Source organism: Leucopleurus acutus (genome assembly GCF_964270905.1).
Source record: "Leucopleurus acutus genome assembly, chromosome: 8".
Classification (NCBI taxonomy): Eukaryota; Metazoa; Chordata; class Mammalia; order Artiodactyla; family Delphinidae; genus Leucopleurus; species Leucopleurus acutus.
The window spans coordinates 25,457,912-25,602,090 of NC_139151.1; the positions used below are offsets into that span (position 1 = coordinate 25,457,912).

Below are 144,179 nucleotides of genomic sequence, written 5' to 3' on the forward strand. Positions count from 1 at the left end.
GAACTGCTTTTGCTGTGTCCCATACGTTTTGGGTCGTTGTGTTTTCATTGTCATTTCTTTCTATGCATTTTTTAATTTCTTCTTTGATTTCTTCAGTGATATCTTGGTTATTTAGTAGCGTACTGTTTAGCTTCCATGTATTTGTTTTTTTTACATTTTTTTTCCTGTAAATGATTTCCAATCTCATAGCATTGTGGTCAGAATAGGTGTTTGATATGGTTTCAATTTTCTTAAATTTTCCAAGGCTTGATTTGCGATCCAAGATAGGATCTATCCTAGAGAATGTTCCATGAGCACTTACGAAGAAAATGTATTCTGTTGATTTTGGAAGGAATGCCCTATATATATCAATTAAGTCCATTTTGTGTAATGTATCATTTAAAGCTTGTTTTTCCTTATTTATTTTCTGTTTGGATGATCTGTCCAGTGGTGAAAGTGGGGTGTTAAAATCCCCAAATATTATTGTGTAACTGTCGATTTCTCCTTTCATTGATGTTAGCATTTGCCTTATGTATTGAGGTGCTCCTATGTTGGTTGTATAAGCATTTATAAATGTTATATCTTCTTCTTGGATTGGTCCTTTGATCATTAGATAGTGTCCCTCCTTATCTCTTGTAACAGTCTTTATTTTAAAGTCTATTTTATCTGATACAAGTATTGCTACTCCAGCTTTCTTTTGATTTCCATTTGCATGGAATATCTTTTTCCATCCCTTCACTTTCAGTCTGTATGTGTCCCTAGGTCTGAATTGGGTCTCTTTTAGACAGCATATATATGGGTCTTGTTTTTTTTTGTTTTTTTTTTTGTATCCATTCAGCCAGTCTGTGTCTTTTGGTTGGGGCCTTTAACCCATTTACATTCAAGGTTATTATCGATATGTATGTTCCTATTACCATTTTCTTAATTGTCTGGGGTTTGTTTTTGTGGGGTTTTTCTTCTCTTGTGTTTCCCACTTAGAGAAGATTCTTTAGCGTTTGTTGTAAAGCTGGTTCGGTGGTGCTGAATTCTCCTAGCTTTTGCTAGTCTGAAAAGCTTTTGACTTCTCCATCGAATCTGAATGAGATCATTGCTGGGTAGAGTAATCTTCGTTGTAGGTTTTCCTGTTTCATCACTTTAAGTATATCCTGCCACTCCCTTCTGGCCTGAAGAGTTTCAGCTGATAACCTTATGGGATTTTTTGTATGTTATTTTTTGTTTTTCCCTTGCTGCTTTTAATATTTTTTCTTTAATTTAATTTTTGTTAGTTTGATTAATATCTATCTTGTTGTGTATCTCCTTGGGTTTATCCTGTATGGGACTCTGTGTTTCCTGGACTTGGGTGACTATTTCTTTTCCCATATTAGGGAAGTTTTCAACTATAATCTCTTCAAATATTTTCTCAGACTCTTTTTCTCTTCTCTTTCTGGGACCCCTATAATTCAAATATTGGTATGTGTAGTGTTGTCCCAGAGGTCTCTGAGATTGTCTTCAATTCTTTTCATTCTTTTTCTTTATTCTGGTCCTAGGCAGTTATTTCCACCATTTTGTCTTCCACCTCACTTATTCATTCTTCTGACTCAATTATTCTGTTATTGATTGCTTCTAGTGTATTTTTCATTTCAGTTATTGTGTTGTTCATCTTTCTGTTTTTTAGTTCTTCTAGATCTTTGTTAAACATTTCTTATATTTTCTCAATCTGTGCCTCCATTCTGTTTCTGAGATTCTAGATCATGTTTACTATCATTACTCTTAATTCTTTTTCATGTAGATTGCCTATTTCCTCTTTATTTACCTGGTCTTGTGGGTTTTTACGTTGCTCCTTCATTTGTGACATATTTTTTTGCCGTCTCATTTTTTTTTTTAAGAGTGGGATTGTATTCCTGTCTTACTGGTTGTTTGGTCTGAGGCCTCCAACACTGGAGTTTGTAGGCTATTGGGTAGAGTTGGGTGTTGGTTCTGAGATGATGAACTGTGTGAGACCTTACTCTGATGAATATTCCCTGGGGTCTGAAGTTCTCTGTTAGTCCAGTGGTTCAGATTTGGAGCTCCCAATGCAGAAGCTTCTGCCTGACCCTGGGCTCATGAACCAAGATCCCACAAGCCACCTGAAGTGGCTGTAAATACCAAAGTAAAAAATAAAATTAGACTAGGAAACTAACAGACATGTTAGAAAGAATAAGCCCCATTCCCATATGTAGTGAGGGCCTGTGCTTAGGACCCACAGGGCTAGAAAAGGCCCTGAGGACTGTGTGGGTAGGAGTGGGGCTTAGGATCAAGGAACAGAAGGGACCCAGGTGTCCCCCCACCTCTGGTCTCATAGGGCAGGGGACCTCACCTGGGAGCCCAGAAGGCTGCCTGGGCTTGAGTGGGCAGTCCTCTCCTCTCCTCTCCTGCTCCTCCCAGATGGCTCGTCCTGCCTACCTCTCCTGATCTCCCCAGCCTCCCTCCTATGGCCCCAGCACCCACACGGCCTGGATGGGGTTTTGGAGGGGGTGGGGGTACCAGCTTGGGAGCTCAGCAGGCTCCCTGGCTCAAGTGGGCCAGGCAATCGCCCTCTGCTCCTCTCCTGCTCTTCCCAGAGAGTCCCTCCCACCTGCCTCTCCTGATATCCCTGGCCTCAGGGGCGCCGATCTTGTCTGCCCTCCACTTTTCTTCCCCCCTCAGTCCCCCTACGTTCTACCGGTTCACTTTGGGGCTCCTCCCATCTCCTTGGGCATCAGAGTCTCCCACCAGTGGCTGATAAGTGCCCTAGTTGTGGGGAGACACTGACTCCACATCTTCCCACACTGCCATCTTGACTCCACCTCCCCTACATTATTTTGATTGTCATCCTCTTGGAGCTTTCAAGCTCCTGGGTTCGTTCTAGGTTCAGACTTCAAATAACTTCTCTGATAGTTGCCAAGTTGCAGCTAGGTGGTTTCTATTCAGGTAAAAATTTGGTTAGTAAGTGAAGACTTTATTTGTTTTCTCCATCATGTAGGAGATTGGCCACCCTGACTGACACCTTGAGAGAAGGAAACTCTTTGAGAATGGCCATCAGTGGGAGTGTGCTTCTGGGGCAGCACCAGCTTTGGCTACTGTAGGAAGCTTCTCAAGAAGCATTTGGGATGGGCGGGCAGGCCATCCACCTGGGACCTGTGCCCATATTGATGTCAATTTTGGGGGGCTGCTATAACAAAAATACTATGGAATGAGTGGCTTAAACAACTAATATTTGTTTTTCACATACTGGAGGTTGAAAAGTCCAAGATCAAGGTGCATCTTTGGTATCTGGTGAAGACACTCTTCTAAGTTTGTAGATGGCCATCTTCTCACTGTATCCTCACAGGGCAGAGAATGAGAGAGGAAAGGAGAGGGTATGGAGAGAGAGAGAGAGAGAGAGAGAGAGAGAGAGAGAGAGAGAGGGAGAGAGAGAGAGAGAGAGAAAGCTCTATCCTGTCTTTTCTTATAAGGATAAGAAAGGGCTCTTATAAGGGCTTTCTTATAAGGGCTTTAATCCAATTCATGAGGGTTTTACCCCCAAAGGCCCCACCTCCTAACTCCATCACATTGGGGGTTAGGATTTCAACACATGAATTTGGGGGGACACAAACATCCAGTCCATAACAGCCCTCCACCTTCTCCATATTAACTCCTGTTTGTGCCTCTGGGTGGATGACAGCAAAACATGTAGTCCTTTGTTAGAGATGGGCACAGGGTCAAGTTATATTGACAAAGTAAGTTGAGGGAAAACAAGGGAAGTGTTTGATTTACTTCTAAACTATTAAAAATTGAGACTAAACCTCAATATCCTCTAGAGCAGTACTTCCCATTCAGTAGGTCTGGGAGGGGCCTTCAATGATTAATTTCTAACAGTGCTCATGCTGGTGGTCTAAAGACCAGACTTCAAGAAGCAAGGCAGTAGATTTTGACTATGAGGTCTATGAGACCAAGGGCACCATATTCTTTTCCATTTTTTCCCCAGACTTGCCATGGCACCTGGTACAAAAATAAATTCTCAATAAATGCTTGCTGAATCAAATTAATGTGGGACATGGGCTACAAGGACAAATTTTATAGCTTAATTTTCTGTTAGAATAAGCTCACAGCCAAAAACCAAATAGATAAAAGCCAACCATAATTAAACATGTGTTTAGTACTTTGGAGTTTCCCAAGCCCTTTAATTAATGATAGCTTATTTGATTTCTACTCTTACAATAATCTTCTGAAAGTGAGCTGTCATAATTATTTTTCCATTGCAGATGGTAAAAGCCAAGTCGGAGAGGGTAAGTAATTGGCCTAAGGAGGCTAGCAGCGCATACACTGGAATATGGGTCTTCTGCTTGCCAGTTTTTTCCTGCTGTACTCTGCATAAATAGTAAAAACTCTTGTTATCATACTGCTTGAGGCTGTTGATGTTCCTGTTCCACAGTAATTTCTACATACTTGGCACAGAAGAGCTAATACATCTAGAATTAAGTGTATGGGTGTGATATGAGATTTGGCAAAAAATAACTCACAAGCTCTCTCTGGGCTTCTAGGACAAACCAGATGCTCCTGAAGGCTCTTCTCTCTCTCAGCAAAAGGGGCTACATCCAAGCTCAGCTTCCCTGAGGACCAGAGATTTCCTTCCTCAAGGTAGCATCCCATAGAACCCAAAGTCTACAGGACAGGGCAGCTGGCAACCAGACCCAGACTGTGTGGCTACAGAGTGTACCGATCAGATCATTCCCTCTGCCAAGGTTGCTTTCAGGTTTGCCCCCAAAGAAATGAGAACAGTAAGGGGCAGGAGCTCTCCACCTGAACCCAGACCAACAGTGTGTCACAGCACACAGGCCCTGGTGGCCTTGGGACAATGAGAAGCATTCACATCCTTTTTTCTCTTACTAATCCTTGCTTTAGAAACTTTCCTAGTAAAATCTATTGCAAACCCGTGTCTTGGGATGATGTGGAATTCACTCGAGCCCTTGTATGGTAGGTGGCAATCATGAAGGGACTCCCCACCCCCGCCCTCAACCCTGCCTTAACTCACCTTGCATGATAGAGGGGGTTTAACTGTTGTTTTACAAATTTAATCTCACCTTTCTCTTCTCTTTGCCACACTTTCCTAGTTGCCATCAACTTTCTTCTATAGCCTCTTTTGCAAGGCAGACCACAGTGCTAGGTACATAATAGATAAAACAATAGAAAGGTACCAAGTCAACATTTTATTTTTTGCTACTCTACCCTGGTTTCCGTGAAGCATCCCACGGATGTTAACAGATGACATCACACTTTAGTGTGCCTATGAGTAGTAGCATTCTGGAGACTAAGTCAAGTCAATGGGGCACAAGAATCTTGGCAGTGAAAGGAATGTTTTATTTACAAAGAGTTCACATGTTTGAAGTTCTATGAGTTTCTATTTGCACAGATATGCCCTGAGTATATCGCAGCCAGGCCCTGCAATGCCCACCTTGCTAAGGTTTCCCACAGCGGGGCCAGAAGGAGTTACGCAGGCTTCCATTGCTCTTGTGGGGAGACAAGGATCAGGAGACAGAGCTCACAATCTTATCGGAATTGTTCTTTCTGTATCAAGGAAGAAATTCTGACCAAAAATGTGGGAAGTCCTGAGGGACAGTATGGCAAGTATGAATTCATCCTACAGACATCTGAGCAAGAAATGTTATTTGCATATAGTATATTATCACTTGGGGGGTAGGTGTGTACATGTGTTTATAATCTACACTGTACAGTACAAAATAATTCCAATTAAGTAGATAGCATAATGATTAAGTCAAGGCTTCAGGACCTGGGTTTAAGATCTTGCTATGCAATCTTATCTATCTCTATTATCTACCTATATCTATCTACCTATCTATCTATCTATCTATCATCTATCTATCATCTATCTATCTAACATCTATCTATCTATATCTATTACCTTTTGACCGCCTTCACCCATTTGGCCCACCCCACACCTCATGCCTCTGGCAACTACCAATCTGTTCTCTGTATCTAAAAGGTTTTTTTAAGATTTCACATATAAGTGAGATCATACGGTATTTGTCTTTCTCTGACTTATTTCATTGAGCATATGCCTTCAAGTTCCATCCTTGTTGTTACAAATGGTAGGATTTTCTTCTTTCTCATGGTTGAATAATATTCCACTGTGTATATAAATATATCATGTTTTATCCATTCATCCATCAGTGGACATTTAGGTTACTCCCATGCCTTGGCTATTATAAATAATGCTGCAATGAACATGGAGGTGCATGTATCTTTTTGAGTTAGTGTTTTTCTTTCCTTTGGATAAATATCCAGAAGTGGAATTTCTGGATCTTATGGTGGTTCTTTTATTTTTTTTAGGAACCTCTGTACTGTTTTCCATAGTGGCTGCACCAATTTACACTCCCACTGACAGCGCACAAGGGTTCCCTTTTCTTCACATCCTCGCCAACACTTGTTATTTCTTGTCTTTTTGATAATAGCCATTCTAACAGGTGTGAGGTAATACCTCATTGACGTTTTCTTTCTCTTGAGACCTTTGGTAATATATTTTAAATCTCTAAGCCTGTTTGTCTAGAAAAGCAAGCATGCAATCTCATTTTGTATGTTGCTGAGGAGATGAAATAATGCAAGGAAATGGCTAGCACAGTCCTGGCACATGGCATCAGAACTCACTAAATGTTAGCTCTTAAAAAGGAATCCATACCAGTATCTCTTTCATCTTCTAGGACTTGATGTTATACTTTGTTCTGCTTTTCTGCCATTTTGTTTCTAGATTAGAGCAGTTACTTCTGTCAAGCTCCCTGAAGAGTCAGAGGCACTGCTTTGTTGGAGTACGTGTCACTACAGCTCAAAGTTTCCTAGATGTTGCTATGGGCCTAGCTGACACTTTCCTTTTTTTCTGTCTCTTTTTTTCTTCTCTCCATCTCCCATCCCCTAGCCCCACACTCCACCAAGCCTGGTCCCCTCCTCATTCCTGTTCAGTTTGGATGGCCCCCTATGTTTATGGATCAAGATAATTTGTGGCCATGGAGTTTGATGGCCAGGTTTTATTTCCCCACTGCTGACTTCCTACAAACCCAGCCTGTTCAGCTGACCTTCCAGCTCAGACCAAGCCCATACCTCTGATGGGTCTTTAAGATTTTGGGTAGTATACATCAAAATGTCTATGTCCCTATGATGTACTTCTCCTGCCAGAGGTTAGAAAGTGAAGAAATTAGGTTGCATTTGTCTAATTGAGTGGTGGGTGGATGATCCCTACTTATGTCTGTCTCTTTGTCTCTCAGTCACCTAACATCTCAGTTTCCTCAAACTGTCCCAGTTCACCCTATTGTCCAAAAGAAATTATTAACAACATCCTCTTTTTCTCTCACAAGTGTCCTGGTTTGGAAGATATATCTTTCAGACTTTTCTTTTAGGTCTGGTATATATTTAAGCTTCATTTCAAATAGGAAAGATGGTACGTTACCAAGCAAAAAATATTTTTTTCAGTACAATAACAAGAACTGTGAGAAGGAAAGTCAGATTGAAGTCATAATTTTCAGAAATGGTGCTTCAAAGAGTTTTCTTTCTGTAGTGCAAACTGGAATGTGTTTTTAATCATAGCAAGTAGTGTTTTGAAAAACTTGGTAGAAGCATGCTACATAATTTACATTTTAAGTGGTCAACTCTTGTTCAATAAAGTATAAGCAAACTAAAAATGCTCAAGGGAAAAACACAAACACATCACACTTTTTTTAATGCCTTGAAAGCTTCTCCTCTTTTTTCTCTTGCCTCACTTCATATTACAGGGTAGAATGCATCTTCCACAAAGAGGTGCAAATAAGAAATCTAATAATACTCAGAACTAGAAGGAGCTGGCACAGCTTGTTCATCCATGTTAAGATACAACAGAGAGAAATCATTCAAGGAGCTGGGAGGGAAAGCTCCTAGCTTTGTTACCATCAACTATCTCTACCTGAACAGAAGAGACATGAGCTGGTATAGGTGCCACATATTATCAAGCCATGTCAGTGACACAGGACCATAGTGGATAGGAAGAGACAATACATACATGCAGCTTCAAAGGCTGTACTGAACATGGAAGAACACCTTCATACATAGCAGCTACAGCAAATTCAGGGCTCCCAAGACAGGCCATTTACTGGGTTCACAATTCTCACTTACTCTGGAGAGGAATATTTATTCTTGTCACTACTCATGGTATATATCATGCTTTAACCAACTCCTTCCCTTCCCCATTCTAAGAAAGGACACAGGGCTATAAAAGATGCAATGCAAAATCCTTCCACCTGGCATACAGCTGAAAGGGAAAGAACAGCAAAATCCCAGAGGAGCTAGAATGGACCAGGAAACAACAGGCACTTTAATGTTTTCTGTACCAGCTGTCTAGCAGTAGACAAATCAGGCTTCAGAGGAAGCTGCAAAGGAAAAGCTTGATCTTATTCTTTCATTAAAGCAACACCAGGCCTCAAGATTAGTTAAATAAAAGCAGTCTCTCAGACATGACATACTGTAATTCACACCTGATTACTCTGAACGATGGCATGATTTATATTCAGCTTCAGGTTGTCTGTCTGACATTCTACCCACTCACATATCTGCATATTCAGAAGCTGTACAAGCACAAAAATATTAAAATGAAATACACTATACATTACAGTAGAATGACATGTAATTTATTCATAACTGAGTTAGGCAGTACTCAAAATTCACTTAGATAAGCAAGTGAGTACACAAACATCTAATAATACTAAAACTTATAGTCAGAAGGTATAAAATACCATGGGTATGAAATGCCATGGTAAATACTATTCAACAGACTACAATCATAATTAATTCCAAACTAAATCATGGTTTTTAAAATGATTTTAAGCAGTTTTGAAATGACTTGATTTTGTTCTCCTTCCAAGCAATTTATTTCCTCCACTGATAAAAGACAAGGTCATTAGTTTGAAGAAATATTACAGAATGACATAGCTCAGGTTCTTCTCTTGCAACACATTTTCTTGCAAATTGTTTTTTAATATTACCTCTTGACATAGACAACAAACCAGCCACCACTCAGTCCCCCAAGCAAAGATGCCTGGATCAGAACAGTGCCAGGGTGTAACTCTGAGTTCAGCAAGAGGCAGGCAGTGAAAAAGCTGTTGGAGCTTTTGCAGTGTGCATACTTCTTTTTTGAGGCTCCAAGCATCATAAACATATTTAGGCATCCAAGCCAGTAAAATTATGGGAATAAAATAATTTGATGTCCAGATGACTATGCCACAATTACAACTGGGGGTAAATTACAATATAATTCTGCGGTACTTCAAAACACCCCAGCACCTACCTAAATTTGCTTCTTGTTAGCCTCGTTACATTTTCATGAAGTGCAGCAGTATTTGCAAGAATGATTTGTCTTATCATGTGTCTGTTTGTATTATTTTAAAGTCATACTTTTTTGGAATGAGGTCCAAGCATGAACCTGGCTTGAAGAGCTAGCAGCTATAGTCATGAAACATCAATAAATTAAAAGGCTTTCACAGAACAAAATTCAGCTAAATCATTTACATATAAAATACAGCTAGAGAAATACAATTCTTCAACACTAAATTATGAGGGAGAGGAAGCCAATTTAAAAAAATAGAAAACTCTCTCCATACCAGGTGTCAAAGCAAGATGTAACACTGCATGATGCCACAATATGAGCAGTCACTGGATGACAGATACTGCAGAAATTGTGGTATTTGGGGATCTGGTAATTATGACGAAGATATGAAGACACTGTACTAACAGGCATGCATACAATCACTGTGTGCATTCAGTGTGTGAGCTGGGACCTAAGCAGAGATCTAACACAATAATGAGGCACTGTCCTGGGGTATCCATTAAAACCAGTGTGGGTGACTATATGTTGATTAAACCTTCCGAGGCAGCAAAATGTGGGCACAATGCCATGTCTGGATTCTGCAGCTGTTTTATGATCCTCTTGCGGAATTTCTCCCGCACACGATTAAATTCCATTATGTCCATGGGGTCCTCTTCAATCCAAAACTTATGAAACTCGTGCATCAAATAGCCTGTTAGAGATAAGACAGTGACAAGAATGCAAGGGAAAAAAATTCTTAATAATACTCAGAATCACCCTAAATGCTGAAAAAGATGTCAGACCAACTAACAGCAACCATGTCACTCAAAGACAAGATCAAAATACAGCAAACACTACTGTTAAAATTATTCTTTAAAAACCAGTGCAGTGGAAGCTACCAACCTGCAAGATTTTTGCAATTGGTCCTGGAATTATTCTCACTCTGCTCAAGCAGGAAGAAAAATTAATTCTGCCATTTCTAGAATATGAGTAACAACTGGAACATATTTTGAAAGGTTGACAGTAACTACTTCATTCTTCACCTCCTGATTAAATGGTGTGATTTTTCAAAAGTACTCCACTCAGCCTTTTTTCTCTTGATATTTGATTTGAGTAAAGTTTTAAATTACCCTGACAAATCAAAAGAATGCATTCTGACAATCTATTATAAGACAATAAAAACTGTGAATCAACTCTGAACAATAGAGTGGTCATTAAACTATATGAAATTGCTAATAAGACATCTTTGCTCTGAAGCATAATTTCATATTCAAATACTTTTTTGTCTCAAAAATGTTATGTGGATTGGGAACATTTTTGGAATAAATGTTAAATATTTGATATGAGAACCTACTTATTGTATTGTTTCCCCACTGTACCCCTCCCTCCTCATTTAGAATTGAAATGTGAATAGCTTTTTAAAAGACAATAATAAGTATTTGCATGTAGTAAAGCAAAAGCAAGCTCAAGTGTCTCATAATAAGAAAAAAGTATTTAAGGAAATAATACTAGTTAGAAAAATGGAAACCAAACATTACACAAGCTTTAATTTGTCTTAACATTAGAAGGCAGTAGAAGATAGTTCAGAGGAAGGATTCTGGAGCCAGAAACCTGGTTTAAATCCTAGCCCTTCACCTTCATGGGAAGGAGTAAGCAGTAGAGATGACAGAGGGCAGGGGAAGAGAACTTTGGAACAAACATACTCAATTCTAATAGTAAAAACAATTCAATAGTTTTTATTTTTCTGGTAACTAGCTACTTATGGGATAACCTTTAACATAGTTCCATAAACAGATTTTTAAAAACCTTTATTCATATCTCACTGTAATACAAAATTAGAAATGACCTTCCTTCCTACCCCCAACACACACTGCCAGATGTGGGTCTATTTCCACAAACTTACCTGCTTACTCATTCATGACATTTTTAAGTATGCTTGTACATCTTAAAGTATATGGTCTTTCTCTTCAACTATAGGAGGAAGGGTAGTAAGGAGAGAGAGAATTTATTTTATTTTTTCTTTGGGTTGACTCATTTCCTCTAGGCTTGGACTGCCTCTGGGCTTTCTACACACATTAACACATTTTGTTAATCTGTGTTAACACAAGTTAACATATTGACTGATTTTAACATCTCAGATGGGAACACATACCAACCCTCACCCAAATGCCTCTGGGCTACACCAACCAGGGCCCACTGCCACTGTAGTGGGAACGTGACCATATCAGAGAAGCCCCAGATCAGAGGTATCAGCAATCCCAGGAGCCATCCATCTGTCTCTGATCCATCTGATGCTTGGATTCCCTGTGGCAGCACCCAGTCTTGAACTTTTCTGGTGACAACACTAACATTAGCCTGGTCCATGAATGAAGAATCTGATTCTTTAGAGGTGCTTTCTCACACTGGGCCAAAATTTCTTGCCCCATATTTCTTGGAACAAATTCAATCCTTCTCCAACTCAAGTATCTGAAGTGCCCTTTATGCCATGAGGTTAAGCATCCCCATTTCTTCTTACCGTTTCTCATATGGCATGACTTGGAGTCTGTTTATCATCCTGGTTGTTTCAGCACACACTAACAGAAATTCTTTCCTCTCATCTCAGTATCTTATTCAACCAAAAGAATTCAATCATCTATCCATCCTAAAGTATCCCAAGAATGGCATGAGGTACTTGTAAAAAATGAAGACCCTCCCAGATTCAACCAGACATCTCAGTTCAGTAAGATGAATCTCATGTCACTGAAGTATGAAATCCATTGATTTAGAAGATGCCCTCTTTTTAAGTTCCCTTGGTTTCTTTCTGAATGCTATAATTTTTATGGTTTTAAATAAAATCTATGATCATTTATAATTTCTTCTTCCTTGCTATATAAAATACACACATAATTTTCCTGACTTTGCTTCTGAGCTCAAATAAACATACCTGACCTATTTTGTATATAGAGTCAGGTTTCCAATACTGATGAATTAAAAGCATCTCATTGGTACCTCATGATTAATAAGTTATTTACTCCATTGACAATAATAAGTAGGCACTGTGAAAAATACTTTAATGAGAAATTCACTTTTCCACAATGTACATTCTCATTCTAGAAGTGATCTAGGGTAGCATAGAGTTTTAGAAGAATACAGATCTCTTTGGTTTCACCCTTTTTCTACCTTACATGCAACTACAGGAAAACATTTTGAAAGGTTTAAAAGACAGGCTAGGAGAGGAGTAGAAGGGAGAGGGGTGGTTAATAATCTAACACCATTCTCCTTCCTCTCAAGGCTACAAAAGTCAAGGTGTAAATCTTGCAAACTGATTCCCTAGGACTCTCTCTATCCTGTCAGAAAAATAATTAGACACTGTATAACATGATTTTAATCAAAATGTAGAAATGGTGGTTTGGCTTCCAGGGTACATATCATAATCATAAAACTCCACTCATTTATATAACGTTACAGAGTGTTCATAAATTCATTTGGCAAATTGATCAGTTGGCCCATCTGCCAATTAACAAATATGTAACAGATACAAGAAAAAGGTAGAGTTCTTATGCTCCCCAATTCTCAGTTTCTTGGAGAGGGACCAAGGTAGACAATTTCAGATGATGATTTGCTAGCTAAGGAAGCTAACAAAATGGCATGAAGAGCAGAGGGAGGAAAGAGGGGTCAAGGTATTGCTTATAGTCTCTTATTTAATTCTTACAGCAGCTTTATGGAATAGGTAATGCAGATGAGGACATTGGGTTTAGAAGAGATACTTGAATGGTGTACAATCACACAATTATAGCTGGAAGCTGGAAGCCAGTACCTGAAATCTGCTGCCTTTTCCAGTGTACTCTCTTTTTCTGGTTCTTATTCCTACTGAATAGCTCCTTCTTTTGAAGGTCAAAGAAAAGCTAATTCTTTTTTCCCTTCTTGCTATTGTACTTCCTTCTGCTCACTACACCTAACCTTACTTTATTTCAATGCAGCTGCCTGTTCAGTGGAGCTTTAGATTGAATGTGATTTTCATAGCATACTGACTTGGCAGTGCAGTGCTCACTGAATAATACTGTAAAGTCAAAATGATAGACCTATTATATTCTTATATTCTTTCATCTAGATGAAATACCTGTTTGGAATAATAATTTGGCTTTCCAACCCAAGACTGCAGCATATTTGTTGTTGCTTGAATGTGTCTTGGTTTTGCTTCACTGCATTCGGTTAGTAGACTGCAGAGACACAAGGACACAGGTAATTGCAAGAATATTACAGAGAAGAGGTGCAAAACTGATCATGTCTGATAGATGAGCAATGAATTCAGAGCACAGTTTGCTTCTTCAAGAGAGGCCTGAGTCCCTCTGCCTCACCCCAATCCACAATGGGATTGCTGCTATTTCTAAAACCTGGTGAGGGCCTTAAAAAAAAAGTAATCCCACTGCTTGCTTACTCACCCAGGTTGAGATTCTCTTGGAAGCCTATCAATTCAGGACAAGGCCAAATTTTTCCAGAGTAACTAGACTTCCTTTCTCCTGAAAAAGACACCAGCCAATATTTTTCCCTCCCATCCATCCATCCATCCATCCTTCCATCCATCCATCCAACAAATATTTACTGAGCACCTATTCTGTACCAGGTTCTGTGCTGTGGATATAGTCATGAACAAAATAAATATTCCTGTTCTTATATGTCAATTCCTATGATTCTAACTTTGATTCTATCCTGCAAGAGCTCCCCACTGTATGGCTCTGATTTTCTCCTTAATGCTAATGAATCCCAAATCTGCCCTTGTAATTCTTCAGAGCTCCACAACCTTGTATTAGAATGCCCACTATTCATTAGAATGCCAACTATTGCCCCAAAGGAACCCACCCCTGGTATACCTAAAACTAAACTCATTCTATTTTCCCTCAGAATTGCTTCCCTGGCTTCCCTAAGGAACATGGTAACTATAGAATAGGGTAAGTACGAGGGGTAGAAAAACAAAGCAAGTGGTCCTATTTATCTACGTTTATGCTCTTTCAAATGGCTTACAAAACTCTTTCAAGATATCCCCCTTCCCCAATCCTGCTCTTACTACTGTCATCTCTAGACACCCCTCCCCCACCCCAAATCCTATGCTCTATTCCTTGAATCCACCACACTGTTTGTCTTGTGGCCTTTGCCTGTGCCACTCCCTCTCGCTGGACCACTAGGCCACCACTGCTATATTTCCTGCTACTTATTTTTCACTTCTCATGGAAAATGGAATTTGCTTTAGGAAGCTTTCCCTGACGTCCAGACTGAGTGAGATTTTACTTCTTCAATAACAAAATTCTTCCCACTGTGTTTTATTTGTTTAGATGTCTGTCTTCCTCAACACAGAATCTGATCTGTAGTAAAACCTCAATATTATTTGCTGGAAATGGTCAGAATTGTTACAGGAGTAAATATAATCATCTAGTTGTCAGAGTAGGGGCTGTAATCACAAATGTAGGGGACTTACATTTTCCATTAACAAGTCATAAAGAGGTATATATTTTAAAATTTGCTTTTTCATTCAACTTATACATAATTTATTTTATTTACTTTTTATTGATGTATAGTTGATTTACAATGTTGTGTTAATTTCAGGTGTACAGCATGATTCAGTTATACATATGTATGTCTATTCTTTTGCATATTCATATTATAGTTCTCTGTGCTATACAGTAGGTCCTTCTTGGTTATCTATTTTATATATAGTCGTGTGTATATGTTAATCCCAACCTCCTAATTTATCCCTCCCCACCTTTCCCCTTTGGTAACCATAAGTGTGTTTTCCATGTCTGTGGTCAGTCTATCTCTGTTTTGTAAAAAGTTCATTTGTATTTTTTTGTTGTTGTTAGATTCCACATATAAGCAATATCATATGATATTTGTCTTTCTCTGGCTTACTTCATTTAGTATGATAATATCTAGGTCCATCCATGTTGCTGCAAATGGCATTATTTCCTTCTTTTTTATGACTGAGTAATATTCCAGTGTGTGTGTGTGTGTGTGTGTGTGTGTGTGTGTGTGTGTGTGTATATATCACTTCTTTATCCATTCATCTGTTGATGGACATTTAGGTTGCTTCCATGTCTTGGCTATTGTAAATAGTGCTGCAATGCACATTGGGGTGCATGTATCTTTTCAAATTATAGTTTTCTCTGGATATATGCCCAGGAGTGGGATTGCTGGGTCATATGGCAGCCCTATTTTTAGTTTCTTAAGCAACCTCCATACTGTTCTCCACAGTGGCTGTACCAACTTACATTCCCACCAGCAATGTAGGAGGGTTCCCTTTTCTTCACATCCTCTCCAACATTTATTATTTGTAGAGTTTTTGATGATGGCCATTCTGACCAGAGTGAGGTGATACCTCATTGTAGTTTGATTTGTATTTCTCTAATAATTAGTTATGTTGAACATCAAATTACACATAGAGTCAAATAGTTTAATAAGTCTTGTTACAAAGAGCAAACAAAAACCCAGCAACACTTCCTGTCCTAATTCCTGCTTCCTTAAGGCAGCATTTCAACTGTTCCAGCTGATTCTTTGATTATTGACCTCCATAGCTCTAAATAACATATTTTCCATTGCTTGATTTTTTGACTTCCCTCATCTCAAAGATTCTCTTCTCTTTCCTCTCCTATCCTTTCCCCTCCCCTCCCCTCCCCTCTCCTCTTCTCCTCTCCCCTCCCCTCCCCTCCCTTCCCCTCTTCTCTTCTCTTCTCTTTTATTCTCTCATAGATTTCCTGCTTTCTGTACCTCACTTATTCCTCTTAGGATTACTCTCTTATTTTATGGAAAAATATCCTTCAGGAGCTTCCTTATAATTATAGGTACAAGAAGGTAAAATGTTTAAGACTTTGCACTCAAAAAATTTTGTTTATTCTACTTCACACTTAATTGGTAAGTTGGACTGGGTATAGAATTCAAAATTGGAAATCATATTCCCTTAGATTTTAAATAATATTTGCTTAAATTTTTGAAGACATTATTCCACTCTCTTCTAGAATACAGTGTTGTTGTTGAGAAATCCAATGTCATCTTGACTCCCAATTCTTTATGTGACAGATTTGGAAATTTTTAAAATCATCTCTTTCCTATGTATTAAAATTTCACAATGACCTGAGTGTGAATCCATTTTAATCTATTATCCTGGTGCTTACTAGTTTAAATATGAAAAGTCATCCTTCAATTCTGAAAATTTTTCTTGATTTATTTGTTTGATTCCCCCCCCCCCCCCCTTAGTTTCACTGTTCTTTTTTCTGGCACTCCTTTTATAAGACTTTCAAGAATGGTCCTTTAATTTCTCAACCTTTATTTTATATTTTTCATCTATACTTTCTCTTCTACTTTCTGGAAGTTTTCAGCTTTATCTTCTAATCCTTCTTGGAGATTTCATTCCTGTTATCTGATTTTTAATTTCTAAGAACACTCTTTTATTCTCTGAATGCTCTTTCTATGGCACCTTGTTCTTGTTTCATAGTAGCAATTTCTTCTCTTATCTCTTGGGGATATTAATGATATGTATTTTTGAAGTTTTCTTCTCTCTGCATGGTTTCTGTTTCTTTATAGTGGCTTTATTTCTGCCTGTTTTAGACCCTCTTTCATGTTTGAGGCTTTCCTTGCTGTTCTTGTTATCTAGGGCTGCTTAAGAAATTATTCCAAAATTCAGTGGCTTAAAAAAACCATTTTAATATTCTCATGAATTCAGTGGGTTTGGAATTCAGAAAGGGTAGAGGAGGGACGGATCCACAATGCCTGGAATATCAACTAGGAAGATCTGAAGGTTGGGGGTGACTTGACAGCTGGTGGCAGGAATCATTTAGAGGCATCTTCACTCACAAGTCTAGTGGTAGATGCTATCAGCTGGGACCTCATCTGGGGCTGTCAGTCAGATTACCTACATATGATTGCTCTGTATGTCCTGGACTTTTTCACAACACAGAGGAATCAGATACCTTACATGGTGGCTTATGCTTCCAAAGGCAGCTCAATCCCTGATCTTCAGATCAAAGCCTTTTCTTTAAAAAATTTTTTTTATTGATGTATAATTGTTTCACAATGTTGTGTTAATTTCTGCTGTACAGCGAAGTGATTCAGTTATACATACATATATATATATACACATTCTTATTTTAATATTCTTTTCCATTACGGTTTATCATAGGATATTGAATATAGTTCCCCATGCTATACAGTAGGACCTTGTTGTTTACCATTCTGTATATAATAGCTAACATCTGCTAACCCCAACCTCCCACTCCATTCCTCCCCCAACTCCCTCTTCCTTGGCAAACACAAGTCTGTTCTCTATGTCCATGAGTTTGTTTCTGTTTCATAAGTAGGTTCATTTGTGTCATATTTTAGATTCCACATATAAGTGATATCATATGGTATTTGTCTTTCTCTTTCTGACTTCACTTAGTATGATAATTTCTAGTTGCATCCATGTTGCTGCAAATGGCATTATTTCATTCTTTTTTATGGCTGAGTAGTATTTCATTGTATACATGTACCACATCTTCTTTATCCACAGATGAAATACTTTTCTAATGTAGCCCTAAAAGTCACATAGTGTCAAATCTGCTTATTCTCTTGGTCAACCAACTGGTCAGCCCAGTTGGGCTGGGTAAGAGGAACAAAAAAATCTACCTTTTAATGGGAGGAGTATCAAAGAATTTGAGGACATGTTTTTAACCATCACACTCAAACATCTGGTAATACTTGGCTACCTGTAAGTATTTTTTACTAAATAAAAAGCCAACTGGATTAAAAGCTGATTGGAAGCTCTGAGCATGTAGGTAGGGTTTGTTGATGGTGAGCATGAATGTAGAGTGATATGACTGGGCTGCTTCACTGGGGAGACCCAGAGGTCAGCATCTTCAGCTATTTTATCTTGGGATGCTCAGATTTCAGAGAAGGCCCTTGTCAGTCTCTTGCCAAAGTGATAGGAATTGGGTAGGAGAAGGAGCCTGGGTCTCAGTCTTCATCATCACTTTCAGTATGGTTTGCCATCAGCTGTACCTGATTCTCATCAGACCAGAGACCCTTTATTTTTCTCTCCCTGTAAAGTACACCAGCCTCTGCTGAGGAGGGGGAAGGACAGAAGCTGTCTCCTGGAGAAGGGGATTTAGGCCTCTAAGAGCTTCTTAACGTATTTTCAAGCAATCTTGCTATTTTTGGTCTTACTATGTTAACCCTCATTTCTTTTTTTTTTTTTTTTTTGCAGTATGTGGGTCTCTCACTGCAAAAAGGCCTCTTTTCTTTGGCCTTTGCTGAAAGGCCAAAAAGTGGCCTCTCCCGTTGCAGAGCCTGTGCTCCGGACGCGCAGGCTCAGCGGCCATGGCTCACGGGCCCAGCCGCTCCACGGCATGTGGGATCTTCCTGGACCGGGGCATGAACCCGTGTGCCCCGCATCGGCAGGCGGACTCTCAACCACTGCACCACCAGGGAAGCCCAACCCTCATTTCTGAGATATCTAATGCTGCCAATTCTTGAACCTTTTGGGGAGTCCTGTGGAATAAATCAGGTTGCTTCTTACCTTTCCATGCCACCTGTTAAGGATTTGCTCTCTCAAGACTACTAAATCATTTACCACTTAATCTGTTTTCCAGCTTTCAGAATGAGATTTTCGTGCTTTGTTTCTGATTTTTATCCTTGTGAGTTTATGCTTTCTTAGAAAAATCCCTTTCTATTAACTTTAGTGTAATTTCAGAAGGGAGCATAATGCATACACTAATTATGTCATCTTTAACTGGAAGTCCTGCTTAAGCAGATGTAAAAGAAGACAGAATCCTAGATAACATAATCACTCTCAATTTAGGAATTTAGATAAAGTAAATGGCTGTTAACTTGTGACTTTATCACATTTTAAAATTGAACTGTGGAACAACACTCTCCTGTGGTAGATTTGGGGTGGAATGATTGTATCTTAACCATACTTAGAAAGAGTGGCAGACCTGTTTAGCACATAACAGCAGAAAAAAGCCTGAAAGAAACATGAGAAGAATTTTGAAATTTTCTTGCTAAGAAAGCTCAGGTATGAGGCCCTCAGTGCAGTAAGCATGGTTTAAATGGTTTAAAAGACATTTCTCCTTTAAATTGCTTAGATTGCTTGAAGACTTGGTAGACTATCGTTCTATGTTCCTCCAAACCAGTTTATGTCTGGCCAGCAAGGATTATAATGACACACAGCTACATTTTAGGATTCTGCCTCTAAAATTAGAGAATAGCATCTCAGGGCTCTACTAAATGGTCTCGTTCTTTATCTTCTGAAACCTCAGCACAACTGCCACCCTAAAGGATACCCCTCAGGCAAGGACAACATAAGGCTCTGGTTCAGGGTCAAAAATACTTCCCTCTACTAGCACCTACACTTAGAAAGGGCTGCAAACACTTCCTTCTGTAGCACTAGTAGTGGTAGCAGTAAAAGTAATACCAATGACAACTCTACCACCATCTATATCACCCATTAAACCACCACCTTCTCTTTCTAATGTTCACTGAGCACTACTATGGGACTAGCTAATAAAAAGCCTTTTTATCCTCGTCTCATTTTACCTCCATAGCAGCTCTATGAGGAAAAGACTCATTTTATAGATGAGATAGCTGAGGCTTAGAGATGGTAGTTAACGTAGATCTGAGAGTCAACTCAGGCTGTCTTCAGAGCCTGCACTCTTAAGTGTTATGCCATGTTGGATCAGAGGAAGAAAGACATCTCTGATGTCTTTAAGTCAGATGGGAAGTTGATACATTGATATTTATTAGGCAAGAGCTGGGAAAGAGGAAATATTCATAATGCCTGAAAATATGTGTAGGTTGTGAATGAGAAAACAAAATCAAAACCAAAGGAGGAAGTTTGAAGGCTTCAATGCAGCCAAATCACAAAGATCTCTCAGCTTCAACCCTTGTCTAGAGTGTTCTATAGAAACCTATGTCAATAATTAAGCAACAGGACACTTACAGAATGTTTGCTGGAAGTGAGATAATGTTGGAGCTTCTGGAGCGATGTTGTAGAAATGAGTTTTTAGAGCTCCACTCACCAGTAGATTATATACCAGATCAGTTATATTGATGCCCACAATTGCAAACGAGTACCTGTAAAGTGCAAGCCACACCAACTGTATATCACATATGAGAAGTAAGCATTTCAAAAAATGACAATTTGATATTTAAATTGCTATTATCAGAGTGTCAGATTTCCCTTCTCTCCCCAACTTATCAAAACCCTGAATCTTATAAATTACCAGAAAATTTTAATAATATATGCCAAGAGAATTGAGAGTTCATATGCTTTGACTTGGTAATGCCATTCCCAAATATATGAGAGAAAAAACCAGAAAATGGCAAAGCTTTATATACAATAATAGTCATTACAGCATTATTTATATGGCAAAGACATGTAAACTATTTATATATCTTAAAGAAGATGATTGATGAAATAAATTATGGTAATCTCATATAACATATTACAACTAGTAAAAACCATACTTCTAAAGATTATTTAAGCAGGATATAAAACATTGTGTATAGAACAAACCAAGTTTTATTATACACACAAATGTGTAGAAAAACTAGAGTGAAATGCCACAAAATATTAATATGGGTATATTACAGTAATATGATTATGGTGATTTTTTTGGTTTACTTTCCTATATTTTTGAAATTTTCTATAATAAATCTTATATTACCTTTAAAATGAGGAAAAATTTAACTAGTATCTTAACACTCAGGGTATATTTTCTAGTCCATTTTCTACATGTCTATCTAAAATTAAGTGAAACTGAGTTCTTAAGTCCTCTCTGGTATTATAAATCCAGCACATAAAAAAAAAGGAGTTCTCTGCTCAGAAATATTTTTGGATGAAATGGGGCATTACAAAAAAAGACCTTCTAAAGTAAACTTTTAACTAATAGCCTGATACTTGATAGAAATCCTTAAAAGAAGACTAGCAAATACAATTCCAAATTATGATTTTTGAAAATCATTTCCATACAGTTATAACTTTCTAAACTTCATCACTTGGTCACAGGCAAAGTAGTATCATATAATCATACAAGTAAATACAAAAACATATAAACAGGTCCTTTCCAAAATTCAACTGGATTATGTATTTCCATCAGGACAAGTGTATTTTCATCCTTGTCATTTTTTGCAGTACTCTTCTGACAATCTTTATATATGAAGTCCCACACTCACCCAATTGCTTTATCCATCCTTTTCTTCTCCCATTCTGCTTTGCTGAATTTGCTGAATAAATGAATGAATGAGTAAATAAATAAATAAGACTTCTCTAATTGATACCTGTTCTCCTTTAATGTTTTTGTTAAAACTGTTGACTAGATGTGGGGATGTCTGTAACTCAGTTATCAAACACTAATCAATTTAAATGTTATTAACTAAAAAGCCACAATACAATTTATATGGAGCTCAGAAATGGAGTTATTTAAAGCCATGCTACTTATCCGTTATTCACTATAGTACAGCAGTGAGAGACAGACCTAAAGGCCAAACATGCTCTTTTATATTATCCATTAATTATCAAATAATACTTCCTCCTCTAGCAAGATGCCACCTCAGTCATGATTCCCCACTGCATTTCGTTTGGTTTTCCCTCATGGCAATTATCCTACTCAGCCTTATTTGTGATGTCTGGCACACAGCAGATGCCAAATAAATGTTTACTGATAAATAATTGAGTTAGTGAAAAAAAAGAAAGAAGGAAAGAATAAAAGGGAGAGAGGGAGGGAGGGAATAAGGGAAGGAAGAACTTATAGGTTTTAAAAATTCTGTTCCAACAAGTGCTGTGGCATTTCCTCTGGCTAAGCTAAGACAGCTAAATCATAGTAGCTCGATTTTAATCCATTTTTATAACTTGAATTTCTGAATAAGACTGAAGAAAGGGTTCTATAATAAAAGTATTCTGAAAATACTGACTTGCATTCTATTACTTTGTGTACTTTCTTATTACCCCTATTCTCACCCACTTCCATACTGCCAATATCTTGTAGGCAGGAACCATGTTGCACTCTTCTTTGTGGCCAATGTGAACTTTCATTCAGTGTTCTACACTAAAAATTGTGGTTAGCCTTGGAATTAAATAAAATTTTAAAACTAGAGTTATTATGAACATTTAGCTTCCATCTAAGTAGGAGAAAGGAGAGTTCTTTATAAAACAGTGCAAACACTTCATTAAAAGACACACATGTAACACACACACAACACAGGCCCACAAAAACATGATGCAAAACTGTTATTTTACTATACTTACTTTCTACTCTGTAAATGACTGGCTCTAATTCAAAGTAACTGTCTTTAATTCATGTTAAAATAAGCCACTTCTTTTTAAAGTGCAAGTGCCAATTAACAAACCAACAAGTCAGCCAAAGAGGCATCAGGAGATTTTTACTTAAAAGACTCATATCCAAACTGAAATGAGTTAGATGTGAAATTCAAGAAATTTTATATAAACAAATTTATAAGCACCTATTTTCTCTTCAACAAACCTTTATAAATACATAGTATCTCTGTATTTTGTTAAATTAAATCTATCTGCATTGGAAATATAAGAAAAGGCCAAATGACCTCCACTCATTTGTTTATTTATAGGATATCCTGGCCCAAACAGAAGGAATTCCTCTCTTCAGGAAACACACACACAACAAACAAACAAAAATACAAGCCATCAAAATTCTTCTCTTAAACTTGAACCTACTTTTATCTCTCAAGTTACTTCAGAATTCAATAGATTGATCTTCACAAGAGAAATAACATATAATGCTTGCTGAAGGGTAGACAGGAAAGAACTTTCCTTAGTATTTTATGGCATCTCCCTATTCAACACCTGAAATATTCAGGGCCTGAAAGAAACTATGTTGATATCACTATGGGTTAATATATATTTCTTTCAGACATTTGTGAAGGACAGTAGCATTTTCAAAACATTCTGATTTGTATTCAATGACATTTACCATCAATTTGAAGTGATTAATACTTGAAATTTATCTAGTCAATTTTATTGTAGCTTGAGGGACAAAGTGTGTGTGTGCCCACACAGACACACACATACACACACACAAAAATACTAGTCTCTTCTTAAATAAGAGTAATCACACCCTCAAATAATTCCTCTCTAGTGGCCAACACAGGATATAAAATTATAAAGCCTTTCTTTGAGAATGGCTCATAGACAAAATCAATCCCTCTCCAATGGTTAATAAAAAAAAATATTTTAAGCTTATTGTCACTTCGCAAGGACCATGGAGGATTCATGTCTTTTAATTGATGCTTCTCCAAGGAATGTCAGTGCACACAGACTCCCCAGCCAATTTTAATCAGAGAGGTTTCAGAGTCTCTACATTACAGAAACATGTAATTCAGACAATGTAGTTAAAAAATTAAAACAGTTTGATTTTAACCATGTGATATATGAAGAAAGAGTTATGATTTTAGTGCTTTTCTCAAAGAAAGTAAAACGTAAAGAAAATGAAAATTTAAACTTATAAAAGGATTATAATTATAAATTTGGAAAGTATAGGATAATTTAATGAATCTTAGCCAATTGAAGCTAGAGTAAGTATAATAGTAAGATGGGAGGGGAGCCACAAAGTCAACCTGTTTATAGATTTTGAGAGTGGTATGATAAAATTTGGGACTTATTTAGCAAACATGAACACTAACAAGATAACCTGTCATGCTGAGGAGAAAAAAGTGATACAAAACTATGAGTACAAGATAGAACTCCTATAATAAGAGTAACTAAGGCATGTATACACTCTTTATAGTAATATAATTAGAAAGACATTAATAGAAGAGGAGATTTGCTCTGTGCAGCAAAATTCCCAGAAGAAATGTCCCTCTCTTGGAGTAGATGGGAGCAGAAATGTGTGGTAATGTGTCAGCCTTTAGGTGAAGTTTCAAAATGTTTCTCCAACAGACATGGCTGTAGAAAGGCTCTTTGACATTTTCTATCAGGTCAGTCTAATCTAGTTTTTCCTTCATCAAAACAGCCCAATGTAATGAACTATATTACATAAAAAGTTGGGAAATGTTTCCTTTTTGAAAATTTTTCATGAATTTATATTACTTTAAAAATTCTTACCCATACTTATTGTAAAATAACATAAAAGCAAGAAAAAACAAAAGCAAAGAAAAATACCTTATTTCCTCTTTAGTGATATCCCTAATGTAATCAGTTAAAGACAAAAATTTAGAAAGGTAAATGAAAATGCAAACAATTTAGAATCTAGAATTTTATTAAGAAAAAAAAAAGAGCCTCAGCAATTTTAGACTTTCTCACTTGGTCCCTGACTTCAAGACTTCCATTCTTCCCTCTATTCCCCCACTGTGGTCCCTTGTCTCTGAACTGTTTCTTCCATACTCTGCTTTCTCCTTCTTTTATGCCCACCTCCTCAATCTTCCTAGACACCAGAGATGTTATCAGCCCCTCAAGTACACATCTCACTTGAACAGTGCCACTTTACATCCTAAATCCTGTAAACAAGTACCTGACATTATAACCTTCCTATTCAGCATTTGTCAAAAGGGCTTGTTTGGAAGAGCTTTAAGCCTCACTTCGGTGGGCTGACCCTCTTGAGAATCTTATCAATAGAGCTATATAGGAAATTAATTCTACCTAATCCACCTTTCATTTTCAACAATTACCTGCATTTTGGATGAAGAGAATCAGATAGGACCTGCTGTGCTGCTGCAGAATCCCTTTCTGCAAAATACCTGCAGTTGGAGGGAAAGAAAACCATAACTCCATACCTTTTGAATACATTCATTTCAATCCAATTTGAGGCCATTTTGGATTCAGAGATGGACACCAGAATAAGCATACAACCTGTGTCAGCTCCTCCAGATAATGAACAGCTTTTCATAATAGAATTTTCCAAATATAATGACAGTATAATAGGGTAGTTGTAAAACACACAAATATTTAGGAATGATTCGAGTAGGTTTGAAATTTTAATTATGAACTTTACCATTCCCTAACAAGCCAAAGATATTCTTATTAATGAGGGTTATAGATTCTTATTAGGAAGGCAGGAGGAGGCCCCTCAGAAGGCAGAAAAAATCTGGATGAAGGGACATGGTAAGAGGCTGTGATAGCCAAAGGGCAGAGAAAGGATGAGACTAGAGGAGGTGATAAAAGTTCAAATGTACTTTCTTGGAGAATACTCGCGGGGTGTTAGAATTCTGGATGAAAATATCTTATGGAGCTTAGAGATGTTAAAAAAATTCTGTTCTGGGAAGAAAGGGGCAATGAAGTTTCCCTTCCCACATACAAAAGCTTACATACCCTCAAAAATATATCATAAAAAATACTTCATAAAGACAATTATAAAATACAACTACAGGGGCTTCCCTGGTGGTGCAGTGGTTAAGAGTCTGCCTGCCGATGCAGGGGACGCGGGTTCATGCCCCGGTCCGGGAAGATCCCACATGCCGTGGAGCGGCTGGGCCCGTGAGCCATGGCCGCTGAGCCTGCACGTCCAGAGCCTGTGCTCCGCAACGGGAGAGGCCACAACAGTGAGAGGCCCGCGTACTGCAAAAAAATAAAAATAAATAAAAAAATACAACTACATATAGCATGTATTATTTCATTTGATGTGTATTTCCTGCATATATCTAACGGATAAAACAACCTCTTAAATTTTCTCTCAGAAAAGTTCAAAGCTAGTCAGCAAATTTAGTAAACATGTCCATGATTATTAATGAAATTGAGTCTCTTCATATTTTGTTGGTCATTTACATTTATAGAATAGGTTTGAATTAGAATTAGGTTTCTGTTCACATTTCTTGGTCCAGTATATCTAAAAATGTCCTCAAATAAGTAAGCCTACAGATAATAATATACTGGATATAGATCCTTTATCAATTATGTGTCAGTCTTGGCTTTCTTTTCATTTTATTTATGGTGGCTTATAGAAGATTTTGATTTTAATTTGTGAGATTTATTGATTTTTCTTTTACAGTTTGTGCTTTTTTGGTTTTTAAGAGATCCCTCCTTACTCACATATCTTAAAGATTTTCTCCTAAAAGTTGTAAATATTTGTTTTTGACATTCAATTTATAAACTGAGGCAAGGTAGAGATTTAATTTAATTTAATTTTCAAATGGAAAGCTAATTGCCCCAGCTCTACTTATTTAAAAGCTCATCCTTTACCCACTTACTTGTAACACCACTTTTGTCATCAAAATTTACTTTTTTATTCACTCACATTACATAATAGTGTAACATTTAAAACATTTACCAGTGTGGAGGGAGAGAAGGGAAAAAATAGGAGTGGGGGAGTGGGAGGTACAAACTATAGGTATAAGACAGGCTACAAGGATGTATTGTACAACACGGGGAATATAGCTAATATTTTGTAATAACTGTAAATGGAGTGTAACCTTTAAAAATTGTATTAAAAAATTACCATCTTAAAAATAAAAGTATGGGTGATTATTAAACTTCTTAAATTTAAAATAAAAGATCTTAGGGGGAAATGGGTGCCATTAAAAATGCCATTTTTTCTTTTAAAAATATATCACTATCCTCATTAGTAGGGTAGTGTCAAAGGACACAAGAGCCAACCTAAAAGGACTCCTTTTTTCTTGAAAAGTAATGGCTACAAATGACCCAATTTAAGCATGAAAAAAATAATGAGCACAATTATTAAATCACATAAACACACAAAAACCAGGAGTTAAAGTGATAATTTAAAACTATAAAGACAAAATAAAAAAGTTTGATCACTAACAAGGGGACTAGGGCACCAATTCCTCACTCTGAAAATTGGCAACTTATTTACTTGAGCAGCTGTCCTGCCTATATTTTAATTTATTTATTTTACTTATTTAAAAAAATATTTTTTTTGGCTGTGTTGTGCCTTCGTTGCTGCGTGCGGGTTTTCTCTAGTTGGCGGTGAGCGGGGGGCTACTCTTTGTTGCGGTGCACGGGCTTCTCATTGCGGTGGCTTCTCTTGTTCCTGAGCATGGGCTCTAGGCATGCGGGCTTCAGTAGTTGTGGCACGCAGGCTGAGTAGCTGTGGCTCGCGGGCCCTAGAGCGCAGGCTCAGTAGTTGTGGCGCACGGGCTTAGTTGCTCTGCAGCATGTGAGATCTCCCTGGACCAGGGCTCGAACCTGTGTCCCCTGCATTGGCAGGCAGATTCTTAACCACTGTGCCGCCAAGGAAGTCCCCTGCCTATATTTTAGAGAAACCAAATAACCGTATTTAATAAAGGAAACTGTCTTTACAGAATTTTAGGCAACAACTGTGGGAAGAATAACAGAATTAGAAAAGCACTCTTTGCCCAATTAATTGGTTCAGTGAAGATAACTGGAGGAAATGGTTAGATAAAGGGCTGATGGGGACTTTATAATGGAGCCATCAGGCTGTGATTCCTCTGATCCATCTCAGCATAAGACTGAGAGTGGGGATAATGCAGGCCTCCCACCAAGATGTCAACATGAACCTATTCAACTCTTTCTGAGTACCTCTGATTTTCAGGGCATACCGGGGATGGGTACAAATGCAAACAGACAAATACAGATTGTGGGATATTTTATAGGACAGTTGACCTAGAATCTTGCATGAATTAATGACATGATGGAGGGGCAAAAGGAGAGGAGGGAGGGGGAGAGACTGATTTAATTAAAAAGGACCAGAGAGCAAAGTAGAAATAGAGACTCAGAGGTAGAGGACAAACGTATGTCTACCAAGAGGCAAGGTGGGGGGTGAATTGGGAGATTGGGATTGACATATATACACTATTGATACTATGTATAAAATAGATAACTAACGAGAACCTACTGTATAGCTCAGGGAACTCTATGCTCTGTGGTAACCTAAATGGGAAGGAAATCCAAAAATGAGGGGATATATGTATACGTATAGCTGATTCACTTTGCTGTACAACAGAAACTAACAGAATATTGTAAAGCAACTATACTCCAATAAAAATTAATTAAAGAAAAATAAGATGACAAAAAAAACGAGAGAGATATAATCACTAAGTGCAATGCATAGATCTTACATGGAACTGGATCAGATCAAACCAGCTGTAACAAGACATATTTGAGATAATTGGGTAGTTTGAATATAGTCAGGATATAGATGATACCAAGGAATCATTGTTAATTTTGTTAGGTGTAATAATGTCATTGTGGTTAATGTAAGGTAATATTGATGTCTTTTAGAGCTATATATTGAAATATTAGGGTGAAACAACAAACAGCATAGGATTTTCATTAACACGCTTCTACCAAAAAAACAAGTGTTGCAAGTATTCCAAAATCTCAATAGTTACTGAATTTGGGTGATCAGTGTAAAGGGGGTTCTTTATAATCGTTCCTCTGTTTTTGAATATAATTGAAATTTTTCATAACAAAAAGTTAAAAATAAATTTGAGATTTGTTTAAAAGAATCCATGAAGTTTGCCAGATAAAAGGAAGATAGTAGGAGCTTTTAAAATTTTATGAACCTGAGTTCAAATCAGAGGATTTTAATGTTTTCCTGGAGTGTCCTGGGAAGTGGCTTTTGGAACTAATAAATCAACTTTGACATTTCAGTATGAGGAGATCAGAACATCACTTTAAAACTCAACCATTCTTTATTTTACTTACTGCAAATTGTACAGTCCCAAAAGTCCCATTCCTCGAAAATCTGTTTTAGGATCATCACCTTGGAAACCAATTTCACACCACTGCTTAGAAATCCGGGATTCTAGCGGAGTATTGGGCTTCAAGAATTTCCATAACTGAAGAAAAGAAAAAAAATTAGCCTGTTGATATACACACATATAATACTCTTTCTTATTGACTGAAATTTAGTAAACTACATTATTAGGACAAACTTTGGAAATCTGAATATATGCAAATACATTACAATTGAAGATTTGATTATCTTTCAATTATCTATGACAGCAGCTCTCAAAGTATGATCGAAAGACTCCTAGGAGGGACCCTAAGACCTTTTCAGAGAGTCTAGGAAGTAAAAACTATCTCATAATAAAACTAAGAGGTTACTTGTCTTTCACTCTCATCTTCTCATAAGAATACAGTGGAATTTTCCAGAGGCTGAATGACATGTGATGATCTCATTGCTCTGAAGGCAATGGAATGTACACTTGTATATTTTGGTGTTTTTAATCTTTCTGTTTTAGCTCCTAAACAGAAATGTGTGTGTGGTGTGTGTGTGTATGTGTACATGTGTGCGTGTGTGTGTTTGTATATATATATATATACACACATACATATGTATGTATGTATGTATAAATATATACACATACACACAATCTTCTACAAAAGTTCTTTGGAGTCTTCAAAAATATTTAAGAGAATAAAGGGAAGGGGAGAAGAGGAAAAATTTGAGGGTATGCATTATTCAAATCCTCAGATGATTATCTCACTTTACAAACAAAACTTTTAGCAGCATTATTAATAAAAAGAAAAGTGAACTGACGAGTTTCATTTCTCACCTATAACAAGGGTGAAAGTAAACAAGCATCATATAGCTGAATAAAGAAAGATCAGTAGGGAGACCTTCAAGAGGGCAGAAGAGTAAGACGTGGAGATCACCTTCTGCCCCCCCCAATACATCAGAAATACATCTGCATGTGGAACAACTCCTACAGAACACCTACTGAACGCTGGCAGAAGACCTCAGACCTCCCAAAATGCAAAAAACTGCCCACGTACCTGGGTAGGGAAAAAGAAAAAACAGAGACAAAAGAATAGGGACGGGACCTGCACCAGTGGGAGGGAGCTGGGAAAGTGGAAAAGTTTCCACACACTAGGAAGCCCCTTCACTGGCAGAAACGGTGGGTGGCAGGGGTGGGTGGGGGGAGCTTCGGGGCCATGGAAGAGAGCACAGCAACAGGGATGCAGAGGGCAAAGCAGACAGATTCCCGCACAGAGGATCAGTGCCAACCAGCACTCACCAGCCTGAGAGGCTTGTCTGCTCACCCGCCAGGGCGGGTGGGGGCTGGGAGCTGAGGCTCCAGCTTCTGAGGTCGGATCCCAGGGAGAGGACTGGGGTTGACTGTGTGAACACAGCCTGAAGGGGGCTACTGTGCTACAGGTAACCAGGAGTGTGTCCGGGAAAAAGTCTGGAACTGCAGAAGAGGCAAGAGACTTTTTCTTGCCTCTTTGCTTCCTGGTGCGCGAGGAGAGGGGATTAGAAGCGCCACCTAAACGAGCTCCAGAGACGGGTGCGAGCCATGGCTATCAGCGCGGACCCCAGAGACGGGCATAAGATTCTAAGGCTGCTGCTGCAGCCACCAAGAAGCCTGTGTGCAAGAATAGGTCACTATCCACACCTCCCCTCCCGGGAGCCTGTGCAGCCCGCCACTGCCAGGGTCCCGTGATACAGGGACAACTTCCCCGGGAGAACACACGGCGCACCACAGGCTGTTGCAACGTTATGCCAGCCTCTGCCATGGCAGGCTCGCCCCACATTCCATACCCCTCCCTTCCCGTGCCCCGCCCCCCCCCACCTGAATGAGCCAGAACCCCCTAATCAGCTGCTACTTTAACCCCGTCCTGCCTGAGCGAAGAACAGACGCCCTCAGGTGTCCTACACGCAAAGGTGGAGCCAAATCCAAAGCTGAACCCCAGGAGCTGTGCAAACAAAGAAGAGAAAGGGAAATCTTTCCCAGCAGCCTCAGGATCAGCAGATTAATCTCTACGATCAACTTGATGTACACTGCATCTGTGGGATGCCTGACTAGACAACAAACCATCCCAAATTGAGGCAGTGGACTTTGGGAGCAATGACATATATATTTTTTTCCTTTTTCTATTTTTGTGAGTGTATATGTGTATAGTTTTACATGTGATTTTGTCTGTATAGCTTTGCTTTTACCATTTGTCCTAGGGTTATGACTGTCCTTTTTTCTTTTAGTATAGTTTTTAGCACTTGATATCATTGGTGGATTTCTTTTTCGGTTTGGATGCTCACTTCTTTCCGTCTTTCTTTCTCTTCTTTATTACTTTTTAATTTTTAATTTTTAATAATTATTTTTTATTTTAATAACTTTATTTTATTTTACCTTTCTTTCTTTCTTTTTTTCACCCTTTTATTCTGAGCTGTGAGGCTGACAGGGTTTTGGTGCTCTGGGTGGGTGTCAGCCCTGTGCCTCTGACGTGGGAGAGCCGAGTTCAGGACATTGGTACACCAGAGACCCCCCAGCTCCACGTAATATCAAAAATCTCCCAGAGATCTCCATCTTAACGCCAAGACCCAGCTCCACTCAACAACCAGCAAGCTGCAATGCTGGACACCCTATGCCAAACAACTAGCAAGACAGGAACACAACCCTACCCACTAGCACAAAGGCTGCCTAAAAACATAATAAGGTCACAGACACCCCTAAACACACCACCAGACGTGGATCTGCCCACCAGAAAGACAAGATCCAGCCTCATCCACCAGAACACAGGCACTAGTCCCCTCCACCAGGAAGCTGACACAACCCACTGAACCAACTTTAGCCATTGGGGGCAGATACCAAAAATAACGGGAACTACAAACCTGCAGCCTGTGAAAAGGAGAGCCCAAACACAGTAAGTTAAGCAAAATGAGAAGACAGAGAAACACACAGCAGATGAAGGAGCAAGGTAAAACCCACCAGACCAAAAAAATGAAGAGGAAATAGGCAGTCTACCTGAAAAAGTTTTCAGAGTAATGATAGTAAAGATGATCCAAAATCCTGGAAATAGAATGGAGAAAGTGCAAGAAACATTTAACAAGGACCTAGAAGAACTAAAGATGAAACAAACAATGATGAACAATACAATAAATGAAATTAAAAATTATCTACAGGGAATCAATATCAGAAAAACTGAGGCAGAAGAACAGATAAGTGACCTGGAAGATGAAATAGTGGAAATAACTATTGCAGAGAAGAATGAAGAAAAAAGAATGAAAAGAATTGAGGACAGTCTCAGAGACCTCTGGGACAACATTAAATGCACCAACATTTGAAGTATAGGGGTCCCAGAAGAAGAAGAGAAAAAGAAAGGGACTGAGAAGATATTTGAAGAGATTATAGTTGAAAACTTCCCTAATATGAGGAAGGAAATAGTCAATCAAGTCAAGGAAGTGCACAGAGTCTCATACAGGATAAATCCAAGGAGAAACACGCAAAGACACGTATTAATCAAACTATCAAAAATTCAATACCACGAAAAAATATTAAAAGCAGCAAGGGAAAACAACAAATAACATACAAGGGAATATCCATAAGGTTAACAGCTAATCTTTCAGCAGAAACTCTGCAAGCCAGAAGGAGTGGCAGGACGCATTTAAAGTGATGAAAGGGAAAAACCTACAACTAAGATTACTCTAGGCAGCAAGGATCTCATTCAGATTTGATAGAGAAATTAAAACCTTACAGACAAGCAAAAGTTAAGAGAATTCAGCACCACCAAACCAGCTTTACAACAAATGCTAAGGGAACTTCTCTAGGCAGGAAACATGACAGAAGGAAAAGACCTACAATAACAAACCTAAAACAATTAGGAAAATGGTCATAGGAACATACATATAGATAATTACCTTAAATGTAAATGGATTAAATGTTCGAACCAAAAGACATAGACTGGTTGAATGGATACAAAAATAAGATCCGTATATATGCAATCTACAAGAGACCCACTTCAGACCTAGGGACACATACAGACTGAAAGTGAAGGGATGGAAAAAGATATTCCATGCAAATGGAAACCAAAAGAAAGCTGGAGTAGCAATTTTCATATCAGACAAAATAGACTTTAAAACAAAGACTATTACAAGAGACAAAGAAGGACACTACATAATGATCAAGGGATCAAGCCAAGAAGATGATATAACAATTGTAAATATTTATGCACCCAACATAGGAGCACCTCAATACATAAGGCAAATGCTAACAGCCATAAAAAGGGAAACCGACAGTAACACAATCATACAAGGAGACTTTAACACCCCATTCCCACCAATGGACCGATCATCCAAAATGAAAATAAATAAGGAAACACAAGTTTTATATGACACATTAAACAAGATGGACTTAATTGATATTTATAGGACCTTCCATCCAAAAATAACAGAATACACATTCTTCTCAAGTGCTCATGGAGCATTCTCCAGGATAGACCATATCTTGGGTCACAAATCAAGCCTTGGTATATTTAAGAAAATTGAAATCATATCAAGTATCTTTTCTGACAAAAACGCTACGAGACTAGATATCAATTACAGGAAAAATCTGTAAAAAATACAAACACATGGAGGCTAAACAATACACAACTTAATAACCAAGAGATCACTGAAGAAATCAAAGAGGAAATCAAAAAATACCTAGAAACAAATGACAATGAAAACACGACAACCCAAAACCTATGGGAAGCAGCAAAAGCAGTTCTAAGGGGGAAGTTTAGAGCAATACAATCCTACTTTTAGAAACAGGAAACATCTCAAATAAACAACCTAACCTTACACCTAAAGCAATTAGAGAAAGAAGAACAACAAAACTCCAAAATTAGCTGAAGGAAAGAAATCATAAAGATCAGATCAGAAATAAATGAAAAAGAAATGAAGGAAACAATAGCAAAGGTCAAGAAAACCAAAACCTGGTTCTTTGAGAAAATAAAAAAAATTGATAAATCATTAGCCAGACTCATCAAGAAAAAAAGGGAGAAGATTTAAAACAACAGAAGTAGAAATGAAAAAGGAGAACTAACAAGTGACACTGCAGAGATACAAAGGATCATGAGAGATTACTACAAGCAAATATATGCCAATAAAATGGACAACATGGAAGAAATGGACAAATTCTTTAAAAAGCACAACATTCTGAGACCGAACCAGGAAGAAACAGAAAATATAAGCAGACCAATCACAATCACTGAAATTGAAACTGTGATTAAAAATCTTCCAACAAACAAAAGCCCTGGACCAGATGGCTTCACAGGTGAATTGTATCAAACATTTAGAGCAGAGCTAACACCTATCCTTCTCAAACTCTTCCAAAATAGAGCAGAGGAAGAGCACTCCTAAACTCATTCTATGAGGCCACCATCACTCTGATACCAAAACCAGACAAAGATGTCATAAAGAAAGAAAGCTACGGGCCAATATCACTGATGAACATAGATGCAAAAATTCTCAACAAAATACTAACAAACAGAATCTAACAGCAGATTAAAAGAATCATACACCATATTCAAGTGGGGTTGATCCCAGGAATGCAAGGATTCTTCAATATATGCAAATCAATCAATGTGACACACCATATTAACAAATTGAAGAATAAAAGCTATATCATCCTCTTAATAGATGCTGAAAAAGCTTTTGACAAAATTCAACACCTACTTATGATAAAAACCCTCCAGAAAGTAGCCATAGAAGGAACTTACCTCAACATAATAAAGGCCATATATGACAAACCCACAGCCAACATTGTTCTCAATAGTAAAAAACTGAAAACATTTCCACTAAGATCAGGAACAAGACAAGGTTGCCCACTCTTACCACTATTATTCAACATTGTTTTGGAAGTTTTGGCCACAGCAATCAGAGAAGAAAAAGAAATAAAAGGAATCCAAACTGGAAAAGAAGAAGTAAAGCTGTTTGCAGATGACATGATACTATACATAGAGAATCCTAAAGATGCTACCAGAAAACTACTAGAGCTAATCAATGAATTTGGTAAAGTAGCAGGATACAAAATTAATGCACGGAAATCTCTGGCATTCCTATATACTAATGATGAAAACTCTGAAAGTGAAATCAAGAAAACACTCCCATTTACCATTGCAACAAAAAGAATAAAATATCTAGGAATAAACCTACCTAAGGAGACAAAAGACCTGTATGCAGAAAATTATAAGACACTGATGAAAGAAATTAAAGATGATACAAATAGATGGAGAGATATACCATGTTCTTGGATTGGAAGAATCAACATTGTGAAAATGACTCTACTACCCAAAGCAAGCTATAGATTCAATGCAATCCCTATCAAACGACCACTGGCATTTTTCACAGAACTAGAACAAAAAATTTTGCAATTTGTATGGAAACACAAAAGACCCCGAATAGCCAAAGCAATCTTGAGAACGAAAAAAGGAACTGGAGGAATCAGACTCCCTGACTTCAGACAATACTACAAAGCTACAGTAATCAAGACGGTATGGTACTGGCACAAAAACAGAAAGATAGACCAATGGAACAGGATAGAAAGCCCAGAGATAAACCCACGCACATATGGACACCTTATCTTTGATAAAGGTGGCAGGGATGTACAGTGGAGAAAGGACAGCCTCTTCAATAAGTGGTGCTGGGAAAACTGGACAGGTACATGTAAAAGTATGAGATTAGATCACTCCCTAACACCATACACAAAAATAAGCTCAAAATGGATTAAAGACCAAAATGTAAGGCCAGAAACTATCAAACTCTTAGAGGAAAACATAGGCAGAACACTCTATGACATAAATCACAGCAAGATCCTTTTTGACCCACCTCCTAGAGAAATGGAAATAAAAACAAAAATAAACAAATGGGACCTAATGAAACTTCAAAGCTTTTGCACAGCAAAGGAAACCATAAACAGGACCAAAAGACAACCCTCAGAATGGGAGAAAATATTTGCAAATGAAGCAACCGACAAAGGATTAATCTCCAAAATTTACAAGCAGCTCATGCAGCTCAATAACAAGAAAACAAACAACCCAATCCCAAAATGGGCAGAAGACCTAAATAGACATTTCTCCAAAGAAGATATACAGACTGCCAACAAACACATGAAAGAATGCTCAACATCATTAATCATTAGAGAAATGCAAATCAAAACTACAATGAGATATCATCTCACACCAGTCAGAATGGCCATCATCAAAAAAGCTACAAACAATAAATGCTAGAGAAGGTGTGGAGAAAAGGGAACCCTCTTGCACTGTTGGTGGGAATATAAATTGATACAGCCACTATGGAGAATAGTATGGAGGTTCCTTAAAAAACTACAAATAGAACTACCATATGACCCAGCAATCCCACTACTGGGCATATACCCTGAGAAAACCATAGTTCAAAAAGAGTCATGTACCACAATGTTAATTGCAGCACTATTTGTAGTAGCCAGGGCATGAAGCACCTAAGTGTCCATCGACAGATGAATGGATAAAGAAGATGTGGCACATATATACAATGGAATATTACTCAGCCATAAAAGGAAAGGAAATTGAGTTATTTGTAGTGAGGCAGAGTCTAGTGACCTAGAGTCTGTCATACAGAATGAAGTAAGTCAGAAAGAGAAAAACAAATACTGTATGCTAACACATACATATGGAATCTAAAAAAAAAAAGGTCATGAAGAACCTAGGGGCAGGATGGGAATAAAGATGCAGACCTACTAGAGAATGGACCTGAGGATATGGGGAGGGGGAAGCTGGGACAAAGTGAGAGAGTGGAATGGACATATATACACTACCAAATGTAAAATAGATAGTGGGAAGCAGCTGCATAGCACAGGGAGATCAATTCGGTGCTTTGTGACCACCTAGACGGGTGGGATAGGGAGGGTGGGAGGGAGGGAGACAAAAGAGGGAAGAGATATAGGGATATATGTATATGTATAGCTGATTCACTTTGTTATAAAGCAGAAACTAACACACCATTGTAAAAGAATTATACTCCAATAAATTTGTTAAAAAATAAATAAATAAGTAAAGCAAAGTAAAAAAAAAAAGAAAAATCAGTCATGTTCATGAATAAACCTCAAAAGTTATTATCATCTTTGTTACCTGAAATAATTTTAATTATGATCAATTATATTTTAATGGACTAATATAAATTCTAAACACTATGCTCTTCACTGCTTAAGAAACTTGTACTTTTTAAACTTTGTATAAAAAGATAGACTTAGTACATATCATTACTTGAGAGAGGGAGAAAGACTGAGACCCACAATTGTATAAACATGCAATTTCAAAACATAAGTTCTTTCTAGTAAATAAAGATGGGCATGTAAATAAATTTACTTTTTAGACTATTAATAATATTTTATATTATATCTTCATTATAGACAGGGACATATATAAAATTTCCTATTACTAAAGACATAATTCTTTTTTTTGAATTTTATTCTTTTATTTTTTTTATACAGCAGGTTCTTATTAGTTATCTATTTTATACATATTAGTGTATATATGTCAATCCCAATCTCCCAAATCATCCTACCACCACCACTCTCTCCCCACACCACTTTTCCCCCTTTGTGTCCATACGTTTGTTGTCTCCATCTGTGTCTCTATTTCTGTCTTGCAAAACGGTTCATCTGTACCATTTTTCTAGATTCCACGTATATGCATTAATATACGATATTTGTTTTTCTCTTTCTTACTTAACTCTGTATGACAGTCTGTAGAGCTGTCCATGTCTCTACAATGACCCAGTTTTGTTCCTTTTTATGGCTGAGTAATATTATATTGTATACATGCACCACATCTTCTTTATCCATTTGTCTGTTGATGGGCATTTAGCTTGTTTCCATGTCCTGGCTATTGTAAATAGTGCTGCAATGAACACTGGGGTGCATGTCTCTTTTTGAATTATGGTTTTCTCAGGGTACATGCCCAGTAGTGGGATTGCTGGGTCATATGGTAGTTCTATTTTTAGTTTTTTAAGGAACCTCCATACTGTTCTCCATAGTGGCTGTATCAATTTACATTCCCACCAACAGTGCAGTAGGGTTCCTTTTTCTCCACACCCTCTCCAGCATTTGTTGTTTGTAGATTTTCTGATGATGCCCATTCTAACGGGTGTGTGGTGATACCTCGTTGTAGTTTTGATTTGCATTGCGCTAATAATTAGTGATGTTGAGCATCTTTTCATGTGCCTCTTGGCCATCTGTATGTCTTCTTTGGAGAAATGTCTATTTAGGTCTTCTGCCCATTTTTTGATTGGGTTGTTTGTTTTTTTAATATTGAGCTTCATGACATAATTCATCTTTTAAATTGCTAATTCTACGTTATATGGATTTTAAAGCTTAAACAGGACAGTAATACACAAACATCTTGCGTTATAGTGAACTGTCACATTTGACATAGTATAAAGCAATGTCCAAGACAGGAAATACTAACCAAAAAAAAGTTGTAATTCATCAGTTATTTTACGCAGTAATCCAAAATTACTTATTATTCAAATGATACAATATTTTATGTTTTAGCACAATAGGTAAATTCAATCTAAAGGGTGAGAGAAAAGTTTCAGAGGAAAGGAAGTAAATCTATCATGCTTGAAAGCAAAACATTGGTATAAGAAATCTCTTTTTATATTATACATATAAGAATTTGCCAGTGCTCTGTATTCTTCAAAACAGAAAATGTTTTAATTCATCAGAAGAGTACTAAAAACTAGAAAAAATGTCTCCTTTAAAAAATCCTTTGGGAGGGCTTCCCTGGTGGCACAGTGGTTGAGAGTCTGCCTGCCGATGCAGGGGACACGGGTTCGTGCCCCGGTCCGGGAAGATCCCACATGCCGCGGAGCGGCTGGGCCCGTGAGCCATGGCCGCTGAGCCTGTGCTTCTGGAGCCTGTGCTCCACAATGGAAGAGGCCACAACAGTGAGAGGCCTGCGTACCGAAAAAAAAAAAATCCTTTGGGCACTGATTTGGTTACTGCCACAATGCAAACAGAACAAAACAAAAGGAAACAGATTGCAAAGCTCATCAAATTCACCTAAACGATTGGAAGTAATCTCAGGGCCCTACACAGTTTAAAAATATCTTGTCTCAGGCTTCCCTGGTGGCACAGTGGTTGAGAGTCTGCCTGCCGATGCAGGGGACACGGGTTCGTGCCCCGGTCCGGGAAGATCCCACATGCTGCAGAGCAGCTGGGCCTGTGAGCCATGGCCGCTGAGCCTGCGCATCCGGAGCCTGTGCTCTGCAACGGGAGAGACCACAACAGTGACAGGCCTGCGTCCCCCAAAAAAAAAAAAAAAAGAAAAAAAAAATATATATCTGGTCTCATCAAGTGAGTGGAGTAAAATGGCAACAGCAAGCATTTCATTTCCACAACTAAGTTATAAACCTCTTTCATTCAGGGAATACTTTGGGAGAGTAAAAGCTTTGAATAATAAAATATTTCAAAACTAAATTACAAAAAAGAAATTCTATTTTAATAATTTCATGTACCACAACAAACTAGATTAATGGCTAAAAAGTGTTCTTAATAAGTTCTTAATACTGTCTGCTTTAATACGGGTCACTTTCATGGAAAATGAAAGTCGCTTATGCTAAACCACTTATATGAAATACTACCAAGTATTACATTTCCTATAAGAATTCTTGAGTTACCTGATTCTCTTCTGATAGATAAGTTCTTCCTTGAAAAATAAAGGGAGGAGGGAGGGTAGCTCTGAAAGGTAAGGTCATTTCTTGTACCTAAGAAGCTGACTGGAAATCTGAACTAAGGTGGTGGGCCTCTGGTGGGGGGATCTGAGGAGTCTAGCCATCTAAAGCTGTACTACTGGGAATAGAGTTATTACAAAGCCACCTGCCAAGTGCAGGAGATGAGAGCTAGGAAGGGTGATTCCCAAGGCAGGTGACAAGCTACAGATGTGGAGGCTGCACACTGAGTCAGTCCATCATTCATCATGGCCTGTACTCTGTTTAATTCTCTTCTCTTTGCATTCAGTCTTTATCTCAAGCTTATTTGAACACTTCTGCCCTGTCTCAGGTCTGCTACAGAACAGAAAGAGCAAGGGCATATGTCCACCCATTCATTATAGGAGAAGCAGCTCTACCCATCAGGAGATCTTTTAATTCTGGATTATATTTTTTTCTATTAAGTACATGAATCCACATAAATTTTTACCTTTACTATTAATTTGGTTAGAAAATATTTAATAGAAATGTCCATTTGAATAACTCATATGGACAGTGCTACATGAATGTAAAGTGATGTAATCAATTTTATCCCAGCCTATGTTTAAATGACCATAAAATCCAGGTTTCTTTTTCATAGTTTGTAAGTAAAAACACTGATAGTGGTCTCCTATGTTTATATAAATGAAAGCAATTAAACAATATGGCAATATATCACCCAAGCCTCTAAACCAGCGAACTTTGCCTATAAAGGGCTAGATAGTAAATATTTTAGGCTTTGTAGGCCATAAGGTCACTGACACAACTACTTAATTTTGCCAATGGAGTACAAAAGCAGCCAAAGACAACATATAAATGAATGAGCGTGGATGTGTTCCTATAAAACCTTACTTAGACAAATGGATGGCAGGTCAGATTTGACCTACAGGCATTAATTTGCTTACCCTAGCTCTAAACAATTTTATGAAGTAGATAACAAGGGTATAATTACCCATTTTAAAGATGACGAAGCCTAAGCTCAAGAAGTTAAATACAAACCATGGGCCAGCCTCTGGAAATACAAATGTGAACAAGACATAGTTTTTCCCTCAAGAGATAGTGTAGTGCAGGAATTAAGAGCCCTTTCTAACTATGTGAAAAATGAGGATAATACCAATATCTCACTACAAGGTTATTGTGACAATTAAATGAAATAATGCTATAAAACACTTACTTTAACAATTGGCACATACTAAACACTCAATGAATGTGTTATTATTATTGATTTTATTATCAGATGTGGAATTTGAATTAACCAAAGAAGAGAATAAAGATCCCACTCCTGAATTTGCTAGAGAAGATTTCTAAACTCAATGAGTAGCAATTTTAAAAAAAGAGCCAGATTCTACTCTGAGAATAATGGGTAACAGGGAACCACATGAGCAAATATCTGGGCATATAGGATGGCATGGGTCATGGTGAATGACAGAGCGTGGAGGAAACAGGCTATACATAATGGGATAGAGGAGAAATAGCTTAAAGAAATAAACTGGAAAGGGTCCAAAATACATGCTAAGATGCATGGGTTTTCTACGATCAGACATAGAGAACCTGAAGTTTGTAACCTAGAGAATACCATGACTAGATAATCCCTCCGGTGGTACTTTAGAAGACGGAAGGGAGGAGGCTAATGGTTAGTGGCAGAATTAAAAGGCTATTTTAATACTTCAGGTTGGAGATGATGGCTAGAATAAGGCAGTGGGAACAGAAAACATTTGAGAGGTATTTTGGAGAAGCTCTATGGATAAGATTTAGTGATTTTTGTAGATGCAGAGTACCTCCCCAATTAGACTGCAAGCCACTTGAGGGTAGAAAAGATGCCTTTCCTCAAAGTGCCTATTGTAGGGGTGAACAGTCCTGGCTTTATAAGATACTAGCTGTGTGACTCAGAGCCTGGACTACAATGCTTGTAATTTGCTTATCTCTAAAGTAAACATAACCAAGGTTGGCCAAGATGGCGGAGTAGAAAGACTTTCATCTCACCTCCTCTTACAGGCACACCAAAATCACAACTATCTGCAGAACAACCATCGATGAAAAGGATCAAAAACAACCAGAAAAGATCTTCTACAACTAAAGATAAACAGAAGGAACAACAAAAAGATGGTAAGTGTGTGGAGTTGCAACATAGTCAAGTCCCATACCCGAGGTGGGTGATCCACAAATGGGAGAATAATTACAAATGCAGAGGTTCTCTCAATGGAGTGAGAGGTCCAAGCCCCACATCAGACTCCCTAGCTTGGGGGTCCTGCACTAGGAAGATGAGCCCCCAGAGCATTGACTTTGAAGGCCAGTGGGTCTTTCTTTCTGAAGTCCCAAGGGGCTGGGGGAAATAGAGACTTCACTCTTAAAAGGCACACACAAAATCTCACATGCTGCAGGATCCAGGGAAGAAGCAGTAATTTGATAGGCGCCTGCTGATCTTGGAGAGTCTCCCAGAGAGGCAGGAGGCAACTGCAGCTCACCCTGAGAACATAGACATTTATGGCTGCTATTTTGGGGAGTTCATTCTACCACATGGACAATGGTGCTGGCAAACACCATTGTAGAATCCTCCCTCTAGCTAATTAAACCCAGGAAAAAGCCTTTCCCTGGCCCAACAGTCTGTAGGCACCAGCACTGGGGTACCTCAGGCCAAGGAACTGACTGGATGGAGACAGAGCCCCACCCACCAGCAGATAGGCTGCCTTAAGACATCCTAAACCAGCAGCTGCTTCTGGATATGGTCATGCCCACCAGAGAGCCAAGGATCCAGCTCCACCAACCACTGGGCAGGCACCAGTCCAAGAATCACCTGGGCCCCGGCCCTGCTCTCCAGGGTATCTGCTCTAGCTTCCAGAGAAGTCTCACCCACCAGGGGGCAGACAACAGTCACAAGAAAACCACAGTTCCTCAGCCTGCGTACCTGGCCTGCCTACCAGTAGGCCAGGCCCCACACTGGGGTCAGCTATGAGAAGGCCAATATAAGCTTCAGGATGCCCCAGACCCTGCACCCAACTGTATCAGGAACTGGCCCCATCCACCAGCAATCTGACACCAGCTCTGGGACCCCTGCGCCCTGCAACCAGACTCTTGGAACTTGACTCCACTCAGCAGTGTGCCAGGACTAGCCTCAGGGCCACCCAGGATTTTGTAGCCAGCTGCCTTCTGAACTAGTCCCACCAACCAGCAGCCAACAGCCCCCACACAAGGCAGAGTCTGGTAACCAACCAGATCATTGGCCAACCAAGCCTAACAGATTGCCCACATAGTCAGCCCACCACAACAGAAAGACCCATGCAGTCCTCATAGGGGGAACCCCTAGAGCATATATAGCTCAGGTAAAGAGAGGGAAGTTTGCTGCTGGGATACATAGGACATCTCCTACAAAAAGCCACGACTCCAAGGTTGGGAAATGTAACTAACCTACCATGTTCATAAAAATAAAAACACCGGGCTTCCCTGGTGGCGCAGTGGTTGAGAGTCCACCTGCCAATGCAAGGGACACGGGTTCGTGCCCCGGTCCGGGAAGATCCCACATGCCGCGGAGCGGCTGGGCCCGTGAGCCATGGCCGCTGAGCCTGTGCTCAGCAACGGGAGAGGCCACAACAGTGAGAGGCCCGCGTACCATAAAAAAACAAAACAAAACAAAACAACAAAAAAAATAAAAACACCAACGAAGTCACAATGAGGCGACAAAGGAACATGTTCCAAATGAAGGAACAAGATATAGCTCCAGAAGAAGAAATAAGTGAAGTGGAAATAGCCAATCTACTTGAGAAGGTATGCAGGGTAGTGATTATAAAGATGATCAAAGAACTTGGGAGAAGAATGGCTGCACACAGCAAGAAGTTAGTTTTTAACAGAGAGTTAGGAAATATAAAGAAAAACTAGAGGTGAAGAATATAGTAGTTGAAATGAAAAATACACTATAAGGAATAAACAGCAGACTAAATGATACAGAGGAATGGATCAGTGAGCTGGAATACAGAGTGTGTAAATCACTGATGTTGAAAAGACAAAAAAAAAGCATGAAAAGAAATGAGGACAGTTCAATAAGAACCTCTGGGACCACATCAAGCACAAGTGCATATATATAATACATAAAATATAAAAACCTCATGGTAACCACTAATATTTGCATTATAGGGGTCCCAGAAGGAGAACAGAGAGAGAAAGGGGCTGGCTGAGGACATAGTTGAAGACATAATAGATGAAAACTTCCCTAACCTGGGAAAGGAAACAGTCACCCAAGTTCAGGAAGCACAGAGAGTTCCATACAGGATTAAATATTAAAAGCAGCAGGGGAAAAGCAACACATTACATACGAGGGAACTCCCATAAGTCTGTCAGCTGATGTTTCAGCAGTAACTCTGCAGGCCAGAAGGGACTGGCATGATATATTTAAAGTAATGAAAGGGAAGAACCTGTAACCAAGAATACTGTATCTGGCAAGGCTCTCATTCAGATTTGATGGAGAAATCAAAAGGTTTATAGACAAGGAAAAGCTAAAAGAGTTCAGCAGCATCAAACCAGCTTTGCAAGAAATGTTAAAAGGACTTCTGTAAGTGAAAAAGAAAGGGCTACAACTAGAAACATGAAAATTACAAGAGGAAAAAGCTCATTGGTAAAGGCAAATGTACAGTAAAGATAGGAAATCATCTACACACAAAGATAGTGGGAAGGTTAAAAGGCAAAAGTAGTAAAATCATCTACATCCACAATAAGCAGTTAAGGGATACAAAAACAATTAGATGTAAAATATGATTTCAAAAACAGTAATCATGAGGGGAGGAGAGTACAAATGCAGGGTTGTTAAAATGCATTTGAAATTAAGAGATCAGCAACTTAAAACGATCAAGTGCATATATATAATACATAAAATATAAAAACCTCATGGTAACCACAAACCAAAACTCTATAATAGATATACACAAAAAAGAAAAAGGAATCAAAACATAACACTAAAAATAGTCATCAAATCACAAAAGAAGAGATCAAGAAGAAAGGACCAAAAAAGAACTACAAAACAAACCCCCAAACAATTAACAAAATGGCAAAAAGAACACACCTATCAACAATTACTTTAAATGTAAATGGAATAAATGCTCTAATCAAAATATATAGAATGGCTGAATAGGTACAAAAACAAGACCTGTATATATTGCCTACAAGAGACTCACTTCAGATCTAATGACACACACAGACTGAAAGTGAGTGGTGGAAAAAGGTATTCCATGCAAATGGAAATCAAAAGAAAGCTGGGGTAGCAATATTTATATCAGACAAAATAGGCTTTAAAATACTGGTATAGGATACAAGGAAGGACATTACATAATGATCAAGAGATCAATCCAAGAATGAGATATAACAAATGTAAATATATTTGCACCCAACATAAGAGCACCTAGATACATAAAGTAAATATTAACAATGTAAAGGGAGAAATTGACAGTAACACAATAATAATAAGGGACTTTAACACCCCATTTACATCAATGGACAGATCCCAGACAGAAAATCAATAAGGATACACTGGACTTAAAAGACACATTAGACACATGGACTTTATATATATGCATATATATATATATATGTATATATATATCCATATATGTGTGTGTATGTGTATACACACCACACACACACACACACACACACACAATGCATTCCATCCAAAAGCAGCAGAATACACATTCTTTTTGAGTGCACGTGGAACATTCTCTAGGATAGATCACATGCTGGGCACAAAACAAGCCCCAGTAATTTCAGGAAATTGAAATCATATCAAGCATCTTTTCCAACCACAGTGCTATGAGACTAGAAATCAACTACAAGAAAAAAACTGCAAAAAACACAAACACATGGAGGCTAAACAATATGCTACTGAAAACCAATGGATCACTGAAGAAATAAAGGAGGAAATTAAAAAGTACCTGGAGACAAATGAAAATGAAAACCCAATGAACCAAAATCTACAGGAAAAGCAGTTCTAAGAGGAAAGTTTATAGCAATACAAGTTTACCTCAGGAAACAAGAAAAATCTTAAATAAACAACCTTACACCAAAAGAACTAGAGAAAGAACAAATAAAACCCAAAGTTAGTAGAAGGGAAGAAAAATTATGATGATCAGAGCAGAAATAAATGAAATAGAGTCTAAAGAAACAATAGAAAAGATCAATTAAACTAAGAGCTGGATTTTTGAAAAGATAAACAAATAGATAAACCTTTAGCCAGATTCACCAAGAAAAAAAGAGAAGGGCCCCAAATCAATAAAATCAGAAATGAAATAGGAGTAATTAAAACTGACATCACAGAAATATACAGAATCGTAAGAGACTACTATGAATAACTGTATGGCAATAAAATGAACAACCTAGAAGAAATGGACAAATTCCTAGAAATGTACAATCTCCCAGGACTGAATGAGGAAGAAATAGAAAATGTGAACAGATCAATTGCCAGTAATGAAATTGAATCAGTAATAAAAAAAAACTCTCAACAAACATAAGTCCAGCACCAGCAGTCTCCCAAGGCAATAGAAGTAAAAGCAAAAATAAATAAATGGGGATAATCAAACTTATAAGCTTTGCCCAAAAATGGAAAACATAAACAAAATGAAGAGACAACCTATGTACTGGGAGAAAATATTTTCAAACAATGTGACCGACAAGGGCTCAATTTCCAAAATATACAAACAGCTCATACAACTCAATGACAAAACAACAAACAACCCAACCAAAGAATGGGCAGAAGATCTAAACAGACATTTCTCCAAGGAAGACATACAGATGGGCAATAGGCACATGAAAAGATGCTCAACATCGCTAATTACTAGAGAAATGCAAATCAAAACTACAATGAGGTATCACCTTACACCAGTCAGAATGGTCATCATTAAAATCTTTACAAATAACAAATGCTGGAGAGGGTGTGGAGGAAAGGGAACCCTCTTACATCGTTGCTGGGAACGTAAACGGGTGCAGCCACCTTGGAAAACAGTGCAGAGGTTCCTCAAAAAACTAAAAATAGAGTTGTTATAGGATCCAGTAATCCCACTCCTGGGCATATATCTGGACAAAACTATAATTCAAAAAGATACATGAACCCCGATGTTCATAGCAGCAATATTTACAACAGCCAAGATACAGAAGCAACCTAAGTGTCCATTGACAGATGAGTGGATAAAGACAGAATACAGCTCAGCCATAAAAAAGAATGAAATAATGCCATTTGCAGCAACATGGATGCACCTAGAGATTATCATACTAAGTGAAGTAAGTCAGACAAAGACAAATACCATATGATATCACTTATATGTGGAATCTAAAATATGACACAAATGAACTTATTTATAAAACAGAAACAGACTCACAGACATAGAGAACAGATTGTGGTAGGGGAGGGATTGATTGGGAGTTTGGGATTAGCAGATGCAAACTATCATATATGGAATGGATAAACAAGTTCCTACTGCTATATTAAATACGCTGTAATAAACCACAATGGAAAAGAATATATATATACGTGAGTGTGTGTGTATACATATATATATGAAACTGAATCACTTTGCTGTACACCAGAAACTAACACAACATTGTAAATCAACTATACTTCAATAAAAATAAAACTTAAAAAATAAACCCGATTAAAAAATAGGCAGAAGACCTGAATAGATATTTTTCCTAAGAGGACATAAATTTGGCCAACAGGCACTGAAAAGATGCTCAACATCATTAATCATCAGAGAAATGCAAGTCAAAACCACAATGAAATATCACCTCATGCCTGTCAAAATGGCTATCATCAGAAAGACCACAAATAATAAATGTTGATGAGGATGTGGAGAAAAGGGAGCCCTTGTACACTGTTGGTAGTAATATAAATTGGTGCAGTCACTGTGGAGAATAGTATGGCAGCTTCAGAAAACTAAAAATAAAGCTACTATATGACCCAGAAATTCCACTCCTGGGTATATATTTGAAAAAATTGAAAACACTACTTTGAAAGGATACATGCACCCCAATGTTCATAGCAGCATTATTTACAGTTGCCAGGATATGGAAGCAACCTAAGTGTCCATCAGCAGATAAATGGATAAAGAATATGTGGTTATAGGGACTTCCCTGGTGGTGCAGTGGTTAAGAATCTGCCTGCCAATGCAGGGGACAAGGGTTCAAGCCCTGGTCAGGGAAGATCCCACATGCTGCGGAGCACCTAAGCTCGTGTGCCACAGCTACTGAACCTGTGCTCTAGAGCCCACGAGCCACAACTACTGAGCCTGTGTGCCACAACTACTGAAGCTCACGTGCCTAGAGCCCATGCCCCACAACAAGAGAAGCCACCCACAATGAGACACCCACACACTACAATGAAGAGTAGCCCCTGCTCGCCACAACTAGAGAAACCCCGCACACAGCAACGAAGACCCAATGCAGCCAAAAATAAATAAATAAATTTATTTAAAAAAAAAAAATGTGGTGTATATATATAATGGTGGTATATATATTCAGCCCTACAAAGAATAAAATTTTGCCATTTGCAGCAACATGGATGGACTTGGAGGTACTATGCTAAGTGAAATAAGTCAGACAGATAAAGACAAATACTGCATGATATCACTTATATATGGAACCTAAAAAAATAAAACAAACTAGTAAATAAAACCAAAAAAAATAGACCCACAGATATAGAGAACAAACTAGTGGTTACCAATTGGGAGAGGGAAGCATGGAGGGTCAAGACAGGGGTAGGGGATTAAGAGGTACAAACAACTATGTATAAAATAAACTACAAGGATATTTTGTACAGCACAGAAAATATATCCAATATTTTATAAGTATAAATGGAGTATAACCTTTAAAAATTATGAATCACTATGCTGTATAACCTGAAATATACAATATTGTACACCATCTGTACCTCAATAAAAATGTTTTTTAAATAAAGTTAATGATGAAAAAAATAAAGAACTGTCATCTTGCCTACCTCTTATAGCTGTGACTATAAAAAATAATACCTACATACTCAAATTGTGACCACAGGTAAAAGTCATATCTTAAAAGTTCTTGACCTGTATCTAATGACTTCAATAAGTCATGCATTCAATCATATTTGTTGAAAACCTATGTGCCAGCACACATACAACAGATCAACTAAGATGACATATAGCAGGTACCCAAATGTCATTGATTCAGAGGGCATTTCAGCCATTTTAATGAATTGTTCTGGAGCTGTGGCCAGTCTGTTAATTATAACACCTCTTTTCTCTTTATATCACCTCTTATTTCCCACCTTGAGTTCGTTTTATTAAACTTGACTATCTCTATCAGAACATAAAAAAGCAATCAAAGAGATAAAGCTCAGCCAGTAGGTTGGCTAAAATTAAGCAGAGGAGAAAGGGAAGAAGAAACCATTGGTAAGAATGAGGCCTCTTTTCTTTTTCTTTCTTTTTTTTTTTTTTTGCGGTACGCAGGCCTCTTACCATTGCAGAGCACAGGCTCCGGACGCGCAGGCTCAGCGGCCATGGCTCACGGGCCCAGCCGCTCCGCGGCACGTGGGATCTTCCCAGACCGGGGCACGAACCCGTGTGCCCTGCATCGGCAGGCGGACTCTCAACCACTGTGCCACCTGGGAAGCCCAGGCCTCTTTAATTTTAATGATTGACATCAGGTCTAGCACTAATTAGTAGAGACAACTGAATCATCTGCTTAAGTACCTACATACACAAAAATACACACTCCACACAAAAACGCAACAGGATACATTTTTTAAATGGCAGCTTCTATTTACATCTTTCAATAAAATAAAGGCAACTAAACAAATGTATTCCTCCAATTTCATTACTGCCTTTTTGAATTCTAGGAAAGGACAAAGAAGCACTCCATCCTAAAAAGCATCTATTTTCAGAAATGAATTTATAAAACATTTCAGATTAGTAGTTCTAAAGGTTTGTCTTAATTTTTTAAAGTTTTATTGATGTGTCATAATACACTATCAGATCAGATTTTTAAGGTTTTGTTTGACAGCCAAGAAGGAGTATTTATAACTGCATATTATTCTTCAAGCAACTCTAATACACCATATGTAAACCTTTACTTACTCTTCTAATACTTAAGTTACATGAATAAATAATCAGCATTAAGATCTTGGGTAATTTCCCTAGGGAGCTATTGTGGAAGCAGAAACCAACTTCATCTTCTTTGATGTCTATTGAAAGTCGTAAATGGAAATCCTAGGTCACTCTTTGACAAATTCTATTTCTCCTATTGGCTTTCAACACAGTTAAACAACCTAAACTTGAGCCAAACGTGAGAGGCCATAGAAATCACCTCTGATGCTTTCTCAGATTCCAAATGAAAATTGGCTTTATATTTAACTTCTCACATGAATTTTCTATTGAAAAATTTACCTCCAACATCTGAACCAGCAAGAAAATGTAGGCTTTACCAATTAGTTCAGTGTCCATGTCGTATTCACCTTTGTGCCCCGCCATGTCCAGAGCAGTGCCTAGCACACAGCAGGAGCTTGGCAAACATTAGCTGACCTAAGTGAAGAACTGAAATGTGTTCAAGGACTAACCTTCAAAAGCATTTCTTCATGTTGGGGATTATCAGAGTCATAGGGCTCTCTGCGCAGTTTTTCCACATCCGCAATAAGGTTTCTGTACCCAACAATTTGCAGAAGGCAAGCTTGAAGAGAGATTCCCAGCCTAACATGTTAAAAAATAGAAGAAGCACACATGAGGGAAAAAAACCCACATTCTCTGGCATTTGTTCACTTGATGTATGTACAATAGGACTTTTCATATTTATGTAATATTTGGAAATTGCTCAAATAGGATTTTTCTAATAGAAGCACAATTTTTAACTGAAGCTCCACATGGACAGCTGTGGAACTTGGCTAAAATTTACCTCTCATTCCAGCCTTTTCAAGGCAAATTGCAATAATATGGCTTAAAAACAAGGGAGCTCTTTATGCAAGTGACTTGAAAGATGTAGAAAATATAGGTGATCATGGTTTCTTAGGGATCATTTAGCTCCCCTAGGTAGATATATCAGAAACACTTCAGAAGGGTGTGTGTGGGGAGGTGTCAGTGAGAGAGAGATAAATAGCCCTCAGGGGCTTAGGGGTAAGAAAAATTTTGAAACAAATAAAAACCACAACAATAAAAATACCTCTGCTTGCAGAGCACCCCTGACAGATAAGGCAAGGCCAAGAGAAAGAACTCAGTACTTTACAAAATTTCCCATTCCATTCTGACTGCTCTACTTGTCTGAATGCCTATTCTTATGCTGAAACAAAATCTGCTTTCTTTATTACCAAGTGGTTCAAACACTGTTCTCAGAGCAAATTCATTTCCACTTTTCCCTACCATGCCTATTCATTTTAAGACAGGAAGAATTCTTTCTTCTAGTCTCATCTCCAGGGTTAAAAACAAACAAACAACGAACAAAAAAACTCCCCTCTTCCTTCAATTCCTTCTCATGGGACATGGTTTTCAGATGTTTTACTATCTTGCTCAGTCTTCTTGAATGCACAGTTTGTATGATTAACAGTCCCCTTAAAACGTATCACTGGAACAAAAAAGAATCTGGCAAGCGTGACATAGAGAGGATCATTACTTCCTGTGATCTGAATGCTGTTTTTCTCTCCTACAACACAGAAAGTAAAATAGGGTCTCTTTAAGCAGTCACATAACATTACAAGTTTATTAAACAGGTGGCTAAATAATCACCAAGATCCTTTTTTCCTATAAACTACTGTTACATAAATTATCTTCCTGTACTCATTTGATGGCATTTTTTAATCTAAAGGTAGTATTTCATGGTTATTTTCTCCTGCTAATTTTATAGTTATTCACTTTTGTGATTCAACAATAGCAATTGCATATGATTCAGCCTAAGAGTTACTGTTCAATATACTCCAACTTCTAATTCACTCACTAAATTTAAGCGTTTTTTGTTGGAGTTGGGGGGGTCACCGTAATCACAATGACAGTGTCATAATCATCTTTTTTGGGGGGGATGAGATGTATAGAGGTTAAGTCTAAAGTTGGGGGCAATAGAAAAATTTAAGTTTTAGGATTGTATGCTTACTCCCAACATAGAAGGCAGTGTCAGATAACCCAGAATACTAAACTTAAATAAAATTGAATGTTCAATTAAAAAAAGCTAAATCAGATATTTAGGAAAAGGGCACAGTGGTCACCCATAAAATCAACACAGGACTGAGAAGAGAGTTAATTTTGAGGGAAAGAAGGGAGCGGTAGAAATAAAAAAGAAGAAAACAAGGGACCCAATTCAATTTTACTGTAGTAATTCTTATCACCACTGTAAGTGGCACCTGAAAAAAATGTATAAAACAAAGTAAGGTTAGTAGTAGTAATGGCTTGATAAATTACAAGGTATTTCCCCTAGCCCTCTCTATTTCTTGATTTTTTTCCAGAAAATTATTCAATTAAAAAAAAATCACATTATGTCAATGTCAACCTGGAAAAAACCCCCACTAAAATCCATATTGAGCTTTAAAAAACACAATCTACTACCTATAAGGGTTTTTTTCTCCCTAAAGGAAATCAAAAGAATAGATGGTAAGGAAACACCTTTGAATGAAGTATATAACTTTCATAAAAGAGACAGAAAAGATTTGCTATTAAATCTAACCCAATCTCTAAATATGATTATAGGTCTAATATATCTCTCATGCCTAATTGTAATCATAAATTTTTGGTTCAACTTAATTTAAAATGAATTTCATTCTTACCAGCTTCCCAGAGAAATAAAATATGTCAGAAGGTTTCAAAAAGACATTTACTATATAATTAAATCACATTTAATGGCTGAATAAGGAAAAGGCAGCTAATTAGCTGAAGCTTCTACAGAAGAATACTATGGAGACTACATGGAAATGGAGTTTTGTGATGAGCCTCAATCAGCTAGTACTAGAATCCCTTCAAGATACAGACCTATGCAAAGTGCACTCTGAAATTCCCTTTGACTACAGCTCCTCATCTTTGGCAAGTAAAAGCTTTCTTTAGTGATAACATCTGAAGTTCTTAAGTATACACATCTAAAAGACAGTTTGTTACTTACCTAAACTTTACCTGAATATATCTGCATACAGAATTTATTCTACCCAATATCCTAAGCCTAAAATTTTACAGAAAAATTCCTGTACACAATGGAAAATATAAAACTAATTTTAAATGTCATGTACCTCGCCAAATGCATTTTAATACTTCCAAGATGAGATGATTAAATTACAAAGTTCTAAAGTCTTCATATAAAAACTGTCTATCTCTCTCTCCCACACATGCCTGTCTTCTTCACAAGCAGGTAGAAACTGTCTCCAAGATCATCAGCCTGTCATGAACTGAAGAAACATTCTTTATGGAGCAGAATCAGCTCAGGCACATTTACAATCTGAACATTTACTGTTAATGTAAAATACAGGCATCATATGGAGCGACTGTTGATGAATGGGCTCCCTTTATTTCACCTTCTGATATCAGGGGCATGCACCAGATTTCTTACATTCATTGCATTTCAGAAGCATAAGCATAAATCACAACAGAAGTACAAAGCTGCTGCTATTTACAAATAATAAAAAGGCATCTTTTTTCTTTATTTTTCATCTGAAAGTCACAACATGCAGATGATTATTTGGGGCAGGAAAGAGAGAGAGGGAGAAAGAGCATGCGAGAGCATAGTTTGAGTATTTAGAACTACTAAATATGTGGCATGTGACTTCTGTTTTATATTTACAACATAATAAACATATTCTTACTGTGGATTTATGTCAGGGTTAATTTTTTTCAGTTCCATAATGTCTTCTATAGTTTTTTCAATAGCATCAGGATGAACACTCACTGAAGTCTGCAGTAGCTGGAAAACATGTTTCAATCAGTTGCTTTGTCATGAACACTGGTGTCTTAAGTGGGGTCTATTTAAATAGGGGCCTCAAATGTTTGTTTAAAGCTTCTATATGAAGATAAGGAACTAAACTAAAGGCAAAAAATTCATGTAGTATTTGAATTCTAGTAAATTTGATATTTTCACAGTGGGGGTAGTACAATTTTCCTGATTAAGGTAATTAACATAACAAAACAAAACTACGTACGTTTTTTTTACCATCTTCATCTGTTTTAAGCTACTTCATAGAAATATTATATTTTCCTTTTCTCACTCAACACACATGGCTTCCATTGTTAATGGGCATTATGTCTATGACTGTGTGAAGTACATGGGGGATATAGTCCTAAGGATGCCAAAATTAAATTAAATATTCAAGAATCTTGAGAAGCAGATTTTTCTTTCTTATGTGGATGCTTAACTATGTGCTATAAATGCTAGCATAGTGGCTTCTTTGATTTTCTTGGAAAATCTTGAGTATAAAGTTAAATGATTTGGATATTGATGAAATACCAGAGAGTTACCACTGCTCTTATTTTCAAGGAATATTTATTTTATGATTTGGAAAGAGGTATAAAAAAGGATTAATTCAACAATGAAGTAATATGTGTGTCATAAATCTGCCTAGAAATTCTTGAGTGGCTGCTCTCATGTAAAAAGTACAGTGGTTTGTGATGGGAAAACAATTCATTCTTCTCAGTTTGCATTAGTATTCATAGCCAAAAGTATCTTTTTGTTTCTTAAAATTTTTACTTTTTGATGATGGATGTAAGTCTTCAATTGAAAAGTTGCTGAAAAATATAGGAACAATTTTACTTACCTTACTTTTTGAATCCCTCAGTGATGTTTCTGGAAAAGAGATGATTTAAAAAGCCATTCAAAAATTATCTTTTACAACTGGTTTACAATTACTATACTGAAAAATAACAGTGTATCCTCAATCCCAGAAAGCCTACATTTTGCTTACTGCTTTGTTTCATGCTTACCGATTTTCATAGTTCTAGAAGCTCCAGGCTTGGTATTGTAACAGATCCGTTGCAGTTCACATCTTCCAGTCAGCTTTCTCATTACAAATTTCAGGCAACGCCACAAAAATTTACAGTAAAAATACAGGCACACCTGGATCAGCATTCTGTCAAAAACAAAAGATAGCACTCTTCCAATAGAACTCTTTAAGAGAATAGAAAGCAGCCACCACCAGCAAGCAAAGAAGCCCAGAAGAAAATCAATCATTAGACTTCTGGGTTTACAAGCATATTTCATTATTCTAACCCCATGTTATTTTATTTGAGGTAGCTACAAAACCCATCATTGGGAGGGAAGCCCAAGGTCTGTAAGCACACACTTACTATGACTGCAAGCTCCAGAATTCCCTATTCTAGTAAATTTGACACACCAACAAACTAAGAGTGAAGCACAGGGATCCATTCTTTTCCTACCTTTGCCTAAAAATATTTTCAAAGCAAATCAGTACCTCAAAAACAGAACACTTGTGTTTTAGAAGCTGTCCCCCATAGACACAGGGAAAGGGTATGCTGTGGCATCTCCCATCTTCTGCCCCCACGAATAGCCTCTCAGCCAGCCCCAATTCACTTCCAGCTTCTCCTTAGTGTCTTATTTTTGGCTTCTGTGTTATTTCTTCCCCTGCTCCCATTTTTTTCCCCCTTCCCTCTGCTTTCCTTTTGGTACTGTTGTCCTCTTTGAGGACTTTGTTGTGTGGCCACCGTCTTCTCTGCTGACCAATCCCAGTACTTCTTGGATGTGCCAGAATGCCTCCACAACAGTTCACTGAACAAGCATGTTGACCTTGGGTTCTTCAATATTCTCTGATATAAACCTTCCAAAAACTCCGCCTCTTGACAAGTTTGTTCTTGACTCCTGCTAAACAAAGTTTTCTTCATTGCACACCCTATCTCACTCCAATAATACCTTAACAAACTATAAAGTATACGGCCATCAATCATGCACTTATTCACAATGCTTCTGGCACATGTGAATTTGTGTTTTATGCCAACTTTTAGTTTTTAATATGTGAGTGTCTACTACTTCATGGGACTGCTCAGCATCTCAAAATGACTCAAGCTGTAGAAGTAAAGAGGACTCATCATCCAGGAATTTATATTCAACCCTTCTTCTCTGAACACTAGAGTTTTCCTAGAAGGCAGAATTATTTTCCTAGAAGGCAGAATTATTTATATTACTTCCTATTGGTGTGATTTCTAAAAGATATTTCTTTTTCTCATATGTTCACTAATTCCCCCCAGCTCTAACATAAGGTGATCCAGGGTCATTAAGATGAATTTGTGTAGTTAATTAATATCCTCAATGATGTGATTAATCCCTGAATTTGAACCAAAACTTTGATTGTGTTCCTTTGTAAAATTGCTCTGGCTCCAATATCTTGAACAGCCTGAGTTAAAAATAACAATTCCAACTGACTTATACAAAATCATGGTCTATATCATATAAATGCACTGGGACAGAGACCTTCAAGATGGCGCAGGAGTAAGACATGGAGATCACCTTCCTCCCCACAAATACATCAGGAAAACATCAACATGTGGAACAACTCCTACAGAACACCTACTGAATGCTGGCAGAAGACCTCAAACTTCCCAAAAGGTAAGAAACTCCCAACTTACCTGGGTAGGTCAAAAGAAAAAAGGAAAAAGAGACAAAGAATAGGGACAGGACCTGCACCTCTGGGAGGGAGCTGTGAAGGAGGAAAAGATTCCACACAGTAGAAGACCCTTCACTGGCAGAGGTGCGGAGCGGGGGAAGCTTCGGAGCCACGGAGGAGAGTGCAGCATCAGGGGTGCAGAGGGCAAAGCAGAGAGATTCCCGCACAGAGGATCAGTGCTGATCAGCACTCACCAGCCTGAGAGGCTTGTCTGCTCAACTGCCAGGGCGGGTGGGGGCTGGGAGCTGAGGCTCCAGCTTCGGAGGTCAGATCCCAGGGAGAGGACTGGGATTGGCTGCGTGAACACAGCCTAAAGAGGGCTAGTGCACCACAGCTAGCTGGGAGGGAGTCTGGGAAAAAGTCTGGAACTGCCTAAGAGGCAAGAGACCATTGTTTCAGGTTGCATGAGGAGAGGAGATTCAGAGCACTGCCTAAACAAGTTCCAGAAATGGGCGTGAGCCATGGCTATCAGTGAGGACACAAGAGATGGGCATGAAACACTAAGGCTGCTGCTGCAGTCACCAAGAAGCCTGTGTGCAAACACAGGTCACTATCCACACCTCCCCTCCTGAGAGCCGGTGCAGCTCACCACTGCCAGAGCCCTGTGATCCAGGAACAACTTCCCTGGGAGAACACACGGCACACCTCAGGCTGGTGCAACGTCACGCCGGCCACTGCCGCCACAGGCTCACCCCACATTGTGTACCCTTCCCTCCCCCCAGCCTGAGGGAGCCAGAGCCCCCAAATCAGCGGCTCCTTTAACCCCTTCCTGTGTGAGCAAAAAACAGAAGCCCTCCAGTGACCTAAACACAGAGGCGGGGCCAAATCCAAAGCTGAACCCCAGGAGCTGTGTGAACAAAGAAGAGAAAAAGAAATCTCTCCCAGCAGCCTCAGGAGCAGCAGATTAAATCTCCACAATCAACTTGATGTACCCTGCATCTCTGGAATACCTGAGTAGACAATGAATCATCCCAAAATTGAGGCAGTGGACTTTGGGAGCCACTGTAGACTTGGAGTTTGCTTTCTGCATCTAATTTGTTTCTGGTTTTATGTTTATCTTAGTTTAGTATTTACAGTTTATTAACATTGGTAGATCTGTTTATTGATTTGGTTGCTCTCTTCCCTTTTTCTTTTTAATATATATATATTTTTTTCCTTTTTCTCTTTTTGTGTGTATGTGTATGCTTCTTTGTGTGATTTTGTCTGCATAGCTTTGCTTTTACCATTTGTTCTAGCATTCTGTCTGTTTTTTTTTGTTTGTTTAAAATTTTTTTTTTAGTATACTTTTTAGTGCTTGTTATCATTGGTGGATTTGTTTATTGGTTTGGTTGCTCTCTTCTTTCTTTCTTTCTTTTATTACTTTTTAATTTTTAGTATTTTTTATTTTAATAACTTTATTTTATTTTTTTCTTTCTTTCTTTTTTTTTCTCCCTTTTCTTTTGAGCCATGTGGCTGACAGGTTCTAGGTGCTCCAGCCAGGTGTCAGGCCTGTGCCTCTGAGGTGGGAATCCCGAGTTCAGGACACTGGTCCACCAGAGACCTCCCGGCTCCACGTAATATCAAATGGTGAAAGCTCTCCCAGAGATCTCCATCTCAACGCTAAGACCCAGCTCCACTCAACTACCAGCAAGCTACAGTGCTGGACACGCTATGCCAAACAACGAGCAGGACAGGAACATACCCCCACCCGTTAGCAGAGAGGCTGCCTAAAAACATAATAAGGTCACAGACACCCCTAAACACACCACCAGATGCAGTCTTGCCCAACAGAAAGACAAGATCCAGCCTCATCCACCAGAACACAGGCACCAGTCCCCTCCACCAGGAAGCCTACACAAGCCACTGAACCAACCTTAGCCACTGGGGGCAGACACCAGAATCAATGGGAACTACGAACCTCCAGCCTGTGAAAAGGAGACCCCAAACACAGTAAGTTAAGCAAAATGAGAAGACAGAGAAACACACAGCAGATGAAGAAAAAAGGTAAAAACCCACCAGACCGAAAGAATGAAGAAGAAATAGGCAGTCTACCTGAAAAAGATTTCAGCGTAATGATAGTAAAGATGATCCAAAATCTTGGAAATAGGATGGAGAAAATACAAGAAATGTTTAACAAAGACCTAGAAGAACTAAAGAGCAAACAAACAATGATGAACAACACAATAAATGGAACTAAAAATTCTCTAGAAGGAATCAATAGCAGAATAACTGAGGAGGAAGAACAGGTAAGTGACCTGGAAGATAAAATAGTGGAAATAACTATTGCAGAGCAGAATAAAGAAAAAAGAATGAAAAGAATTGAGGACAGTCTCAGAGACCTCTGGGACAACATTAAACGAACCAAAATTAGAATTATAGGGGTCCCAGAAGAAGAAGAGAAAAAGAAAGGGACTGAGAAAATATTTGAAGAGATTATGGTTGAAAACTTTCCTAATATGGGGAAGGAAATAGTCAGTCAAGCCCATGAAGAACGGAGAGTCCCATACAGGATAAATCCAAGGAGAAACATGCTAAGACAGATAATAATCAAACTATCAAAAGTTAAATACAAAGAAAAAAATATTAAAAGCAGCAAGGGAAAAACAACAAATAAATGGATTAAAGACCTAAACGTAAGACCAGACACTGTAAAACTCTTAGAGGAAAACATAGGCAGAACACTCTATGACATAAATCACAGCAAGATCCTTTTTGACCTACCTCCTACAGAAATGGAAATAAAAACAAATGGGACCTAATGAAACTTAAAAGCTTCTGCACAACAAAGGAAAACATAAACAATAAGAAAAGACAACCCTCAGAATGGGAGAAAATATCTGCAAATGAAGCAACTGACAAAGGACTGAAACTCCAAAATTTACAAGCAGCTCATGCAGCTCAATATCAAAAAAACAAACAACCCAATCCAAAAAGGGGCAGAAGACCTAAAGACACATTTCTCCAAAGAAGATATACAGATTACCAACAAACACATGAAAGGATGCTCAACATCACTGATCATTAGAGAAATGCAAATCAAAACTACAATGAGGTATCACCTCACACCAGTCAGAATGGCCATCATCAAAAAATCTACAAACAATAAATGCTAGAGAGGGTGTGGAGAAAATTTACATTGTACTGTTTGTGGGAATATAAATTGATACAGCCACTTTGGAGAACACTATGAAGGTTCCTTAAAAAACTAAAAAGAAATATCATATGACCCAGCAATCCCACTACTGGGCATATACCCTGAGAAAACCATAATTCAAAGAGTCATGTACCACAGTGTTCACTGCAGCTCTATTTACAATAGCCAAGACATGGAAGCAACCTAAGTGTCCATGTGGCACATACATACAATGGAATATTACTCAGCCATACAAAGAAACAAAATTGAGTTACTTGTAGGGAGGTGGATGGATGTAGAGTCTGTCATGCAGAGTGAAGTAAGTCAGAAAGAGAAAAAAAAAATAGTATGCTAACACATATATATGGAATCTAAAAAAAGTGGTTCTGAAGAACCTAGGGGCAGGACAGGAATAAAGATGCAGATGTAGAGAATGGACCTGGGGACATGGGAGGGGGAAGGGTAACCTGGGATGAAGTGAGAGAGTGGCATGGACTTATATACACTACCAAATGTAAAACAGATAGCTAGTGGGAAGCAGCCACATAGCACAGGGAGATCAGCTTGGTGTTTTGTGTCCACCTAGAGGGGTGGGATAGGGAGGTGGGAGGGAGATACAAGAGGGAGGAGATATGAGGATATATGTATATGTATAGCTGATTCAGTTTGTTATAAAGCAGCAACTAACACACTACTGTAAAGCAATTATACTCCAGTAAACATGTTAAAAAATTTTTTTAAATGCACAGGGAATGGAGGAAACATATAAGTAACTAAATTTCTACACTAAAATGTGGTAGAATCCTTTGTAGGCATTAGAATTGTATTCTGGAGTAACTAATAACTAAATGTCCATAATATGCTTATCAAATAGAAAAATGTTTGGAAAGAACATGTATGGAATAATATATTTTTTCTTTAGTAAATAAAACAAAATATTTAATGATGATATATAAACAAGGAGAAAAAGACTGGCAGGATATACAACAAAAATATTAACAGTGGTTTTTCTGGGTAATGGAATTATGAGTAATTTTTATTTTCTTTTCTGATTAAGTATACTTTCTTTTTTTAATATGTATATATTATTTTATTTAAGAAGAAAGTTATAACTACAATTAAAATGTATAAAATGATCACCAAAAATCATTACAAAAGTACATATGAAGTTTCTATGTGAAGTCATATTCTGCTGAAAGACAAAAAATGGATTTACTATGTTGTTAAGTCTGAAATTCAACTGTTTTAGTTAAATATGTTCTAAGATCTGTTAGGATTTAGATTATCAGCTTCCAAAAAAAAGTAACCCTGAAAATAATTAATGGAACATTTTAATTAGATGAGAGAAATTTTACAAAACCACAACATGGTCTCTTGGAAAAAGTTTTCCATTCTTCCAACTATTGGATAGCTATGACAGAAGAAAAGATTGAGCAATATCCTTGTTAACTTGTTATCAGCCAAATGGTAATGATATTAATAACTGGTTGGCATTAATCCTATTACAAGTCAGGGATAAATCTTTCCATGATATCTGCCCTTATGATACCCATGTGCAAATTCCAGTAAAGTTTGCCCAGTATGTGGGCCAGCTTCTCAAATGAAGCCTATTTTAAGTCTATGCATTAGGACTCCATAATAATCAGGTTCTTGTAGTACTAAATCGTCCTAGAGAAAAAGGTTCTAATTACAGTTTAAGGAGTATTTTTGTATTCAACCTACTTAGGATACAAGCCAATTAAATTAAACAGAAAGTTTCCCCTATGCAACTTCTTCATCAGAACTATACAGAGATGTGGCTTGAGACCTAGAGGTGTCATCCTAGGTGGCAGGAAGCATCCAGATGTGAGTGACTTATAGCCCATCTAAAATTTCTCCCACTGGCCTCCTTGCATATAAGAAGAAAATGCCTGGGGAATTGTTTTGCATCAAGACAGTGTTATATAAAAGGAGAGAAAAGACATCATGTTCTATGCTTTTCTTTTTTCTTTTTTTCAATTCCCCTGAGGGTATTCACACTGTCAAAGACAGGGAAACCCAGTGGAAATCCACAGTGAGGGGTTAGAGATGGTGCATCATTTCTTAGGGCTCAATGCTCTGTGAGGTGTATCACAACCCTCTCACATAATCACAGAAACAATAACACAAATCATGAAAGAGAAATGCTCATTTCAATTGTGAAATGACATTTATACACTGCTTCCTTACTCTTTCATAATTTCTGGGTGAGTGTCCTGATAATGTTATTTATTATCCAGGATATATTTTGATTTTTTCCTTTTTTTTGTAATGGGCCAACATGCCCACAAATATTTCATTAAAAAACAGCTTGGTATGCTAGGCACTGTACTTTCTTTCTATGCTATGTATTATATTTTTTCAAGCCAGATCATCAGACCAAACAATGCCTTGACAGATACAGTTTATTTTGCACTTAGATCAATCGTAAATGTAAGGCATGGTCAGAGATGGAAATACCAGCGCTACCCCTTACTTTGGAAGCCCGATTTTATTTATTTATTTTTTTTTGCGGTACGCGGGCCTCTCACTGTTGTGGCCTCTACGTTGTGGAGCACAGGCTCCGGACGCGCAGGCTCAGCGGCCATGGCTCACGGGCCCAGCCGCTCCGCGGCATGCGGGATCTTCCCGGACCGGGCCACGAACCCGTGTTCCCTGCATTGGCAGGCGGACTCTCAACCACCGCACCACCAGGGAAGCCCAGAAGCCCGATTTTGATGAGAGAACAAGTACCCAAGTTGCTTTCTCGTGAAAGGACCAGATCAGCAAAACCTCCATATGAGCATCTCAGGATGGCTGTTCTTCACCATCAAGTGCTACCAAGAGATCACTTCTTAAATGTCTGGTCCTATTTAAGTGCCTCAATTTGTGGGAAAACTGCTTAAGGTCCAGAGAACAATCAAAATGATTAAATATTTGGGGAGAATGTTAAATTGGTTTGGCATGTTTACCCTTAAAGGAAGAAATGAATCTTTAAAGCTTTAAAGCTAATCAGTAGTTGGTTTAGGGAAAAAGAAAGAAAGGAAGAAAGGGAGGGAGGGAGAAAGGGAGGGAGGGAAAAAGGTAGGAAAAGTGCATCCCTTTCCAATCTGAGTTTAGGAATAGGAACTTTTGGATTTATAGTACTTTTCCTCCTTTTAATTTCTTTTATTTCCTTTATGTTTCTGACCATGTGCCTGGAGTGAAGGCATCTCAGATGTACCTATGTAGCAGATCCCATTTGCTTTCTTTAATCCTATCCTTCTGTTCCTATTATTAGAAGAAGAATTACTGCCACACTCTCTCCACCATCTGAACCCTGTGTTCAGAGGGTTTATAGCTGTGCTTGTTTTGTTTTTATCTCCTAGCCTGAATCATCAAACCAATAATCTTAGTTTTATTTAGAAGAATATTTTGCTTTTATTCTTCATAACACTAGACTTAGTTTTCTTATTTCTGATGGAAGATTCGCAAATCACTATTGAAAAGATTTGCTACATTTTGTAGGAACAACAATCAAATTCTCAAGACTACAAGGAGAAAATACTGATCACCATCTCTTATATTTTTTTACATGTGTGTTTTTTGTTCGTTTGGTTGGTTTTTTTTTTTTTTTTTTTTTTTTTTTTTTTTTTTGCTGTGCTGCGTGGCTTGCTGGATCTTAGTTCCTCAACTCAGGGATTGAACCAGGGCCCTCCAACAGTGAAAGTGTGGACTCCTAACCACTGGACCACCAAGGAATCCCCACCATCTCTGATTTTTAATAACTATATGTATAGACAGCAGTTTTTTTGTGTTTGTTTCTGTGTTTTCAATCATAGCTTTTTTATTGTGTTCCAAAAGGAGCCACTGTAGTTTCCAAAGATGAATGCCTTGCTTAAGCACTGGAAGAATCTGATTTAATAAAAAGAGCTACTTACACATGTTCTACTTCCAACATTTTCTGTTACTGCCATTTACTGATATGCTGCAGAGTGAAGTTTATGCTGAGTTCATAGCAGTATCCTTCCATAAGGCAATTATGATCACTTTTATCATTTAACATTCATCCTCTAGCTGGCACAAGAATAGCCACCCAATATAAATAAATTATTCAATATAAATCATATTTCTGCTACCAAATAAAAGTGAGCTCCTGTCTTGTGCTTCTTTGTTAGAGGAACCCATTCAGCAGGGATGAAGCCTCTGAAACAGGAGATGCACCTAGGACCATGTACTCTCCTGCCTCTGGGATGAGGGGGTGTGGGTACCTGTAGTACAACACTACTCCATCATCTTAAATTTGTGACTCTGACATCTTCTTTTGGAATAGTAAGAGAAAAGCGGCTTATTTTGAACAATTTCAATGAATTTGCTAATGAAAGTTAATTCTTGCTTGAAGAAATCCTGTAATAAACAAGAAGTACACTATTGGTGAGGAAGGATACATACAAAATAATCACAATTCTTGAATCAAATCACTTTCCTAAACAGAACACTTTTCATCTAAATGGCCATAAAGAACAGCAGACTGCTCAATGTTTCCAGCATTTCATGTACTTTCTAAAATGACATTTTAAAAAATTTTAGCTGCTCTGTTGAAGTTCCTAATTAGGGGCACTGGCAGTCAGTTGGAAATTAACTTGTCAACAGGTATTTGGCCTAGTAAATGGGCCCCTCTAAATAATGAGCATCCTACTAGGAAAAGAGGCCACAGAGGACTTGATACATGAACTGGAAATGTGAAATCATACAAAGATACCATTTGTGGGCCTCTAGAAAAACAAGATTATTAGATGGAGAGATATACCATGTTCTTGGATTGGAAAAATCAACATTGTGAAAATGACTCTACTACCCAAAGCAATCTATAGATTCAATGCAATCCCTGTCAAACTACCACTGGCATTTTTCACAGAACTAGAACAAAAAATTTCACAATTTGTATGGAAACACAAAAGACCCCGAATAGCCAAAGCAATCTTGAGAATGAAAAGCGGAGCTGGAGGAATCAGGCTCCCTCACTTCAGACTATACTACAAAGCTACAGTAATCAAGACAGTATGGTACTGGCACAAAAACAGAAAGATAGATCAATGGAACAGGATAGAAAGCCCAGAGATGAACCCACGCACATATGGTCACCTTATCTTTGATAAAGGAGGCAGGAATGTACAGTGGAGAAAGGACAGCCTCTTCAATAAGTGGTGCTGGGAAAACTGGACAGGTACATGTAAAAGTATGAGATTAGATCACTCCCTAACACCATACACAAAAATAAGCTCAAAATGGATTAAAGACCAAAATGTAAGGCCAGAAACTATCAAACTCTTAGAGGAAAACATAGGCAGAACACTCTATGACATAAATCACAGCAAGATCCTTTCTGACCCACCTCCTAGAGTAATGGAAATAAAAACAAAAATAAACAAATGGGACCTAATGAAACTTCAAACTTTTGCACAGCAAAGGAAACCATAAAAAAGACCAAAAGACAACCCTCAGAATGGGAGAAAATATTTGCAAATGAAGCAACTGACAAAGGATTAATTTCCAAAATTTACAAGCAGCTCATGCAGCTCAATAACAAAAAACCAAAAAACCCAATCCAAAAATGGGCAGAAGACCTAAATAGACATTTCTCGAAAGAAGATATACAGACTGCCAACAAACACATGAAAGAATGGTCAACATCATTAATCATTAGAGAAATGCAAATCAAAACTACAATGAGATATCATCTCACACTGGTAAGAATGGCCATCATCAAAAAATCTAGAAACAATAAATGCTGGAGAGGGTGTGGAGAAAAGGGAACACTGTTGCACTGCTGGTGGGAATGTGAATTGGTACAGCCACTATGGAGAACAGTATGGAGGTTCCTTACAAAACTACAAATAGAACTACTATATGACCCAGCAATCCCACTACTGGGCATATACCCTGAGAAAACCAAAATTCAAAAAGAGTCATGTACCAAAATGTTCACTGCAGCTCTATTTACAATAGCTCGGAGATGGAAACAACCTAAGTGTTCATTATCGGATGAATGGATAAAGAAGATGTGGCACATATATACAATGGAATATTACTCAGCTATAAAAAGAAACGAAATTGAGCTATTTGTAATGAGGTGGATGGACCTAGAGTCTGTCATACAGAGTGAAGTAAGTCAGAAAGAGAAAGACAAATACCATATGCTAACACATATATATGGAATTTAAGAAAAAAAAAGTCATGAAGAACCTAGGGGTAAGACAGGAATAAAGAAACAGACCTATTAGAGAACAGACTTGAGGATATGGGGAGGGGGAAGGGTAAGCTGTGACAAAGCGAAAGAGTGGCATGGACATATACACACTACCAAATGTAAAATACATAGCTAGTGGGAAGCAGCCGCATAGCACAGGGAGATCAGCTCGTTGCTGTGACCACCTAGAAGGGTGGGATAGGGAGGGCGGGAGGGAGGGAGACGCAAGAGGGAAGGGATATGGCAACATATGTATATGTATAACTGATTCACTTTGTTATAAAGCAGAAACTAACACACCATTGTAAAGCAATTATACTCCAATAAAGTTGCAAAAAAAAACCAAGATTATTTCCCCACATTGAGCAGTGGTGAGGCAGTGTGGAGCCCCTGGTCTTTTCCATCATTCTTTTTTTTTTTTTTTTTTGGTCGCGTGGCATGTGGGAGCTCAGTTCCCTGACCAGGGATCGAATTCACGCCCCCTGCAGTGAAAGCACAGAGTCCCAACCACTGGACCGCTTAGGAAATCCCCCCTTTTCCATCATTCTTTATTTGAAGAGATCATGCTGCTTTTCAAAGGTAGTGGGTATAAATCTATCATGGATAGATATTATTCCAAATTCTATTGCTATAGTAAAGGGCACTATTTTTAATTCCAGGGAAATTTCATATGAGGGATTAGAGAGCAATAGCTGACTGTGGTACAACTAAAATAATAAATAAATTAATGGTTTATCCTTTTCCTTTCAAAGAAAAGGAGACAAGTTTCTCTTAAATTATTAATGACATCACTATTCAAATAAAAATTTAATGATTAAATTCATATACTTTCCAAGATTTATTTTTAAAATTCAGATTTTTTTCTACTTGGATAATACATTTATTAGTTTATTTATAAGGGAAGCAGCAAACACATTATGCTTTGACATTTAAGAAGCATTTAGACAGGGGCAATGACCAAGATGGTAGAGTAGGAAGACCCTGAGCTCACCTCCTCCCACAGCACACCAAAATTACAACTCTTTACAGAGCAACAACTGATAAGAAAGACCAGACGACTAGCAGAAAAAATCGTCTACAACTAAAGATATAAAGAAGGAACCACAACAAGACGGGTAGGAGGGGCGGAGATGAGGTACAGTCAAGACTCCTGGGCAGGCTACCCACAAATGACAGAATAATCACAATTGCAGAGGGTCTCCCCAAGGAGCAAAGGGTCCAAGCACAGCATCAGGCTCCCCAGTCCAGGGGACCTGCACTGGGAAGATAAGCCTCCAGAAGGTTTAGGTTTGAAGACCAGTTGGGAAACCCAGAGTGTTGTGGGAAATAGAGACGTCACTCTTAAAGGGTGCACACAAAATCTCACACATTCTGGGAACCAGGGCAGAAGCAGGTATTTGAAAGGAGCCTAGGTCAGACCCACCTGCCAGTCTTGGAGAGTCTCCTGGATGGGCAGGAAGCAACTGGAGCTCAACCTGGGGACACAGACACTGGCAGCAACAATTTTGGGGAGCGTGTTCTACAATAGGGACATTTGTGCTGACAAGTGCCATTTTGGAATCCTCCCTGGAGCTTATTAGCTCTGAGACCTGGCTCCACCCACAAGCCTGTCAGCACCAGTACTGGGATGCCTCAGGCCAAGCAACTAGCTGGGCAGGAACACAGTCCCACCTACCAACAGGACTACTGCTTTAAGAACCCCTAAGCCCACAGGCACCCTGAGGTATGGCCCTGTCCACCAGAGGGCCCAGGACCTGGTCTCATACACCAGGGCGCCAGCACTAGCCCTGGGACCCCAGGGCCTCAGCTCTACCCACCAGCAGGCCAACACCAGCTCTAGGACCCTGGGTCCTGCAGCCTGAAACCCCGGACCTGGCCTCAGCCAACCGAGGGGAGGCACCAGCCCTGGGATCCCCTGGACCTTGGCCCCCCCCACCAGTGGGTGGATACCACTCCCAGGACCACCAAAGTTCCCCCACAGCCTACCATGTCAGAACCCAGCCAACCCACAAACAGGCCAACAACAGTTCTGGGACACCTTGGGCTCCTTAGCCAGCCACTCCAGGATCTAGCCCCACTCACCAGTGAGCCTATAATAGCTTTGGGATACCCAAGATCCTATAGCCAGCTGTGTCAGGAACCAGCCTCACCCAGTAGCATGCAGACACCACCCCAGGACCATCCCAGGCCCCAGATTTCCCCACCAGCAGGTCAACACCAGCACCAGGACCCCCAGGGCTGTGCAGCCAGAGAACCCAGGACTTGGCTCTGCCTACCCCAGGCTGACACCAGTTCTGAGACGCCTTGGACCCCTCAGCCAGCCATCCTGGGATGCAGCCCCACTCACCAATGGGCTGAAAGCATTTTGGGACACTCCAGGACATTCAGTGAGATGCATCATGAACAGGCCCTGCCCACCAGCAGGCCAACACTTGATCCAAGACCCCCAGCCCCACAAACACTGGATCCCAGGTCCACCCACCAGTGCGCCAACACTAGCCCCTGGACTCCCCAAGGCACTATACCCAGCTGCCTCATGACCCAACCCTGTCCACCAGCTGCCAGCAGCTTCTGCACAAAGCAGGTCTGGCAACCAAGTGACCAAGGCAGGGGATGGGGTGGGAACAGCCATGCCTACCAGACCATCTACAGTATTCAGCCCACCACAGTAGAAGGACCCACACAGTCCACATAGGGGGCACCCCAAGAGCATATAGCACTGGTGACGAGAGGTGAGTGTGCTGCTGGGACACATAAGACATCTTCTACAAAAGGCCACTTCTCCAAGTTTGGAAAACATAACCAACCTACAAAATATATAGAAATAAAAACAACAAATTAGGCAAAATGAGGTGACAGAGAAATATCTTCCAAACAAAGGAACAAGATAAAACCCAAGAACTAAGTGAAGCAGAGATAAACAATCTACCTGATAAAGAGTTCAAGGTAATGACTGTAAAGATGTTCAAAGAACGTGGTAGAAGATAGGATGAACAGATTGAGAAATTAGAAGTTTTTAACAAAGATTTAGAAAATACTAAGAAGGACCAAACAGATATGAAGAAATACAATAACTAAAATAAGAAATACACTAGAAGGAATCAATAGTAGCTTAGTTGATACACAGGAACAGATCAGCTAGCTGGAAACAGAGTAGTGGAAATCACTGAAGCTGAACAGAAAAAAGAAGAACAAAGAATAAAAAAATGAGGACAGTTTAAAAGACCTGTGTGACAACATCAAGCGTACTAACATTCACATTATAGTGGTCCCAGAAGGAAAAAAGAGAGAGAAAGTGACAGAGAATATATTTGAAGATATAAGAGCTGAAAACTTCCCTAACCCGGGAAAGGAAATAGACATTCAGGTCAGAGGTAGGAGAGCTGGGAAGCCAATACTCAAGTTCCCAAAAAAATCTCTCATGGCAGGCTCTGGTGAGATCACCTACAGGAAATTGCCTAGAAAACTATTCAGGTTAACATATTTCAACAAGGGTGTGGAAACAATTTTTGTTTGTTTTTATGCAGGAAACAAAATAATTTAAAATACATGTATGTGTAAACATACATGTACATGTGTATGTGTGTGTATATAGTGTGTATACATACACATATATGTATGTATACATATGTATATTTATCTATGTATATACATACGTGGTGTGTATGTGTGTGTCCTAAAAAAGATAAAACTATGGCTAAAAGTACCAGTCTACAGTGAGAGAGGTATTCAAACGTACCATAAATCTATCCCTTTTCAAGACTTTGCTTTTACATCTCATAAATAAGCTCAGTCAATGTCTCAAGCAATGATAGTCAAATTCTGGAATAACTACATTTGCCATTATGAGCTGTGTGACTGTGCACAAGCTACTTTGTTTCTCTGAGGCTCTGCCCTCTCATTTGTAAGCTGAAGGGAATGGACTAGATATCTGGCTCTAAGATAAGGCTAGACACATGTTGTAAGGGAAAAAGATTTTTTGTCTGACTCACCCTTCTCTTTAAGGTGTACATTAGGTCTGGGTGAAAGTGTTACCATGCTTCTGGGCTATTTTATACCATGCTTGCAAACGTGTCCAAGAGCTGCCCCCAACTTCATCTTTGCAACTTATCTTCTACTCTCCCTAAACGGGGTCTACAGCCAATAAACCTGGACCACCTGCTGCTTGTGGCAGCTGGTCACACTTTCTCGGGCTTTGTTCATAGGACCTTCTCCACCTGTTACATCCTCTGTCTCTTTCCTTCAACATCACCTCAGTGAAGACTTCCCTGAATAGTCCCGTCATAAAACAGCTGTAGCATGTCACCAATCACATTCCTTCTTATATCTTAATTTTGTATGCATGGCTTCATCTTGTTGCCAAGTGGTATGTTACTTTGGAGCAAAGGCCACCTCATATTCACTTCTGTATCACCCAGAACACCTCACAACAAGTACACAGTACCATGATGCAAAAATTATGAGAAAAAACTTTGAAGTCAGATAGGCCTGCATTCAAATATCTGTGTGCCCTTAGATGAGTTTCTTAACTTTGCTAAGCTTTTTGCCCTCTGCTGTAAATGGGGTATTAATTCCTATTTTATTACAATTGTTATGAAGAGAAAATAAAAATTTAAATGTGGCATAGTACTGGAATTATCACTAGTACTAAACGCTTTCTAAATGAATCAGTGGACCAAGATATTAATCAAGTGTGAATGACTTATAAAACCCCACTTACAGATTTTTTTTGCTAATTGGAAGCCTTTATTTACCTAATCACAGTAGTAAAATATTGTTTTCCCCTTTACTGTTTCACAGCCAGGACTTGGGTACAAGTCTGCGTTATATCTCAGTTTCTCCCATGGAGGTTTGAGTTTGGCAGATGGTTTCATATCCTCTCTTCTGCCTAAGGAAGGAAAGTATGCAGTGAATTCCATGGCCAAGAAACTGAGATCTTGAGGCTGAAATAGTTGGAAGCAATTATTTATATGGGGTGACTTATACCCTTTATTAGGAAAATTCAAAATTAATAATGTTTTGATGACCTTAAAAGCATTTAATTTCAATAACTAAATCCTAGCAAAGGAAAAGATCTTAATACAAGTGTTAGGTCCTCTCTGTTATAAACATTAATTGAGTTGAAATTAATGAAATATATTAAACAAACTAAACTCTAAGCCTCAGTTCTATTTAGGGCTCAAAAAGTGTCCCCTCTTTTTTCTGATCACACATAGACACACTTTCTTCTCAGTTTTATCCCTGTATTCTTTTAATGCAGATCACAGCTAAAGTCATACTGGGTGACTATGGGGTACTTATCCAATATCCCATATCTACTGTCAATTTAAAACACACCCTTCAGCTGGGTGTACTAATCCTGTAGCATTTATTTCTAATATCTTATGTAATGTTTTTTCTACTCCCTTAAGCTCTGAGTAGTTACACCATTAATATATGTGATGGTAGCAGGGAGTTAGAGAGAGAAGAGTATGGGTTCCATGTATCTTAAATGTGGATTAAAATCCATTTTTTCCCCACACCTCGTTTCTCTAAGATTAACTTTACTTCTTCTGAGGCTGTACATGGCCTCAGAAGTTGCTCATTCTAGAACAACTCAGAAATTGACAGATTAATCACTCCGTGGGCTTTTTAAATATTGCTGATTCTTCTCAGTGAAAGTCAACTCCTTATTCTGTATAATGTATTTGCTGAGCTCAGGAATTAACACCTGATTTGTTCAAGTTATGTTTATATATCCTCCTCTTTGGTTCGAATGAAAAGATTGCCAAATTGTGAGAATGGACTACAGGGAATAGAAGGCAATCTAAATTATCTGATAGTGCCTGTAATGCAGAATTATTACTCCTTGCCCTCTTATCCCTCCAATTACCACAAACATTAAGATATAATGAATACACACAAGTTATAACAATAAAAAGAATTAAAAACAAAAATTAAAGCCAAAAGCAATAATCAACTAAGGAGAAACAATGATTGAGTTTTGGGACTTCTCTGGTGGTCCAGTGGTAGAGAATCCGCCTTCCAATGCAAGGGATGCGGGTTCAATCCCTGGTCAGGGAACTAAGATCCCACATGCTGCTGGGCAACTAAGCCACGTGCCACAACTACTGAGCTCGCGCACCACAATGGAATGCTGCAACTAAGACCCGATGCAGCCAAAAAAATAATAATAATAAATAAATAAATATTTTTAAAAAATGATTGAGTTTCCTGTCAATATTTTGAAACCAATGGTCAATGAAAATCCTCAAGTTTCTTTCTTGATGTGTAATTTATTATGCTAGCTTCAGTTTCACACAAATTATCAATGTTAAGTAATATTTGTAAAACAAATGTATCAAGTTAAAAGAGAAAAATTTGTATCAGAACATATAACTGATAGGGATATGCCAGTTCCATTACCCTTGGTGCTGCTCTGTGTGAAATTAGAGTGGTAGATTTTGCACTATATCAGTTTTAAATCATCAAATACAAATTAATTTAAAAATATAATCTCTATTAAACATAGTGTTGCACCTATTCAATTTAACAAAAACTAACAGAAACAAATGTTACTATTTCTCCTAAAATGCCTGGTTTTGAGCCCACTCAAGTTTTTCTAAAAGAAAAACACTGAAGAAGAAATTCAGTAGTACAAGTCTTGGGACAAACTTCATCACTACCACCTCCCCTATTACAAAAGGAGCTCCTGACTTCTAAGTTTCAGCTAACACTAAAGCTCTCTGTTAACACGATTCTACAGCTTAAAAACACCACGTTTAGGGCTTCCCTGGTGGTGCAGTGGTTGAGAGTCCGCCTGCCAATGCAGGGGACACGGGTTCGTGCCCCGGTCTGGGAAGATTCCACATGCTGCAGAGCATCTGGACCCGTGAGCCATGGCCGCTGAGCCTGCGCTTCTGGAGCCTGTGCTCCGCAACAGGAGAGGCCACAACAGCGACAGGCCCACGTACCACAAAAAAAATAAAAATGAAACACCACGTTTACACTCAAGGGGGATTTATAGATACCAACTTTTCATGAGTGTGTAAACAGATATGTTAATGTCATGGCAACCAAAAATGTATCGAGTTAAATACTTTGCTGGTAAATGACCTAGTGATTTTTCAAATACTATCTTTTTACACATCTGAGATAAACAGGCTGAGGAGTATACTGTATAATAAAACAAATGTTAATGCCTGTAAATGGTTTAATATTGACCTTCTGAGAGGTTTTCACAATTCTAAGATTGAATTGTGAAACACCAGTAGCTATACCAAACCATAGTGAATCCCACCCAAAATGACCTAGATGCTCCAGAAATAAAAATGCAATGAAAACCGTGGGAAAAAGAAAATCTTAAATTGCAGCCACTGAAAGAATTAAATCACATCCTAAAAGAAGTAAACCCACTAATTATTTTCTTAGAGAAAATAGCCAGAACAAGGGACCAGAATAGGCAATATAGGTAGGCCACCATCTTGCAGGAAAGAAACGCAATATTCTAGAAAGTGTGTCTTATTTTCTAACTTTCAGGACCAAATTAACTTTATTTTGTCATATTTTAATATAATGTAAAATTTCTCTGAGAATTTTATTTATAGAATTGTGAATGACAGTCAATACTCTTGAAAATAATTATAACTATAGGTCCAGCTAAATGGTTTTCAAAACAAAACATGATCACTCTAAAACACACAAACATATATGGTACCCTATACAGCAAAATCTTCAGGGAACCCAAAAATTAATGCAGAGCCAGAAGGGAGTGGCAGGACATACTGAAATTGATGAAGGAGAAAAACCTGCAACCAATATTACTCTACCCAGCAAGAATCTCATTCAGATTCGATGGAGAAATTAAAACCTTTACAAACAAGCAAAAGCTGAGAGAGTTCAGCACCACCAAACCAGCTTTACAACAAATGCTAAAGGAACTTCTCTAGACAAGAAACACAAGAGAAGGAAAAGACCTATAATAACGAACCCAAAACAATTTAGAAAATGGGAATAGGAACATACATATCGATAATTACCTTAAATGTAAATGGACTAAATGCTCCCACCAAAAAGACACAGATTGGCTGAATGGATACAAAAAGAGGACCCTTATATATGCTGTCTACAAGAGTCCCACTTCATACCTAGAGACACATACAGACTGAAAATAAGGGGATGGAAAAAGATATTCCATGCAAATGGAAACCAAAAGAAAGCTGGAGTAGCAATTCTCATATCAGACAAAATAGACTTTAAAATAAAGACTATTAGAAGAGACAAAGAAGGACACTACATAATGATTAAGGGATCGATCCAAGAAGATAAAACAATTGTAAATATTTATGCACCCAACATAGGAACACCTCAATACATAAGGCAAATACTAACAGCCATAAAAGGGGAAATCGACAGTAACACATTCATAGTAGCGTACTTGAACACCCCACTTTCACCAATGGACAGATCATCCAAAATGAAAATAAATAAGGAAACACAAGTTTTAAATGATACATTAAACAAGATGGACTTAATTGATATTTATAGGACACTCCATCCAAAAACAACAGAATACACATTTTTTTCAAGTGCTCATGGAACATTCTCCAGGATAGATCATATCTTGGGTCACAAATCAAGCCTTGGTAAATATAAGAAAATTGAAATTGTATTAAGTATCTTTTCCGACCACAACGCCATGAGACTAGATATCAATTACAGGAAAAGATCTGTAAAAAATACAAACACATGGAGGCTAAACAATACACTACTTAATAATGAAGTGATCACTGAAGAAATCAAAGAGGAAATAAAAAAATACCTAGAAACAAATGAAAATGGGGACACAACGACCCAAAACCTACGGGATGCAGCAAAAGCAGTTCTAAGGGGGAAGTTTATAGCATTACAAGCCCACCTTAAGAAGCAGGAAACAGGGGGGAAGGCGGAAGATGGCGGAAGAGTAAGACGCGGAGATCACCTTCCTCCCCACAGATACACCAGAAATACATATACACGTGGAACAACTCCTACAGAACACCTACTGAAGGCTGGCAGAAGACCTCAGACCTCCCAAAAGGCAAGAAACTCCCCACGTACATGGGTAGGGCAAAAGAAAAAACAGAGACAAAAGAATAGGGACGGAACCCGCACCAGTGGGAGGGAGCTGTGAAGGAGGAAAAGTTACCACACACTAGGAAGCCCCTTCGCGGGCGGAGACTGCGGGAGGCGGAGGGGGGAGCTTCGAAGCTGCGGAGGACTGCACAGCAACGGGTGCGGAGGGCAAAGCGGGGAGATTCCCGCACAGAGGATCGGTGCCGACCGGCACTCACCAGCCCGAGAGGCTTGTCTGCTCACCCGCCGGGGCGGGCGGGGCTGCGAGCTGAGGCCGGAGCGCAGGGAGAGGACTGGGGTTGGCGGCTTGAACATAGCCTGAAGGGGTTAGTGCACCACAGCTAGCCGGGAGGGAGTCCGGGGAAAAAGCCTGCACCTGCCGAAGAGGCAGGAGACTTTTCCTTCCCTCTTTGTTTCCTGGGGCGTGAGGAGAGGGGTTTAAGAACGCTGCTGAAAGGAACTCCAGAGACGGGCGCGAGCCGCGGCTGAAAGCGCGGAATCCAGAGACGGGCGCGAGCCGCGGCTGAAAGCGCGGAATCCAGAGACGGGCGCGAGCCGCGGCTGAAAGCGCGGAATCCAGAGACGGGCGGGAGACGTTAAGGCTGCTGCTGCTGCCGCCACCGAGGGGCCTGTGTGCGAGCACAGGTCACTCTCCACACCCCTCTTCCGCGGAGCCTGTGCAGCCCGCCACTGCCAGGTTCCCGGGATCCAGGGACAACTTCCCCGGGACAGCGCACAGCGCGCCTCAGGCTGGTGCAAAGTCACGCTGGCCTTTGCCACCGCAGGCCCGCCCCGCACTCTGTGCCCCTCCGTCCCCGCTGGCCTGAGTGCGCCAGAGCCCCCAATCAGCGGCTCTTTTAACCCCATCCTGTCTGAGCAAAAAACAGACGCCCTCCAGCGATCTACACGCAGTGGCAGGGCCAAATCCAAAGCTGAGCCCTGAGAGCTGTGAGAACAAAGAAGAGAAAGGGAAATCTCTCCCAGCAGCCTCAGAAGCAGCGGATTAAAGCTCCACAATCAACTTGATATACCCTGCATCTATGGAATACCTGAATAGACAACCAATCATCCCAAATTAAGGAAGTGGACTTTAGGAGCAAGATCTATGATTTTTTCCCCTTTCCTCTTTTTGTGAATGTGTATGTGTATGCTTCTGTGTGAGATCTTGTCTGTATAGTCTTGCTTCCACCATTTGTCCTAGAGTTCTATCCGTCCATGTTTTTTTTTAATTTTTTTTCTTAATAATTAATTTTAATAACAATATTATACTTTACCTTCGTTCTTTCTTTCTTTCTTTCCGTCCTTCCTTCCCTCCTTTAGACAACGAATCATCCCAAATTGAGGAGGTGGTCTCTGACAGCAAGATTTAGGATTTTTCCCCATTTACCTCTTTTAGTGAGGGTGTATGTATACGCTTCTGTGTAAGATTTTGTCTGTATAGCTTTGCTGCCAACATTTGTCCTAAGGTTCTTTCCGTCCCTTTTTTTTTTTTTAAATAAGAATTTTTTAATTCAATAACTTTATTATACTTTATTTTATTTTTACTGTATCTTCTTTCTTTCTGTCTTTTTTCCTTCTTTCCCTCCTTCCTTCCTTCCTCCCTCCCTCCCTCCCTCCTTTCTTTCCTTCTTGCCTTCTTTCCTTCTTTGCTTCTTTCTTTCTTTCTTCCTTCCTTCCTACCCTCCTTTCCTTCTTTCTTTCCTCATACTTCTACTAATTCCCTCTACTTTTTCTCCCTTTTATCCTGAACCGTGTGGATGAAAAGCTTTTGGTGCTCCAGCCAGGAGGCAGGGCTCTGCCTCTGAGGTAGGAGAGCCAACTTCAGGACACTGATCAACAAGAGACCTCCCAGCTCCACATAATATCAAACGGCGAAAATCTCCCAGAGACCTCCATCTTAACACCAGCACCCAGCTTCACTCAACGACCAGCAAGCCACAGTGCTGGAAAACCTATGCCAAACAACTAGCAAAACAGGAACACAACCCCACCCATTAGCAGAGAGGCTGCCTAAAATCATAATAAGGCCACAGACACCCCCAAACACACCACCAGACGTGAACCTGCCCACTAGAGAGACAAGATCCAGCCTCATCCACCACAACACAGGCACTAGTCCCGTCCACCAAGAAGCCTACACAACCCACTGAACCAACCTTAGCCACTGGAGACAGACATCAAAAACAGGAGGAACTACGAACCTGCAGCCTGCAAAAAGGAGACCCCAAACACAGTAAGATAAGCAAAATGAGAAGACAGAAAAACACACAGCAGATAAAGGAGCAAGATAAAAATGCACCAGACCTAACAAATGAAGAGGAAATAGGCAGTCTACCTGAAAGAGAATTCAGAATAATGATAGTAAGGTTGATCCAAAATCTTGGAGATAGAATGGACAATAGATTGGACAAAATGCAAGAATCAGTTAACAAGGACCTAGAAGAACTAAAGATGAAACAAGCAATGATGAACAACACAATAAATGAAATTAAAAGTACTCTAGATGGGATCAATAGCAGAATAACTGAGGCAGAAGAACGGATAAGTGACCTGGAAGATAAAATAGTGGAAATAACTACTGCAGAGCAGAATAAAGAAAAAAGAATGAAAAGAACTGAGGACAGTCTCAGAGACCTCTGGGACAACATTAAACGCACCAACATTCGAATTATAGGGGTTCCAGAAGAAGAAGAGAAAAAGAAAGGGACTGAGAAAATATTTGAAGAGATTATAGTTGAAAACTTCCCTAACATGGGAAAGGAAATAGTTAATCAAGTCCAGGAAGCACAGAGAGTCCCATACAAGATAAATACAAGGAGAAATACGCCAAGACACATATTAATCAAACTGTCAAAAATTAAATACAAAGAAAGCATATTAAAAGCAGCAAGGGAAAAACAACAAATAACACATAAGGGAATCCCCATAAGGTTAACAGCTGATCTCTCAGCAGAAACCCTACAAGCCAGAAGGGAGTGGCAGGACATACTGAAAGTGATGAAGGAGAAAAACATGCAGCCAAGACTACTCTACCCAGCAAGGATCTCATTCAGATTAGATGGAGAAATTAAAACCTTTACAGACAAGCAAAAGCTGAGAGAGTTCAGCACCACCAAACCAGCTTTACAACAAATGCTAAAAGATCTTCTCTAGACAAGAAACACAAGAGAAGGAAAAGACCTATAATAACGAACCCAAAACAATTTAGAAAATGGGAATAGGAACATACATATCGATAATTACCTTAAATGTAAATGGACTAAATGCTCCCACCAAAAGACACAGATTAGCTGAATGGATACAAAAACAAGACCCTTATATATGCTGTCTACAAGAGACCCACTTCAGACCTAGAGACACATACAGACTGAAAGTAAGGGGATGGAAAAAGATATTCCATGCAAATGGAAGCCAAAAGAAAGCTGGAGTAGCAATTCTCATATCAGACAAAATAGACTTTAAAATAAGGACTATTAAAAGAGACAAAGAAGGACACTACATAATGATCAAGGGATCGATCCAAGAAGAAGATATAACAATTGTAAATATTTATGCACCCAACATAGGAGCACCTCAATACATAAGGCAAATACTAACAGCCATAAAAGGGGAAATCGACAGTAACACATTCATAGTAGGGGACTTAAACACCCCACTTTCACCCATGGACAGATCATCCAAAATGAAAATAAATAAGGAAACACAAGCTTTAAATGATACATTAAACAAGATGGACTTAATTGATATTTATAGGACACTCCATCCAAAAACAACAGAATACACATTTTTCTCAAGTGCTCATGGAACATTCTCCAGGATAGATCATATCTTAGGTCACAAATCAAGCCTTGGTAAATTTAAGAAAATCGAAATTGTATCAAGTATCTTTTCTGACCACAACGCCATGAGACTAGATATCAATTACAGGAAAAGATCTGTAAAAAATACAAACACATGGAGGCTAAACAATACACTACTTAATAATGAAGATATCACTGAAGAAATCAAAGAGGAAATCAAAAAATACCTAGAAACAAATGACAATGGAGACACAACGACCCAAAACCTGTGGGATGCAGCAAAAGCAGTTCTAAGGGGGAAGTTTATAGCAATACAAGCCCACCTTAAGAAGCAGGAAACATCTCGAATAAACAACCTAACCTTGCACCTCAAGCAATTAGAGAAAGAAGAACAAAAAAACCCCAACGCTAGCAGAAGGAAAGAAATCATAAAAATCAGATCAGAAATAAATGAAAAAGAAATGAAGGAAACAATAGCAAAGATCAATAAAACTAAAAGCTGGTTCTTTGAGAAGATAAACAAAATAGATAAACCACTAGCCAGACTCATCAAGAAAAAAAGGGAGAAGACTCAAATCAATAGAATTAGAAATGAAAAAGGAGAAGTAACAACTGACACTGCAGAGATAAAAGAGATCATGAGAGATTACTACAAGCAGCTCTATGCCAATAAAATGGACAATCTGGAAGAAATGGACAAATTCTTAGAAATGCACAACCTGCCAAGACTGAATCAGGAAGAAATAGAAAATATGAACAGACCAATCATAAGCACTGAAATTGAAACTGTGATTAAAAACCTTCCAACAAAGAAAAGCCCAGGACCAGATGGCTTTACAGGCGAATTCTATCAAACATTTAGAGAAGAGCTAACACCTATCCTTCTCAAACTCTTCCAAAATATAGCAGAGGGAGGAACACTCCCGAACTCCTTCTACGAGGCCACCATCACCTTGATACCAAAACCAGACAAGGATGTCACAAAGAAAGAAAACTACAGGCCAATATCACTGATGAACATAGATGCAAAAATCCTCAACAAAATACTAGCAAACAGAATCCAACAGCACATTAAAAGGATCATACACCATGATCAAGTGGGGTTTATTCCAGGAATGCAAGGATTCTTCAATATACGCAAATCTATCAATGTGATAAACCATATTAACAAATTGAAGGAGAAAAACCATTTGATCATCTCAATAGATGCAGAGAAAGATTTTGACAAAATTCAACACCATTTATGATAAAAATCCTGCAGAAAGTAGGCATAGAGGGAACTTTCCTCAACATAATAAAGGCCATATATGACAAGCCCACAGCCAACATCATCCTCAATGGTGAAAAACTGAAAGCATTTCCACTAAGATCAGGAACAAGACAAGGTTGCCCACTCTCACCACTATTATTCAACATTGTTTTGGAAGTTTTAGCCACAGCAATCAGAGAAGAAAAGGAAATAAAAGGAATCCAAATCGGAAAAGAAGAAGTAAAGCTGTCACTGTTTGCAGATGACATGATCCTATATATAGAGAACCCTAAAGATGCTACCAGAAAACTACTAGAGCTAATCAATGAATTTGGTAAAGTGGCAGGATACAAAATTAATGCACAGAAATCTCTGGCATTCCTATATACTAATGATGAAAACTCTGAAAGTGAAATCAAGAAAACACTCCCATTTACCATTGCAACAAAAAGAATAAAATATCTAGGAATAAACCTACCTAAGGAGACAAAAGACCTGTATGCAGAAAATTATAAGACACTGATGAAAGAAATTAAAGATGATACAAATAGATGGAGAGATATACCATGTTCTTGGATTGGAAGAATCAACATTGTGAAAATGACTCTACTACCCAAAGCAATCTATAGATTCAATGCAATCCCTATCAAACTACCACTGGCATTTTTCACAGAACTAGAACAAAAAATTTTGCAATTTGTATGGAAACACAAAAGACCCCGAATAGCCAAAGCAATCTTGAGAACGAAAGAAGGAACTGGAGGAATCAGGCTCCCTGACTTCAGACTATACTACAAAGCTACAGTTATCAAGATGGTATGGTACTGGCACAAAAACAGAAAGATAGATCAATGGAACAGGATAGAAAGCCCAGAGATAAACCCATGCACATATGGACACCTTATCTTTGATAAAGGTGGCAGTAATGTACAATGGAGAAAGGACAGCCTCTTCAATAAGTGGTGCTGGGAAAACTGGACAGGTACATGTAAAAGTATGAGATTAGATCACTCCCTAACACCATACACAAAAATAAGCTCAAAATGGATTAAAGACCTAAATGTAAGGCCAGAAACTATCAAACTCTTAGAGGAAAACATAGGCAGAACACTCTATGACATAAATCACAGCAAGATCCTTTTTGACCCACCTCCTAGAGTAATGGAAATAAAAACAAAAATAAACAAATGGGACCTAATGAAACTTCAAAGCTTTTGCACAGCAAAGGAAACCATAAACAGGACCAAAAGACAACCCTCAGAATGGGAGAAAATATTTGCAAATGAAGCAACCAACAAAGGATTAATCTCCAAAATTTACAAGCAGCTCATGCAGCTCAATAACAAGAAAACAAACAACCCAATCCCAAAATGGGCAGAAGACCTAAATAGACATTTCTCCAAAGAAGATATACAGACTGCCAACAAACACATGAAAGAATGCTCAACATCATTAATCATTAGAGAAATGCAAATCAAAACTACAATGAGATATCGTCTCACACCAGTCAGAATGGCCATCATCAAAAAATCTAGAAACAATAAATGCTGGAGAGGGTGTGGAGAAAAGGGAACACTCTTGCACTGCTGGTGGGAATGTGAATTGGTTCAGCCACTATGGAGAACAGTATGGAGGTTCCTTAAAAAACTACAAATAGAACTACCATATGACCCAGCAATCCCACTGCTGGGCATATACCCTGAGAAAACCAAAATTCAAAAAGAGTCATGTACCAAAATGTTCACTGCAGCTCTATTTACAATAGCCCGGAGATGGAAACAACCTAAGTGCCCGTCATCGGATGAATGGATAAAGAAGATGTGGCACATATATACAATGGAATATTACTCAGCCATAAAAAGAAACGAAATTGAGCTATTTGTAATGAGGTGGATAGACCTAGAGTCTGTCATACAGAGTGAAGTAAGTCAGAAAGAAAAAGACAAATACCGTATGCTAACACATATATATGGAATTTAAGAAAAAAAAATGTCATGAAGAACCTAGGAGTAAAGCAGGAATAAAGACGCAGACCTCCTAGAGAACGGACTTGAGGTTATGGGGAGGGGGAAGGGTGAGCTGTGACAGGGCGAGAGCGAGTCATGGGCATATACACACTAACAAATGTAGTAAGGTAGATAGCTAGTGGGAAGCAGCCGCATGACACAGGGATATTGGCTCGGTGCTTTGTGACAGCCTGGAGGGGTGGGATAGGGAGGGTGGGAGGAAGGGAGACGCAAGAGGGAAGAGATATGGGAACATATGTTTATGTATGACTGATTCACTTTGTTATAAAGCAGAAACTAACACACCATTGTAAAGCAATTATACCCCAATAAAGATGTTAAAAAAAAAAAAAGAAGCAGGAAACATCTCGAATAAACAACCTAACCTTGCACCTCAAGCAATTAGAGAATGAAGAACAAAAAAACCTCAAAGCTAGCAGAAGGAAAGAAATCATAAAAATCAGATCAGAAATAAATGAAAAAGAAATGAAGGAAACAATAGCAAAGATCAATAAAACTAAAAGCTTGTTCTTTGAGAAGATAAACAAAATGGATAAACCATTAGCCAGACTCATCAAGTAAAAAAGGGAGAACATTCAAATCAATAGAATTAGAAATGAAAAAGGAGAAGTAACAACTGACACTACAGAAATAAAAAAGATCATGAGAGATTACTACAAGCAACTATATGCCAATAAAATGGACAATCTTACTAGAAGCAACTCTATGCCAATAAAATGGACAATCTGCAGGAAATGGACAAATTTTTAGAAATGCACAACCTGCCAAGTCTGATTCAGGAATAGAAAATATGAACAGACCAATCACAAGCACTGAAATTGAAACTGTGATTAAAAATCTTCCAACAAACAAAAGTCCAGGACCAGATGGCTTCACAGGTGAATTCTATCAAACATTTAGAGAAGAGCTAACACCTATCCTTCTCAAACTCTTCCAAAATATAGCAGAGGGAGGAACACTCCCAAATTCATTCTACAAGGCCACCATCACCTTGATACCAAAACCAGACAAGGATGTCACAAAGAAAGAAAACTACAGGCCAATATCACTGATGAACATAGATGCAAAAATCCTCAACAAAATACTAGCAAACAGAATCCAACAGCACATTAAAAGGATCATACACCATGATCAAGTGGGGTTTATTCCAGGAATGCAAGGATTCTTCAATATACACAAATCTATCAATGTGATAAACCATATTAACAAATTGAAGGAGAAAAACCATTTGATCATCTCAATAGATGCAGAGAAAGATTTTGACAAAATTCAACACCATTTATGATAAAAACCCGGCAGAAAGTAGGCATAGAGGGAACTTTCCTCAACATAATAAAGGCCATATATGACAAGCCCACAGCCAACATCATCCTCAATGGTGAAAAACTGAAAGCATTTCCACTAAGATCAGGAAAAAGACAAGGTAGCCCACTCTCACCACTCTTATTCAACATAGTTTTGGAAGTTTTAGCCACAGCAATCAGAGAAGAAAAGGAAATAAAAGGAATCCAAATCGGAAAAGAAGAAGTAAAGCTGTCACTGTTTGCAACTGACATGATACTATACATAGAGAATCCTAAAGATGCTACCAGAAAACTACTAGAGCTAATCAATGAATTTGGTAAAGTGGCAGGATACAAAATTAATGTACAGAAATCTCTGGCATTCCAATATACTAATGATGAAAAATCTGAAAGTGAAATCAAGAAAACACTCCCATTTACCACTGCAACAAAAAGAATAAAATATCTAGGAATAAACCTACCTAAGGAGACAAAAGACCTGTATGCAGAAAATTATAAGACACTGATGAAAGAAATTAAAGCTGATACAAATAGATGGAGAGATATACCATGTTCTCGGATTGGAAGAATCAACATTGTGAAAATGACTCTACTACCCAAAGCAACCTATAGATTCAATGCAATCCCTATCAAACTACCACTGGCATTTTTCACAGAACTAGAACAAAAAATTTCACAATTTGTATGGAAACACAAAAGACCCTGAATAGCCAAAGCAATCTTGAGAACAAAAAACGGAGCTGGAGGAATCAGGCTCCCTGACTTCAGACTATACTACAAAGCTACAGTAATCAAGACAGTATGGTACTGGCACAAAAACAGAAAGATAGATCAATGGAACAGGATAGAAAGCCCAGAGATAAACCCACGCACATATGGACACCTTATCTTTGATAAAGGTGGCAGGGATGTACAGTGGAGAAAGGACAGCCTCTTCAATAAGTGGTGCTGGGAAAACTGGACAGGTACATGTAAAAGTATGAGATTAGATCACTCCCTAACACCATACACAAAAATAAGCTCAAAATGGATTAAAGACCTAAATGTAAGGCCAGAAACTATCAAACTCTTAGAGGAAAACATAGGCAGAACACTCTATGACATAAATCACAGCAAGATCCTTTTTGACCCACCTCCTGGAGTAATGGAAATAAAAACAGAAATAAACAAATGGGACCTAATGAAACTTCAAACTTTTGCACAGCAAAGGAAACCTTAAACAGGACCAAAAGACAACCCTCAGAATGGGAGAAAATATTTGCAAATGAAGCAACTGACAAAGGATTAATTTCCAAAATTTACAAGCAGCTCATGCGGCTCAATAACAAAAAAGCAAACAACCCAATCCAAAAATGGGCAGAAGACCTAAATAGACATTTCTCCAAAGAAGATATACAGACTGCCAACAAACACATGAAAGAATGCTCAACATCATTAATCATTAGAGAAATGCAAATCAAAACTACAATGAGATATCGTCTCACACCAGTCAGAATGGCCATCATCAAAAAATCTAGAAACAATAAATGCTGGAGAGGGTGTGGAGAAAAGGAACAATGTTGCACTGCTGGTGGGAATGTGAATTGGTTCAGCCACTATGGAGAACAGTATGGAGGTTCCTTAAAAAACTACAAATAGAACTACCATATGACCCAGCAATCCCACTACTGGGCATATACCCTGAGAAAACCAAAATTCAAAAAGAGTCATGTACCAAAATGTTCATTGCAGCTCTATTTACAATAGCCCGGAGATGGAAACAACCTAAGTACCCATCATCGGATGAATGGATAAAGAAGATGTGGCACATATATACAATGGAATATTACTCAGCCATAAAAAGAAACGAAATTGAGCTATTTGTAATGAGGTGGATAGACCTAGAGTCTGTCATACAGAGTGAAGTAAGTCAGAAAGAGAAAGACAAATACCGTATGCTAACACATATATATGGAATTTAAGAAAAAAAAAAGTCATGAAGAACCTAGGGGTAAGACAGGAATAAAGACACAGACCTACTGGAGAACAGACTTGAGGATATGGGGAGGGGGAACAGTGAGCTGTGACAGGGCGAGAGAGAGGCATGGACATATATACACTAACAAACGTAAGGTAGATAGCTAGTGGGAAGCAGCCGCATGGCAGAGGGATATCGGCTGGGTGCTTTCTGACCGCCTGGAGGGGTGGGATATGGAGGGTGGGAGGGAGGAAGACGCAAGAGGGAAGAGATATGGGAACATATGTATATGTATAACTGATTCACTTTGTTATAAAGCAGAAACTAACACACCATTGTAAAGCAATTATACCCCAATAAAGATGTTAAAAAAAATTAATGCAGATTTAAGAGGTATCACTGAGGCAGGAAAAGCTAAAGCTTAGAACATATTTTTCACCAAAAAAGAACATTTGAAAATGCCTGTATGGGTTGGCCAGCCAACCAAAATCTACTTTTTTTTTTTTTTTTTTTTTTTTTTTTTTTGCGGTACGCGGGCCTCTCACTGCTGTGGCCTCTCCCGTTGCGGAGCACAGGCTCCGGACGCGCAGGCTCAACGGCCATGGCTCACGGGCCCAGCCTCTCCGCGGCATGTGGGATCTTCCCGGACCGGGGCACGAACCCGTGTCCCCTGCATCCGCAGGCGGACTCTCAACCACTGCGCCACTAGGGAAGCCCCAAAATCTACTTTTAAAATTACTTTTTTTAGGAAAATGATTCTACACAAATTATATTGATTCCTTGACTACTAACGCCTCAAACCTGAACCTTGGGGCTTTAGAAACACAAGGCATCAAAGCGTGTCTGCCCCATGGTTTTGTGCCTATATTCTTTTATAATCTCTTGTAATCTCCTACTTGTAAGTGCTCTCTCTTAGCATCAGTATGGGTATAGAGTTGGCAGAGAAACCTTATGTCCAAATTGTTCTTAGCCAAAATACAATGTTATTTTATGCAGTCCTAGAGACTGCATAACTGGTTATAGGATCACAAATGGTGAACAGAAATATACTAATTGTTAAGGAAGTTTCTCTATTTCAGAGTGCTTATCCAGGAAACCATAAATACTTACCTCAGGAAGTGCTTCATTGTGCCTGTTTTGATTATCCAGGTGTTATACAAATGGTTCTCAAGTAATTGCTTCCAAATTTGCCTTTGTCAAAGTAAATGTAAGCTGTGGAAGAAATTAGATATATTTACTGTTAATGGAGCTGGAAATCCCAACCCCCAAATTTCTGCTTACCTTAGTAAGCAGATAAGGTGCTATGCACCCAGAACTTTACCAGCTGAACTGCCCACACTGCAATACAATTCAATGGATGGCAATTATAGCTAAAGCCTTTCACTTTATAATTACACAATTAGTCTCTTATTTTAAGTCACTTGCTGGAGAAATTGTTTGTTTCACGAGCAATCCCTTCAATAGTAAACTTTGCCTCTATTTTGGATACTGTTCCTATATTTTGAAGAACAGTATTTGTATGAAAGATATAAATGAAGAACCATTAAATTAACTATTCTGATTTCCAGATAGCAAATGTTCTTAAATCTGGCAGCCTCAACCTTCCAGAAGTACAACTCAAAAAATAACTAAAAGCAACTGGTAATGTCTCTAAGCTAAAAAATATCTGATAAAGAGCAAGTACTCCAAACAAATGAATGATATGCCCCCGGCCCCATTTTTGGGGGCTCTGTGAATGAAACAGTGAAATTATATAATTGTTTAGCACATTTCAGTTTACAATATACTTTCACAAAATCCACTATATCAAGTTATTGGTCTTCCAACAAGGAAGGACACCAGAAGCTGCCTACAAAGCAGCAAATTAGTATGAGATGTGAAGAAACAGACTAGAGAAGAGAGAGTGGCTGGAAGAAATAGCAGAATGAAGTTACCTCATGAGAGAGAGACAAACGGAATGCTAGCTACAACAACAAGGTAAGGTTCTAAATGTGTGGACAAATGGCTTATGGCAGAGACACAATTACCCACTAGAACAGCCCAGGGAATACGGAAACTCGGCCTAAACAAAAGCCAGTCTTTTCACTTTTTTAAAAAATTGAGGTATAGATGACTTACAATATTACATAAGGTTCAGATGTACAACATAGTGATTCACAATTTTTAAAGGTTGTACTCCATTTATACTTATTGTAAAATATTGGATATATTCCTTGTTCTATACAATATATCCTTGTAGCTTATTTATTATATATATAGTAGTTTGTAACTCTTAATCCCCTACTTGTCTCTTGCCCCTCCCCCATCCCTCACCCCACTGGTAACCACTAGCTTGTTCTCTACATCTGTGAGTCTCTTTTTGCTATACTTACGAGTTTTTTTTTTAGCTTCCATATATAAGTGATATCATGCATTATGTTATTCTCTGACTTATTTCGCTTAGCATAATACCCTTCAAGTCCATCCATGTTGTTGCAAATAGCAAAATCTTGTTCTTTTTTATGGCTGAGTAGTATTCCATTGTGTATATATACCACATCCTTTTTACCCACTCATCTGTTGATGGACACTTTAGTTGCTTCCATATCTTGGCAACTGTAAATAATGCTGCTATGATATTGGGGTGCATGTATCTTTTAATGTTTTCATTTTTGGGGGGAAACATACCCAGGAGTGGAATTGCTGGCTCATATGGTAGTAATATTTTTATTTTTTTGAGAAAGTGCTATACTGTTTTCCAAACTGGCTACACCAATTTACATTCCCAACAGTGGACAAGATTTACTTTTTTTCCACACTCTCACAAGCATTTATTGTTTGTCAACTTTTTGATGATGGCCATTCTGACCAGTCTGAGGTGATACCTTATTGTAGTTTTGTATTTCATTAATAATTAGTGATGTTGAGCATCTTTTCATGTGTTTTTCGGACATCTGTAGGTCTTCTACAGAGAAATGTCTATTTAGATCTTCTGCCCATTTTTGACTGGGCCATCTGTTTTTTTGATATTGAGCTGCATGAGCATATTTTGGAGATTAATCCCTTGTCAGTCACTTCATTTGCAAATATTTTCTCCAATTCTGTGGGCTGTCTTTTGATTTTGTTTATGCTTTCCTTTGCTGTGCAAAATTAGTTCCCCATTTTTTAATTTTTATTTTTATTTTCATTATTCTAGGAGGTGGATACAAAAAGATATTGCTGCAATTTATGTCGTAAAGTGTTTTGCCTATGTTTTCCTCTAAGAATTTTATAGTATCTGGACTTACATTTAGGTATTTAATCCATTTTGAGTTTATTTTTGTGTATGGTGTTAGAGAATGTCCTAACATTCTTTTTCATTCTTCTGCATGTAGCTGTCCAGTTTTCCCAGCACCACTTATTGAAGAGGCTGCCTTTTCTCCACTATATATTCTTACCTCCTTTGTCAATAGATTAATTGACCATAGGTGAGTGGGTTTATTTCTGGGCTTTCTATCCTGTTCCATTGATCTACATTTCTGTTTTTCTGCCAGTACCATACTGTCTTGATGACTGTAGCTTTATAATATAGTCTGAAGTCAGGGAGCCTGATTCTCCAGCTCTGTTTTTCTTTCTCAAGATTGCTTTGGCTATTTGGGGTCTTTTGTGTTTCCCTATAAATTGAAATTTTTTTTGTTCCAGTCCTGTGAAAAATGCCATTGGTAATTTAATAGGGATTGCATTAAATCTGTAGATTGCCTTGGGTAGTATAGTCATTTTGACAATATTCATTCTTCCAATCCAAGAACATGGTATGTCTTTCCATCTGTTTTTGTCATTTTTGATTTCTTTTTTTTTTTAATTAATTTATTTATTTTTGACTGTGTTGGGTCTTTGTTGCTGTGTACAGGCTTTCCCTAGTTGCAGCGAGCAGGGGCTACTCTTCATTGTGGTGCACGGGTTTCTCATTGTGGTGCCTTTTCTTGCTGCAGAGCACGCGCTCTAGGCACGCGGGCTTCAGTAGTTGTGGCACACAAGCTCAGTAGTTGTGGCTTGTGGGCTTAGTTTCTCCATGGACTGTGGGATTTTCCCAGACCAGGGATCGAACCCATGTTCCCTGCATTGGCCACCGCACCACCAGGGAAGTCCTCATCTTCAATTTCTTTCATCAGCGTCTTATAGTTTTCAGAGTACAGGCCTTTTGCCTCCTTAGGTACATTTATATCTAGGTATTTTATTCTTTTTGATGTGATGGTAAATGGGATTATTTCCTTAATTTCTCTTTCTGATGTTTCATTGTTAGTGTATAGAAATGCAACAGATTTCTGTGTATTAAGTTTGTATTCTGCAAATTTACTGAATTCATTCATGAGCTCTAGTAGTTTTCTGGTAGCATCTTTAGGATTTTCTATGTATAATATCATGTCATCTGCAAACCAAGTTGGCTTTACTTCTTTTCCAATTTGGATTCCTTTTATTTTTTTTCTTCTCTGATTGCCCTGGCTCAGACTTCCAAAATTATGTTGAATAAATGTAGTGAGAGTGGACATCCTTGTCTTGTTCCTGATCTTAGAGTAAATACTTTCAGCTTTTCACTGTTGAGTATGATGTGAGCTGTGGGTTTGTCATATACAGTCTTTATTATGTTATGTTATAATAAAGGTACGTTCCCTATATGCCCACTTTCTGGAGAGTTTTTATCATAAATGGGTGTTGAATATATACTGTTCATCTCTGTTTGTTTGTTCTTTAAATCTTCTAGCTCTTTATTAAACTTTTCTTGTATCCTTTCAGTCTGTGCCTCCATTCCTTTTCTGAGATCTTGGATCATCTTTACTATCATTACTCTGAATTCTTTTTCAGGTAGATTGCATATCTCTACTTCACTTAGCTGTTCTTCTGAGGTTTTATCTTATTCCTTCATCGGGAACATCTTTCTCTGCCATCTCATTTTGTCTAAATTTCTCTGTGGTCTCTGTTCCTCAGGCTGCAGGAATGTAGTTCCTTTTTCTTTTGGTGTCTGCCCCCTGGTGAGTGGCACTGGTCTAGAAGGTGTGCAGGCTTCCTGGTAGAAGGAACTGGTGCCTGCCCACTGGTGAGTGGAGCTGGGTCTTATCCCTTTGGTGGGAAGGGCTGTGTCAAGGGGTGTGTTTAGAGCTGGCAGTGGGCTCAGAATGACTTTAGGCAGCCTGTCTGCTGGTGGGTGGGGCTGTGTTCCCACCCTGTTGGTTGTTTGGCCTGAGCATCCCAGTACTGGAGCCTGCAGGCTGTTGCATGGGGCCAGATCTCATGCCAAAATGGTGTCCTCCAGGAGAGCTCACACCAATGAATATTCCCTGGGGCTGCTACCATCAGTGCCCTCGCCCCCACAGTGAGCCATGACCACTCCCCATCTGCCAGAAGACCCTCCAAGAAATGCAGATAGGTCTGGCCCAGGCTTCTATGGAGTCACTGCTTTGCCCTGGGTCCCAATGCATGTGAAACCTTGTGTGTGACCTCTAAGAGTGGAGTCTCTGTTCCCCCCAGTTCTGTGGAGCTCCTGCATTCAAGTTCCACTGGCCTTCAACATCAGATGTTTTGGAGGCTCCTCCACCTGATACCAGACCCACAGGGTGAGGAGCATAATGTGGGGCTCACAACTCTCACTCCCGTGGGAGAACCTCTGCAATATAATTATTTTCTAGTTTGTGGGTCACCCATCTGGCAGGTATGGGATTTGATTATATTGCAAAATCACCCCTCCTATCATCTCGTTGTGGCTTATTTGTCTTTGGGTGTAGAATATCTTTTTCGGTAGGTTCAAGTCTTTTTTGTTGATGGTTGTTCAGCAGTTAGTTGTGAATTTGTTTTTTTCATGAGAGGAGATGAGCTCAATTTCTTCTGCTCTGCCATCTTGTCTCTTGCCCCTCTCAATCATATGGTTTTTATTCTTCAATTTGTTAATGTGGTATATCACATTGATTGGTTTGTGGATACTGAACCATCCTTGCATCCCTGGGATAAATTCCACTTGAGTATGGTAAATTATCCTTTTAGTGTACTGTTGGATTCAATTTGCTAAGATTTTGTTGAGGTTTTTGCATCTATGTTCATCAGTGATATTGGCCTGTAATTTTCTTTTTGTGTGATATCTTTGTCTAGTTTTGGTATCAGAGTGATGCTGGCCTCATCAAATGAGTACAGAAGCATTTTTTCCTCTGCAATTTTTTGGAATAGTTTGAGAAGGATAGGTGTAAACTCTTCTCTAAATGTTTGGTAGAATTCACCTCTAAAGCCATTTGGTGGCTGGACTTTTGTTTGTTGGGGGTTTTGCCAGTATTTTCTTTAATACACAGCTATTTCTGTAAATATTTCATGCATGCTTGAAAAAAATTTCTACATGTCAACTTAAGATTGTGGTTGCTTCTGGGAAAAGAGGGAGTGTTTTAGGATCAGGGACTGGGAAAATGGCCTTCAATTTTATAAATGTTTTATTTATTAAAAAGCAAAATAAAGAGGAAAAATTTTGAGTGGTGGGAATGTATATTATTCTTGTACTTTTGGGTCTTTTAGAAACAAATCCAAATTTTTTTTTTTTTTTTTTTTTTACGGTGTGCGGGCCTCTCACTGTTGTGGCCTCTCCCGTTGCGGAGCACAGGCTCCGGACGCTCAGGCTCAGTGGCCATGGCGCACGGGCCAAGCCGCTCCACAGCATGTGGAATCTTCCCGGACCGGGGCACGAACCCTTGTCCCCTGCATCGGCAGGCGGACTCTCAACCACTGCGCCACCAGGGAAGCCCAACAAATCCAAATTTTAATTAAAAACTGTTAGTGCCCACCCAGAGCCCAGAACATGGTTTCAAATACATTCTCCAGTTAAAGGAACCAGGGCTTCTTGGAAAAATGGCTGATTCTAGTGTTTGGGCAGGAAATATACAAGGTAAGCCTGCTGTGTCTTCTTGTTCCAGAAAGTAAGGAAGTGCTCAAAAGACAAACAACTGGGGATATATCAAATAAACACAGGAGTCAACTGAAGGAGTTCCTGATGGTCAAAGCAGAACAATTTGAGTAACAAAATAAATAAAGTATTATTGGATAATAACTCAAAGTATAAAATAAATATCCATGACTCTATACTGATATAAATAAATGACTGAATACATAAATAAATGTACATAAATCTTTCACACAAAAGAATTCCAAATAATTTCTGTAGATACTCTGTCCTCAAGGAGGTGGAGCATAACTCTTTACCCCTTAAATACAGGCTGGACATACAAGCATACCTTGTTTTATTGTGCTTCACTTTATTGTCTTCACAGATATTGCATATTTTTAAAAATTGAAAGTTTGTGGCAATCCTGTGCTAAGTGAGTCTATTAGTGACATTTTTCCAATAGCATTTCATCACTTTGTGTCTCTATGTCAGATTCTGGTAATTCTTACAATATTTCAATATTTTTCATTATTATTATATTTGTTATTGTTACCTGTGATTATGATCTTTGATGTTACTATTGTAATGTTTTGGGGCACCATGAACTACTTCCACATAAGATGGCAAACTTAATTGATAAATGTTGTGCATATTCTGATTGCTGCACCAACCAGCCATTCCCCTGTCTTTCACCTTCTCCTTGGGCTTCACTATTCCCTGAGACGCAAGAATATTGAAATTAGGTCTGTTAATAACCCTACCATGGCCTCTAAGTGTTCAAGTGAAAGGAAGAGTCACACATCTCTCACTTTAAATCAAAAGCTAGAAATAATTAAGCTTAGTGAGGAAGGACTGTTGAAACCAAGGTAGACCAAAAGCTAAGCCTCTTGCGTCAAACAGTTAGCTGAATTCTGAATGCAAAGAAAAAGCTCTTGAAGGAAAGTAAAAGTGCTACTCCAGTGAACACACAGATAAAAAGAAAGTAAAACAGCCTCACTGCTGATATGGAGAAAGTTTTAGTGATCTGGATAGAAGATCAAACCAGCCACAATACTCCCTTAAGCCAAAGCCTAATCCAGAGGAAGGTCCTAACTCTCCTCAATTCTATGAAGGCTGAGACAGGTGAGGAAACTGCAGAAGAAAAATTTGAAGCTAGCAGGGGTTGGTTCATGAGGTTTAAGGAAAGAAGCCATCTCTATAACATCAAAGTGCAAAATTCAGCAAGTGCTGATGTAGAAGCTGCAAAAAGTTATCCAAAAGATCTAGCTAAGATAATTCATGAATGTGGCTCCTCTAAGCAGGTTTTCAATGTAGACAAAACAGTCTTCTATTGGAAGAAGATGTCACCTAAGACTTTTACAGCTAGAGAGGAGAAGTCATTGCTTGGTGTCAAAGCTTCAAATGACAAGCTGACTCTCTTGTTAGGGGTCAATGCAGCTGGTGACCTTAAGTTGAAGCCAGTGCTCATTTACCATTCAGAAAATCCTAGGTCCCATAAGAATTAGGCTAAATCTACTCTACCTGTGCTCTATAAATGGAACAACAAAGTCTGATGACAGCACATCTGTTTACAACATGGTTTACTGACTCTTTTAAGCTCACTGTTGAGAACTTCTGCTAGAAAAAAGGATTCCTTTGAATATATTACTGCTCATTGTCAATGCACCTGGTCACCCAAGAGCTCTGATGGAGAGGTACAATGGGATTCACATTGTTTCCATACCTGCTAAGACAATATCCATCCTGCAGTCCATGGGTCAAGGAGTCATTCCAACGTTAAAGTCTTATTAATTAAGAAATACGTTAGTAAGGCTATAGCCGCCATAGATGATTCCTCTAGTGGATTTCAAAGTCAACTGAAAACCTTTTGGAAAGGATTCACCATTCTAGATGCTACTGAGAACATTCATGATTAACAGGATTTTGGAAGAAGTTGATTCCAACTTTCATGGACGACTTTGAGGGGTTGAAGACTTCAGTGGAGTAAGTAATTGAAAATATGGTGAAAACAGCAAGAGAACCAGAATTAGAAGTGAAGTCTGAGTCTGTGACTAAATTGCTTCAATCTCATAAAATTTGAACAGATGAGGAGTTGCAAAGAAAGTGGTTTCTTGGGATGGAATCAACTCCTGGTGAAGATGCTGTGAAGACTGTTGAAATGACAAAAATGGATTTAATAAACTTAGTTGATAAAGCAGTGGCAGGGCTTGAGAGGACTGACTCCAATTTTGAAAGAAGCTCTTCTGTGGGTAAAATGCCATCAAACAGCTACAGAAAAATTGTTCATGGAAGAAAGGGCCAATCAATGCACGAAACTTTGTTGTTGTCTTATTTTAAGAAATTGCCACAGCCACCCCAATTTTTAGCAACCACCACCCTGATCAGTCAGCAGCCATCAACATCGAGGCAAGACTCTTCACCAGGAAAACACCTAATGAGGGATATACCAGAAAATATCCAGTATTCCTCAAAACTCTCAAGATCAAAAACAAGGAAAATCTGGGAAGCTGTCACAGTCAAGAAGTACCTGAGGAGACATGATTACTAAATGCAATGTGGTATCAAGAATGGGATCCTAGGATAGAAAAAGGACATTAAGTTAAAACTAGGGAAATCTAGGACGGATATGGGAAGATGGCAGAGAAGTAAGACATGGAGATCACCTTCTTCCCTACAGATATATCAAAAATACATCTACATGTGGAACAACTCCTTCAGAACACCTACTGAATGCTAAGAAGACCTCAGACCTCCAAAAAGGCAGGAAAATCTCCATGTAACTGGGTAGGACAAAAGAAAAAAAAGAGAGAAAAAGGAATTGGGATGGGACCTGCACCTCTGGGAGGGAACTGTGAAGGAGGAAAAGTTTCCGCATGCTGGGAAGCCCCCTCACTGGCAGGGACAGGGGGAGCTTTGGCGCCTCAGAGAAAAGTGCACCAACAGGGGTATGGAGGGCAAAGCAGAGAGAATCCTGTCCAGAGGATCAGTGCTGACCAGCACTCCCCAGCCTGAGATGCTTGTTTGCACACCAGGGCGGGTGGGGGCTGGGTGCTGAGGCTCGGGCTTTAGAGGTCAGACCCCAGGGAGAGGACTGGGACTGACTGCATTAAGACAGCCTGAGGCGGCTAGTGCGCCACAGCTGAGGGAGTCCGGGAAGAAGCCTGGGCCTACCAGAGAGTAAGTGACCATTGTTGTGGGGTGCTCAAATAGAAGGAGGGGCCCGCCATAGGAATGTCTTTCTCTGTGTGCTCACAGACAGCAGGGCACAGCCTAAATGAGCTCCAGGTGGGCACAAGCCGTGGCTGCTACCTCGGACCCAAGAGGTGGGCATGACGGCTACCACTGCCACCACTGCCACCAAGCAACCTGAGACCAAGCACATGTCACTGCCAACACCTTCCCGGGAGCCTCTGCAGCCCTCTATTGCCAAGGGTCCTACAATCTGTGGCCAACTTCCCTAGGAGAGTGCACGGCATGCCTCAGGCTGTTGTAACTTCCTGCCGGCCTCTGCCACTGCAGGCACTCTCCTCAGAACCCAATTGTGACTGTAATCCCTCCTTCTCCCCAGCCTGAGTGAGCAAGTGAACCCAAATCAGCCGCTGCTTTCTCGCCCTCTTGCCTGGGGGGAGAACAGATGCCTGAAGGTGGCCCACATACCAAAACCACATGCTTTGGTTTTGGTGGGGCCAAAACCAAAGCTGAACTCCAGGGGTGGTGTGACCAAAGAATAGGAAGGGAAATCTCTCTGTGCAGCCACAGGGGCAGCTGATTAAATCCCTGCAATCAGCTTGGTAAACCCTGCATCTGTGGAATACCTGAAAAGATGAGCTTTCCCACAATTGAGGCTGTGGACTTTGGGGGCAAGTACACACAGGAGTTGGGCCAGGTCAGAGTCTGAGCTGGCCCCACAGTGCCCACAGCAGGTCCAGAGATCTACCTAGAGTTTGCTTTCTGCTTTTGATTTGTTTTTGGTTTTTTATTTTTGTTACTTTAGTTTTTAGTGTTTGTTTTCATTTTTGGGTTCATTTATTTGTTCAGTTGCTCTCTTCCTTTTTGTTTTCTCTTGTTTGTGTGTGTGTGTCTGTTTTTGCTTTTACCATTAGTCTTGGGGTTTTGTTTGTTCGTTTTTTTTTTTTTTTTTTTTTTTTTCCTTTCCTTCTGTGCCGTGTGGCTTGCAGGGTTTTGCTGCTCTGGACAAGGTTTGGGCCTGAGTCTCTGAGGTGGGAGAGCCAAGTCCAGGATGTTGGACCAACAGAGAACTCCCAGTCCCAGGGAATATTAATCAGCAAGAGCTCTCCTAGAGGTCCCCATCTCAACATCAAGACCCAGCTCCACCCAATGCCCAGCAAACTCCAGTGCTGGAGACCTCATAGCAAACAACTAGCAAGACAGGAACACAACTCCACCCATTAGCAGAAAGGCTGCCTAAAGTCATACTAAGCTCACAAACACAACAAAACACACCACCAGACATGGCCCTGCCCATCAGAGGGACAAGATCCAGCTCCACCCACCAGAACACAGGCACCAGTCTCCCGCTCCAGGAAGCCTACACAAGCCACTGGACCAAGCTCACCCACTGGGGACAGACACCAGAAGAGGAACTACGATCCTGCAGCCTGCAGAAAGGAGACCCCAAACACAGTAAATTAAACAAAATGAGAAGACAAGAGAAATATGCTGCAGATGAAGGAGCAAAGTAAAAAACCATAAGCCCAAACAAATGATGAGGAAATAGCAGTCTACCTGAGTAATGATAGTAAAGGTGATCGAAAATCTCAGAAACAGAAGAGAGAAAATAGAAGAAACATTTAACAAGGAACTAGAAGAACTAAAGAACAAAAAAACAGTGATGAACAACACAATAACTGAAATTAAAAATACACTAGAAGGAATCAATAGCAGAATAACTGAGGCAGAAGAATGGATAAGTGAGCTGCAAGATAGAATGGTGGAAATAACTGCTGCAGAGCAGAATAAAGAATGAAAAGATTGGGAACAGTCTCAGAGACCTCTGGGACAACATTAAACTCATGAACGTTCAAATTATAGGGGTCCCAGAAGAAGAATAGAAAGACAAAGGGTCCGAGAAAATATTTGAAGAGATTATAGTTGAAAACTTCCCTAACATGGGAAAGGAAATAGTCAATCAAGTTCAGGAAGTGCAGAGAGTCCCATATAGGATAAAACCAAGGAGAAACATTCTGAAACACATGTTAATCAAACAATCAAAAATTAAATACAAAGAAAAAATATTAAAAGCAGCAAGGGAAAGCAACAAATAACATACCAGGGAATCCCCATAAGTTTATCAGCTGATTTTTCAGCAGAAACCCTGCAGGCCAGAGGGAGTGGCCGGACACATTTAAAGTGATGAAAGGGAAAAACCTACAACTAAGATTACTCTATCCAGCAAGGATCTCATTCAGATTCAACAGAGAAATCAAAAGCTTACAGACAAGCAAAAGCTAAGAGAACTCAGCACCACCAAACTAGCTCTAAGAGAAATGCTAAAGGAATTTCTCTAAGTGGAAAACAAAAGAGAAGAAAAAGACCTACAAAAACAAATCCAAAAAATTAAGAAAATTGTAATAGGAACATACACATTGATAATTACCTTAAATATAAATGGATTAAATGTTCCAGCCAAAAGGCACAGACTGGCTGAATGGATACAAAAACAAAAACCATATATATGCTGTCCACAAGAGACCCACTTCAGACCTAGGGACACATACAGACTGAAAGTGAGAGGATGGAAAATGATATTCCATGCAAACGTAAATCAAAAGAAAGCTGGAGTAGCAATACTCATATCAGATAAAATAGACGTTAAGATAAAGGCTGTTACAAGAGACAATGAAGGACACTACATAATGATTAAGGGATCAATCCAAGAAGATATAACAATTATAAATATATGTGCACCCAACATAGGAGCACCTCAATACATAAGGCAAATGTTAACAGTTATAAAAGGAGATATCGACAGTAACACAATAATAGCAGGGGATTTTAACACCTCATTTACACCAATGGACAGATCATCCAGACAGACAATCGATAAGGAAACACAAGCTTTAAATGACACAATAAACCAGATAGATTTAATTGATATTTATAAGACATTCCATCTGAAAACAGAAGAATACACTTTCTTCTCAAGTGCGCATGTAATATTCTTCAGGATAGAGCACATCTTGGGTCACAAATCAAGCGTTGGTAAAGTTAAGAAATAGGAAATTGTACCAAGCATCTTTTCCGACCACAATGCTATGAGATTAGAAATGAATTGCAGGAAAAAAAAAACTGTAAAAAACACAAACACATGGAGGCTAAACAATGTGCAACTAAATAACCTAGAGATCACTGAAGAAATCAAAGAGGAAATCAAAAAATACCTAGAGACAAATGACAACTAAAACACAACACAAAACCTATGGGATGCAGCAAAAGCAGCCCTAAGAGAGAAGTTTAAAGCAATACAATCCTACCTCAAGAAACAAGAAAAATCTCAAATAAACAATCTAACCCTACACTTAAAACAACTGAGAAAGAAGAAGAACAACAACAACAAAACCCCCAAATTTAGTAGAAGCAAAGAAATCATAAAGATCAGAGCAGAAATAAATGAAATAGAAAAAAAGAAAACAACAGCAAAGATCAATAAAACTAAAATCTGGTTCTTTGAGAAGATAAACAAAATTGATAAACCTTTAGCCAGACTTATTAAGAAAAAGACGAAGAGGACTCAAATCAATAAAGTTAGAAATGAAAATAGAGAACTTACAATGGACAACACAGAAATACATAACATCATAAGAGACTACTACAAGCAACTATATGCCAATAAAATGGACAACCTGGAAGAAATGGACAAATTCTTAGAAAGGTATAATCTTCCAAGAATGAACCAGGAAGAAATAGTAAATATGAACAGACCAATCACAAGTAAGGAAATTGAAACAGTGATTAAAAATTTTCCCACAAACAAAAGTCCAGGACCATATGGCTTCACAGGTGTATTCTAAAAAACATTTAAAGAAGAGCTGACACCCATCCTTCTCAAACTATTCCAAAAAAATTGCAGAGGAAAAAATGATTCTGCACTCATTCGATGAGGCCAGCATCACCCTGAAACCAAAAAATATCAAAGATATCACAAAAAAAGAAAATTACAGAGCAGTATCACTGATGAATATAGACACAAAAATCCTCAACAAAATACTAGCAAACAGAATCCAGCAAAACATTAAAAGGATAATACACCATGATCAAGTGGGATTTATCCCAGGGATGCAAGGATTCTTCAATATATGCAAATCAATCAATGTGATACACCACATTAACAAACTGAAGAATAAAAACCATGTGATCATCTCAATAGATGCAGAAAAAGTTTTTGACAAAATTCAACACCTATTTATGATAAAAAAAACTCTCCAGAAAGTGGGCATAGAGGGACACTACCTCAACATAATAAAGGCCATATATGATAGACCCACAGCAAACATCATTCTCAATGGTGAAAAACTGACAGCATTTCCTCTAAGATCAGGAAGAAGATAAGGAGGTCCACTCTTGCCACTATTGCTCAACACAGTTTTGGAAGTCTTAGCCATGGCAATCAGAGGAGAAAAAGTAAGAAAAGAATACAAATTGGAAAAGAAGAAGTGAAATTGTCACTGTTTGCAGATGACATGATACTATACATAGAAACTCCTAAAGATGCTACCAGAAAACTACTAGAGCTAATCAATGAATTTGGTAAAGTTGCAGGATGCAAAATTAATGCACAGAAATCTTTTGCATTCCTATAAACTAACAATGAAAGATCAGAAAGAGAAATTAAGGAAATATTCCCATTCACCATTGCAACAAAAAGAATGAAATACCTAGGAATAAACCTACCCAAGGAGGTAAAAGACCTGTACTCAGAAACTATAAAACACTGATGAAAGAAATCAAAGATGACATAAACAGATGGAGAGATATACCATGTTCTTGGATTGGAAGAATCAATATTGTGAAACTAACTATACTACCTAAAGCAATCTATAGATTCAGTGCAATTCCTATCAAATTACCAATGGCATTTTCCCCAGAACTAGAACAAAAATTCTTAAAATGTGTATGGAGACACAAAAGACCCTGAATAGCCAAAGCAATCTTGAGAAAAAAGCAGAGTTGGAGGAATCAGGCTCCCTGACTTCAGACTATACTACAAAGCTACCGTAATCAAGACAATATGGTACTGGCACCAAAACATAAATATAGATCAATGGAACAGGATAGAAAGCCCAGAGATAAACCTATGCACCTATGGTCATCTAGTCTATGACAAAGGAGACAAGAATATACAATGGAGAAGAGACTGTCTCTTCAATAAATTGTGTGGGGAAAACTGGACAGCTAGAGGTAAAAGAATGAAATTAGAACACTCCCTAACACCACACACAAAAATAAACTCAAAATGAGTTAAAGGCCTAGATGTAAGACCGGACACTATAAAACTCTTAGAGGAAAACATAGGCAAAACAGTCTTTGACATAAATCACAGCAAGATCTTTTTTGACCCACCCTCTAGAGTAATGGAAATAAAAGCAAAAATAAATGGGACTTAATGAAACTTGAAAGCTTTTGTACAGCAAAGGAAACCATAAACAAGATGAAAAGACAACCCTCAGAATGGGAGAAAATATTTGCAAATGATTCAACGGACAAAGGATTAATCTCCAAAATATATAAACAGCTCATGCAGCTCAATATCAAAAAACAAACAACCCAATCCAAAAATGGGTGAAGACTTAAATAGGCATTTCTCCAAAGAAGACATGCAGCTGGCCAAGAGGCACATGAAAAGATGTTCAACGTCACTAAGTTTTAGAGAAATGAATATCAAAACTACACTAAGGCATCACCGTCCACTCATCAGAATGGCATCATCAAAAAATCTACAAGCGGTAAATGCTGGAGCAGGTGTAGAGAAAAGGGAACCCTCTTGCACTGCTGGTGGGAATGTAAATTGATACAACCACTATGGAGAACAGTATGGAGGTTCCTTAAAAAAATAAAAATAGATTTACCATATGACACAGAAATCCCACTACTGGGCATATACCCAAAGAAAACCATAATTCAAAAAGACACATACACCCCAATGTTCATTGCAGCACTATTTACAACAGCCAGGTCATGGAAGCAACCTCAATGCCCATCGACAGATGAATGGATAAAGAAGATGTGGTACATATATACAATGGAATATTACTCAGCCCTAAAAAGGAACGAAATTAGGGCTTCCCTGGTGGCGGAGTGGTTGAGAGTCCGCCTGCCAATGCAGGGGACGCGGGTTCGTGCCCCGGTCCAGGAAAATCCCACATGCCGTGGAGCGGCTGGGCCCGTGAGCTATGGCCGCTGAGCCTGCGTGTCCGGAGCCTGTGCTCCGCAACGGGAGAGACCGCAACAGTGAGAGGCCCGCGTACCGCAAAAAAAAAAAAAAAAAAAAAAAAAGGAACGAAATTGGGTGATTTGTAGAGACGTGGATGGACCTAGAGACTGTCATACAGAGTGAAATAAGTCAGAAAGGGAAAAACAAATATCGTATATTAACGCGTATATGTGGAATCTAGAAAAATGGTACCTGTCTGCAAGGCAGAAATAGAGACACAAACGTAGAGAACAAACATATTGGCACCAAGAGAGAATGGGGGGTGGAATGAATTGGGAGATTGGGATTGACATATATACACTAAAACGTATAAAATAGATAACTAATGAGAACTTGCTGTATACCACAGGGAACTCCATTTCTCTGTACAATAGAAACTAACACAACATTGTAAAACAATTATATCCCAATTTTAAAAAAATAGGGAAATCTGAATAAGCATAGATTTTAGTTAAAAATTTGGTATCAATATCAGTCCATTAATTGTGACAAATTTATCATATTAATGTAAGATGTTAACAATAGAGGAGACTGTGTGCTAATATAAGGAAACTTTCTGTAGTATCTTTGTAATGTTTCTATAAACCTAAAATTATTCTAAAATTTAAAAAAATTATTACAATGTGTTAGTGCCTACTATGCTCTAGACACAGAGTTAGGCACTAGGGATACAGGGTGAACAAGAGGGGCATGAATTCCATCCTCCAGACCCAAGAGTCTTAAGGAAGACAGAGAAGAAGATGATACACAAATACAAATAGGTACTTAACCACAATATTACAAGTGGAAATAGGTGCTGTGACAGTGAATGTGAGAGATGTTTACCTTAGATGTAGGGTTCTGGGGGTTCCCCAAATAGCACATGCAAATTCCTAGAAGCAAGAAAATACATGATGTATAGAGGGGAAAACACTCAATATGACCTAGTGTGGTGCTCAATGAGAGGAACAGGTAAAAACAGGGATGGTAAAATACGGAAGGGCAAGAAGGGGTCAGATCATCAAAGGCTTTATGCAATATTAAAGAACTTTGAACCTTATCCCATGAGCAGTGAAGAACTATTGAAAATTATAGACTTGGATGTGACATAATCAGAGTTCTAGTTTTAAAAGTGTAATCTCACTGTAGTATAGAGAATAAATTAGATTGTGGTGAAATTATAGGTAGGGGCATCATTTATAAGGTTACAGTCATCTAGGCAAACATAATAATGGCAGAATAAAGCAAAAGACAGAGACAGAATGTTTTGGATTGGCGAGATATATAGAAGACAAAATCAATAGGACTTTTGTTGATTGATTGGGGGTTAGTTCATGAAGGAAAAGGAAGAGTCAAACATTATGCACATGTTTATGGCTAGCAGCTAGGTAGACAGTGTAATCTTTCACTAAGATATGGAATTCTGGAGATACAGATTTGGGGGTCTAGGTGTATTTGGGGATCTTTGGTTCATTTTGAATTTTCAGGGTAAGTGGGAGTGTGGATATATAATACATGGATCTGAAGATCAGGAGAGAAATCCCAGTTGGAGACAAAGATTTGGGCTTCCTCAGCATATAGATGGTAATTAAAACCATAGCCCAGACGAAATACTAAATAAACAGCATATGCAACATTTGTTGGTCATAACAATATTTTTTGTCATTAGGATAATATTAAATTAGAACTATCATACTACTGAGGCAAAAAAGTAATGGAATACATTTCAGAAAGATTTTATCAAAATTTAAAAAAAAATTATCCTTAAATAGTTTAATTTCAGTTAGCTAGAAAACTGGTTTACCTAAAAAACTCATTCATAATGATGTGGAATAAATGAAGTATTATAATACTTCAGCTTCCAGTCCTGTACATAGGGGTTCCTGAGTCTGTCCATTAAAACAAAACAAAACAAAACAAAAAATTTCTCGAATGCTTGTGTGCTCAGCACTGTTCTGGTAATGTAACAGTTTAATATGGCAAAGGATCTTTACTATTTAAGGGAAATTTGGGCAAATTGGCAGAGAGTGTGCATGGTAGTTAAGAGCACAAGTTTTGGAGACAGAGAATTCATGTCTGAGGCACTACCAATAGCCAAATGGCTTTAGACAAGTTGCTTAATCTCTCTGGGGTTCAGTTTTCTTCTCCTTAGATGGGGAGAGAAATCACAACTACCTCGTATGACTGTTCTAAGGATTGAATGAACCAAAGCATGTAATGTGCTTAGCATAGTTAGATGTATATAATATGCAATCAATGAGTTGCTACTCACTTCTGGTATTATTATTTTCTCATTCTTATTATATTGTCCTCTAAAGTAAAAGATCATTTTGTCAAGCCAAGAATCACTTAGGAGACTGTTTAGATAAATTCTGGTAAATTGTGACCTGAACTGGGACACCAACGGTGGTGATGAAGAAGGTAGAATCAATTGGAATTGCTGATTGGGTGGGACAGGTGAAGGGAACTAGTAATTAGTTCTAATTATCTGTCCCCCAAACAGGAAACAAAGACAACAATTAGTTCTAATTATTTGCCCCCAAAGAGGAAACACCAAAAATGGCTTTGGGTGGTAGAAGAAAGCCTTTTGCAAATGCTATTTAACTCACTGTTCTTTGGGTACTCATTAAATAACTTCTCTAAATGTTTTCCATAAAAAGCCAAAAGAATTACTGCTTACTTTATTTTTAAATCTAGCTTTGTTTTAAAGGAGGCACACTTGTTAATGTCCTAATTACAGTTAACTAGAAAATCTATATAAAAGACAGGAACAAATCATAGTTGGTGTGCAATGTACGATACTCTGAGCCACTATTGATAAGAAATGTCCTTTGAACAGTTTTTCCAGAGTGGCACTGAGTTAATCTACTCCTTTGTAGCCCAAACAGCATTTCTCAAGTGGTTGGTCAAGACCTAAACTCAGGAAGAATTTGAGTTTACTTTTTGTTTGCACAGCCCTCTAATAAAACAGTAGCCCTGATAGACTTCTCAAGTATTTTACACACCAGCCTGTTTTATGCACCAGACTTTAACTTGATGAAATATGTTACTTGTCTTGTTTATATCTGTCTCACTAATTGAAAAACACTGATATATATTACCTCTTTGTTTAATTCAGACTTATTGAGGTATTATTTACATAAAGTTCACCCATTTTTGGTCAGACATTAGCTCCAAAGCCACCTGTTTCACAGCACAAAAGGAGAACACGGAAACAGCTCTGGGTGCTATCCCTTCCCTGTAACTTCGTTTCTAAAGAGGTTTTTAACCCAGGGTGGATATCAGAATTACCTGCTATATTTTAAATCTCTCCTATTGTTCTGAAATTATCTATTTCATGTTTCTTTTCCCTCTGAACTACATACTCCTCCAGGGCATCAGGGAAGCCGCAGGGCCTCATACAGTGCCTGGTACATTCAGTGCTCAATACATATTTATTGAAATGAACTCTGCATCTTTCTCGAGAAATTCACTTCTTTAACAGCACTGTTCAATAACAGCACTAATAAAAACAAAAAATCTCCCCACTGGAAGAAAAAAAACCCTGTTTTTTTTTAAACCAAAATAAAGAATATAATCATAATCCTGGTTCCCTGACCCTTTCCCCTTATCTGCAGTAATTTCTCTCCATGTGTACAGGGATATTGTCCTGCCCTATTCTTAAGGGAAGGATCAAATGATTGTGCTCTGGAGATCGACTGACACTTCAGTGCTGTGTGTGGGGTTACATGACCCTTGCGGCACAAGGAATGGTCTGTTGCTTCTGAAAATTCATCCTCTCACCTGGCATCGAGGAACTTGCCCTGCTTCCTATGAGCAAGAAGCCACCGAGGCTCTTTGTAAAGTACCACAGGGTGACCCCACCTCTTAGAAGCCAATCCATCTATTGAGCACTGCAGGGAATGAGAGACTCAACTACAGGAAAAAGAATTCCCTTCTTTAAGATCTGAATCCCTACATGAGACTGAAAATGCTATTCTGTGGACCAAAAAGTTCGTTCGGGATTTTCCGAACGAACTTTTTGCCCAATACAATACTTTCTATGTAGTCCTTCAAATTCTAACTGACTGCATGCCCTGTAACAACCAAAATGCTTGTGGACTCATAATGCTTATACATAAATAAAAGACAATCCACAAGGCAAATACTGTTCCATTGTTATAATCTGCCTAATTTGAAATGATAATTTTTTTAAATGTTGTATACAATACATTTAAAAATAAAATTTAATTAAAAAAATTTAGCCTCAGCTTAAGATTTTGTGAATAACAGCCAATATTTTCAAAGTGCTTACCATATGCCAGGCAATATTCTTTTTTTTTTTTTAAGTTTATTTCCAGTTTACCTTCCTGGGCTGATGCATTTTTTTTTAACATCTTTATTGGAGTATAATTGCTTTACAATGGTGTGTTAGTTTCTGCTTTATAACAAAGTGAATCAGCTATACATATACATATATCCCCATATCTCTTCCCTCTTGCATCTCCCTCTCTCCCACTCTCCCTATCCCACCCCTCTAGGTGGAGACAAAGCACCAAGCTGATCTCCCTGTGCCATGCGGCTGCTTCCCACTAGCTAGCTATTTTACATTTCGTAGTGTATATATGTCTGTGCCACTCTCTCACTTCATCCCAGCTTACCCTTCCCATACCCTGTGTCCTCAAGTCCATTCTCTACATTTGCTTCTTTATTCCTGTCCTGCCCCTAAGTTCTTCAGAAACTTTTTTTTTCTTTTTTTGATTCCATATATATGTGTTAGCATATGATATTTGTTTTTCTCTTTCTGACTTATTTCACTATGTATGACAGACTCTAGGTCCATCCACCTCACTACAAATAACTCAATTTTGTTTCTTTTTATGGCTGAGTAATATTACATTGTATATATGTGCCACATCTTCTTTATCCATTCATCTGTCGATGGACACTTAGGTTGCTTCCATGTCCTGGCAATTGTAAATAGAGCTGCAATGAACATTGAGGTACATGACTATTTTTGAATTATGTTTTTTTCATGATATATACCCAGTAGTGGGATTCCTGGGTCATATGGTAGTTCTATTTTTAGTTTTTTAAGCAACCTCCGTACTGTTCTACATAGTGGCTGTATCAGTTTACATTCCCACCGACAGTGCAAGAGGGTTCCCTTTTCTCCACACCCTCTCCAGCATTTCTTGTTTGTAGATTTTTGATGATGGCCTTTCTGACTGGTGTGACATGGTACATCATTTTATTTTGATTTGCATTTCTCTAATAATTAGTGATGTTGAGCATCCTTTCATGTGTTTGTTGTAAATCTGTATATCTTCTTTGGAGAAATGTCTATTTAGGTCTGCCCATGTTTGGATTGGGCTCTTTGTTTTCTTGGTATTGAGCTGCATGAGCTGCTTGTAAATTTTGGAGATTAATCCTATGTCAGTTGTTTCATTTGCAAATATTTTCGCCCATTCTGAGGGTTGTCTTTTCTTCTTGTTTATCTATTACTTTGTTGTGCAAAAGCTTTTAAGGTTCATTAGTTCCCATTTGTTTATTTTTCTTTTTATTTTCATATCTCTAGGAGGTGAGTCAAAAAGGATCTTGCTGTGATTTATATCATAGAGTGTTCTGCCTATGTTTTCCTCTAAGAGTTTTATAGTGCCTGGCCTTACATTCAGGTCTTTAATCAATTTTGAGTTTATTTTTGTGTATGGTGTTAGGGACTATTCTAATTTCATTCCTTTACATGTAGCTGTTCAATTTTCCCAGCACCACTTATTGAAGAGGCTATCTTTTCTCCATTGTATATTCTTGCCTCCTTTATCAAAGATAAGGTGACCATAAGTGTGTGGGTTTATCTCTGGGCTTTCTGTCCTGTTTTATTGATCTATACTTCTGGTTTTGTGCCAGTACCATACAGTATTGATTACTGTAGCTTTGTAGTATAGTCTGAAGTCCAGGAGCCTGATTCCTCCAGCTCCATTTTTCTTTTTCAAGATTGCTTTGGCTATCTCGGGTCTTTTGTGTTTCCATACAAATTGTGAAATTTTTTGTTCTAGTTCTGTGAAAAATACCATTAGTAGTTTGATAGGGATTGCATTGAATCTGTAGATTATTTTCGGTAGTATAATCCTTTTTACAATGTTGATTCTTCCATCCAAGAACATGATATATCTTTCCATCTGATTGTAACATCTTTGATTTCCTTCAGCAGTTTCTATAGTTTTCTGCATATAAGTCTTTTGTCTCCTTCGGTAGGTTTATTCCTAGGTATTTTATTCTTTTTGTTGCAATGGTAAATGGGAGTGTTTCCTTAATTTCCTTTTCAGATTTTTCATCATTAGTGTATAGGAATGCAAGAGATTTCTGTATATTAATTTTGTATCCTGCAACTTTACCAAATTCATTGATGAGCTCTAGTAGTTTTCTGGGAGCATCTTTAGGATTCTCTATGTATAGTATCATGTCATCTGCAAACAGTGACAGTTTTACTTCTTCTTTCCTGAACTGGATTCCTTTTATTTCTTTTTTTTTCTCTGATTGCAGTGGCTAAATCTTTCAAAACTATGTTGAATAACAGTGGTGAGAGTGGACAGCCCTGTGTTGTTCCTGATCTTAGAGGAAATGGTTTCAATTTCTCACCATTGAGAATGATGTTGGCTGTGGGTTTGTCATATATGACCTTTATTATGTTGAGGTAACTTTCCCCTATGCCTACTTTCTGGAAGGTTTTTATCACAAATGGGTGTTGAAATTTGTTGAAATATTTTTCTGCATCTATTGAGATGATCATATGGTTTTTATCCTTCAATTTGTTAATAAGGTGTATCACATTGATTGATTTGCATATATTGAAGAATCCTTGCAATCTGGGATAAACCCCACTTAAACATGGTGTATGATCCTTTTAATGTGCTGTTGGATTTTGTTTGCTAGTATTTTGTTGAGGATTTTTGCATCTCTGTTCATCAGTGATATTGGCCTGTAGTTTTCCCTCTATGTGACATCTTTGTCTCGTTCTGGTATCAGGGTGATGGTGGCCTCATAGAATGAGTTTGGGAGTGTTCCCCCCTCTGCTATATTTTGGAAGAGTTTGAGAAGGATAGGTGTTAGCTCTTCTCTAAATGTTTGATAGAATTCACCTGTGAAGCAATCTGGTCCTCGGCTTTTGTTTGTTGGAAAATTTTTAGTCACAGTCTCAATTTCAGTGTTTGTGATTGGTCTGTTTATATTTTCTATTTCTTCCTGGTTCACTCTCAGAAGTTTGTGTTTTTCTAACAATTTGTCCATTTCTTCCAGGTTGTCCATTTTACAGGCATATAGTTGCTTGTAGTAATCTCTAATGATCCTTTGTATTTCTGCAGTGTCAGTTGTTACTTCTCCTTTTTCATTTCTAATTCTATTAATTTGAGTCTTCTCATTTTCTTGATGAGTCTGGCTAATGGTTTTTCAATTTTGCTTATGTTCTGAAAGAACCAGCTTTTAGTTTTTTTGATCTTTGCTATTGTTTCCTTCATTTCTTTTTCATTTATTTCTGATCTGATTTTTATGATTTCTTTCCTTTTGCTAACTTTGGGGTTTTTTTGTTCTTCTTTGTCTAATTGCTTTAGGTTAAGGTTAGGTTGTTTTATTTAAGATGTTTCTTGTTCTTGGGGTAGGATTGTATTGCTATAAACTTCCCTCTTAGAACTGCTTTTGTTGCATCCCACAGGTTTTGGGTCATCGTGTTTTCACTGTCATTTGTTTCTAGGTATTTTTTTATTTTCTCTTTGATTTCTTCAGTGATCTCTTGGTTATTCAGTAGTGTATTGTTTAGCCTCCATGTGTTTGTATTTTTTACATATTTTTTCCTGTAATTGATGTCTAGTCTCATAGTGCTGTGGTCAGAAAAGATACATGATACGATTTCAATTTTCTTAAATTTACCAAGGCTTGATTTGTGACCCAAGATATGATCTATCCTGGAGAATGTTCCATAAGCACTTGAGAAGAAAGTGTATTCTGTTGTTTTTGGATGGAATGTCATATAAATATCAATTAAGTCCATCTTGTTTAATGTATCATTTAAAGCTTGTGTTCCCTTATTTATTTTCATTTTGGATGATCTATCCAGTGGTGAAAATGGGATGTTATAGTCCCCTAGTATGACTGTGTTACTGTTGATATCCCCTTTTATGGCTGTTAGCATTTGCCTTACGTATGGAGCTGCTCCTATGTTGGGTTCATAAATATTTACGATTGTTATACCTTCTTGGCTTGATCCTTTGATCATTATGTAGTGTCCTTCTTTGTCTCTTGTAATAGTCTTTATTTTAAAGTGTATTTTGTGTGATATGAAAATTGCTACTTCAGCTTTCTTTTGATTTCCATTTGCATGGAATATCATTTTCCATCCCCTCACTTTCAGTCTGTATGTGTCTCTAGGTCTGAAGCGGCCCTGTTGTAAACAGCATATATACGTGTCCTTTTTTTGTATCCATTCAGCCTGTCTATATCTTTTGGTTGGAGCATTTAATCCATTTACATTTAAGGTAGTTATCAATACGTGTGTTCCTATTACCATTTTCTTAATTGTTTTGGGTTTGTTATTGTAGGTCTTTTCCTTCTCTTGTGTTTCTTGCCTAGAGAAGTTCCTTTAGCATTTGTGTAAAGCTGGTTTGGTGGTGTTGAATTCTCTTACTTTTGCTTGTCTGTAAAGGTTTTAATTTCTCCATCGAATCTGAATGAGATCCTTGCTGGGTAGAATAATTTTGGTTGTAGGTTCTTCCCTTTCATCAGTTTAAATATGTCTTGCCACTCCCTTCAGGCTTGCAGAGTTTCTGCTGAAAGTTCAGCTGTTAACCTTATGGGGATTCCCTTGTATGTTATTTGTTGTTTTCCCTTGCCATTTTTAATATCTTTTCATGGTATTGAATTTTTGATAGTTTGACTAATATTTGTCTTGGTGTGTTTCTCCTTAGATTTATCTGGTATGGGACTCTCTGAGCTTCCTGGAGTTGATTGACTATTTCCTTTCCTATATTAGGGATGTTTTCAAGTATAATCTCTTCAAATATTTTCTCAGTCCCTTTCTTTTTTTCTTCTTCTTCTGGGACCCCTATAATTCGAATGTTGGTGCATTTAATGTTGTCCCAGAGGTCTGAGACTGTCCTCAATTCTTTTCATTCTTTTTTCTTTATTCTGCTCTGCAGTAGTTATTTCCATTATTTTATCTTCCATGTCAGTTATCCATTCTTCTGCTTCACTTATTCTGCTATTGATTCCATTTAGAGAATTTTTAGTTCCATTTATTGTGTTGTTTTTCATCATTGTTTTTTGGTCTTTAGTTCTTCTAAGTCTTTGTTAAATGTTTCTTATATTTTCTCCATTCTATTTCCAAGATTTTGAATCATCTTTACTATCACAACTCTGAATTCTTTTCAGGTAGACTGCCTATTTCCTCTTCATTTGTTTGGTCTGGTGGGTTTTTACCTTGCTCCTTCATCTGCTGCATGTTTCTCTGTCTTCTCATTTTGCTTAACTTACTGTTTTTGTGGTCTCCTTTCTGCAGGCTGCAAGTTCATAGTTCTCATTATTTTTGGTGTCTGTCCCCTTTGGTTAAGTTTAGTTCAGTGGCTTGTGTAGGCTTCCTGGTGGAGGGGACTGGTGCCTGTGTTCTGGTGGATGACACTGCATCTTATCCTTCTGGTGGGCAAGACCACATCTGGTGGTGTGTTTTGGGGTGTCTGTGACCTTATTATGATTTTAGGCATCCTCTCTACTAATGGGTGGGGTTGTGTTCCTGTCTTGGCATAGGTTGTCCAGCACTGTAATTTGCTGGTCATTGAGTGGAGCTGGGTCTTGCATTGAGATGTAGATCTCTGGGAGAGCTTTTGCCATTTGATATTATGTGGAGCCAGGAGGCCTCTGGTGGACCAATGCTCTGAATTTGACTCTTCCACCTCAGAGGCGCAGGCCTGACACCTGGCCGAAGCACCAAGACCCTGTCAGCCACAAGGCTCAGAAGAAAAGGGAGAAAATAAATAAATAAAGAAAAAATAAATAAAATAAAATATAGTTATTAAAATTTAAAAATATTATTAAAAATTAAAAAGTCATAAAAAAAGAAAGAACAAGCAACCAAACCAAAAAACAAATCCACCAATGATAACAAGTGCTAAAAACTATACTAAAAAAAAAAAATCAGACAGATAGAACCCTAGGACAAATGGTAAAAGCAAAGCTATACAGACAAAATCACACAAAGAAGCATACAGATCCACACTCACAAAAAGAGAAAAAGGAAAAAAAAATATATATATATTAAAAAAAAACAGGAAGAGAGCAACCAAATCAATAAACAAATCTACCAATGATAATTAACTCTAAGTACTAAACTAAGATAAACATAAAACCAGAAACAAATTAGATGCAGAAAGAAAACCCCAAGTCTACAGTTGCTCCCAAAGTCCACTGCCTCAATTTTGGGATGATTCGTTGCCTATTCAGATATTCCACAGATGCAGGGTACATTAAGTTGATTGTGGAGATTTAATCCACTGCTCCTGAGGCTGTTGGGAGAAATTTCCCTTTCTCTTCTTTGTTCGCACAGCTCCTGGGGTTCAGCTTTGGATTTGGTCCCACCTCTGCATGTAGGTCGCCTAAGGGCATCTCTTCTTTGCTCAGACAGGATGGGGTTAAAGTAGCAGCTGACCTGGCTCACTCAGGTGGGGGGAGGGAGGGGGTACGGAATGCAGGGCAAGCCTGTGGCGGCAGTGGCTGGCATGACGTTGCACCAGACTGAGGCATGCCATGTGTTCTCCCAGGGAGGTTGCCCCTGTATCACGGGACCCTGGCAGTGGCGGGCTGCACAGGCTCTTGGGTGTGGATAGCGACCTGTGCTTGCACACAGGCTTCTTGGTGGCTGCAACAGCTGCCTTAGCATTTCATGCCCGTCTGTGTTGTCCACGCTGATAGCCGTGGCTCGCGCCCATCTTTGGAGCTCGCTTAGGTGGTGCTCTGAATCTCCTCGCACGCCCCGAAACAATGGTCTCTTGATCCTTAGGCAGTTCCAGACTTTCTCCCAGACTCCCTTCCAGCTAGCTGTGGTGCACTAGCCGCCTCAGGCTGTGTTCACGCAGCCAACCCCAGTCCTCTCCCTGGGATCTGACATCCGAAGCGGAGCCTCAGCTCCCAGCCCCCACCTGCCCCCGGCGGGTGAGCAGACAAGCCTCTCAGGCTGGTGAGTGCTGGTCAGCACCGATCTTCTGTGCGGAAATCTCTCTGCTTTACCCTCTGCACCCCTATTGCTGCACTCTCCTCCATGGCTCCAAAGCTTCCCCCCTGCCCCATGCCATCTCTGCCAGTGAAGGGGCTTCCTAGTGTGTGGAACCTTCTCCTTCACAGCTCCTTCTCCAAGGTGCAGGTCCTTTCCCTATTATTTTGTCTCTGTTTTTCCTTTTTTCTTTTACCCTACCCAGGTACATGGGGAGTTTCTTGCCTTTTGGGAAGTCTGAGGTCTACTGCCAGTGTTCAGTAGGTGTTCTAGGAGTTGTTCCACATGTAGATGTATTTCTGATGTATCTGTAGGGAGGAAGGTTATCTCCACATCTTACTCTTCCGCCATCTTGAGGGTCTGCCAGGCAATATTCTATGAGCTTTATTTATATTAACTCACTTAATAGTCATCCTACGAAGTGAATAATAGTCAGTATCTCCATTTTACAACTGAGAAAATTGAGGTATAGAAAAATTAAGCAACCTTTCAAGGTCACCCTAGCAGCCTGGCTCCTAAAGCATTGCTATTAATCACTGCCCTGTGCTGCCTCTGGAAAACGCTGAGGTAAAATTCTGTATTGGCATAATAGTGTGTATTCAATTCAAATGAAAATGCTGAGCTGCAGATAACCAAGGCCTGGATGTATAGCTGCACCTCAAAACTTAAGCATTCCTTGGAAGCTAGCTGGGGGATTCTTGGATAATAAGAGTTACCATGCCACTGAAAATTAACCTCTTTCCTTTCTCAAAGCAAATGCACTACTAATCTGAAAAGTTTCTAAAGCAAGTTTTATGTAAAGAAGTTATACAACAGAGCCAAAAAAGGACGGTTTTACATTCTTCCTTGAGGCCTAATTTCCAAGGGTATATGAATCCTTGGCAGTGTATTTCTGAAATAACTTGATAAAAACACCCCCTCAATGTAAATCTTGTGTTCCCTTGGGTTTAGAAAAATCCAATGAAATTCAAACTCCTGATCCACACTGCTATTTGTGTGGTGATTTCATTCTCCTCAAATTATTCTTTGAGTCACTGGTCCATGTGACAGTGTCTTTAAATCAACTTTTTCCCTTGTTTTTCTTTCAGTCTACCTCTATATGTTTTAATTTCTGTAATACATTACATCTTTCCCTTTGTAGATCACAATATTTGTTTGCCTTTTTTTTTTTACCATACATAAAATACATCTAATGGCTGGTAAAATATTCCAAATCTATCTAGGAGATATATACTAACTTGAATGAGTTTTCTTATATTCATCAAAAAGCAAAATAAGTTCCATTCTCCTTTACATTTCCCTAATGGCTTCTTGTTATCGTTTCCTTTTCATACTGCAACACTTCTAGGAGGAAAAAAATCAATCAAGTGGGTCAACCTCAAAATATAACTTACTGTAATTAATGATAATCAAAAGATGAAAACACATTCTACTCCCCCTCCCCAGAATCTAGATTAAAAAGAGAAAGTTTGGGCAACATTTTTTAGCAGCAGTGAAAAAAATTCATTTAGCAGTTGGGAGAGGGGAGCACACAACTTTACTCTGCAGATGATAAATTCAAAATCAGCAATATCAAAATTATTTGTCACTGATTTAATTTCTTAGTTTGAACTATTCTTCTTGTTTCAGGTGAAGGAAGAACAAAAGCAATGACATGTTAAACCATAAGATTCATAAATAATAACTTTTACAGTTTTCTTCCCTAAGAGTAAGATTGATCAAAAGATGCTTTGGGTATCATAAGAAAGCCTATGGCTAATTTGGTTCAATTCCATTTATCCTGTGTCTTCATTATACTATGTCACTTTAAATATTTTCTAAAAGTAACTGAAAAAATTTCCTGATGACAAATGATAAACTCCAAGTAAATGATCTTAACCTATGTGGAAATTTTAGTTTTCCTACTAAATGGTCTCATAGTATGTACTTGTGCCCTGCTAGAGTCTAATGAAATCATAATGGTGACTTCTCTCAATTAGTCAGTCAGGTAGACACTTTTGCAGAAACAGATATAGACTTCTCTTTTCCCACATTTTCTTCAGCAAAAGCTATATCTAGGTGTAAAAGGTAAAATGGAAGAGAAAGGCCACTATTCTGATATAGGCCAAAACTTACAGATAATTGAAGTCAGGGTAGTTTTAGGATATGATTAATTCAGCTCACAGTTCCCAGTAATTCTCTATTATGCTCTGCATGTATGAATGCCTGTGGATGGTGTTCAAGAAATTAGAGAAAGTTCTCCGAAACAAGCCTGACCTTTCGGCAGGAAGCACATCTCTGTGGGAACACCAGGGAAGGGCACAGGTGGTTTGTGGGTAAGAAGGAGCAGGTAAGTCACTTGCAATGTGAGTTGCTGGGCTCTGGCTGAGCCAACCCCAGAAACAAAACAAGGAGGTCAGTTTTCTTAAATCAGGTGGGTCAAGTATCAGGTTCAAATTAGGCAAATAAACAGGTTCTGAATTAGCAAATTCAGATAATGACTACGTTTGCATCATGCTCCCTATTTTGTCAAGTCCTAAGAAGCACAGTTTCAGTTAAAGGAAGACACAGACAGATGAGGAACTCAGTCTTCAAAAGATGTACTGCAATCAGACTTACCATGTGAAACAAGAAGGGAAGGGAACGGAATGGGAAGGGAGGAAGGAGAAGGGAAAGAAAAATTTCTAAGGCTATTTATGAGCACCTGAAACATATATAATTTGCAATTTTTTACTTAATATAGATATGCACATGAGAGAGGAGAGCAATATAAAAAATTACTATCCCAGAGAAATTTAAAAATCTTTCATATTATGCATTTACATTTCACACATGCTATGCAGCATGTCATATTAGAGGTATAATGCTCATGCATAATAATCTGCCTAAGGCCACATTCCAGAACTCTCCTTTCCTCTTTCTCTGGTGATTCACTTGAAAAAATATTCTGCTGATACTCACTAAAATGACAATTAAGAAGTTTTTTTCCTTGTTCAGGAATTAAACACTCATCCAAAGTTTATTTTTGTGATTTATAACAATGGAGGCCATGCCAGCCACAGAATTCAGGATTGTCTGCAAATATGTTTATGATTTACTTTAAAAGTATAGTGATTTTCTGGCTTTCACTGTGGTCATCTACATCCATCTATTGTTTTCAGGGAGGGAGCAAAGAGAGGGAGAGCAGGATTGATGAAATTTGTCTTTAATCTACAAAAGAATAAGGAAATTTCTAAATCTAAATATTAATCCATTTTCTAAAAAAATACTCAATCTAGATTTTGTAGGTTCTCAACTATATAATAGTTTTAGTTTTAAAAACTTTTTAGCATTAAAAGTTAAATTTCTAAATTAAACCACAATAAAAGAATGGTAAACTTATGTTTGCATAAAAATTAAATGAATATGATTTTGCCAATCTAGCCTGATGCTTTTTGCAAACTTTTCACTTTCATATAATGAGAACATAGAGAGGGTATATACCTATAAAATTTGACAGAAAAGTCCAAACAAATTCGGATATTTACAGGGGCCTGGAGGCAAACAGGGTATCTTGCTCTGAAGGCATCTGCTGACTCTGATCACACAGATGAGATAATAGCATTCTTCTGAGAATGCTTCTGAGAAGTAGACCATTTAGATTGGGCTTCTGCAACAATTTGTGCTGTAAAACAAATTTTAAAAATAGTTTTAACCTCACTTTAGAGCTACGATTTTGTATACATGACTTGATAAATGTATGCCGAATGAGTATTGTTTGATTCTTTCCAGTGGAATTTCATCAGCACCATCAATGGTAAAGTGTACCTTTATGACATGTGCCTTTAAGGAAAAATAAAATATTGCTAATTAAATTATGATGCATCCTAATTTCAGTGATGGGGGTGGGGGGAAGAATTGATGAAATATAGTAAGATTGAAGCCCATTTATTTCCAAATTCCAGGCTACAGTGTTTCTTCGAAGAACCCATTGGTTGATGAAAAAGAATACAAATGGCCTGCAGCAAATCACACAAGAATCTTACTCTCTGACTCAAACATTTTTATTCAGGTTAAACCAGGTTAATTAAGTAATTCTACAATATGTTATAGGTTGATTACACATGACTAACTCATGTCCTTCTTAGACTCATAAAGAGCCTCCCAACTCCTTCCTGCATAGTCTCTCTGAGCTCTGGTTTCCTTCCCCTATCACAATCCCTCCATTCACATTCACACACATATGCATCCTCACACATACACAGGGCTCAAGACAACTTCCTTATACTACAAAGATCGCTCTGACCATAAACATCTCAGGAGTGATAAACATTTATCTACGCAATGAGTGAGTGAGTAGATAAATGTTTGGTTGAAGGCAGAGCATGGTCTAGTCCAAGCTCCATTTTCTTATCTTTATCTTATTTGATGTGATTTCATGTGATGCTACTTCTTGAAAGGCCTGCTTTTGGCTTCCATGTTTCCATGTTCTCCTGGTTTTCCATCTATCTCACACTCTTCCTCTGCCTGCCTTTTAAGTGTAGATATTCCCCAATGTTCCATTCTCGACCTTTTCTGACACCATACCTTTCCTAAGTGACCTCTTGGAGCCTCAAACAAATCCAACAAATGACTTATCCAAGGACAGACAGCCAATTGGTAGGAAAAGACCTCAGCTCTTAATTCTAGTCAGTAAGCTTTATCATGCACTTAATATGTTCAGTTCTTTCTAAGCACTAGAGATACAAAATAAGTAAGACAGTCTTTGCCCACAAGGAATGGGAAATCTAGCAGTTCTCACGCACGGAATCTAGTGCCCTTTCTGAAGTCAGTATAGAAGCTCTGAGCTGTCTCCAATGAAAATTCATTTCAGTCATGTCATACTAAACTGGACTATACTCTAAGGCAAGGGTACCTAACCAACATGTCACAGTTCTGTGGACTCTTCACAGATGTGTGACAAAATTCTGATCACTAATTGTATGAAATTCTTCTTCTTTACAACTGGGGATACATATTATTTACAGTAGTATGTGTTAAGTAGGATATTTTGCTAAGAAGGTGGTATGACTAGGTTAAGAGAGTATTAAAATTTACTATGGGTAAAGGAGAAAAGAGAAGTAAGCAAAACAAGTATGGTAATTGTGGAAGTTTACATAGGCAATGTGAGACACTACTAAGCAGTAATTAATTCACTATAATTATTGCTGATTCATTTACATTATTTCACATCTTTAATTCCTTTTAAATGTGCCCTTAAAACTTGTGTCATGGACTTCCATCTAAACATGACAAATAAAACACATGTAATCCCACCAACGTAAGAGTAAAGAAATCAAAAAGCATAAATCCATAAGGCTAAGGGTAACAGGAGTGCACATGAGATGTCAGCAGAATTCTGGAAGCTGAAAGAAGATGGGAAAATGGTAATTTACTTAGCCTAATTGACTAAACCTGCAGTGAGGGAAGTGACCCAAAGGCAATACAAATTAGAGTACGTAATCTCAGTCATGTTCAGGAGTTAGGGATGCCTAGGTCTTCTGAAAGTGGAGTGTAAAATGAAGTCAACCACAACTTGGCTGAAAGTTTTCATAAGGATTAGTTAAGCCTTAGATCTCCTCCCCACCTTATGAAAGTAGGCATAACCCCTTCTCCATTCTATCAAAAGAGGTGAGATTAACTCTTGAAGAGGTTGAGCTAGAGAGGCTCTGAACTTTTGGAAACAAGAAAATGAGATTGAACTGTCATACTGAATACTAGGAGGTTAAATGAAAGTGTACATGATAAACATGAGATTTATCCAGCCTCCTTCTCCCACTCAACTCCCAGAACAGAGGCAGCCAGAATACTAGTCCTCAGGAGATTTATCCCTCAGAAAACCATCCAAACCAAGACACATGTGGATCTCTCCTAGGCAAAAACAGTGATAATGGGAGAACTGAGGAAACAGAAGTGAATGCATATAAGGGAGAGAAGTTAGGTATTAAAGTTAAATCTTCACTCTTATAGTAGAAAATCAGTAGATCTGATATTTTTAGATATTGAGGAATAGCAATATTAGCAAATTATAAGGTGGAACACATCAGAAGAATCAGCTAAAAGAATTAAAGTGATTATACCTGAGAAAGAAATCTGGGCAACAGGTCTATTTTTCATTATGTTGTAAAATTATATGATGTTTTTAATGATATGTAAGTATTACTCTGATTAAAAACAAAAACTTAAATTTAAAAAAGGTGACACACATATGGTGGGGCTTCCAGCCTCCTGAGGTCCATCAATGTCCTTTAACCCTGTGAACCCACACTTTAAAAAAACAAAAAAGAAGAAACTAAGGTTCAAGGAACTAGAAAGTCACCTGCATCAAGTAGATGGTTTCAGAAGCCCAAGTTACTTTAGAACAGTATCCCACCAGGCCACGCACTGCAGGTTGTTTGTTGAATTTGACACAGATGAAAATATTTAATAGAAAAGTGGAAGAGTTTGAGCTGACAAATGTTGACATGGTTCAAGTCATTTGATATAGTAATTATGAATCCTCCTTTTGGGATAAAAATAATAAAGGGATAGATATGACTTTTCTGAAGATTGCTTTGGAAATGGCAAAAACAGCAGTATATTCTTTAAACAAATCTTCAACTAGAGAACATATTCAAAAGAAAGTTCAGAGTGAAAAATCAAGATAGACATTATTGCAGGATTGTGATATGACCTACTAGCATCACATAAATTTCGTAAAAAGAAATCAGTGGACATTGAAGTATTCCTCACTTGGTTTTCTTTTTAAAAACCTCCCCCCAAAAGGTAGCTTAAAACCTAATTAAAATAAATACAAAATTTGTCTATTAAAAAAGGTGCCACAAACTATAGATTTTATTTCTAGGAATGTAGTAACAATATTTTGAGTATGTGTTTTAGAGCTATATACTGAAGTATTTACAAATGGTATGGTATAGCACCTGAGATTTTCTTCAAAATACAATTGGGTGAATAGAGAGTAGGGCTAGAAACCAAACAGCATTGACCATGAGTTGATAATTATTGAATACTAGGATCCATTATGTTATTATTCTGTCTACTTTTGTATATATTTGAAAATTTCCAAATAAAAAAGTTATCAAAAATAAATGTGCCATCCACAAAACTGAGAATCACTCTACCGGGCATATTTTATAGCCAAGCAAGGCTATAATGATTAGTACCTGAATTTGTTCACAACAGAAGTTAGAGGTGAATCTATTAGTCTTCAACAGCTTTGGGAGACTACTAGAACAATGAAAAGGAATTTGGTGTTTAACTCACAACATTTCCATGACTGATCTAATTCTCCTAGGTTCTCTTTAAATCTTCTACTCTAGAGCCCCCAGTATGATGTTAAGTATCATCATTTTTCAGTAATTACTTACTGAGCTTTTTTTCTTAATGGTAAAAAGTGTAATAGTATATATATCAATTACATCTTAGATTTGGTAAAATACGTTAGATGGATTGAGGAGAAAAAGTGGCAATTGAAACATGACACACTCTAATAATGGTTCCTAATTTCATAAATGTTAAGATGAAGAAAACAATTTGAGTCTTGGAATTGATGAAACACAATTTTTTCCCCCAAAAGCATCCCTTCTTATCCCAACCCTTCATCCCCACACTAAATCAATCTTGACAATCAGTAGATCCACATAGTATCTACCTCCATTGTAGTTTGACAGTGGTATCCCTACCTTCTCCTACTTGTCCTCATAGCACGAATTTGAAAATACCAATTTTGTTTGCCTCTCCTTCTATCAAATGCCAAGCAAGTTTCCTTGTTTCAGAAATACTCAGAGAATGAATAAATATTTCCTTTTGCACCTTTCAGAGTGCTTTGTACTCAGTAGGTCCCAGTGACTGACTAATATGCCAATGTAAGCATGGACTTGCGCCCTGTACCAGCAGGGATTATTATTACAAGGAACAGAAACTAGCTCTGCCTGTTTAAGCAGAAAGGAATTTGTTCTGAAGGTAATTCCACAGAATCTCCAGGAGGGCTAGAGAACTGGGTTTAGAGGTTACGTAGTCAAAAATAACGCTTAAAATGATGACACAAAGCCAGTCCAGTAAAGACACCTCTACTGCCACTACCAGGTCCGGACTCAGTAGCTGGCTCCACCAACCCCACCCCAGCACTCGTCAAGGGTGTTGCCAACCGAAACATCTGCCACTAGGGCAGCGTCTGGGTCCATGTCTATGATGCAAGGATGTCTGGGAGAGGAAGCACCTGGCACTTTTATCTCCTATAGTGAGAAGTGGCCTCTGTCTCATAATGTGGGAGAGCACCCCCCAACATGGGAAAGGGGTTCAGATAGCAGTGTTCAAAAGGAATGATGGGTGTCCACTCTACACTATAAACAAACACCTTTGAAAGCCAAAACGCAGTGCAGACTATTAGAGTACACACAGAATACACTGAGTGAATACATTTGCCTTTCATCTTTGTCTAATTTGTGCAATTTTATTTTAGAACCTGGAAACGTGCCTACTTCGTGGCTATTCAAAGTACATATCATTTCATCTAAGAATTTCAAGTATGATCTTAGCTAAGTAAACCCAGTGGTGGTCACAAAGTAGATGCATTTATTTTAAGTGATGATTGATTAATTATCTATGGAATAATCTTTAAGTAGAAAAGAATAAGGATATTCATTATTAATCAAGAAAAGGATGTACAATAGTTATATGCTACATAAATGTTACTAAGCTGAATTAGACGTTGGCAGATTCATGTATAAGTGCCTGCGAACTCAATTTAAACTGCATAATCTGATTTAGGAGGTGCTTTTAAGGTCATGTGAGCCAACATCCTACTCAGGCTCACATGAGCCAGTCCCTCTTATTACATCCCTGACAGATGGCCCAAAATGCATCACTTTCAGTACAGTGCGTTATAGTGTCTGTTTCTGATCTTTTCATATGAATCCAACCAAAGAAAGCATTAATTTCTTCTGTACTGTTGGTTAATACTCAAGTGAACTAAAACTAATTTTTACAACTCAAACTGTTGTTAAAGTAGGACTTCCACTCCCTATCCTTAGGCAACTAATTTTAGAAACTAAATGAAGCCAACATTTATTCTTTCTGAATATAATCTTAGTTTCAGCCTGGGCTAAGGGATATTAAGTTTAATCCTGATTGTCATTCAAATTCACTAGTTCTTAGAGCTTTGCATTATCAACAAACCAGATATATGTATGGTCTAAGTATATCTGAGTCACTGATAAAATTGTAGAAATGTCAGGGTCAAGGGAAGAGCTCTGAAGGAGGCCAACAGAAACCACCTCCTATGTGGCTTTCACACCTGTAAACTTTCTTTGGTTACAGCTGATTAGATCCAGCTATTAGATCATATCCCAGACCTCATTTCTGCATCTCACCTACAAAGATTACTTGTCTAATTGATAGATGTGTCCCAGAAGGATAGAGTAGATGTAAAAATTTGATGAGTCTGGCTCTATTTTAAATATTGTAGGTTATCTATAATTTAAAGGAATAATAGAAGAAATATTTGATACAACACAGAACTCTTTAGTGAAGCAAAAACTATAACCCAAATTTTTTATTTTATGTCTTGATTTTCATATACTGGTTCACATATTGGGCTACATACACATTATACATATATTTAGGTGGTCCTATGTTAGGTGAATATATATTTATAATTGTTTTGACTAATGATGTGCATAATATATATTTTAATTGAAACAGCTTTGATGAATGTTTACCATTTTAAAGAATGTATGATAAAACTTCTCAATTAAAAGTAACTGTTTTAAGATTTTTGCTAACTTAAATGGATTCTAAGACCAAAGAAAATCTGAAATTAAAATGTAAGTGTTCTACTGGAATATAGACTCTTCAGAAAATCTGGCTTCCAAATACTGAAGGGTAGAGCATTCTGATTCTTCTTCTGAAGGAAAAGGAAGAAATGTACTTGTATAGTAAATTCATTCCAGAGACTGATTCATACTTAAAATATTTATAATGCCAAATGGTAATGTAAAAAACAATTAGGGAACAGAGATTATGATATCATTGATGATATTTGCTAAACCAAAAAGCAGCTGTGGGATAAATAAATTATTAGTTTCATCATGAATGAAAGCTTCAAAACATATGGCAATCTACTTATACAAGGGATAGGACTGAGAGTTATAGCAGCTGAAATAAGCTCTTATACCACGCATTCTAATTAACGAAGTCCCAATCCCAATAATTAAAATGGAAACTATGTTTAAAAGCTATGTAAAGACCTTTGAATCTTCAGTCATTAGCTTGTTTGAAACTAATTTTTTAAAGAGGCTTAATGAGTTCTCCTTAAGCATTTACCACAATCATCTTGCTTTGTAACAAAACAGCAAAAAATCAAACACAGCAAATTGTGAATTATTTTGATGGCATCTGAAACATTATAGAGAGTACATAGACGGTATAGAAATTGTCTAATTACATTGAGAATGGAGTTATTTATCCTTTAGAACACAATGTTTATTTTATAGACATAGATGATTGGAGTTGACACAATATTCTCTTTTTAAATGTGCATATCTTCCATTTTATAGCACAGAAACTGATGTAAAATAAGACTTGCTTGTGGTCAGCATAAGTGAGTTGGAGGGTTAAAAGCTCCTGGGATGCAAGAACATGCTGCCTTCAGATTCTTTAAATTCAAAGTATTTACTGAAGACTTAGAATGTGAACTGAGCACACAATTTCAGTTAAAGCTCTCTCTGGGTGACAGCCCGCATAAGTTGTCATTAGAGATCACTGAAGTAAGGCTTTCTTCAATAAGTCATATCCATATGAAACTTCGCTGAAAATAGAAACTATAGTCTAATTGCCTTGAGATTTTAGAAACTTCAGTATTTCCTTGATCACTGTTTTTCTCATGTACTATCAGAATTACAAGGCAGGACACGTTTGGCAGACACTACAAAAAGGAACAATACAAAAACCTGAAATAGAAGTGTTTTCTGTTCTATTTTAAGGAATAATCATTTGATAAGAAAGTTCCGAATTAACTGCTTCACTATACATTTTAGCAGAGAGTAATTTTTATCATTTTAAAAACTTATTGTAAAATATGAAGTAGAAATTTAACCACACATATGATAAACATATGAGGCTCTTCTGAAGATGGTCCCTAGAGATAACTAGATTTGTTGACAGAAGTGCAATCTAGAATGGCACTCTATCATCATTTGCTTGAGATTGGCAAACTGGAATCTTCAGAAAATGAAGATTTTCTGCAGTGGTTTGATCTTCCACTTCCCTGGAAAATTCCTATAATGATCAATAGTGAAAGTACCCACTGGGTCTTCAGAGACACAAATGTAAGTGGTGTGCTATTTTTTGGAATTAATTGCATTTGGAACCTTCTCAGTAGGTACTCTCTGGTACTACAAGCATATGGTCATTTTCACATAGTGCTATTTCTGTAAAATCTATATTCTTTCCATAATCAGAATCTGCTTCCTTAAAGACAGCTGGACTAAATCAGAAAATGATTGCAATTGAGTATCTTTTCCTATTTGAAGCAACAGATTTGCTAAAACCAAAACATCTGCTTATCTTATTTCAGGAATCTGTGCCAAAGCAACAGAATATTGATCAGCATCTCAAATACTACATTTAAATACCGTCTTTTATATAAAAGTAATAAAACTATTTGTTTGATGATGCTTTTTTACCTGAGGAAACCAGGATGGTAGCAGAAGAGTGAAGGAGCCCTTTGGGTATTAGTCAAAGGGCAGACTAACTGTTTTTTTTTAATGCAATGAGATGCATTCACCCAAGTACCAGTTACCAATCCTTGCACTTGTCCCTTTTCACCTCCCTCTTCCATTCCCATCAGCAACTATGTAACGTCCTTTAGAATCCCCTTCTCACTTCCCTCATCTTCAGCACGCTTCTCTGTCCTCTGAAGCCATCAACTTCCAGCTCCACTCCATTAGGTATAAAGCCATGGGTTTCTATCTTCCTTGCCTCCCAGGATAAGATCTTACTCTCATTCAAAGCCAGACCTGTCAAAACTGCTGGTCATCTTACTCCCTGACTGGAGCTGCTCAGAAGAATTCAGTGTCCTTCCCAGGCTCCTAGAGTAGACCCTGCAAGTCTTGTATCTTATGATGTAGATCCCTTCCCCCACCCCACTTCCCCTACTCATCTTTGTATGTTTTGGCACTTCTCACTAAATCTAGCAAGCTGAGCTGTGTTGAACTGAAACTACTCACTTTTAAGCATGAGTTATTTTCAATAGCTAGAATCAGAACTGGGCTTGTCCCAGATTGCCTGCAGAACAGCATATGATCTCTGCTCCACTTTATTTTTTCAAACCATAGTGACCCCAGAAAGAGGAATAAGAAATTTCCAGTGACTATAGAGTTGCCAAATAAAATACAGGCTGCTCAGTCAAAAGTGAATTTCAGATGAACAACAAATTTAAAATTTTTTGGTGTAAGTATATCCCAAACAGTGCATGGGATATACTTATACTAAAAACAATTATTCATTGCTTATCTGAAATTCGAATTTAACTGATGAACAGCCTGTATTTTTATTTGCTGAATCTGGCAGCTCTACCAGTGACTCTAAAAATTCTCAGAGGACTCAAGGAATGCTTCTTTAGAGCACCTGGATGTTTGTATCCAAGCTCTGCACACTTCTCAATTGGCCATATTTTATGTCTGTTAACGCAGCTGGGTTACTTTCTGAGCATCTCAGTAACATACTTTAGGAAATGCTGTTTATTATATAAAATTTTTACTTATCTTGTTAATTTCATAGAATTCCCTTCTAATACCATCTATCAATAATTTCAGCACAAAGAATACTGTAATGTTGCCCCAAATGTCGTGGAAAGCTGATATTCATAGAGTCATTACTATGCCTGAATTAAGTCCTTGTATTAATAATTTAAATTTTTTGAAAATTTAATTTTGAAAACACAATATGGGAAATAAATGTCTTTCATTTTGGAATTCCTTTTCTCATTAATCAAGCACAGTGAGACATACTGTCCTCACTAACAGGCTGGGGAGAAGCAGCCTGGCAGGTGGAAGTGGAGCCTGTGGTGTAACTGCAGTGGGTCTTTTTTGGAAGAGCCTTCTCTAAATGTGGAACATCTGTAAACTGAATTGCTTCAGCTTCACTGTGTATGGGCTGGCAAGAGAAGAGAGTTGCCTCTTTCAGCATCATGTAAATCTTGGAGGCTTGAAATCTTGGTCAACAGAGGAATTCCTCACAGGTCATTTAGAGACATACCTTGTCTCATTAAGGGAGGAAAAAGCAGGTTTCTTCTGCAAAGGAGCACCATTTTAGAATATTAACTGTTGTGTGTGTCGGTTTACTGATTAATGGTGATGGTGCAATGGAAGTTATACCCTAAAGTGTAAGGAAAGATGCCCTACAGCTTGTTCCAATCCTGAAAGTTCGTTACATTAATGTGTTCTTTCAGTGTTCTTGACAGTGATTACAGAAAAGACGTTCATTTCTTATTTCCATGAAAGAATTTAGGAAAGATAGATGCTGCCCAGTGTAGAGGGATACAACTTTTGCCTTCTTCAAAATTTCAACTAGATCTCATATTCAACTTTAAGGGAGAGAATGACTAAGTCTGTGTAACTACCTGGTGTTGTAAGATGATAATGAATTAAGACGTTTATTCCAACATAAACCCATTACCTGCTTTCCACCATATTGGCAGCTCCGGTTTGTCAAGCTCCAGGCACAACATGCACACTGCAGAGATGCAGAACAATGCCTGGATATCCGCCCAAGACTGGTCTCTCCAAAGGACAGACTCAATTTATGGTACCCATCTAAAGCTCACTGGGGGTTATTAGCCTCTTTTTCCTATTTGGTACAGGGAAGGGATGAGATTTGGAAAGCTGAGGCATGGGGCTTCCACCTGTCTGTGTACAGAGCAGAAAAGCTGACAAACATATTCATTAAACTTGATCTGAAGCAACCGAGCCTGCGAGGTCGTTCCTGAAATATTCATAAGGTGTGTTACCGGACTCGCTACTTAGAGGTGGAGTAGAAACACGGTGAATAGGGGCACTCTGTACTCACACTTGGGGAAAAAAAGGCACTCACAACAGCACGCCTCACCACCACACTTCACTGTTTTGCTTTTAATAGCTCTGTCAGCCGTGGCACCCCACTCGCCTGTTCAATTCTACCTGCCTAGGAAAGAAGGTGCCCCAATAAGTGAGGGGAACCTGGCAGTAGGAGGAGGCACCGCGCGCCAGCCCCTCAGACAGTTCCTCCGGGTTCGCAGCGCTGATGACCCCCCAGCTCTGCGGTCCGCCAATCCGAAGTCCTGCACTGCCTCAGAGGCCTAAGGCCATGGGGCAGAGGACCTCAGGACCTGGACAGGCCACTCGCCCGGGCCAGGCCTACCTTCGTCCCCACCTCCCATTTTGGCCTCTGCCAGGCATGCCTCCTCCAGAGCCCTCGGCGTTCAGTTACTACGTGACCCGCGCCCGGGCCAGGATGCAGCTCTCGCGCAGACCTGTATCCCCCGGGTGTTCATTTTGGGGGTCAAGATGGGAGAACAGATGACGGTCTTGAGTGACCACGAAGCCTCTGAACCGAAGTAGTATGCACGTTCATTCCTGCCCCCTCTGCCCACAGTCTTGGCATTTCTGCTGCGCCCCATACACAGCGCAGCTCTCACGGTGCCAAAAGTCCTCGCCGCCACCTCTCTCCTGTTCAAGGGCATTCGCCCCTCTCCCCTCCGCTCCTGTAGGGTCGCCCCTGGACGCAGCTACTCACATGAATTTAGCGGCGGCAGAAGCTCAGCAGGTCCTGGCGTGCGGCAGTTGGGTCTCCATCTCCGTGTTCCCCAAGGGTTCCAGCTGCAAGCTCCACCGCGGCGATCGACGAGGTCGGTCCCCGGCGCAGAGCCTAGACCAGGGTGGCCGCGGCTGCAGCACCGGCTGCGGGCGCGGGAGGGGCGGAGGCGGGGCAGGAATCTGGGTCGCTAGGAGCAGAGCAAGCTGCGATGGACCCCAGGAGGCCGGCGGCAAGGAGGCAACAGAGAGCAGCCCGGGTACGGAGTGCGGAGGTTTCCCTGGAAGCACACCGCGGGCGGCGACTGAGCATGCCCAGTCGCCAAGCCGCCCACACGGTGCGGGGGAGGGAGCGCGCAAGTCTGGAGGGAAAGGGTTAAATCTGCGGACCCTGCTTCTTAGGCAGAGAGCGGGGAGTAGGCTGCATTGGCAGAGTTTAATTGCTCCTGGGTCTGCCCCCGAGAGGAGCCGTGGGCTAGAAGATGGTGAACATCGGAAGACTGTCTATGGGATTCCCAAGAGTCCTGGAATAAGAAGGCAAGGTGTACTCCTCGCTCCCTCCCCAGAGAATTGTTCAGAGGGCCAAGTTTGTTTTTTAGCTTAGCTCCAACCTCTGCGATCTCACCGAGTGGCTCCCCTAATCCAGACATCCACCCCTCACCTGCTTTCCTGTGCCTGGGGACCTCTCCTGCAGGAATGCCGGGGCAATCCCCACCTTTCCCGACTACTGGACTAGTCGGGTCAAGTTCTCAAAGAGCCAGCTCCTAGGTTTGTAACTGAGAGATGGCCTCAGTCCTCTCAGGTTACATATTTGCATTTTAATCAGGTTTCAGAAACAATACCTTAACCCTGGGGTTAATTATAATGGATGAATTATAGACACCAAAGCCTGGGGCTATAGGACTTGGACCAGAACTCACTTCACACACACACACACAAGAGACCTGTGCCTTTCTTTCGTATTATGTTTCATATTAGTAACGAATGTTTCTCTCTAATGAAAATGTTTCTTAAGTTAGAGGCAGCATAGGGTAGGGAAAGACAATGACCTTCATGGTCGGCCTTGATTTCAGTTTCATTTACCACCACAGTAGTTTACCCAGCTATTCTGCCCCTCTCTTACCTCATCTATAAAATGGAGAGTGGTAATCCCTGTCTCTCTGGACTCTTGCGAGGATTAAGTAAGACAATGAATGCAAAGCACCTGTTCCATAGTAGATGTTCACTAAATAAAAGTCTCTGCAGGTTCCACCTCCACTATACTATTTTTATGAAAGGTTAGATTAGTGATAGTCCTTAAATGCTGAACATTTATTGTGTTCCTTCCTCACATTAAATAATAATAAACCCTTGATCCTTCTAACTTTTTATTGTTTTTAGAAGCATTAGTCTCTATTACCTTTTCTTTCAACTCTCCAGTTTCTTCATACTTCCTGAATAAACCTCTTGGAAAAAGTTAGACCAAGGCCATATATGAGTCCTCTTTGGAAGGAAAAGCTTTTCAGGAGAGATTCACTGTGGGCAGGTTTATCCACATGACAGAAGGATTTTACTCCAAATTCTTTTTAAAGTAATTTAATTTTCTTGCATTTCACTGTGGTCCTTCTTTCATAACTATTCCATAAAGTAAGGTATACCTGTATGGAAGGAAATTTACTTTCCACTGACACTAAGTACATTTTAAAGTATCTGTGTTCGAAAAATAAACTTTTCAATATCCCCAAACATACCATGTGTTTCATAATCCTTTGCCTTTATTTATGGTGTTCCAACCTTTCTGGAAGACTCTTCTCTTTCCATTCCACTTCACAAAGTCCTACCCATTCTTCAAGTTCAAATGCCACCTTCTTTCTGAAAGCTTCCCCAACCCCCAAGGCAGAGTTAATGCTCTGCTGCCAGAGCACCAGTGCATACTGGTATCACAGCACTTATCACAGTCTACTGCTATTGTTTAATCAATGTAAAACAATTTACTGAGCAACTATTATGTGCAGGCACAGTTCTGGGTGCTGGGAAAACAACAATGAACAAGACTGACAAGGTCCCTGCCCTCATGGAACTTAGAATCTAGTTTGAAGAAAATAGGCAATAAACACCTAAAAAGTGAATAATCTCCAAGGACACAAGTCAAGTATTTTTTGTCTTTGTGTTGTTCATCAAATTAATATATAGGCCTTGATTCATTCTCTCAAAAACATCAATAAAAATATTAATATTGGCCCTAGGTCGACCAAACTACATGGACATGGATCCCTGCCAATGATTTTTACTCCTTTCATTTGACTCCCTCAGCTAATTTCTCTAGGTAGATACCTACAATTCATATGATGAATGAAAGGGGATGGAGGAAGCCCAGAGAGTTTAATCTCCATACCAAATTATATCTTTTTTCTAAGCTCAAGGAATGACATTTCTCCAATGGCCAGATTCAGCCTGGACTCCCATATCTCCTACATCTCAAACATCTCCTTCAAGATCATGTACCACTCACAAACCCTCACCTTCTCACCACCTTTGTCCTCTATTTATGTCAATAGTTATTCTCTGTTGTATATCATTTGACTGTTTGGATCTACCTACTGTCTGAATAACTTAAGCTTTTCTCTCTGTTTCTTTTACTGTCTGAATGTGAGACAGACTTGGCACCACTTAGAACCAACTTTTTCAAAGTATTTTTGTACACATATATTCCATAGCAATTAGTGACAGCCTTGCCACCTGTTAACATTTAACTCAGGGCAGGATCTTATTCATCCTTGTATTAAAGAATTTAACAGATAGTTAATATGTGACAGATCCTCAATAAAAGATTATAAAATGAATGAATGAATGTATACAGGTTCTCAACCCTTCTTGATTCCTCAGATTATAGGTCTTTTCTAATTGGTCTTCCTAATAAACCTAGTATTTGGGTCAGTTTTTCCCTTTCCTAGTCTACTAATTTCCCTCCAGTCACAAATTCACAGATTTCTACAATTCAGGGTCCACATAGCATTGTGAAAGAAAATCCTAGCCATAATTCATTACAAATGTGTGTGTTTTAGCTAAAGCCACAACCTATCATCTATAAATTAGTATCACTATTGCTTCCTCCAATCCACAGCAACTATCTTAAAAATTTTTCTCTTTCCACCTCCTCAACCCACCATGTTTTTAACAATGTACATCCAGCTCTCCCCACTGCACCAGAGAAGAGAGACCATTGAGTACCATCACCCTAGGAATTACCTTATTATTGTATTTCCTCCACACCCTTTCTTTCCTCTTCCTAATCATCTCAGCAGAGTAGGTATTCTCTTCATTCTTGAGCTAGTCTGTACCAATAGGCTATCCTCTTCCATCTTTATTCCCTTTCTTCTGGCTATCACCAACTTTTCTCATTCTCTCATCTCTCTCAACTATCTTCCACCTTCTAATAAACATATCCAGAGTTTGTTAAGAAAACTGACTTGACCATAGTGCCCTTTTAAGATATCTAAAAATAAACTATCTATTATAAAGCTCCCAGGGTTTTAAAGAATGAGTTTTAAAGAAAACTCCTTGGCCCATTCCCATTTCTAGGCATTTCTTTTCTGCTTCATCATGGCTACAGTTACACCTGCCAAGCCTATAAGTACACAAAGGTGCAAGACCTTGTGCTCTGCTAACTGAAGCAGCTTTCCTACATATCCCCATCATTAAACATCTTTTATCTTTTAGTTGACTACTAGGTACTGTTCAAGGAAAACTACTATGATATGCAGCTTTGTCATAGGTAAACAAATAAATCATTTCTCATCAGTTAATAAACATTGGAAAAATGCAGCTAATAGATAATCTAGTAGGATGACATGCAGAGAGGTTTATAGAATTTCAGGTAATAGACTTGTTGGAGACTAATATATCTTTGAATTAATCCAGGAAATTCTCATGGGCTGCCAAACTGGCAGGGACCCATGCCCAGGTAATTTGAAGGAAATTGATATCAACCAGGGTTCTTGGCCTTACCCCAGTGAATAGAAATTGACTAAATGTCAGACCAGAAATTCAGGGAAGGCTTTACTGGGGCTTCTGCAGCTGCAGGAGGGAGTGAAAACAAGCAATGGTTTCCCTTTCTTGCTCCCCGAGGGGAGGGCAAGCTGGTTCCTTATATGGAGTGAGGGTAGGTAGTGGTGAGTCTATGGGTCAGGCTGAAGGGGTAGCTTAGGTGTTTTGTCCACCCCTTTGGTGGTGTTGAGTGCAGGGGTTTTTGCTACTGACACCCTGTTTTTGCTCCCAGCTCTTCAGAAGTGGCAGTTGGGTTTTTTGGTCTTTTTATATCTTCTTGTCCTTAATTTGCCCCAACTGCACATGCATACAATTATTTTTAGTCTCTTATAGTTTCTTTGGATTTTGTTGCTCAAGGAGACATTTGTCCAAGTGCAAGTATTGCAGCACTGCAGCAAAGAGTCCCAGGTCCCAGCCTGTCTCACGATTAATTGTTTGAATGAAGGCTGTAAAGTGTTTGGTGACATTTGCTACAACAGTGTTACATAATATTCAAGCACCAGCCTGGAAGTTAAGGGACCTGGATTTAACTTCTTTCAACTTTATCTCTAAAGTGAGGATGATAATAATAAAGAATATTTACCTCGTGTTGTCGCTGGAAGGATTAAATTAGTAAATGATTTGTAAAGTGCTTAGCATAGTGGCTGGTCCATAGTGGTCCATAAATGTTAGCCATGAATCCAGCTGCATTATTTCTGGATAAAAAGTGTATTTAACAGAGTACCATGAGATCAACAGAGAGGTAGTTGAAGAAACTGAGATCACCTGATGTAGTATTTAGACGTGATGAGTAGAGAATCCATGGAGGAGGAAGTTGTGCCTCTAAAGTCTGCCCAAATTACAGCAGTGGGGCTGAGGAGGAAGGGAAGACCTAGGAGATGCTGTGCTCTGTCATCTGTTTGGACTCCACATTTGTCCATTACAAGTGACAGAGTTTGGGTCTTTTCCAGACAGGTGGATCTCTTACTGAGCACCATCCTTAGGAATTCATTTGAATAAGAACTTCCCCACCCAAAGGTCTCTTTCTTTAGCAAGGTTAGATTGAGCAATGGGCAAGTAGGAATTTCCTGCCTGGATTATTTTGTGGGTGGAGTGGGAGTCCTGGCCCATTTATCTATTTTTAATCTAGCTCTGGTCTTAAGTGTTGTGACTTGAAGAATTGGTAGTAGGAGATGTATGTATTGTATGTAATGTCTTCACAATGAAAGTAGAAATGAAACCTCTGAGCTTAAAAAGTATTAGGCCTTGTCTCAATTTTACTTAATTGTTGTATAAAATTTAAAAATTAGTTTAAGACCACTCTGTTTTCCAATAGAATAAATTTTATAGACCTATGGAGTTCTATGTACAAAACTGAAGTGACAGTTGGACCCAGTACTGTTGTCAATATCTATATTGATAAAATTGTGACTGAGATTATGTGTTATTCATTCTGCCAGAGAATGCTTTAAACAAAATAAACTAAGATTCTTAGACATGCTGCTATGGCAGTAGTTCTCAAAACATGATCTAGAGAAGGCTTTCCAGTGGCCTAAAGACTGGTCCAAAATGATTATTTTTAATTAATTAATTTATTTTTATTTTTGGCTGCATTGGGTCTTCATTGCTGCCAGTAGGTTTTCTTTAGTTGTGGCAAGCAGGGGCTACTCTTCGTTGCGGTGGCTTCTTTTGTTGCAGAGCATGGGCTCTAGGCATGCAGGCTTCAGTAGGTGTGGCACGCAGGCTCAGTAGTTATGGCTCGTGGGCTCTAGAGCTCAGGCTCAGTAGTTGTGGTGCACAGGCTCAGTTGCTCCACAGCATGTGGGATCTTCCAGGACCAGGGCTCGAATCCATGTCCCCTGCATTGGCAGGCAGATTCTTAACCACTGTGCCACCAGGGAAGTCCCCAAAATGATTATTAATTCACTTAATAATTCACTTAATAGTCAGTTATTAAGTACCTAGTATATATAATACACTATCTTAGATGCTGGGGGTACAAAGATGAATAAAACACTGTCCATGATCTTGAAGAACTCATAAGCGAGATAGAGCCACAACCATTTCTTCAAGGTCAGGAAACAACCAACCTACCAAATACATAGAAATAAAAATAGCAAATTAAGCAAAATGAGGTGACAGAGAAACATGTTCCAAATGAAGGAATAAGATGGAACAAAACCTCAGAAGAAGAACTAAATAAAGTGAAGATTAGGTAATCTACCTGATAAAGAGTTCAAGGTAATGATCATAAAAATGATCAAAGGAGGGCTTCCCTGTTGGCGCAGTGGTTGAGAGTCCGCCTGCTGATGCAGGGGACACGGGTTTGTGCCCCGGTCCAGGAAGATCCCACATGCCACGGAGCAGCTGGGCCCGTGCGCCATGGCCGCTGAGCCTGCGCGTCCGGAGCCTGTGCTCCGCAACGGGAAAGGCCACAACAGTGAGAGGCCCGCGTACCGCCAAAAAAAAAAAAAAAAAAGATCAAAGGACTTGGGAGAAGAATGGATGAACAGAGTGAGAACTTAGAAGTTTTTAATAAGGAGTTGGAAAATATAAAGATGAACCAAACAGATGAAGAACACAATAACTGAAATGAAAAATATGCTAGAAGGAATCACTAGTAGACTAGATGACACAGAGGAACCAATCAGTGAGCTGGATGACAGAGTAGTGGAAATCACTGAAGCTGAACAGAAAAAAAGAAAAAAAAGAGATGAAGACAGTCTAAGAGACCTCTGAGATAACATCAAGCACACTAGCATTCACATTATAGGGGTCCTTGAAGGAGAAGAGAGAGAAAAAAGGGACAGAGAACATATTTGAAAATATAAGAGCTAAAAACTTCCCTAACCTGGGAAAGGAAACAGACATTCAGGTGCAGGAAGCACAGGGTCCCAAACAGGATCAACACAAAGAGGACACATTGTAATTAAAATGGCAAAAATTAAAGATAGAGAATATTAAAAGCAGCAAAAGAAAAGCAACAAGTTATGTACAAGGGAACTCCCATAAGCCTATCAGCTGACTTTTCAGCAGAAACTCTGCAGGCCAGAAGGGAGTGGCATAATGTGTTTAAAGTGGTGAAAGGGGAAAACCTGCAACCAAGAATACCTGGCAAGGCTTTCATTCAGATTTGAAGGAGAGATCAAAATTTTATGGACAATTTGTCTGTTGATGGACATTTAGTTTGCTTCCATGACCTGGTTATTGTAAATAGTGCTGCAATGAACATTGGGGTGCATGTGTCTTTTGGTTTATGGTTTTCTCTGGGTATATGTCCAGGAGTGGGGTTGCTGGGTCATATGGTAGTTCTATTTTTAGTTTTTTAAGGACCTCTATACTGTTTTCCATAGTGGTTGTATCAATTTACATTCCCACCAACAGTGCAAGAGGGTTCCCTTTCCTCCACACCCTCTCCAGCATTTATTGTTTGTAGATTTTCTGATGATGCCCATTGTAACTGGTGTGAGGTGATACCTCACTGTAGTTTTGATTTGCGTTTCTCTAATACTTAGTGATGTTGAGCAGCTTTTCATGTGCCTCTTGGCCATCTATATGTCTTCTTTGGTGAAATGTCTATTTAGGTCTTCTGCCCATTTTTGAATTGGGTTGGTTTTTTTTTTTTTTTTGATATTGAGCTGCATGAGCCATTTATATATTTTGGAGAGTAATCCTTTGTCCGTTGATTCATTTGCAAATATTTTCTCCCATTCTGAGGGTTGTCTTTTCATCTTTTTTATAGTTTCCTTTGCTGTGAAAAATCTTTTAAGTTTCATTAGATCCCATTTGTTTGTTTTTGTTTTTATTTCCATTACTCTAGGAGGTGAGTCAAAAAAGATCTTTCTTGTCAAAGAGTGTTCTTCCTATGTTTTCCTCTAAGAGTTTTATAGTGTCAGGTCTTATATTTAGGTCTTTAATCCATTTTGAGTTTATTTTTGTATATGGTGTTAGGGAGTGTTCTACTTTTATTCTTTTACATGTACCTGTCTAGTTTTCCCAGCACCACTTATTGAGACTATCTTTTCTCCATTGTATATCCTTGACTCCTTTGTCATAGATTAGTTGACCATAGGTGCATGGGTTTATCTGTGGGCTTTCTACCCTGTTCCACTGATCTATATTTCTGTTTTTGTGCCAGCACCATATTGTCTTGATTACTGTAGCTTTGTTGTATAGTCAGGGAGTCTGATTCCTGCAGCTCCATTTTTTTTTTCTCAAGATTGCTTTGGTTATTCAGGGTCTTTTGTGTCTCCATACAAATTTTAAGAATTTTTGTTTTAGTTCTGTGATAAATGCCATTGGTAATTTGATAGGGATTGCAGTAATCTGTAGATTGCTTTGGGTAGTATAGTCATTTCACAATTTTGATTCTTCCAGTCCAAGAACATGGTATATCTCTCCATCTTTTTTTGTCATCTTTGATTTCTTTCATCAGTGTCTTATAGTTTTCTGAGTACAGGTCTTTTACCTCCTTGGGTAGGTTTATTCCTAGTTATTCTATTTTTTTGTTGCAATGGTGAATGGGATTGTTTCCTTAATTTCTCTTTCATTTTCAGTGTATAGGAATGCAAGAGATTTCTGTGCATTAATTTTGTATCCTGAAACTTTACCAAATGCATCAATTAGCTCTAGTAGTTTTCTGGTGGCATCTTTAGGACTTTGTATATATCGTATCATGTCATCTGCAAACAGTGACAGTTTGAATGGTTAAAGATGTGGTACATATATACAGTGGAATATTAGCCATAAAAAGGAATGAAATTGGGTCATTTGCAGAGACATATATGGACCTACAGCCTGTGATACAGAGTGAAGTAAGTCAGAAAGAGAAAAACAAATATTGTATATTAACGCATATATGTGGAATCTAGAATAATGGTACAGATGAACCGGTTTGCAAGGCAGAAATAGAGACACAGGTGTAGAGGACAAATGTATGGACACCAAGGGGGGAAAGCACGGGGGGCATGAATTGGGAGATTGGGATTGACATATATACATTAACATGTATAAAATAGATAACAAATGAGACCCTGATGTATAGCACGGGGAACTCCACTTCACTGTACAGTAGAAACTATCACAACATTGTAAAACAACTATACTCCAATAAAAAAAAATTTAATGTTTTATGGACAAGCAGAGCTAACAGAGTTCAGTCCCATGAAACCAGCTTTACAAGAAATGTTAAAGAAACTTCTCTAAGTGAACAAGAAAAGGCCACAACTAGAAACATGAAAATTATGAAAGGAAAAAGTTCATTGCTAAAGGCAAATATACAGTAAAGGTAGTAAATCAACCACGTGCAAAGATAGAAGGAAGGTTAAAAGACAAAAGTGGTAAAATCATCTATATCCTCAATAAGCAGTTAAGGAATACACAAAACAAAAAGATGTAAATATGATGTGAAAAGCAGTAAATGTGGTGGGTGGAGTAAAAATTCAGGGTTGTTAAACTGCATTTGAAATTAAGAGATCAGCAACTTAAATTAATTATGTATATATTTAGATTGCTATATATAAACCTTATAGTAACCACAAATCAAAAATCTATAATAGATACAGACACAAAGAGAAAGGAATCCAAACAACATTAAAGAGTCATCAAGTCACAAGGGAAGAGAACAAAAGAAGAAAGGAACAAAAAAGAGCTACAAAAATGACCCCAAAACAATGAACAAAATGGCAGTAAGTACATACCTATCAATAATTACTTTAAGCATAAATGGATAAAATGCTCTAGTCAAAAGACATAGAGTGGTTAAATGGATACAAAAACAAGACTCATGTATTTGCTGCCTACAAAAGTCTCACCTCAGACCTAAAGACACACACAGGCTGAAAGTGAGGACATGGAAAAAGGTACTCCAAGCAAATGGAAATTTTCTAAAAATCTGAAGTAGCAGTACATATGTCAGACAAAATAGACTTTAAAATGAAGACTGTAACAAGAAACAAAGAAGGATAATACATAATGATCAAGGGATCAATCCAACATAAAGATATAACAATTGTAAATATATATGCACCCAGCATAAGAGCACCTAACTACATAATGCAAATACTTACAGAAACAAAGGGAGAAACTGACAGGATGTTAAAATAGGAGACTTTAACATCCTACTTATTGATACATCAATGGAAGATCATTCAGACAGAAAACCAATAAGAAAACACTGCCCTGAAAAGACACGTTAGGCAAAATGGACTTAATAGATATGTATAGAACATTCCATCAAAAAGCTGCGAATACACATTCTTTTCAAGTGCACGTGGGATATTCTCCAAGATAGATCACATGCTAGGTCACAAAATAAGTCTCAGTAAAATTTAAGAAAACTGAAGTCATATCAAGCATCTTTTCCAACCACAATGCTATGAGACTAGAAATCAACTACAAGAAAAAAAAAACTGCAAAAAACCAGCCACAAACACGTGTGCACATTCACACACACACACACACACACAACTGGGTGTTTTCTTCAGCTTTGTTTCCAATAAAGAATTAAATCTCTACTAAGCCTGCTTCTCCTCTCATCTCAATCACCCAGTCAGACTCCTTTGTGCTTGGTATTTGTTTAAGATGTCATTCCCCCATGGCAATGCAGGTCCAAAACATCTGTGAGTCTTGGTGCCCTCACTCTGTCAGCCAAGTCCAAGAAAATTTAATTAATCTCTAAAAGATGGCTGATCCTGCAGGAATCCAAGAATAAGAAAATAATGTTAGACAACAAGACAATAGTTCAAATATATTGCGACTGACACTGTATGATGTTCCTACTTGGAAAAGATTTTTTAAACAAATGGACTTTCTTTTCAGATTTATTTATTTATTTATTTATTTATGGCTGTGTTGGGTCTTAGTTGTGGCACATGGGATCTTTGTTGAGGCATGCAGGATCTTTTGTTTTGACGTGCAGTATTCTCTCTAGTTGTGGCATGCAGGTTTTTCTCTTCTCTAATTGTGGTGTACAGGCTCTAGGGTACATGGGTTCTGTAGTTGTGGCACACAGGCTCCAGAGCATGTGGGCTCTGTAGTTGCAGCATGCAGCCTCCCTAGTTGAGGCGCACAAGTTCAGTAGTTGTGGCATGCAGACATAATTGCCCTGTGGCATGTGGGATCTTAGTTCCCTGACCAGGGATTGAATCTGCGTCCCCTGCATTGTACAGCAGATTCTTTACCAGTGGAACACCAGGGAAGTCCCTACTTGGAAATTTTAATGGGCCCATCCTGCAATGGCCTTTGCTGATGGGCAGCCTCAGGCAGGAGCATTGACATTTAATCTGGCTGCTTCTATACCAGAATATATTTTTATGGAGGAAATTTACACTTTTGAAGACAGTTTTGACGAACAGTCAAGTTTAGCAGACAGGAGAAAATTTAGGCTTCTATGGGGTCTATGAAAATTGGCTGTGAATCAAATTAAGAAGTTATGGAATTTCTTCCTAGAAATTTATGCTACTTAGGTTGAACTGAAACCCTTTGGTGAGATTCCAGAAAGACAAGTTGTCTGTTTTGATGCCAAAATACACTTTGAGGACAATTCAAGATATATACAAAAAGATATATTTGCCATGGACAACAAATTAAAAATGCATCTACTCAAAATTAAGTCGGTAGATATGACCTAAAATACATAAAACTAAATGGGAATGGGAATACCAACTGTTTGTGAATGGTGCTGGACTAGACATAGCTCCATATGACATCATTTCTCTTCATGGTCAAAGCCCAGCCAACTTCTTGGATCTCAGTGTTAGGGAAGCTCAGTGTATTAAATATTTTATTTGCTCATTGCTGATCCTAAGGTAAATAGTGAAATTTGCTATCATTGCTGATGATATCATCAAAGACTGCTGAACACTAGAACTCATAGCTCTGGTGGTCAGGCTTGAAGGAATCAATGTCCAAGAGTCTCAGAACATATTCAACAATATCCAGCTCCCTGTAACTTCTGGCATTGACTTGGAAGATGCGGTCAGGAAAGCTGTGGCCAGCATGGCAAGGAAGTGGTTCTTTTTTTTCTAATCCATTGTGTGGATAGAAGTCTCCATTCCTAGAAAAAGAGACATTTCTCATCATTAGGAAGAAAATAGGTTTCCATTTAGGGAAAGAAAAAGTAAGTTAGAGTCAGGAATCATATGGAAAAATTTAAAATCTGTACTTTTTTCAAGAATAGATACATAAGTAGCCTAAATTATTTGGATCTCACATACAGTTTTCATTAAAATAATGGCCTGTTTTCTTATGTTATGTTCTTTACAATGGTAAATCTGCCAGTGAACAGCATTTTGTTGACTTTTGGGAGCAATCTAAATGGCCATTGTGGATACAGTGAAAAATTCAAATCAGGACCTAGTTTATTTAAGAGAATTCTGCTGGACCTGTAAGTCCAGCGTTAAAAAAAAAAAAAAAAAGGAAGGGGAAAAATATCTCAGGCAAAATTACACTTAAAACAGATGGTTTGGTCATATTAAACTATTGAAAGGAGGGACTTCTCTGGTGGTCCAGTGGGTAAAACTCCACACTCCCAGCACAGGGGACCTGGGTTCGATCCCTCGTCAGGGAACTAGATCCCACATGCATGCAGCAACTGAGAGTTCACATGCCACAACTAAGAAGTCCACATGCTGTAATTAAGAAGCCCACATGTCTCAACTAAGACCCAGAGCAGCCAAAATAAATGAATAAATAAATAATTGAAAGGATACAGCTGAAATACAGTTATAACAAAAGTTATAACAAATGGTTATTACACAACATAATTACAAGTTTCTTATTCCAACACATATTGTGAATTCATTATTTTATTCCAAAATATTTTTATATGGTTTACCCCACATATATATTGTGCCATTTGCCTTTATCTTGTACACTCTCTTTATCTTACAATCAATATAAAACCTAAAGGCTTATTTGCATCTGTGGAACAGACTTCTTTTATTTCAAAACTGAATAATTCTGATTCTTTGAAAATCTATGTAATTCATTCATTTTCAAGTAAGATAGCACTGAAGATCAAGTTTGTTATAGATATTAGTGCTTTAAATTTATTTTTTCTTCAGAATCTACCAGCTTTCTGCTGAAAGAGGGGAAAATATAATAAAGAAAGCATGGATTTTTTTTGTGATAGTTATTTATGTGGTGGAGAAGAATTTGATTTAGATTTTTGTTAACATGGATGAGGTATTCATCCAATCAGAATTTTCTGAGACTCTCCAGATATCAAATATTTTCTTTTATCATCAGATTGTATTTTAAATGATGAGTCTCAATATTTGGTTCATAAAATATGTTACCATATAATGGAGACATTTCTCCTACTAAGTTAATATGAAAACTGAAAAAGGTGGCGATTACAATGATAAGTGTGCTCTCCCACTTGTTGTTGTGCTATGTCTCTAATAATAAACTTTGTACCTGTTTTTACTGTTTTGCCTCCTTGAGAAATGCATTTCTCATTGCGGGCAAGAGCCAGGACGCGTGGTGGCTAGGATTCCTGGTTTTCATCCAGGCTACCCTGGTTCAATTCCTGGGCAGGGAATTAAGATCTCACTTCACCCCACCACTCACTGCTGTCTCTCCAAGATCAGTTCCTGATCTTAGAGGAAAAGTTTTCAGTTTTTCACTGTTGAGTATGATGTTAGCTGTAGGTTTGTCATATATGGCCTTTATTATGTTGAAGTATGTTCCCACTATGCACACTTTCTGGAGACTTTTTATCATGAATGAGTGTTGAAGTTTTTCAAACGCTTTTTTTTCATCTGTTGAGATGATCATATGGTTTTTATTTTTCAATTTGTTGATGTGGTGTATCACACTGATTGATTTGCAGATATTGAAAAATCCTTGCATCCCTGAGATAAATCCCACTTGATCATGGTGTATGATCCTTTTAATGTATTCTTGGATTCAGTTTGCTAGTATTTTGTTGAGGATTTTTGCATCTATGTTCATCAATGATATTGGCCTGTAATTTTCTTTTTTTTTTTTTTCGTGGTATCCTTTTCTGGTTTTGGTATCAGGGGGATGGTGACCTCATAGAATGAGTTTGGGAGAGTTCCTCCCTCTGAGATTTTTTGGAATAGTTTCAGAAGGATAGGTGTTAACTCTTCTCTAAATGTTTGGTATAATTTGCCTGTGAAGCCATCTGGTCCTGGACTCTTGTTTGTTGGAATTTTTTAAATCACATTTTCAATTTGAGTACTTGTGATTTGTCTTTTCATATTTTCCATTTCTTCCTGGTTCAGTCTTGGTAGATTGTACCTTTTTAGGCATTTGTCCATTTCTTCTAGGTTGTCCATTTTATTGGCATATAGTTGCCTGTAGTAGTCTCTTATGATCCTTTGCATTTCTATGGTGTCTGTTGTAACTTCTCCTTTTTCATTTCTAATTTTACTGATTTGAGCCCTCTCCCTCTTTTTCTTGATCAGCCTGGCTAAAGGTTTGTCAATTTTGTTTATCTCTTCAAAGAACCAGCTTTTAGTTTCATTGATCTTTTCTATTGTTTTCTTTGTCTCTATTTCATTTATTTCTGCTCTGATCTTTATGATTTCTTTCCTTTCACTGACTTTGGGTTTTGTTTGTTCCTCTCTCTCTAGTTGCTTTAGGTGTGAGCTTGGGTTGTTTATTTGAGATTTTTCTTGTTTCCTGAGGTAAGATTGTATTGCTATAAACTTCCCTCTTAGAACTGCTTTTGCTGCACCCCATAGTTCTTTTTTTAAATTAATTTTTATTGGAGTATAATTGCTTTACAGTGTTGTGTTTGTTTCCGCTGTGCAGCAAAGCGAATCATTTATGTATACACATATATCCACTCTTTTTTAGATTTCCTTCCCATTAGGTTACCACAGAGCATTGAGTAGAGTTTCCTGTGCTATACAGTAGGTTCTCATTAGTTATCTATTTTATACTTGGTAGTGTATACATGTCAATCCTACTAATTATGTAACCTAGGGAAAGTTGCTTAATGTTGCTTAGCCTCAGATTCCACATTTGTAAAATTGAGGACATAAGACTTATCCCTAGGGTTGTTCTTGCTAGGATTAATAATAAAGTATGTTAAGTGTAGTAAGTACTTAATACCTGACTAAAATGTAGCTGTAGATAGATATGTTTTATAAAACAGTGCCCTTTTATTCATGTAAGAACACAGACATGAATATAAATCACTCTTGAAAACTATTTCCTACTTAAACAGCTTATACAGTTTGTCTTTTAAGTCTCAGTTGCTATATCTGTAAAATGGGATATGGAGATATTAATAATTAGAATAGTTTTGAGATAATTTTATGGGTTCTTTAATAATCTGATAATCTGAGCACTGTATCATCTGGCTTCTTGGTCCCTTGTACCTTATAAAGTTACAACATTTCACCTGAAATAAAAATTCAAAATATATTAGAAACTTGACAGTTCGTTACTCTGGAGCAGATTTTTTTTTTAAGTTTTTATTTGTGTATTTATTTATTTTGGCTGCATTGGGTCTTCATGGCTGTGCGCGGGCTTTCTCTAGTTGCGGCAAGCAGGGGCTGCTCTTCATTGCGGTGAGCGGCCTTCTCATTACGGTGGCTTCTCTTGTTCAGAACGTGGGCTCTAGACACACGGGCTTCAGTAGTTGTGGCACGTTGGCTCAGTAGTTGTGGTTCGCGGGCTCTAGAGAGCAGGCTCAGTAGTTGTGGCGCACAGGCTTAGTTGCTGCACGGCATGTGGGATCTTCCCGGACCAGGGATCGAACCCATGTCCCTTGCATTGGCAGGTGGATTCTTAACCACTGCACCACCAGGGAAGCCCTGGAGCAGATTTTTAAAGAGCTCTATGTTGATAATTTTCTTCAGTGGTTGCTAGCAAGATTGCTTGTTACTCATGCAGATTGTTGGGCCCTGGCCCCAGAGATTTTGAAACACACACTATAATCCAATAGAGAAACTATTAAAACTTATATTTGGTTTTAGCTGACTCATTATATCTAATGGGGTCTGGAACTCTGCGTTTTTAACAAGTACTCCAGTGATTCTGATACAGCTAGTCTGAGGACCATCCTTTGAGAAATATGCCCAAGGGCAGTGACCTCTAATGTGCAGTGTACATAACGTAGGTTATCTGGAAGAATATGTTAGAAATTCTATTTATAGTTTTGTCAAAATCAAATTAATCTCCACTCATATTTAGTATGCTGGAGGTTTCATTAGGTCTGCATGTCTGATTGTCACATGTCACAGATTCTGATAGGTGCTCTAAAAAAACACTGTAGAGTGGGAGTTCGCAGGCAGGGGAGCTGCCTCTGGCACCCTCCCTCCTTAGCTTTAAGCAAGACATGATTTTTGTGCCTGGTAAATTCTTACATAACCCAAAAACTATTTTTGAAAAATGGACAAGTGGGTTAGAAAACTCTAAATTCCCTACAGTGAAATTGAAGATAATAACTGAAGCACAGATAACCAACAGAAAATGGCAAAATGGATGCTCCTAGTATGAGGTCTTAGCCATAATGTAAGCAAAAGCTAAGACCATCTAAATCAGCTCTAACAAATATCCCCAAATTAAAAATGATCATGAAGATTATATGAAATATGGATTTACATCCAGGATAGTTAATGATGAAATTGCCATCTCTGGGCAAGTATCTTTGTATTTTGGGGTCTTTGAGAGATTAATGATAGTATGAAGCCATTAAATTAGTTAGACATCTTTAAATGAATTGTTTATAAATTTTTTAACATCTTTATTGGAGTATAATTGCTTTACAATGTTGTGTTAGTTTCTGCTGTATAACAAAGTGAATCAGCTATACATATATCTCCATATCTCCTCCCTCTTGCGCCTCCCTCCCACCCTC

The 144,179-nt window shown here is 38.5% G+C and overlaps 1 protein-coding gene across 2 annotated transcripts; it reads right to left on the minus strand.

The window, feature by feature from the left end:
* Positions 1–9,837: 9,837 nt before the first annotated feature.
* On the minus strand, positions 9,838–86,143 carry ELMOD1 (ELMO domain containing 1; the record flags this gene model as incomplete). 2 transcript variants are annotated; one of them, XM_082843909.1, is made up of 11 exons in its annotated part: positions 9,838–10,010; positions 20,241–20,374; positions 21,476–21,526; positions 24,435–24,458; positions 24,941–25,009; positions 28,893–29,026; positions 50,237–50,366; positions 53,444–53,541; positions 54,389–54,417; positions 54,555–54,700; positions 86,127–86,143. In XM_082843909.1, 11 exons carry the CDS (start codon positions 86,141–86,143, stop codon positions 9,838–9,840), a joined length of 1,005 nt encoding a protein of 334 aa, XP_082700035.1. The 2 variants fall into 2 exon arrangements, with proteins under 2 accessions (XP_082700035.1, XP_082700034.1); XM_082843908.1 differs by lacking the exons at positions 24,435–24,458; positions 86,127–86,143 and having other exon boundaries at positions 54,555–54,831.
* Between the last annotated feature and the right edge of the window lie 58,036 nt (positions 86,144–144,179).